General features: G+C 39.9%; 8 protein-coding genes across 15 annotated transcripts in view; 4 read left to right on the top strand and 4 right to left on the bottom strand.

Moving 5' to 3' along the window:
• Positions 1–9,593: 9,593 nt before the first annotated feature.
• On the top strand, positions 9,594–13,996 carry LOC308326452 (uncharacterized protein CXorf38-like). The gene is made up of 6 exons (XM_080779340.1): positions 9,594–9,868; positions 10,488–10,622; positions 10,869–10,991; positions 11,248–11,397; positions 11,673–11,855; positions 12,620–13,996. Exons 1-6 carry the CDS (start codon positions 9,659–9,661, stop codon positions 12,770–12,772), a joined length of 954 nt encoding a protein of 317 aa, XP_080635466.1. The 5' UTR covers positions 9,594–9,658; the 3' UTR covers positions 12,773–13,996.
• A 2,686-nt stretch (positions 13,997–16,682) lies between these two features.
• Positions 16,683–19,708, top strand: LOC308324947 (SH2 domain-containing protein 1A-like). The gene is made up of 4 exons (XM_080777297.1): positions 16,683–17,255; positions 18,641–18,701; positions 18,905–19,049; positions 19,565–19,708. Exons 1-4 carry the CDS (start codon positions 17,104–17,106, stop codon positions 19,585–19,587), a joined length of 381 nt encoding a protein of 126 aa, XP_080633423.1. The 5' UTR covers positions 16,683–17,103; the 3' UTR covers positions 19,588–19,708.
• Positions 19,709–21,173: 1,465 nt separating this feature from the next.
• On the top strand, positions 21,174–37,173 carry casp8 (caspase 8, apoptosis-related cysteine peptidase). The gene is made up of 17 exons (XM_080778958.1): positions 21,174–21,259; positions 25,480–25,829; positions 26,239–26,267; positions 26,473–26,578; positions 27,065–27,674; positions 27,839–27,990; positions 30,080–30,189; positions 30,678–30,868; positions 31,883–31,988; positions 33,899–34,022; positions 34,104–34,180; positions 34,372–34,432; positions 35,022–35,095; positions 35,654–35,765; positions 35,919–36,046; positions 36,136–36,527; positions 37,037–37,173. The coding sequence occupies exons 2-17, from the start codon at positions 25,487–25,489 to the stop codon at positions 37,164–37,166; spliced, it is 2,745 nt and encodes a 914-aa protein (XP_080635084.1). The 5' UTR covers positions 21,174–21,259; positions 25,480–25,486; the 3' UTR covers positions 37,167–37,173.
• A 25-nt stretch (positions 37,174–37,198) lies between these two features.
• Positions 37,199–42,101, bottom strand: catip (ciliogenesis associated TTC17 interacting protein). Its single transcript, XM_080778957.1, has 9 exons — positions 41,988–42,101; positions 41,668–41,853; positions 40,949–41,004; positions 40,567–40,653; positions 39,668–39,835; positions 39,223–39,347; positions 38,636–38,712; positions 37,915–38,003; positions 37,199–37,812 (listed from the first exon to the last, which is right to left on the bottom strand). Exons 1-9 carry the CDS (start codon positions 42,094–42,096, stop codon positions 37,651–37,653), a joined length of 1,059 nt encoding a protein of 352 aa, XP_080635083.1. The 5' UTR covers positions 42,097–42,101; the 3' UTR covers positions 37,199–37,650.
• Positions 42,102–46,348: 4,247 nt separating this feature from the next.
• Positions 46,349–72,367, top strand: LOC308325206 (protein lifeguard 3-like). 2 transcript variants are annotated; one of them, XM_080777647.1, is made up of 13 exons: positions 46,349–46,575; positions 50,020–50,335; positions 51,126–51,152; positions 53,489–53,556; positions 53,726–53,790; positions 57,493–57,546; positions 57,720–57,770; positions 57,881–57,920; positions 59,385–59,422; positions 59,516–59,603; positions 59,806–59,901; positions 59,986–60,039; positions 70,490–72,367. In XM_080777647.1, exons 2-13 carry the CDS (start codon positions 50,026–50,028, stop codon positions 70,637–70,639), a joined length of 1,041 nt encoding a protein of 346 aa, XP_080633773.1. In that variant the 5' UTR covers positions 46,349–46,575; positions 50,020–50,025; the 3' UTR covers positions 70,640–72,367. The 2 variants fall into 2 exon arrangements, with proteins under 2 accessions (XP_080633773.1, XP_080633774.1); XM_080777648.1 differs by lacking the exon at positions 51,126–51,152.
• A 1,704-nt stretch (positions 72,368–74,071) lies between these two features.
• Positions 74,072–104,567, bottom strand: LOC308326149 (calcyphosin-like protein; the record flags this gene model as incomplete). Its single annotated transcript, XM_080778956.1, has 4 exons — positions 104,393–104,567; positions 98,995–99,172; positions 97,867–98,073; positions 74,072–74,176 (listed from the first exon to the last, which is right to left on the bottom strand). The coding sequence occupies exons 1-4, from the start codon at positions 104,482–104,484 to the stop codon at positions 74,072–74,074; spliced, it is 582 nt and encodes a 193-aa protein (XP_080635082.1). The 5' UTR covers positions 104,485–104,567.
• Positions 104,568–111,249: 6,682 nt separating this feature from the next.
• On the bottom strand, positions 111,250–121,081 carry LOC308325287 (neurturin-like). 2 transcript variants are annotated; one of them, XM_080777769.1, is made up of 4 exons: positions 120,971–121,081; positions 120,305–120,769; positions 113,345–113,669; positions 111,250–112,342 (listed from the first exon to the last, which is right to left on the bottom strand). In XM_080777769.1, exons 3-4 carry the CDS (start codon positions 113,640–113,642, stop codon positions 111,909–111,911), a joined length of 732 nt encoding a protein of 243 aa, XP_080633895.1. In that variant the 5' UTR covers positions 113,643–113,669; positions 120,305–120,769; positions 120,971–121,081; the 3' UTR covers positions 111,250–111,908. The 2 variants fall into 2 exon arrangements, with proteins under 2 accessions (XP_080633895.1, XP_080633896.1); XM_080777770.1 differs by lacking the exons at positions 120,305–120,769; positions 120,971–121,081 and adding an exon at positions 117,744–117,818.
• An 8,502-nt stretch (positions 121,082–129,583) lies between these two features.
• Positions 129,584–144,179, bottom strand: part of ptprfb (protein tyrosine phosphatase receptor type Fb) — a 194,967-nt gene continuing 180,371 nt past the window's right edge. For all 6 annotated transcript variants that reach the window (XM_080777291.1, XM_080777295.1, XM_080777294.1 and 3 more), the window contains 5 exons: positions 136,839–136,965; positions 135,977–136,102; positions 134,267–134,421; positions 133,264–133,399; positions 129,584–131,912 (listed from right to left, as the gene is read on the bottom strand). In XM_080777291.1, the coding sequence (XP_080633417.1) occupies positions 131,844–131,912; positions 133,264–133,399; positions 134,267–134,421; positions 135,977–136,102; positions 136,839–136,965 (613 nt within the window). In that variant the 3' untranslated portion in view covers positions 129,584–131,843. The remainder of the gene's footprint in view (positions 131,913–133,263; positions 133,400–134,266; positions 134,422–135,976; positions 136,103–136,838; positions 136,966–144,179) is intronic.

The raw sequence follows: 144,179 nt of genomic DNA, 5'->3' as shown, positions 1-144,179 counted from the left end.
GAGTTGGATGGGTTTATGTTTTCTCCCCATTCCATTTGTCTATGTTAGAAAAAAATGATTCCTGAACGAATGGCCAGATTTCCGTTTGGTAGGAATGACCAGGCTGCCCTGAATAAACCCTATGATACTATAGTTGAAAGGAGCGCCCCAGGTCTCTATTCTAGGTCTGCTAGTATTTCCATTTACACCAAATCTCTTCAGAATTGGCAATTTGGCATAACGACTATAAGTTGGGAGACAACAGGGGAAACTAAAAAGCTTTGAAAAGGAGTTGAATTAACAGTGAGGATTTTAACATGTGCATACTAAAGGAATGATTATTTTCCAAATGATTCAATCAATTACATGTGTTCTCGCTTGAATCGATGGAACTAACAGTTAAGTCAGTATCAAGATGAAAACAGCATGTCATTTTGTAGACATTCTTTTTTATATACATTTTCATTAAAATCAGTAGTTTGGCAATCATTTGTGGGCCCACTTGCGTACCGGTGAACCGGCTCACGGGTTGAGAATCACTGATTTATGTAATGCCTCAGGAAAACTGCAGAAAGACACCAAAATACATTTAGAAGCATTACCTACACACGCTCGCTCGCACGCACGCACGCACGCACACACACACGCACACACTTGCCCGCGCATACAGTCCTACATACACCTCTCTTCACAATCAGAAATCAGTGCCTGGTTGCAGAGAGAAAAGAGAATTCATTAAACTCAGCCACCCACGCTGGGCCAAAGAATAGACGGGAGGGTTTAAAGGAGGAACGGAGAGAGAGAAAGAGAAGTGGGTGAGAGGGGAATAAAGAGAGAGAAAGAGAAGTGGGTGAGAGGGGAATAAAGAGAGAGAAAGAGAAGTGGGTGAGAGGGGAATAAAGAGAGAAAGAAAGAGACGGGGGAGGGTTAGAGGGAAAAGGGGAAAGTTCTCTCTCATTGCGGGGGGCCATCAAGTGAAGTGGAGAGTTCAGAGTAGAGCATTTGTACAGAAAATCTCTTCAGGAGCCCCAGAATCAATCAGACAGACAGACAGACAGACAGACAGACAGACAGAGGGAAACTGAAGGAATGAATGAACTCCTGAGGAGAAAAGGAAATGACAGGAGAGCTGCTGGACTGTGTGCCTTTCGTGCGTACGTGCGTGCTCGCGTATGTGTCTGTGTGTGTATGAGAATTAGACATGTTGTCCTACCCGGAAGTCACTGGGTCACTGACGTGCTTGACAATTTGAACTCACATCACACAAAGTGCTTTTCACAGTGTGGACAGACAGACAGACAGACAGATGCCTTTGACCCAGTTGCCACATCAGAAAGACATTCGATGGCACGTCTTCCCTTATTTTACCCTGCGGCCGTGAGCATGCTGTAGCATTTCCCTTATAGCCAACAAGGTTCTTATGTACGGTTAAATTGACCGGTCTTTTGGTAGCCAACAAGGTTCTTATGTACGGTTAAATTGACCGGTCTTTTGCATGGTAGCCAACAGCCGATGTATGTATTCATTGTGCCTAGGCTATACTGTGACCTGAGTGAGAGCCCCCCCTCCTGTCTTAATCCCAGGCAACCCAGCATCCAGTGCTAATCCATACAGTGGTAATCTGGTTAACTTGAGCTGCTTATAAAATAATAATAATAATCTTTAATCTAACCTAACAGCCACTTAGCACTGATTAACAGATTATTGACCTTGTATCCTATTATGGTAATTGTAGTTAAAGTGTTGGACGAGTGCCAAGTGAAATGGCAAAATAACTGTAACTATTACCGGCGGCTTCGGGCAGCTTGTTAGAGATTCTGTGTGCGACAACGGTGCTCTAAGATGTACAGTATGCAGCAGAGAAGAAAGCAGTGGCGACTCGGCGAGTGTCTTTCTCTCTCCCCTCTCTCTCTCATCTCTCTCTCTCTCTCTCTCTGTGCACATACAAACTAGTACACGCACGCACACGCACACACACACACACACACACACACACACACACACACACACACACACACACACACACACAATTCAACAGCCTCCACCTTAAGCCTTTCATTGTCCAGAAAATACCATATCCGGCTTGTCACTGAGAAATTGAGAGTGAGACCAAGAGACAGACAGAGAGAGAGAGAGAGAGAGAGAGAGAGGAGGGAGGGAGGGCGGGATGTCCTTGAAGAGGACAGAGGTGTTCTGTTTGATCTAATGTGATGGAGGGAGCAACTGGAGCACGCACGCACGGACAAGCATACACACAAACAAGCACACATACAAGCACACATACATACATGCAACACACACAGGCACGCACACACAAACACAAAGAGACATGCATGCACTGTTGCATCAATAGCATCCCATTGACGGAAATGAGAAGAAGGGGGGAGGAAAGAAAATTCACTGGGATCAAATTCGCATGAATCCACAATCTTTCGACCCAAATCCGTTTGGCTCAAATAGCCGTCCCCGCGACCCCCTGCAGGCCTGCCTTTCATAGAGGAAGTATAGCGATGGCAGTCATGGCACTGAGAAGGACGAGACAACGTGCCCATATAGCATGCAGCCATTCCTCCGGGAAGGGCCAGGCTTCAGTATCATCGGAAGCAGCAGTAGGCTACACTGCAAAAACCCTGAGCATTTAACTCGGGATTTAACTCTTTTAACTCTCTGACAGTAAAAAAGAAAAAAGTGTTACTCTAAGAGTGTACAACATGGAACCAAATGGACCCTCACGGGTCCATTTGGTTCCATTTTGTACACTCTCAGAGTCTAACGAACACTCGTGATTTATGAGCCCAGCGGCCACAGTGACAACAGCGGTGGCACAACAGCAGCAAGCAGATCAAAGGCGAGCCGCTCAATCTCCTGCCCCTCACCGAGGCAGTGAGCTGCTGCTGCCGCCCTATAACTGGCGTCTTGGCCTTGCCATAATCCTCCTATTGATCTACTTCACAGAGTTTAGTCTGAGGCTGAAGGCTTCTGGGTCGAATAGGGGGGTTGCCGGGTAGGGTAGGGGTCTGGAGGGGGGGGGGGGTTGAGGGAACACTGAGGAAGTCCTTATCTGTGTTTTCCACTTCTGGACAAACTGGGTTGAACGGTTTTCTATTTAGAGCTATACGCTGCGGCACAGTTGTTTTTCTTGTGGTTTTATTTCCGGATACAGTATTCTATAGCTTTGTTTGTGTTTTAAAGTTGTTTTGGGGAGATTTATTTCTCCTTGATTTGATACAGTGGTATAGAGATAGGAGGAAACACGGAGTGACATGCAGCAACAGGACTCAAACCAGGGACTCGCTGTCAGACATTGGATCCTATGTGGTATATATTTGACCCGTTGACCTCACTCTCCACAAGCTATATCGTGGAGAGTGAGGTTCCAAAATTGTGGTGGTATGTGCCCTAACCCAGTGGTTCTCAAAGTGGGGTTCTTCAAGGTTCTTTGAGAGGCTCCTAAAAATAGACCCTTACAAGTCTGTAACTCTGACAGACACAATTTCACGTGTGGGAAGCCGTGCGGGGAGGTCTGTTAAGATCTAGGTCGGATAGCGTGTTCCTCCACACGCGCTACGCCCTCCCGGTGAAACGCTTCACTGTCGGGTGAAAAGGAGCATGCAGCTGGCGACTTCATGTGTATCGGAGGAGACACGTGGTTGTCTGCATGCTGCTGCCACATGTAGGGGTCAGCAGCAGTGACAGCGGGGACTGTGTGTGTGTGTGTGTGTGTGTGTGTGTGTGTGTGTGTGTGTTTATTAGGTCATTTAAGCCTAAGTTGACATAATGGGAAGACAGTTTGGGATGCTGCTTGAGGTATTTACAGTAATGATGAGCGGTGAGCATAATGGGTTGTTTTAAAATGGATAAATAGCATCTTAGAATACAGCTCCTCAGCTGTTTTCAGCTGTATTTTGCTCGCGGGGGGATGCGAGGCATCCTCACATCTGCATGTAGATTCTACACAGATCATCATGTTGGGCTTTTGTAAAAGATAAAAGCAGGTTATGTATTTAGTAAGAGCAATTAAAGTCATCTCCTCTGCTCTGAGTGCTGTTGTGTCAGGAGGCGGGGCACGGGGTGGGATGGGAGGGGGGATTAATTCACCTTACTTTCAGGTTCCTTCCTATCCTTTGAAGTCCACATAGGAGGATGTTCAGACTGCAAGGCAGGGAGACACAAGCACGCATGAGGTGTCCTCATCTCCATCTACTGGTGACTTTAACAAACTGTAACCTATCTGTTTCATTCATATTTTTATTATTTTTTGATTGACAGCAAGGCTTAAGTGGTGAAACAAGGACCATGCCAGCATCGAAATGCCATTATCACACTTTTTAGGGCTTTATTTTCGTTTAGATTGTTATCCATGGTAATTAAAACATTGTGAAATTGAACCTGAATCAAATTAGCAGCTTTAAGCAACTTTAAAACTGCACATTTTGAAGCATTCTTTAAAGCTGCAGTCTGTAAACTTTCATGTTCTAGCTAGCCTTTCTAGATTTCCCCCGGTAGAGACTGCCAGACCGCTGGTCCGCTCTTCAAAGTCAGAAGCCGTGCTTGGCCAGGAGAGATATTGCACTTATAGCTTCAAATAGTAGTGCTTGTCAGGTTTCCCATACCCGACAGCAGGGTCTACATTAGGGACATCACTGGAGATGTACTATATAGTTACATTTTATTAACACACATAGATTGGTTAAATGAACATTTAATTCCTTAAAATACCGGTACGTTTTTATATATAGCTTTAAGTCAATATTTACTAAACATACTGTAATAGCATATTTATTTGCATATTTAAATCAATTTTGTATCACATTTTTATCCCCATGGCCTGTGTCAGGATGGAACACACACACACACACACACACACACACACACACACACACACACACACACACACACACACACACACACACACCTCACGTAGTAGCATCTTCATCACTCGCTTCTTTCAAGCGCAGCGATTTGCAGTGATAAGCAGGTGCACGCACTCACACACATGCACGGCCTCACACGCGCATAAGCACACTGCAGTGTGAAATTGGGTCAGCAGTGGAGAGTGGGCTTTAATGCTGAGCACATACGCTCTCTAAAACTGATCTGCATATTCATGTGGGTGGCTATCCAAATGACGCACGCACACACGCATGCACACACACACACACACACACACACACACACACACACACACACACACACACACACACAAAAGTACATGCATGTAGACATTTGTCCGAACTTATTCATCCCACACATGCCCACATGCATGTGCACACTAAGGCTGTCCCCAAACATTCAAGGTTTGAATGTTCGCTCGTTAGGGTTGGCACTCGAATCTTAATTAATGCATTTGAACTATTCGTTTTTTTCCCCCTTTTTTATTAACTCGAAAATATATCTCGGCGAGAATGTGATATATGTTAAAAAGTAAGTTTCTCGTGCATTCCTGTCAGAAGTTATGTCTATCTCCTTGTTGTGCTGTCCCAGGTGTCTCTCTCCAAAATCCCCTGTGCACATTAATTTGGTGATGGGCCTGCAGCCAATCAGCCAATCAGCAACAAACACACACACACACACACACACGCACACGCACACGCACACGCACACGCACACGCACACGCACACGCACACGCACACACACACACCAGCATGGCACAATTTGAGAAAAAGGTTAGTTCTCTCTCTCTCTCTCTCTCTCTCTCTCTCTCTCTCTCTCTCTCGCGCTGCGCTGTTGCGTCTGTGTGTGTGTGTGTGTGTGTGTGTGTGTGTGAGACACTGATTTATTGAATATTCTGACTTTCAATTCAAATGTACATACATTTAGTTTTGATTGTATTGTTGCTTTTTGCCTTGGCAATGTAAATGTAACCCAGCCAACATGGCAACCCGCAAATGGCAACCCATGTCAACTGTCAATCAAGGCAGTATAAAGGTGACATCAGTTCCTACACTCCCCACTCCCACTCCCACCTATGCAAGATGGCCGAAATGTTTGACAGCAGCATGGTCCTGTCCACTGTGACAACCTTTGGTTACTCTTCGGTGAGTCATATAGGCTTGGTGTCTTAACTTGGATCAACTGGTTAACTGTTTGTTTATTTTGAAAGCATTTGATTTATGATTTATGTTTGAACTTTTGGTTTAATAATTAATATTGATGTATTCTATTATAATATATAATTATATATATTATAAAATATGGGTTGTGGGGGCTGACAAGGCTATACAGCCACATGTGTTTCTAATGTGATGTAGGCCTACATAACACTAATGACACTTATCTTTTCTCTTCATGTAATTCCAGAATATGAAGAGTCACTGCACCAGTGGTGTAGGAGGCAGCACCAAGCCCTGGACCCTGAGACGAGCCATGTCCGTGGGCCCCACAGCCCCACCAATTTAGGCTTCCGAGGACCCCCACCCTACCCTGGAGCCCATGTGAAGTGTCCCAGACCGATGCCCCCCCTCCCTGCACAAGACATTGAGGTAGGAACTGTACGCTATAGCTGCTGCTGGGAAGAGCTCCTTGCTGCGCAGTGAGTACAAATCTTGTTTTATTGTCCTTTGCTGTCTCTGGTGTGGTTCTGCAGGGTAGCCTACTCATGGTGTTGCTCTCGTTTGCGTTTGCGTTCCGGCTTCCTGCGATTGCGTCGTGTCGGGCTGCCTGCTGTTCAATCACTGCCTCTCCATCTCTACTCCAAGTTACCACACCAATCACTGCCTCTCCATCTCTACTCCAAGTTACCACACCAATCACTGCCTCTCCATCTCTACTCCAAGTTACCACACCAATCACTGCCTCTCCATCTCTTCTCCAAGTTACCACGCCAATCACTGCCTCTCCATCTCTACTCCAAGTTACCACGCCAATCACTGCCTCTCCATCTCTACTCCAAGTTACCACACCAATCACTGCCTCTCCATCTCTACTCCAAGTTACCATGCCAATCACTGCCTCTCCATCTCTACTCCAAGTTACCACACCAATCACTGCCTCTCCATCTCTATAAGTTACCACACCAATCACTGCCTCTCCATCTCTACTCCGCCTCTTTCCACCTCTCTCCGTCTCTCCCGCCTCCTCTCCATCTCACAACACAGTTCCTCATGGGAACAGTGTTGTTGGTCATATTTCAGAGTGTTTGGTCCCTCTGCCTCCACTAGAGTGTTGCTCGCCTATACTACTTCTTGTATTCTTGTTTCTTGCCTGTTAGCGATCTAAAATTGTGGGAGATCCAGAATGTGCACATGTTCCACTAAGATCATTTACAACCACAAAAGAAAAATCACTATCGCCATCATTATGTTGCCGAGTTGGGGGGATGGAGAATGAGAGAGAGAGAGAGAGAGAGGGGGGGGGGGTCCTCCCCGAGGATACTTGTCAAAAAACCCTAGTTTGCGTTTCTGACTTTCTCTGCGATGAACAACAGATTTCTCTGACCAAGCATTTTTCTGCTTATTTGCAGACAGAGGGAGAGAGACTGAGGCTCAAGTTTGGAACGTGAGAAACTGAAAGAAGGTAACAAAGGACTCACAACCAGTAAGCAGATAGTTCTGAAGGCTGCTGGGGGCTGAAGGTGGTACGGGTGTGTGTGTGTGTGTGTGGGGGTGCCCTTTGAGGGGGGGGGGTGCCCTTTGAAGAGAGACATGGCGGGGAGGACGGAATGAAAGAAAGAAATCAAGACAGAAAGAGAGAGCGAGTGTGAGTGTGAGTGTGAGTGTGTGTGTGAGAGTGCATGCGTGCGTGCAAGAAAGAAGTGGGGGGGGTGGGAAAGAGATGTAGGCTCAGAGCGGTGTGTGTGTGTGAGTGTGTGTGTGTGCATGCGTGCGTGCGTGCGTGTGTGTTTGGGGACCCACACGGTGAGGTCTGGGCATGTGATTTATTTCAGAATACTAATGTGTCTTTGATCTTCTCTGCTTAAGAAAAACCCACCCTGCTGGGATTGCATGCAGGCACACGTGTACATACGCGCACGTGTGCACGTATGCACGCACGGCCGCATGCATGCGCACACACACACACACACACACACACACACACACACACACGTGTGTACACAGACCTATGCACACCCAAACATACACATGTACACCCAACCCTGCACAACATAAATATACACATAAATATTTGGGAGTCTCTCTCAGCCCAGTCTTGCACGCACGCAAGCACGCACGCACGCACACACACACACACACACACACACACACACTCCGGGGTGTCTAATCTACTTTAACTATCATCAAATCCGTAGAGATCCAATTAGAAAGATAGAGGGATATTTGTTTTTCTGTGTGCATCCTAAAAGACTAATTACACTTTCATGTAAAGATGAAATTATTTGATACAACACAAATGTCTTTTCATTTTCATAATTGCTGTTGTTTGCATTATGTATTTAAATCTGTGGGTGTCCTGTGACTGTTTCATCCATTCTAAAGCCATCAATTCTGTCTTGTTATGTTAAGGTGACGCAAAATATCCAGAGCACCTCACCTCTCTCTCTCATATAGTACAGGCATTCTTACATTTACATTGACTATGAAAACCTGCACTTCTGTGTGTCACATCACGCCTCCATATATGGTCACGCGTCATGACATAACACCTCCATATATGGTCACGCCCCGTGACATCACGCCTCCATATATGGTCACGCGTCATGACATAACACCTCCATATATGGTCACGCCCCCTGACATCACGCCTCCATATATGGTCATGCCCCGTGACATCATGCCTCGTGACACGTCACGCCACCATATGGCCATCTCCATATATGAAGATCACGACACTGACCTCATCTAACCCTGGATAACCATACATGGAGAAGACTGCAGGATCATCACTTGATCTGACCTCATCAAACCCTGTACACTCAAGACGACTTGTGGCTCAAGAGGTAGAGCAGGTTGTCCAATGATCCATGGGTCGGTGGTTCGAATCCCGGCTCCTCCTGGCTACATGTCGAAGTGTCCTTGGGCAAGACACTGAACCCCAAATTGCTCCCTATGTGCTGGTTGGTACCTTGCATGGCTTCCGCAGCAATCGGTGTATGAATGTGTGTGTGAATGGGTGAATGTATATGCACAATCTATGTAAAGCGCCTTGGATTCATCAGAACATTTAAAGACGCACAAATATACACTTCTATGAAATAAAAGGACATCAACATAGGCTATAAGTTTTTAAAAAAAGTAAAAACTGGAAAAACATGGGGTCGGGGGTTTAACTTTTTTTTTTTTTTTACAGTTTCGTATTTCAGCCGTCTGTAGCCAGGTGCTCTCAGCGGTTTTGAAGGAGTCTAGTGATTCACATTTCTTAATGGCTGTTGGTAGGGCGATATTATGTAAGAGTAAGAGAAGGGGGGACAAGGAGTCAAGGACACAGTTGGCTTCTTATTTGATTTCAGGTAGCTGCTCATTCAACCGAGATTTTGTTTACAATAATAACCAATGACTCAACAAACCTGCATTCTTCAACCATCAGCTTTAACGTCCTCCACGGCCCTTTCCCGTGGTGCTGGCGCCACCGTGTGGCCTGCACAGACCTAGCGTGTCATGATGTCTCTTTGTTGCACAGAATGGGTGGAGCCCGAACTACCTTGTAGTGTCGGAAGCTGTCTGACTGTAGCTTACGTACTGTGCTCTTTTGTCTTGAAGTTTGTTTAAAACCTAATTTAAAATGGTATTCGAAGAACTGGCAGTTCGTTTAAATGATAAGGGCTATAAGAACTGGCTTAAAGCCGGACACTGTCTGCGCATACTGAAGGAGGGTCTGCATGTTTTCACTAACACTGAGATGAGAGCTTTCCACGGAGATCTGCTCGGTCAACATGCCATTTTACGGAGACCCTGTCAAAGTTCATCATGTACCGGCTCCACCCGGAATAAGGTGAAGAATATACCAGAAATGGTTTCAAAATGTTTAAATGTTTCATTGATGTCGATGTTTAATACTGCCGAAAAGGGCTTTCTGTGGGAAAGAATGTGTACTTGCCCCCCCCCCCCCCCTGGTTCAAACAAAACCGAAAGAGAAATTATGGTACGTGTAACGCCAGAGAAACACGTCGCCCACGTAAAAAAACAACTCTGTGTGTGTGTGTGTGTGTGTGTGTGTGTGTGTGTGTGTGTGTTATAGTAGGTATTAAAGTAAACTGTACTTCTAAAGCAGTACCTTTCAAAATCAAAACAAAGTTAGTGCTTTACAATGAATGAACCACAATACAAACGAAAAAGTTAAAACAAGGCAAACACATAAGAGCAATAAAACATCAGGACATATAAACAAAAACATGAATCAGTACAAGTGAGTCAGGTAAAACTTCCCAAGACAAAGTGCTTGCAAAACTTGGGAGCAACCACTGCTGGTCCAACTAGAAGATCTTTGTCGGAAGACTTGAGAGGTACACTGTAATATGGGTGCAGTGTCACAGATCCAATATTGGCGTTGGGGGATATGGAAATAATGTGTGTGTGTGTGTGTGTGTGTGTGTGTGTGTGTGTGTCCACAGCCGTCTTCAGTGTGTGCAGTGTGTTCTGAGTGGCGGACCGTGATCCTACGACACCACAGACAGCCTAACATCACAGTGAACTGGGACAACTGTAGACCCTCTTCCTGGCTGCATGACCACTGGGAAGTGGCAAAGGTACTGGCCCCTCACTGCCATCTGTCCTCACAGAAGACCTGGGCCTAACCCACACTGACAGAGTGTAACACAGTAATGATTTACAAATCAATGTAGTCAGGTCGTGTTGTATGCACGCACGCACATACACATTGCATTTTAATGTAACAACTAACTTGGCCTGTAGGGTTTGTATGCATATCAGTAAATAGAGACAAATTAGCCCAACCTCTCTCTCTCTCGCTCCCTCCCTTGCTTTCTGTGCAGGCCTACATGCCACGGGGACAGTTTGGAGTGGCGGGGGCCGATCGGTGCGATGCCTCGGCTCTGCTCAACCTCATCAACCACTGTGATCGTTTCAGCTCCGTAGACCCTAAACTAGTTCGAGAGGTGACCCCCCCCCCCACTCACCCCCCTTCTAGTTCAGCCTGATTTCCAGCTGCCTACCTTTATGACATCATCTTAAGTGTATGGTAGCGTTCTGTTTCACAAGTTCAAAGTATTAACAGATATTCTTCGTGCGTGCGTGCGTGCGTGCGTGCGTGCGTGCGTGCGTGCGTGCGTGCGTGCGTGCGTGCGTGCGTGCGTGCGTGCGTGCGTGTGTGTGTGTGTGTGTGTGTGTGTGTGTGTGTGTGTGCGATGGCAGGTGATCCGGTGTAGGAATGAACTGATGCATTCATGTGAGTTGCGTGTGGAGGATGAATGGATGAGACACTACCAGTCCAGTCTAAAAAAGCTCCTGCAACGGTTCAACCATGTAGCAGAGGTGGCTTCAGCCGCAAAGCGAATACAGGAGGTTAGTGTTTGCATGTATCTGTGCATGTATGTGAGCCATGTGTCCATGTGTTTGTTGCACCTTCATGTGTGCATGTGTTTGTCGCACCTTCATGTGTGCATGTAAGCCGCACATGCAACTGTGTGTTTGCCGCATGTGGATGTGTACAACTCCATCTCAGGTCTATTTTAGATTAGGGCACAACTCTGGTACTATTTTGACATTAACAAATGACTACTTGTGTGTGTGTGTGTGTGTGTGTGTGTGTGTGTGTGTGTGTGTGCGCGCGCGCCCAGATGCTTGTAGCTGATTGGTCAGTGTGTGTTTCACGGCTGGACCGAGTGGATGCTGCTCATGTTGACGGACTACAGCCTCAGATCGGAGGCCAATGGGAGACCGGCGCTGATTCGATCAGCCAATGGGAAGTGGAGTTGCTTCAAGAGACACTGCAGGAGCTGCTTCATGACACAGAGGCACAGGTGTGAATGGCGTGACACACACACACACACACACACACACACACACACACACACACACACACACACACACACACACATCCACACACACACACACACACACACACACACACACACACACACACACACATCCACATGCATGCACAGTCGCACACTCTCATAGACACCACCTCAAACCATCCACATGCACGCACGCACACACACACACACACACACACACACACACACACACACATTCACATGCATGCACACTCATAGACACGACCTCCACATAGACACACATCCACATGCACGCACACTCTCATAGACACCACCTCAAACCCATCTCTTTCCAAATATCCTTCCCTGTTGCACTCTGATTCTCTCTCTCTCTCTCTCTCTCTCTCTCTCTCTCAATTCAATTCATGTCAAAGGCGTTATTGGCATGAGAAAATATATGTTTGCATTGCCAAAGTGAAACAATACAATCAAAACAAAATGTATGTACAATTGAAAGTCAGAATAAATCGATTTCTATGTACCGAGATCACTCGATGCAGGAATACACACAATAGTTAGTAGTAGTCTTTAGGGTGGTTGTGTTCCATTTCATATCCTTCTCCTATCACAGCAGCTCACAAATCTTGCTGCTGTTTGCATATTGTTGTATTTCGCCCAGCAGATATGGGAGTTCTTTGTCATTAGTCATGTTTTCAAACTCTTCTTGTGTGATTGTAATCATAATCTCTCTCTCTCTCTCTCTCTCTCTCTCTCTCTCTCTCTCTCAGCACACTGAGGGTTTGGTCAGACTGAAGGATTTCCTTCAGGCCAACAGAGACCTGGGAGAGCAGTTCTCTGCAGAAATCCAAGCCCTGCACTCACTGGGTGCAAGAGGACAAGGTCATCAAAGGACTGAGGAGGATGAAGACGAAACTATTTGACAGAAGCAAGTACAGTAACAGCCATTTTGATGTGCATAGAGGTCAGGATGGCATGCTGTACCAGACATTTTTGAAATGTTTTAAAATATGCTATAACACTACTGTAACGATGTCCGCAATGATATATCGTCATCAAAACACAACGGGACGCCATTAAACTGTATAAATTAGTTCTCAAAGGCCAATGGTTGATTAATACATTGCTCGCTGGTGCGTTGTAAGACCAGCCTAACTCAAAGATACACCTGGCGCCACTACAGCACAAGTGCTGAAGTGCTTGGCTGCCGAACTTGAGAACAAGAGGGTGCCTATGTGTCTTCATTGTTGAGCTGGCGGTCCCTTGGGAGGACACCATCCACTGACCATCGGTGAGGCATGCGAACGGAACAGGTTGAGGTATGCCAACTCATCAGCTTAAGCAGAGGAGTGGGGCTGGGAGGTGGGTTGCAGAGGCTTTGCAGTCAGTTCTAACACAAGGCTTCTGGAGGAGGTAGGGATCAGAGGGAGAACGTGCTAGTGCCGCTGAGAGACCACATGTAGCACCATGTGATACACACCCATGTCTGATTGGCCTGCGCTGGGTCATCCTCTTGTGATAAACCGCAGAACGAACTCAACTGAAGATCCTGAATGGCACCCCACCAAAGAGGACAACTCTAACCCAATTCAATTGTTGTATGAAATCTTTAGGGATCATTAACAGTCCTCTTAAGCAATTGGATTGCTTACTAGAACTATTAAGCAATCCAATCGCCATTAAGTCATGACATTATTTCGGACTTTGACGTCACTTGGCAGTGAGCCATGTGGCCCACCTATGCACAACTCTAGGTTGCCTTTGTTTAGCTTTTTAGAATTAGTTGATTAGTTGATTAAACAATACAATACATTGAAATCAGGTAAATGCTACGTTTTCTGATCTCACTGATCAGAAAACTGTTTGTCAATATAGGATTAGAAAAAAAGGCTTTATGAATGCACACATTTTCTTTAGTTACAAAAGACTGAAATTGATTTCAGTGAGCTGCTCAGTAATAGCCATGGCACGATTTCTACATAGGTTGGCTCCTCCACCCATATACTGCACTGTCAGATCAATATGGGTTTAACTTATCTTGCTTACCTAAACCTAAACTTGCAAGTTTTTCCATCCACTTTTTAATCTGACAATCTTCATTTCACAAGCATTAGCTAGCTAGCTAGCTAGCTCTCTCTCTCTCTCTCTCTCTCTCTCTCTCTCCCATCTAAGCTTGTAGATCTGCTATTTTCAAGAGATTTTTATGCATTTGAAATCTTGAAAGGGGACAGTGAATTCTGAGCTTTTACTTGTAACAGAGTATTCCTATATTGTTGTATTGATATCTTTACTTAAGTAAAATCACACCCATGTGAAGTGACCACGACCAGGGGGCCGGGCCGAATCCGGCGAGCCGCCCAGCGTCCGAAACGGTTGAGAAATGACAGTTACCGTGTGGGGGTCCCTCTGTACCCTCTACTGTACTGTACTGTACTGTACTGTACTGGCACACCCGAAATCATCATATATACAGTTAATTTGTGTGCACCCACCCACCCACACAGTCAGTGGTTGCTCCACTCAAAAAATATGAGCACTTTTTCCACCACTGTTAACAAGCTACTTGTTACCCAAAGTTTGTCATGCCTAATGAGACCGTGCCGTCTGTTCTGGACCTGGAGTTCTCATCACAGCAAAAGCCAATATTGTAACAATTGACGGCATTGTAGAAGGTACTGTATGTTGAAATTATTGTCTTAATTGTAGCTTTGTGTCCTGAGCTGTGACAGCCAGGCACTGGGGCTAACGGTATGCTCACCCATCCTTTCCAGATATAGAGCTATATTTATCGAAAACAAGCGGTGCAGCATGCAGGAGTTTGAGGATGATGTGCATCATTTGAACAACCACATCCTATTTTTGGTTTGCATTTTTGTCAGTTGGAAGAGTTATAAGATTTGTAACGTATAGCTAAGTTATCGTGTGTGTGTGTATTTTGAAAGCTTTGTCCCTTTTGGCGTTTCAACCAGTTTCAGGCTACATCCACCTAATTATTCTTTCTTTCATGCGCTTCTATATACAATTCCTGTTGGAGTTCAATTGGTGCCACAACTATACAGTACTATATAGTATATAGCAAATATATAACCTAATAAGTAATAAACACGTATGAGGCATTTGTATTTTCTCTAAATATATTTTTAGAAAATCATTTAAAGCGGCCGAAATGAGTTTTCGGGTGGCTGGCATCTCCCCTAGGATAGGGTGAGAAGTTCAGTCACGCGGGAGAGACTCGGAGTAGAGTTGCTGCTTCTTTGCCTGGAAAGGAGCCAGCTTAGGTGTTTTGGGCATCTGGTTAGGCTGCCTCTCGGGCCTCTCCCTAGGGAGTTCCCCGAGGCACGTCCCACTGGGATGAGACCCCGGGGCAGTTGGAGGAAATGCATCGACTCACTGGCCTTGGAACGTCTCGGGATCCCCCAGGAGGATGTTACTAATGTTGCTCTGGAGATGAAATTCTGGAGCGCACTGGTGGAGCTGTTACTCACGTGACCCGACTACATCCCCAGATGGTCGTCCTAGAACATGTCTCTGTCTGTCCCACACGTCCAGTTTCAGCACGTCGCCTACCCCTACGTCCACAAAGTGGGACTCTGCGTGCCAGGAAGGACTGTGGATGTCTTCGACAACCTCGGTCATCCCTCCAAAGTGAGCGCCGCACCAGACCTTGACATAAGGATCAGGGGCAGTGAAGAAGCCTCCGTGCAGATCACTGGCAAGTCAGGTTGGTGACTCTGACATCAGGACATGACACAGACGAACAGCACACCCAGGGGGAGAAATGAGAACGCTATCATAACCCAGTCACAATAGACACAGAGGTGAGAGAAAAGTTAAATGCTTAATTTATACTCTGTTTTATAAATTAGTATAGGGTATAAATCAGTCTTAAATCCCTGTATTCAAACTTAGCTACAATGCAATGGGTGAAGTGTTGTATTAATCCCCCATTTAAAACATAACTTTTTATATTAATGTGTCTTATTTGCTCATTGCTAACTTGGCTTAGCAAAGGCCCTGATTATTTTCACATAGTTACATTTTGTTTGTCTATATCGTTATATTCTAAAATTAACTGATTTTTCTTTATATTGCAGTGTATTACAGTGTTACTTGTAAAATGGAATGGCTTGTTTTAGTTCAAAAGACTTCCAAAAGGTTATTGTGACTATTATTTATATACCAGAGTGAGTCATGTTATCTCTTATCTAACTGAAGTTACATATTTACCAGGTTGTTTGGGGTGAAAAACATTAAATCTTATTTTATTTATATATGTTAAGCATTTACCTTCTCTTATCCATAGAGTTACACAGCAATACAACTGAAAATAATAAATAATATAATTGGTATTGTCTGTCTGTGAGTGTAAGGGTGTGTGGTCCCACATCTCTAACTGTAAAAGCTTACTTTATATACCACTTTCATTTGTCTCTTACATCCAACCTGACAACTTCACCACATCCTGTAAAACTAAAACTAACTAACTAAAACAAGAATTGCAATGGTCTGACTCAGTGACGCTTCCACCCATTGGGCATTTTTTTTAAATATAGGACTGTCACCCTAAATGGCATGCAGTGAAGTGTGTCTGGGTTTTATGAATATTTAACCAATCAAAAGTATTAACAAGAGCTTGTGACTAAATAATGTCCTTTTCCCCATTTTTCAGCTGTAACCTGTTATAGGTCATACTCATAGGTCAAATAAACACTAGAACAAACACTCTTTCGTGTTTGTTCGATAATGTTGAGTGGCTAGAGAGAAAAGGAAACCTCGGTCCAGGTTTGGTATGTGTCGGAAGGGTGTAGGCCTACCTGAGCAAGACACCCATAAGTTCTCCCTGAGCTCTGTACTAATAATTAGGATAGATAAATGCAGGACAAATTTCATGTATGTGCAAATGGACAGTGACTACAAATTACCCCAAATGAGTGGGGACCAAATTATTATTATATCATCATGACTCTCCCAAGGTAACTATTTTTTGGTATTTTTTGCTTACAACAACACAAACAATTCTAACCAATATAACCAATGTTCTCTCTCACATGCCGAAAGACAAAATGGCCATTGTTTGGTTGAGGGAAAGTGTGTGAACATCAACTTCATGCAGCTGCATATACCAAAAAGGTATATGCAGGTGTGAAACCCGCTGAGGTCATGTTTTCCTGCTTTGTACCCTTTCACATGCTCATATGCATGCGATAGGCTACACTCTCATTGGTACACATGCAGTGTCTGACTTCAAAGAAACATGGAGACGGAGGGCATTCTGGTTCAGTCTATTTATTATGGTAAAATTGGGAGAGAGGATACAGAGAGGCTGATGGAGAGATACGGGCAGGAAGGCAGCTTTCTGCTGAGAGACAGTGAGACTGTGCAAGGAGCGTACTGTCTGTGTGTGAGGTGAGTCTTCAACATGGGATTCAAGTTTTATTTCTTTTAGATTTGTTTCTTTGTTTTTGTTTGTTTTTACCTTCTGTTTTTTAACCCAAGTAGAAGTAACTCGGGGAAGACAAACATAAATGCTGCTAAAAAATCTTATTTTGTCTAGATTATTCTTGAATAGGTCTCAATCAGCAAGCAAGCAAGCAAAGCAAAACAAAACAAAGCAAAACAGGCTTGGCTTGCGCCTGTCCTGTTTTGCTTCTTCAAACAAACAAAAGAATAACAGTTCTTTCATCAAAAATAAAACATTTTCCACAATTGTTTCTTGGAATACAACAACTTAAAGGACCACTTCACCACTTTTCAACCTATCTTTATATAATAGGTCCTCACTAATAATCATGACATTTCTTTCTACTCGGTCTGTGTCTCATAGGAGGGCTGTGGGCAGTTCAGAAACCGTCCTCCAGTGACATCATCGATGGGGAATCCAAGTTAAGGATTTCTAGTCCTGAAAAGTTGCATTGCAAAAATGGAAGCCATCGTTCTCACGATAATGAAAATCTAAACATTTTTGTAAAAAAAATCTTGTTTAAAAAAAATCGGTTTCTAAACTGCCCACAGCCCTCCTATGAGACACAGACTGAGTAGAAAGAAATCGTGCCATTTTATCATGCTTAATTATTAGTGAGGACCTGTTATATGAAGTTAGGTTGAAAAGTGGTCCTTTAAGCAAAACAGTTTTTTTTGCTCACCTTATTCCAAGAAACAACTTATTTTGGTAACGAAAATAATAAGTACTTCTATGGAGTATGCTTATATTATCTTCTAGATTGATGATTGAGAAGTATTCAAGAATATCTTAGAGACAGATTATGATTATTTTGTATTTGAGTCACTCCACAACATTGAAGCAAAGGGGCAAAGATAGAAAAGTGGCAAACTACTTCTTTCAGTCAAACCCCAATTTGGGAACCCTCCGCCACTCAAATCTGTTCTTGAGAGATTAGTCAAACGCATGCATGCCGAAAACGTGATTTGACACCGCTATGCCAGCTATTTGTCATTAAAGCTTTACATTTGCTTTGCTATGCAGAAATGAGAAATATTAAAAAGAAAAGCTCACTCAAATAAGAGTATGAATCATAGTTCTTCATAGCTCGTTGGTTCACAATGTGCATTGTGAAACACCCTTTGTTCAATGCCTAATAGAGTAAATAGATGATGTCTTTAATGAAACCAACAGCCTGATGTGTCTTGTATTGGTTAAATAGATTATATCGGTACATTAATAATTAAAGTAAGTTAAATGAGTGAAATTAAATTAAATGACTTGCCATCTGTTGATGGAGTTGACCACAAAGGATGTGATCACACAATCTCTACTCTTTTTGTGTTTTCAGGAAGACTCCTTTTGTACACACCTACAGGCTTGTATACTCGTCAGATGGCTGTTGTGTTCAGGTTAGTTAGTGTCCATAGGCAATGAATGTACACACACACACACACACACACACACACACACACACACACACACTGATTGCAATGTCTGGAGTGTAAATCTGTCTCAGGATATGTGCTGCTGTGTGCCGGGAGGTGTTACAGTTTTGTGTGTGTGTGTGTTTGTGTTTGTGTGTGTGTGTGTGTGTGTGTGTGTGTGTGTGTAGTTGGTTTCAGGAGAGAGACTGGAGTGTTTTAGGTCTTTGGAGAAACTGATAGAGAGCTACAGAGGTGTAGCATTTGATGTCAATATAGTCCCGCTCTGTCACCCCCTCGACAAAACACAGCTAAGAGACAACAACCAAGGACATGGTATATCTCACACACACACACACACACACACACACACACACACACACACACACACACACACACACACACCATGTGCAACCCAGATTCGGCACAAACAAGGGACTAATCTTTTTTCTCGCTCCACCAATATGTGGAACGCCCTACCAACAATCATTAAGACATGCAAATCCCTTGACTCCTTCAAAACCTCTCTCAATGGGCACCTACGGATGGCCGCAATTCGAAACTGACCCCCGTAAAACCTGAATCCCCAACCCACCTTTTTTTCCTCTCACTGTATGTATATTTGTACGTCTCTAATTGTTATGATGAATTGAACATGGTGGGCCCTATTGTAAACAAGTGTAATGCTTTAGGTGTCGTCCACAGTTCTGTTAATAAATTCATCAATCAACACTAAAATATGTATTATAAATGTATTCCTATTTATTTGTGTGTGTACAGTGAAAGGGATATTGAGGTGTTAAATTCAAGTTGATTTGACATTCTAACTCAGTTTTGTTTGTCTTCAACAGAGCATATCTACATGGAGGTGTGAACGCAACATGTCATGGCTCTGTATGTCATGGCTCTGGATACTTCAGGATAGGACTGTAATGGTATTCCGGCATGATGATTCAACTCCACTCAGGGTTTTTACAAAAGTAAATTCTAATAATAGGCCTACTGATTCTGGTTCGGAATCTGGTGGAGCATATTGTCTTAAGCAGTGGCTCTCAAACATAGACTCCTAAATTGTTTTGTATTTGGTCGCGGACTCTATCTTAAAAAAATTGTATCACAGTATGGTTTTACAGAGCGAATATGTCATATGAAATATATTGTATATATAAATGATGTTCATTTGGCTGGTATTTCTGTCTTTTGACCACTAGGTGTCACAGTGTCTATTTGATCTCTGATCTGTGTGCTGCTGATAGCCTGATAAGCCTATAGGTTGACTGTTATCATACCAGGTTGACATCAACTCAGGGAATGCAAGAGAACTGTCCACTTAACTTAAGTGGGCCCTATGCAAATATGCATCTTTGTCTTTATCACATCCTTGAATCCTAGCATCCTTATTCTGGAGGAAAACATTTGGTGATATAGAAACATAGATTAGATAGATTTTTTTGGCAAAGAGATTTGGTGTAGACTGTTGAGTGTAGAAGGACAAAAGGAGGTTGATGTTGCTTGTTTCCATCATTCCATGTCTCTGTGTTTTCACTGTGAGGTGTACCACGTTGTTATTATTTTAAGTAAAGTCGTCGTAGAAGTTCCACCTTGGTTTCCTGAGTCTACTTTGAAGTTGAGTTCTTCATTTAGGTCCAAAACCATTCGAGGGTCCTGACAGATGCGCTCTGATCGTTCAAATTTATCAAGAACACCATTCTGACCTATTTTAAAAAGAGTTAATAAATGGTAAAGTACGTTCTTTGTAAATATTTAACGTGTTAAATGAATGAATAAATTCATGTTAAATGAATACATGGGAACATCATCCAAAGAACAGCCTGACTTTCTATTTTATTTATTTTTAGTGGATACCCTCAAGAACATTCCTCAACTTTACATTGTCGTCACAGGTTTACAATGGGTGTGTGAAATTACTTTTAGTGCATTTTTTAACCAATTGCCTTCAGCCTTGCGTAAATAGGGATAGGCTACAAAATATAAAAACAATATGTAAACACTCCCATATAATGCAAACTAGAATGACTGACTAGGCTATAGGCCTATAGCCTAATTCATTATTGAAAATAACTACAATCTTTTATTCTGTTGGGGAAATTATTAATGCAGCATTTTCCATAGGACCATGGAGCTGTCGGAGAGGTGAGGTCTTTATGACAGCCCCAACTTTCCATTCTGCAGGGGATCGGGGATGGAAAGGCAAACTTGTCCTCTGCCATAGAAATAGAATAGATAGAAGGAAAAAAACATTCTATAAAACTACGTAGAACATTATTCAGCTTTTCGTAGCCTACAAGATCCTCCAGGGCTGGTTTGAATATAATGACAATGGGATGTCCATGTGCCGATGTGATTGGTGGTGGAGGGTGACGAGTCTGACTGACGCCTTATATGGTCTGACGACACTCAAAAGCGGAACCCCTCACCCTCTTCCCTCCAAGTCCCAAAGTGAAACTAAACTACTCCTAATTTACTGTAGTCTACTCGCAGCAGTGACACGTCTTTTACGAGGGATATCGTGTAACAGACTAACAGTAAGTATTTTAATTAATATCATAATTTATCACCAGTTTCTAAATCTAAGGCAACGTCTGTTTTGATTGATTCGATGAATTGGCTAACTTTAACAGTTTGCCATATGCCTACAGACAGAGGTAAGGTTGATTGTTAAAAGGATCGGTTTCAATCGTGGTTCAGGCGGACAGCTCATGGGTTTATTACTTTATTTTCAGAATATCAAGGATGTAGCCTAAATGCGAGCATATTTTCGTCATGTTTCTAATCCAGGCTAAATTAACACGCACTCCGAAAATAGCGTGCATGCTGCAGTTCCTTTAGGCTGGTGAGGCGAGGTTACAGTTCCTTCCATTTCCTTAGCCCCTGGATCAGAGATGGCTCTGGCCTGGATCCAGCCCATGGCATAGACCCCACCCACTCTCAGAGTGATAATCAGGCTAGCAGTTCCTGCTTTTTGAAAAGCCTGTTGCAACTTGCAACTTAAACTTTATAAACAGTATACTACATAACATATAGGCTGTCCTGCCCGGAGTTTATAAAGGTTCATTTTGCAACCGGGCGGGGACAGTAGGCTTTTAATTTACAGGGGGATTGGAACTAAACTGGAAAAAATAGTAAAAGACAGGACAATGCCTACACGTGATTGATTGAAATATGTATTAACAGTTTGCAGAATTACAGTACATTTCAAGCACAAACTCAATACAAAGACTGTGAGTGGACGACCCAATTAAGCCTTACACTTGTTTACAACAGGGTCCACAATGTTCAATTCATCAAAACATTTAGAGACAAACAAATAGACACTTCTATGTAGTTAAAGAACAGAACAGGAATTCATCATAATAGGAAGCAAAAGGGGAAAAAATACATATACAGTGAGGGGAAAAGGGGGGTAAAAGAAAAAGAAAGACAGAGTGTAGGGCGCCTGCACACAACACCATGCGTTGATGCCATGTGTGCACATGTGCAGAGTCCATACAAAAACATAGTACAATACAGATTAAAATTAAGCTTTTACAGAGGCCAGTTTCGAATTGCAGCCATCCGTAGGTGCCCTTTGAGAGCAGTTTTGAAGGAGTCACATGTCTTAATGACTGTTGGTAGGGCGTTCCACATTTTGGTGGCATAGGAGCGAAAATAATTTAGTCCCTTGTTTGTGCCGAATCTGGGTTGTACATGGTTTGTTGCACTCCCTCTGGTGTTGTGGGTGTGGACTTCGTTTACATTAAGGAAGTATTTAGACAGGTACATGGGTATCTTGGTGGTGTATCGAATCTTGTGGACCAGACCCATTGCAAGATGCTGTACTCTGTCGTCGACCCTTTTTTTGGGAGGTCTGGAGCCTTGTTTTAAGGGCCTTTGAGGTGCTGTGGTACCAAGAGGTGGATGCATAGTCAAAGAAACCTTGTACGAGGGCTCCTGTTAAGATCTTCAAGGCGTTTTTGTTGACCAGTGAGGAGATCTTGTAGAGGAATCTTGTTCTTTGATTGACGTTTTTGATTACGTTGGTGGCCATCTTATCACCGGAAAGATTGGCCTCCAGGATGGAACCTAGGTAGGTAATTTTATCCTTCCGTGTGATAATATCGTCACCCACTCTAACCAAGAAGCCATCTGCCTTTTTGAGATTACTATTTGATCCGAAGAGAATGGATTCAGTTTTTCCCAGGTGTAAGGATAGTTTGTTATCAGCGAGCCAGGTGCTGAGGGTCTTTTCAACCTGCAGTTTGTTCCTGTCCGAGACCAGCAGTGCTGAGTCATCTGCGAACAGGAACAAGTTGCAGTCACAAGCTGAAGTCATGTCGTTTACATATATTAGGAACAGTAAAGGCCCTAGTATGCTTCCTTGTGGGACGCCACAGCTCACTGGGAGGGGGACGGGGGGACGGGACAGTGTTCCGTTCACCTCCACCATCTGTTCTCTCCCCTCCAGGTAGGATTGCATCCAGCTCACTGATGTGCTATCAAAACCAATAGCTTTAAGCTTGTTAACCAGTATGGAGTGGTTCACGGTGTCAAAAGCCTTTTGGAGTATTTTCCAGCATCCACCTCGTGTTTGATGTGGTCGCTCAAATAGAGAAGGCATGTGTCAGTGTGTCTAGCGGCTTGTGTCTAGCCGCTAGACACAACATACACCACCACTCTGGCCATGTCCCCCAACACAGGGTCCTGCTGCACAGGTGTTACGACTGTGGTCGTACTCTGTTAAGCGGTTGTATTCTGTGGGGTGGTCCTATGCTGTGACATGTCTTTCTGCCCTGGTTTGAAGTGGTGCGCGCGCCCTGAGATGGAGATGGAACTGTGAACTTGGGCGTGACGGAGAGGAGGCAGAGCGCGGTGGACAGCCGGGATTGGTGGAGAAGGCCTTGTCCACACAAGTGGCACACAGTGGCTAACGAGGGTGGCCTTTCCCCTACATAAGAGAGGAGCAGAGGAGAGTGCGGCACGCAGGGGACAGACCTGTCCTCCTCAGCTCCCAACCGGCCACCGCCCTTAATTATGTTTTGTTGATATGAGTTTTGTTTGCTGTCCAAACCCGAATAGGGGATATTGAGTTTCGTGCCCGTTAAATATTCTGTTTAAAGTTAAGGAGGTAAGCTCATGTATTTTGTTTTGGTAGGGAAGATTATTTTGTTTCTAGTTCCTTTCTTGTTATTTAAACTTAATTTCTTATTTAAACTATCCGTTGCTTTCAACTCCATTACCCCTTTTGTACATATCATTTTTGTTAATAAATATACATTTGTTTTTCAACCCTTGTTTGCGTGGCTGCTTGGGAGTTGGGGAAGGCGGGAGCGTCATATTTCCTGTTGTGTACCAGACCCCTAGACTGGTGCATAACAACAGGTTAAACAGGTTTCTAACTTTCTACACCACAGCCTGCCCAAGTCACAACAAAGAGCACAACACTCTGGCCTGATGTTCCCCAGAATGGTCCCCAAAGGATTTATTTCTTATTCACATTAAAAAGCAAATGTCTTGCACACCATGTACAACCCAGATTCGGCACAAACAAGGGACTAAATTATTTTTGCTACTATGCCACCAAAATGTGGAACACCCTACCAACAGTCATTAAGACATGCAAATCCCTTGACTCCTTCAAAACGGCTCTCAAAGGGCACCTACGGACAGCTGCAATTCGAAACTGGCCCCTGTAAAATCTAGAAATGTACTGTAATTCTGCAAACTGTTAATCAATATTTCAATCAATCAAAAACCTACAAAGGTCACATTTTGGTGTTAGGTTCACCAAAGGTTACAAAAGATGGTGAGTAAGATACACTGTAATATCAGTACACTCTTTAGTAGTCTGTTTGTGTATGTTTTACAGTCATTGTTGTTTTTTAATATGTTTATACAGTCAGTATACAATGTTCATATATAATTCAGGTTCAGGTTTAGTCATTTGTATAGATACAGAGTATACATACAATGAAAATTATTTTGCTCAGAGCACTCTCAGGGCTGTATTTTGCGTGTCTTAAGTACCAGGTCTTATTCCCTAACTTGAGTAAACTAAAGACCTGGAGGCGTGGTCAATGCTCTTTGGCCACTCAGAATAGGCAAATGGCATTGATCACGCCTCCAGGTCTTTAGTTTACTCAAGTTAGGGAATAAGACCTGGTACTTAAAACTGTTACTGAGACGGGTGGTACGAGATTTGATGCTCTGGTAGCGTTTTTTGGGAAGGGAGTAGTTTGAACAGGGTATTTGCGGGGTGGCTGGTGGCTTCCATGATGTTATGGGCTTTTTTCATACAGCGAGTGGTGTAGATGTTATGGAGACTGGGTAATTCTGTGAGTAGATTAATGAGTATATTACGGTAGTAATGCTTTTTATTATTAATAAACAGAACATGCTGTTATTGGTGAGGTGGAATTTTCTGCAATGGAAGAACTTTCAAGCCAGGACTCAGTCTGTTCTCGGCTATAGAATTTATTTTGAATAGATAGACACAGACCTTCCCAGAAAGGTAGAGTGTGTTTCTTAACACTCATACTGCCATTGGTCGAGATCTACGTCAATTAAAGCTCATTATCTATTAACAGGAATGAACAATCACAGCATGATACACACTAGTAACACAACTTAACCAGTAGTGTTACTAGTAGTATAGTGGGGGAATTTTGTCTGTTGGTAACCTCTGTCTGTAGTATGTCTGGCTTGTGTGCTTTTCCATGGTTGTTGCTATAACTTAACTGATGAATAACCCTGTTCCTCCTCTCTTTAGGTTCAACATGACAGCTAGAAAGGAAATCCTGCGTAATAAAACAAAACTACAGGACATTCTGTGTGCATCCCCCAACCTCATCCATGCCAAAATCGGGGCGCATGACCTGATAACCTATCGTGAGTACAGAAATCTCACCATCCACAAGGACAATGTGGAGGGAGGCATCATCAATCTTGTGGACAAGATTATGGGTAAAGGAGAAGAGACTTGCAAATACTTCCTGAAACTACTCCAAACTGATGCTGATATCAAGGAAACTTTTCCTGACCTGGAGAAGATACAGTGGGACAGCAATTATTTTGGAACCACCGCCTTAAATTATCCCACGCAAGCAACTACAAGTCATGGTAGGGTTTCATTACTGTAACATACCACTAAACAAACACTTCCTTCTAGTTCTAAAACACCAAGTGAGTTTGCAGTGGGGTTTCCTCTTTCCTGGCCAGATTCCCAATGTTTTGCTCCTAATAGATTTTTCAATTTATGTGGTTAACATAAAGCTTAAGCTTGTGAGTTTTATAACAAAACTGGCACCTGTTAATATCTCAACCCGTGAATTTCTAAATGATTACATGCATTTCTAAATTAATATGGTTTGTAAATAGTTTGAAAGGAGTATGGATTTGTTCAACAAGTTAATCTACCTCTTTGAACAAAATTCTATTATTCAAAAATGTAAAACAAAGTTTACTAGTAAACCTTTTATAACAATTTGTTTTGAAATGTAATTTTGGTTATTGCCTTTTTCACCTACAGTAGCACACCACAAAAGACAGGAGGTAAATGTAAGTAAAAGTATTGAATTGAAACCGTCACAAATTAAATGTCACTATAAATGCACTATAAAAGTAATATTACATTCAGCAGCAATAGCTTCTATTTTTACATAAATGCTCATAGTAATACATGCACTGTGGTCTGATTATTCCTGGAACAGGCATTTTAGTGTACCTTTGTGTATCTGTTTGTCAAAATCTGTCTCTGTTTTAGGATGACCATTACAAGTTGACAAGCAAACCTTCAGGCCTCTGTGTGATCATGAACAATGAGAACTTTGAGAGATTTAAACGTAGACCTGGAACAAACAAGGATGCTGGTATGAACTATGAATGTTGTCATATACCACTTGTCTTATACCGTCATACTCCCTTACATCTAAAATGTAAACATTAGAAATTAACTATGCTGCTATGGCAGTGTTGCTTGGGTGATTTAACTTTAATCAGCTTGAAACGCTGGCTCTGAAGTTTCTGAACCAATCGGAGCTATGGGAGAAGAAGTCTCACGTGTTATTTCTAACCTATACACAACCTATATACATATTTTAGCGTGATGATTAATTTTAAAACGAGTAATACACTGTCTGGATGTCATCTTGAATGAGATTAAAAACGGAGTAGTTCTTTAATCAAAACCAGCTGTGGACTTTTGATATAAAAACACACGCAAATGAGAATTTGCCCATTGTTAGGTATGCCCATATGATGACAACGGATATGGTCTAAAAGTGTGAAAAAGTATTTTTCATTTCACTACACTACTTTAATGAGTCAGGTTTTGTTGGTGTTTTTCTCCCCTACAGTTGATTTGGCAGGTACATTCAGCTGGCTGGGCTTCAGGGTGTTGATGTTTAAAGACAGAACCAAGAGCCAAATGGAGGAGACACTGAAACGCTTCTCTTCTTTGAAGGACCTCACTGAGCTGCTAAAGGAATCCAAAGTAAAGGAGTGGTCCAGAGAGGGCATCGAGTTCATTAATCCCAATGTTGAGCTTCTTCCACAGCACGGAGATGCCTTTGTTTGCTGCATTATGAGTCATGGAGACAAGGGTGGTGTTTTCGGGACCGATGGAGAGTTCCTCCACATTGATGACATAACTAAGACTTTCAATGGAACGAACTGCTGCACCCTTGTGGACAAGCCCAAAGTGTTCTTCATCCAAGCCTGTCAGGACAAGAAGATGGTCCAGCGTGGGGTCGATGTGGAAGCAGACAGCTTGACAGAACTTGAAGATGATGCAGTGGTGATGCAATGCAATAATACAATGCCTTCTGAGATGCCCTGCATTCCTGTGGAAGCAGATTTCCTGATTGCCATGTCCACCGTAGAGAACTATCTATCCTTTAGAGACCCAATAAATGGGACCTGGTTCATGCAGTCTCTATGGAAACAGCTAAAAGATGGCTGTCGCAGGTAACTATCATAATTAAAATGAAACTTATAACATTATTTTGTTTCTTGAACATGGAACAGAAAATACATATATATACAGTATTATTAAGGAATTCTCAGTAACATTTGACCACCCACCTCCATTGTTACATCATGTATTACATTCTTGAGTGTGTTTGTTACAGAGGTGATGACCTCATGACCATCCTATATCGGGTCAACAGCGATGTGAGCCAGAGGGAGGGAACGCCTGGGACACCTGGGCACCGAAAGCAGATGCCTGAAGTCAAGAAGTTCACCCTGAGGAAAAAGCTGGTGTTCACACCTATCTCCAATTGATTCCAAAATACTGAGTACATTCACACAGCACACAAAGCATTTTGGTTAATGTTGAATGTAAACTTAAAGTTAAATGATGTTGGTGACTAAACATAGGACTTTAAATATTACTATTGAACAAGTGAATGAGATGTATACATGCTTCAATACTAAAAATGTATATGTACACAGGCTTCTACAATGCTTTTTCGTTTTCGTTTTTTTTTAACCAAATTTTGATTCATTCATTTTAAACATTTAGGATATAGCTTAAAATAAAAAATAAATATACAATATATATGCACATTATAATGTTGTATAGACACACATCATTATAATAATTATAATAAACATTATATAGCACCTTTCATGACATGAATGCAGAGCAAAGTGCTTTACAGAGCAATAAAGAAAGAAAAACATATAGCCTACTAAGCGTTTATGGATGGACTATTGCAATTGACACTTTTAAGCCTAAACTATTACGGATATTTTCCTTTTGTTCACACGCAGTTCATGTGGAGGTTTCCACCTGGACACATATTTCTTCTTTTTTTTTTTACTATTATAAATGTGATTGAATTGAACTTTTATAGGTTTTTACATTATTGGGAATCCAATGACATAATTCTGATAATTTGAGGAATGAATTGTCATTTATTGGTGAATACATTTCCCAATTTGCTTCAGATTTGGCAAGATTATTTTTAATTGTTATTTTAAAGGCATGTAGGCTACTGTATCAGGTTTGCCAACATGTACATTTTGTAGTCATGTTAGTTTCATGTAAATTGAGAACATTTGCACCATTATTAACAAAAATACAGAATGCTCCTGTAAATATCAAATGCAACCACTAGATATATTTTCTGGCAGTTTTTGTTACATTGAGCTGGACATAATGCCAAGAAAACTTAAAAAAAATATGCCTGCTTCTAAAATCAGGGTACATGTCGGAAGTTACTATATCTTACTGTCTTTGAATTGACAGTTCAATGACAATGCTGTTAATGGGCAAGATGACAAGATCTTATTATAGATATTAGTTTTATTAATGTACAATTATTTGTAATCGTGTGGGTAAGTTGTCAATGTCATTTGAAGACATTTGATTTACAACATTTCTACACAGGAATTTACAGAATGTGTCTGAAAATGTCAAATGGACCAGTGTGTGTGCGTGTGTGAATTGCTATTATTGAAGGGGAGAGATAATTGACCGAATAAAGTTTCAGAGCCATTTTGTTTATCTGTCTGTCTGTGTGGAAAGGGCCTGACCCTGAAATCTCATCACAGTGTGTGTGTGTTTGATCACTCTGGATTTGCTTGACAATACCTTTTAATAGTTAAATAAACCAAACAAAGAAATATAAATAGGCCTTCTCCTACATTGAGTACATACTTCCACATTCATACTTCCAGGGTGCAAATTGCAAACCATATAGGCTATATGGGTGATGGCCCTGGGTGTAAAGTCAAACAATGTCACACCAGTGTAAATACAGCTGTGACTCTAGCTGCCGAGCCTGAGTTCGTGTAGTGACGCGAAGGTAGAGTGCGTCATGTGTATTTGGGCGGGGCATCTCTGTCAGACCAATGATAATTCTGTTCAAACTGAAACTAAAACGTCTAGCTAGTTTTTCCTCCGGGGCGGTGGAAAGCCTGGTGAAGCGAGGTTATCTAACTAGTACTAGTAGCTACGGTGGCAAGGTCAAGGAGCGTTGAACGACACATTGTTTACTTAGAAATTTTTTGAACGTGTGGTTCGTATACAAGCTTGCTCAAGCACTGTTATATCGGACAGAAACTGGCGTTTCAACTAAAGGGTGAGTTTTAAAATGTTGACTGAACTCTGGGTAAAGTTTGTTAAAGGAAACATAAACGTTTGTTTGTTTTGAATGAACGTTTATCACTCGACATGGTGCGCCCGGGGAATTTCCTATGGGTAAAACTGAGAATTCGTAACTCCTATGTATAATGTAATGTGGCCCCAGTCCCAGACGAATGAGACGACAATTGTCCCCCTTTAATAAACCCCCCCATTATTTCACTGATAGGACAAGAGGCTGTTGAGGAACAAACTTGTTACATCAGTCTGAGTGTGTGAGTGATGAATTTGCTGACACTTTCTCACATCGATGAGGAGTTGGACTCCTCTGAGGTCGCTGCCTTGTGCTTCCTATGTCGTGACGTTCTGAAGAAGAAACGCAGGGAGAAGGTGTGTTTAATATCTGTTTTTCACTAGTTTTTCCACTGTAGCCCTATAATGGCGTACATAGGCTACAGTGTAACCTATGTAGTGTAGCCGCTACACTACATAGGTATACATTTCAAGAAATGTATGTAAAATCACAGACATTCTATGGTTATTATTACTGTAGCTCACATAAGAACCAACCATTGCTGAAATATAAGGAAGATGCTATGGCTCATACAGCAATCTAAACATGCCTCAAATATAGTTCAATATAATTTCATAAACAGCAGAGGAAGTAGGCTATTTGATATACCATAATTCCAAGCGTCTTCCCTGTTAACCAGGAGTCCAGGACCTTTGTAAATGTTTCTCTCAAATGAGAAAACCCAAAAGCATGAGGCCTAAATGAAATGGATTGGATTGTTGTGCCATTGTTGTGTTTTGGACAAAGTTATGTAAAGTTAGTATGTTAGCAACTCCCCCCCCCCCCCCCCCCTCTTTTCTTCCAGGTGAAAGATGCAAAGGAGTTGTTCCAGAGACTAGAAGAGAAAGGCCTCTTAGAGAACCACCACTTCCTGCAAAAACTACTTGAGACTATTGGTCGAATTGACCTGCTGAACTTCTTGGAGACGGACAGTAGCCGAACAAACGCCAGTTCTGACCCACAAACAGATGCAAGTCCCATTCTGTCACACTACAGGTACTACAGCCTGTCCGTAGAAACCTTGTATGTTCAGGGCCGGATCTACCATATGGGCACTTTGACCAGAAAATGTCCCTGCTAATCAGAATGAAATATATGGTGTCTAAAAAGATTAGTGTTTTATTGTTGGTGAGAAGGGGAGCTGAAAAGTGCAATTGTGTGTAAAGCAGCAACAATGCGCTAGATTGGCTGTCACTCAACCCAAAAGCTCAAAGGTTAAGGATTAACCTGTGATCTTATGCCGTACTTTTTATTTGTGTTTTCTCTATTCACTTGGTCATTAAAGTCCACAGAATGAGAGGCCTGCTCTCACAAAATTGATGAGGTCAGCACATTTGGGCACATTTTGGCAATTGGCTATGGCTGAATTTAGGCCAAGGAGTGTTTTTCGTGCAAAACTAATGCTTGGAATGGATTCAGAATCATGACATGTCACAATTGTCACATGCTACTTAAAAGCATGATAACATTTGGGAAATGTTGCCTTTTATATTGGTTGTCTATGGTGTGGTATATAAAAATGGCCATAACCTCTTTTCGCGGTGTATCCGGCAGAGCAGGCCTCTCATTCTGTGGACCTTAATGACCAAATTAGTAGAAGAAACACAAATAAAAAGTACGGCATGACGTCACAGGTCCTGCCCAATTTTGGGCCTGTTGCTCCCCGGCTAATAAATATATATATATTTTTTTTATTTCTGTGTTCGTAGGAGACTGTTGCTCAAAAGTAGCCAAAAAAAAAAAAAAAACGTTCCTCTGTGATGACATGCCCAAAATAGGCATTGAAGTCATATAACTAATGAAAAGCATTAACTAAGTTGTGACTGACTAACCAATAACCATTGGTTATGTTTTACATTTCCTGAAAAGTTAAGTTTTTGGACATACAAGGTTTTCACCCGACAGCAATGATATGAAGTATGAAATTATATTCCAAAACTAAGAAAGAGAAATGAATATATAAATGTTTTTTGTTTTGTTTTTTCCTATTCCAACATCTGTTCTTTTCAGGGTGATGTTGTATCAGATGCATGAGGACATGACCCAAGAGAATTTGGATAAGATGAAATATCTACTGAGCAAGGAGCTGAGCCGGGGACAGCTGGAGTCTTGTACTGTGAGTCTTTATAGTAGATGCCACTGAATGCATTAGAGCCCGACCGATGCCAGATGTTTGGGTCTGATGTCATTCCAGATTATTTCTGAAAACGTAGAAATTGGCGGAGATCCGGGCACACAAAATAGTTAAAAAGGAGAGGAATCTTTATTTAACCTATATGTTTCGACCTATACCGGTCTTCGTCAGCCCTGACGAAGACCGGTATAGGTCGAAACATGTTTTAGGGATGTTTTAGGGATGCACCGAAAGGGAAATTCTTGGCCGAAACCGAATACCGACTATAGGAAACAGTCGGCCGAATATCCGAATATCTGAATATGATTAATATTATATATCTTTTTTCCTACCATTGCTGTCTTGGCCGTACCTTTAAAGCTACCTGATTTATGGCAAAATAAATGGTTATGGCAAAACTAACTTACCGTAAATAATAATCACTATTATGGGACTATCGGTCCATAACACATTTATTCAGCTCTTTTGAATGCATTAATTGCATACACTATTCTGTGATATATTTTCTGCCGAAAATGCATTTAAAAAGAAAAAACATATGTTTATTATGATTTTTGGTTATCAAGAATGTTTAACCAGTAAGTTACAGATTGGAAAAAAATAGCAGAAACATACAAACAAACAAAACAAGAGACTTACAATAAAAAAAGACAAAACATAACTAAAGAAAAAAACAATAAAATAATAACTGACATGTCTGATGATGACTATACCGCACTCCGAGGACACAAACAACATCACAATCAATTCTAAAAAACATTTCTGATATGGAAAACATAACATATATGTATACATGTGTACCCACATAGACACCCATACAAACATACATACAGTATACACATACATATCAAAGATTCTATACATTAATTAGATGACATTACGGGGCAGAACAATATGGAATTCAATCACTTCAGTCCAACATAACAAGCATCTCAATAATGGGTGACCAGATTTTTTGAAATAAGGGTTCCCTTTTTGACAGGGTAAATCAAAATTTCTCCAAATGCAGCACTCCTCCCAGCTCCTTTAGCCACATGTCAAGCGTCGGAGGTTTTTCCGACTTCCAGGCCTGTAGGATTAACTTCCTAGCTAGCAGTGTAGCGAGCGAAATGGCCCGTGCCTCATATTTGTTTTGAACCTGATCTGGTTCCACCACTCCGAAGAGTGCAACTAGAGGTGCCATACTTTCAGAGAATTTTGAAATATGGTACTTTTCTTGATCTTAATAGGGCTATTAAGTAATGCAGAAGACCAAGAACAGGATGAATGCTCGATACTAAGCCATGAAGGCATATTCTCCAGATTACATCCAGGATATGAAAATGCATTTTTAGCCATTTTCTGCGACCGAATATTCGGTGCATCACTAGCTAGCCTATTTTGTGTGCCCGGATCTCCGCCTTTTTTCAATAGATGTCTTATGCCGATTGATCCAGGAGCCTTTTTACTATTTCTATATTTTTGTATCTATCTGCACGTCTCCGTCGAGCACCTGGTTGTTTTCTTGCCTCTACTTAGAAATAGTTTGATTTGATTCAAGTTTATATTTGAGAACATTTAAAACTCTTTCAGCGCCACCTGGTGGTCACCAGTTTAGGCTCTGAGTGCCCATTATAAAGAAAGAAAGAATTTGTAATTCTATTATGCATGTAATGTGCATGTCATCACCTGTACACCAGATTAGAGGAATTTTCTAAATATGGATGAAAAAATATATATATATATTAAGAATTAAAAAATAAAACAAGACGTCTTGTCGTCCGTGGCATCCATTACAAAGACGGCAATAAGACGTCTTGTCGTCTGTGGCGAGCGCACGTTGTAAAATAAATAAAATAAAATATGTCGTGGACCATGTTGTTCCACATAAAATCAATCCGTCTCTCTTTCAGACCGCGCTGGACGTGATGGCTGAAATGGAGGAGAAAGGTTTGCTATCTAAGGAGAACATGGACATGCTCAAAACAATACTAGAGCAGTGTGATAGCCAACTGGTTAAAATAATTCACAGAGAAGGTAAAACAAACATACAAATTCTCACTCAAACTCAAACACTCATTGTTGAATTGCAGAAAAATGCATGATCTTTATTTGCAGGCACCACCACTATACCACAGCGACCCTCAGTTCAGCCAATCAGCAGCCAGTATCCCCATTATAGCATGGACAATCAGGTAATGAATGTCAATGTCTTCTGCAAAACCTAGTGTGTATATTCAACTGATATTATCTAAAAACTGATTAAGAGGTTTTCCCTGTAATAAACACTCTTCCCTGTTATTTATTTGTTTTATTATTATTCTTATTATTTTTAACCCTCTTCCCTGTCATTGACCAATGGGATTGTGCTTGTGTTTTTCTTCAGAGAGCTGGCAGTGTTCAACCATCATTACAAGGTCTATCTATATCAGAATCTCAGCCCAGCAGTAAGTTTCTCCCTCTATCTATCTTACTCAGTGACTCTCTGATTTATATATTTATTTAGTGGTGTGTGAGCTTGTTGATCTGCTGTTTTTGGTACAGCTTTATTCGTGCACACATACAGTACTTTAAGCAATTTCTTCTGACACAGTTTGAGATAAGTGCTTTTATTGACAGTTCTGACTAGTAAAAGACACATGGGACATGCACAGTAATTGATCTCCAATCCAGTAATCCAACTCCTAGGAGCCATCTCTTAGAAAACCACAGAAAGCTTTTGTCTTCCTCTGACCACATGGTGTCACTTTTGAATGTACAATAATGTTATAGAAAACTAGTATGCAATGCATAATTTGAAATACTGTCTTGGCAAACTTCATGTCACGAAACACAGAATATTTAAACACCGCATATTTAACATATCTGTTACTATTTACACGAGGGAACTCAAAAGCAACATGACTGACTTCCACTATTAGTTGTGGAACACTTGATGCCTACAGGTACTCTGCCAGAAATGCATTTCCTCATGTATGATCACATGTGCATTGAACAACATGCCAATTGAACTGTTGTATGTATTCTTGTCTGTAGGTCAGTGTTCAATATCCCTCCAAGGAGGACAAAGTCTATGTCCTGACTCGGAGCCTGCCTCACTTCGTGCTCAGGTACATATTATTTTTATTTGATAAACCAGTTTGTTTATCAAATAATAAAATACAGTACTAATATGTTCAGTAAATGTTAGGAGCAATTACCAACTTCTTTCCATTTTGATCTTTTCATGTTTAGAGCAGTGCACAAACCGAACACTTTCACAAGTACAGTACCAGGGTTAGAGCCTTCCTTTCCAGCATTTAGGTGCAACTGAAACCTTATAAACAGCTTATAGATAGCCCTGATTAGTACCCCTTACCTTCAGTACATGATCCACCAATACATGCCTTAATTGGAACATAAAACACTGGACAGCGGTTCCTCCCTTCCCTACACACCCTGGTCAATATTACTAGATTCTCCCTTCTAGCTTCCAAGCTGTGGAATGTGGGGGGAAAAAAGATCAGTTGGACTAACTTTGTCTAGAGAAATATTTTTGGTAACTTTTTGCTTTTTTTTTAGTGCTATGTATCGGCACTAATTGTTGTATTGGAAAATAAGGATTACAATTTTACTCTAACCCTCAAGTTATTTTCCTTAACATTTGTGGGTATGCATGGATCCTGCAGTCTGACTACTACACAATGACTCATAACCCACGTGGGCAATGTGTGATCATCAACAACGAGATATTCTCTGGGAGCGACCTGACAGACCGGCCTGGAACGATGGAAGATGAGAGTATGTATACCTATTTTGGTGCTCTGATGTAATTGGTGTGTTGGCCGGGGTAAGGGATAATGGGCACTGAAGGTCAACATGATTTGTGCTTTGATGATGTATACGTTTTTAATAACATGTCTATCAATTTGTCTATCATCTTGTATTACACAGAGGCTCTGACTAGGGTGTTCTCCAGGCTGGGCTTTGAGGTGAAGGTACACAGCAACATGTCAAAAAAGGACATGCATGATGTGCTGTATGAGCTAGGAAGACAAGACTTCATGATGGAGGATGCTTTGGTATGTGGTGTTCAACATCTCCAAAGAAGTGTCAGCCTTTCACTGTGCATGTTCTGAGCAGTAATGAGCCATTCTGCCTCTGACCTTAGGTGGTGTGTGTGCTGTCTCATGGGGAGATAGGATCTGTGTTCGGTTCCGATGGCGAGAAGGTGCGTCTCCGTGATTTGACACGCCCCTTCACAAGCGGGCGTTCCCCCACTTTGGCGGGGAAACCCAAATTGTTCTTCATTCAGGCGTGCCAGGGGAGCGAATTCCAGAAGGGAGCGACGCCGCGTCCCCCAACACAAATGGATAGAGAGGGGGACAGACGGAGCAGCATAGAGGAAGACGCAGGACCAGTCTTGGCTGAGTCAGTTCCATTTGACGCGGACTTCCTGATGGGCATGGCGACCGTAGAAGAATGCAAATCCTTCCGTAACATTAAAACGGGTTCCATCTACATCCAGGAGCTGTGCAAACAACTTGAAAAAGCAGCAGCCAGGTAAGAGGGAATTATCTCAATCCAGTGATGTTAATTCAAGGTGTACGTAGTGTTTCAAAAGTGCACATAGGTTTAGCAAAGATTGCATACTTCACAATACATGACATCTGAATAGAATCTTGCTGAATAATTCACAAACACAAACGGAATTGTCTTAAAGGGACATTTTGTTTTATTTTTCGTAATTCATGTTCTGATGTGAGGACATGTGAAATCCAGACAGTTCCCACTGCGTTCTGTGTGAGATTTTTGACTTCCAGTAGGTAGATTAGATTGTGTTGTTAACCAATTGTGTGTCACAAGTTTCACATGGTAATCAACAGGTTGTCTTATTCAGAAGTTCAGGCAGTTAAATATGCACTGAAGCTGTCTTAATGCTGGTGGTAAGAACTGAAGAAAGGCTGGATTCTTATTGTAATTACAATGTGAAAACCATGAGGTTGTGAGTGTGACCTACACAATGTAGATATTGTCCCACTGTAATGTTCTATTCTACTTTTAACTGACAGTGGGGAGGACATTCTTAGTGTCCTGACACACGTGAACCGGGAGGTCAGCAAAGGACAGTTTAAGAACTACAAACAAATGCCAGAACCCAAATACACCCTCACCAAGAAAATCATCCTCAACTTCATCTGAGACAACAGGCAAATCTTTGGATTTACATTTTCCATGTGAATAAATGTGTCGATAGACATGACTTAAATTTTTCATATTTGTTTTGTTTTTTAAATGGGTCCAACTATCTTGTACAAACACAATCCAAATTTAGATGTGATCGCTAAACATAACTTGGGAGATTACTCCACCCCTGCTTACAGTATTCGCCTACTGCAGGCTATACAGGCTACAGACAATATTATACTTTGAGCACCCACACAATGAGTGTTGGAAACGACTTTATTCAACCCAAAACATTTATGAATGCTACTCAGCTTCTAGGAAGTCTTATTCTAGCTCTCATTTCCATCTAAATATTACTCATTAGTAAATACAAGAAGGAAAACACAAGTGTATGTCCAGTGCTTTTAGGTAATCAAAATCCTAAAACAGAAAAGCCTTTGACAACTTCCAAAATGCACAGTCGGACATATTCTCAGATCAAGGGAGTTTTGAGGTTTTGTCACAGGGTACGGCGGGAAGCAAAGGGGAGGAAGTACTCTCTTGCAAAGAGGAAGGTGTCGTCTGGCTTCTTCAGCAACAGGAGCTGCAGGAAGTCAGCCATGAGGGCACGGATCTCAGGATGCTCTCTCAGGTATGAAGCATGGTCTGCCTTCAGTTCTTCCTGTAACGCAGAATTACACAGAAGTGAACCTCGGAATATATTAAATTCGTGCTAACTTCTGCTCTCATCAAACATTACTGCCTAACTAAACCTTTTACACACCTTTCTGTCCAGAAACTTGGACCGCATCTGCATGTCCTCCTCCCACACCAATGGCCTCTTTTCAAAAAACGGTTTCTCTTCCATCAAGTCTAGCACATATAAATGCAGGCAGTCACAAAACATTGCATGTACCGGAATGTGAATGACAGATTTAATTTACACATTGTCAGTAGGCCAGCTGTTATACAGACAGTACATTGGAAGTACTTATCATGGAAAAAGAAGAATAAACCTGCACACTCATCTGCTCCAATGTAATTTATTGACGACGTTTTGAGCCAAGGCTCTTCATCTGGTCAAACTCGAGATGTGAGTCTCTCACCCACTTAAATAGACGTTCAAATAGTGTTAAAAAATGGACATATCCACAATAGTGGTTTGATTATTCTTTTTTCTGATGTCACTTTCTAACCGCAAATGAACTACCGTAAGTGATGTGCGTATGTTATTAGTTTAAGTCCTTATCATGGCAAATTAAATTGCCACAAATATACTGAAAAGCCCTCAGCCCTGATGTAGACCGTTACAGATCGTTTAATGAAGCATCTTCTCCCTTTTTAACTTTGAGTGCCTGGATCTCTTCCCTTTTTTGAGGGGCGCTAGCCCCTCCCATTTCCAGCTTTCATTGTGTAAACAAATGTTTCTTTCCCCTTAAAATCTGCAAAATTCTCAGAACGGGAAGATCAGCAAAAATCCTCTCCATTGAAAAACAATAGTCTACCTGTTCTAAGCTGTGAGGGTGGTAACACAAGCTTCATGGTGACTGGAGATCCTATTTGGACTCTACTGGCCAGATGCCTGATCAGAAAAACATTAGATTGAGGAGGAATAGCATTAGTGCATTACAATGGAATGAACAGCAAAACATCACAATATCTAATTTTACGTCAAATTAATTAATTACCATTACTGAATGTCTAGTCTCCAGGTTATGATTCCACTGGTACTAGTGGTTCTCAAACGTTGGACCACAATAACTCAGAGACATTTGTACACTCCATCTCCATGTATTATTATTATTGTCCGCTCATTTTGTATGTCCATGGCAAAAATTACATTTTGACAAATATTCCACCAAAAGCCAACATGGCCCCTGCCCAATATATGTCATCATACGACAAATAACGAAAACACGCTCACAATGCATTACTAGTACTACTGTAAGCATTGTGAGGTTGTAGATCAGCTACTTTTGCTATTTTAAATAATATATAAAATATGAAGGCCAGAGTCTCCAAATAGAAATACCTGGGAGGTTAAAAGAACACCTTAGACTTTGTTCTAAGACAAACCCTGCACTGATCATACCCATCAGGAAGGAAGAAGCAGTGCCATGTGATGGCCATGTCCTCCACAGAGTCAATCTTCCTCTCCAACCCGAACACCTCCACAGTTTCACACCCAGTTTCCAGCTGCTTTAGACCCAACTCACTCTTAACGACAGACAGACAGACAGACAGACAATGAGACTAAACTGGCATTGGATTGACGAGACAAAACCAGTGGACATCAATGCTGGCCTCTGGGATCCCCTAGTGCTGCACGTTTTCTACCCTAATAGGTGTACTGTATAGGTGCACTGTCGACATGTACAATTACTACTAGCCTAAATTAGAGTAACATTTCTAGCATGCTGGTTGAATTAACTGCAACAGTAGTAGAGATAGCTGGTGGTGGTGGCTGTAAAATATCCAAAATGAACTCATAGGGCACTCATTCACATTTCACACATAAGGCAAATACATATACTAACATAATTTGTGTGGGTGAGGCGTGATTCCTGGTCGAGGGAGAGGAAGGTCATGTTGTCTGGAACCGTCTTCCTCAAAGCAAGAAGCCGCATCAGCAGTAGATTGGCACCTTCTGTTACCAGTCCTCTTAGAATGGACAATGGATAAGAAATACTCTCCTTTGTCACATCCTATACACCGGAAAGCACCCACCAGGTTACCAGACGTGAGTCTGTGACTTTGTGGCTAGTTTTGTTTTCAGTTAGTGTTTATGAGCTGTGTGCACAGATTTTGTAAGCACAATAGCATTACAACTGCAAGATGCAGTACGGTAACAAAACTATAGATATGTAGTTCAGATCATAACAAGAGTTCCATAATGGATTGAGGAACAAGGGGACTGGAAGTAAGAGTAACTGTTACTGGCCAAAACTATTTAAAGCTTAGCAGAAATAACATGCATTTTTAAAACAGTTAACATTTAATATCATATTGTCTATGTCCCTCAAAGAGGAGGAATTATACAAAGTAGGGTGATACTGATGACATCATGCATATGACCAAATCAGTTGAGCTGTTCCTGAGAGCAATTTCCATAAAAGCCCCAACAGTATATGATGTGAAAGCCTGATTTTTGCTTTATATAGATGGTAGTCTGGAGACTGAAGACAGGGCAAGATCTCCAGACAGAACTGAATTGGGACACTGATGATTATTTGATCCATGCACTTGGGTGCCCTGCATTTCACCATTTAAGCCGTAATTTTTATTTTATTAGGCTACTTTGGCTATTGAACATGTGTTCATATAATAATGCCTAGAATAGGAATGCCAGGTTGAAAGCGGTTAACAAACCCTAAGCCAATTTCTGAATCTCAAATGTTCGAGCAGTTTGAACTTCTCATGCCATTTTTCCTCTCACCTCTCCTACAGAGGTGACTTTGTCGATCCTCATTTGTCCATTGTGTTGTGACATGTGACATCTCCTGTCCAACCTGTGGTCCTCAAGCTGCAACATCGTATTGATTGAGGCGTGTTGAGGAAAAATCTTTAGAGTTGTACACAGTAAAATCTATTTAACTGTATTTAGTATTTAAATAGGTTGCAGAATTACAGTACATTTCAAGCCCAACTCAATACAAAAACTGTTAACTGAGTGGACGACACCATAAAGCATTACACTTGTTTACAAGAGGGTCCACCGTTTTCAATTCATCATAACATTTAGAGACGTACAAATACACTTCTATATATGCTGTGTGTGTGTGTGTAGCTAGTATATCCAAATAAATTGAATGACTCACCTTGACATACTCATGGTGATCTTGTTCCAAAGTCTCCAGGTCAGTTGATAGGTAGGCTTGCACATTTGGAAAAAGGAAGAAATATATTTGTAGTGATGCACTAAACAGTGCTACTCTTTAAAAAAAAACGTTTTAAACATGCAAATAGAAGGCATCACCCTCTGCCAGGGCTGCCGACTCTGGCTGTCTACACTTAAGATACCATGCGCGGACAGAAGAAGCTGTCCATCAACCAGCTGTCTAAAAACCCGGAAATGACGCAAAAGACAGCTTTTCTGTCCGAAGCATTGAATCTTAGGTGTGCCCAGACCCACAGGGGGAACATTAGATCCGCTGATATTGGTCCTGGGTCAAAATAAAGAATCTGCTGGAATTAGTGTCAGTGAGTCACATAAAAGCTTATTCATTTTTATCTTCCTAGTTTTCCTTGGCATAGTGGACATAGATTAGCCTACCATTATTTGGACGTTTTTCTTGTGAAGTCAAGAAAAGGTTTCTAAAGTAGAAAACATGAATTCCTGTATGCATACTTTGCTCAATAATATGCTCAAGATGATTATTTATGCTCAATAACATGGAGAGCGGCCATTCAGCAGCTATAGGCCTACCTGTTTTGTATATTTATTTCAAACATTGACTGTGGTGGAGAAGGAAAGAAAACAATGGTGTGTAATGTATTAAAGCGCGCGCGCGCGCGCACGCGCCCCAACACCGATCACCTGTAATTGATGTTCCACAGGGGGTGCTGTCAATGGCTCCGTGGCTCTGGGCACGCAACAGTAAACATGGTTCCTGGAACCTATTAGCGAACTCCACTGTCACAATGAACTCTCCCAGCTCTCTGCCACCCTCAGACACCGTCACCAGAGAATCTGAAAACATACACTTGTGCAGCTCAGTGACCTCTGCGGTGAAGAGAAAGGGAGGGACACGGGAGGAAAGAGATGAGTTATATAGCTTACCTCTGCGGACTGCGGTATACAAATCAGATCCATTTTTAAACATTTGCAGGACTACGTCTACGTGTGGAGCAATTTACCAATACTGCCCAGAAAGTTGATGGCTTCATCAGAAGCTTTCAACACCTTGACTTCGGATCGCTCTTCCACGGTAGCACAAGCAAGCTCTTCTTCAAGTGGAACTTCCATCTGTCCCGGAAGTTATTCGGTCGATTAGTTGATGCAAACTGATGAATAAGTACCTACTTTTGCTTTATCGTTTTAAGAAAGGCATTAAGGCGTCTGTTCTTCGCATTTGGACCCGAAAATAAAACGAAATTGTTGCCTTGGAATTGGAAACGACGTCTACTTGTGCGCGTCCATATGCGCAGTAGACTAGTGGGTTGCTAGGGAACGAGGGAACAGCAGCAGGTCCAATATTCCATAATTTCCATGTAAAGATCTACTGAAAAACACGAATGGCAGGCCTACATTACAATCAAACAGCATACACACACTGTTTCGTTTTTCTTCTCTTTTTGTTTTTCCCAGAAATGTCAAAGATTAGCCTGAGCTACCCCAAAACTCAAAACGCATACCGGTAGTTTTAAACTAGTGATGATGATTAATGTAGGCCTTTCCTGTATTAACCTGACTCCGCCACATGAGGGCGGTATTGATTCACATTAAGTTCACAACTTCACAATACAGCGTGAAACAAAATGTGATTGGTTGATTGGTTGGTTGGTTGGTTGAAAATTGTATTAACAGTTTGTAGAATGGGTACAGTTCAACGAAAGTACAGGTCAATACAAAATCTGCTAAGAAGATAAAACGAGAAAAAGCACTAAGACCTGTTTTTGTTTACATGATGTTGTAAACTACATCAGGGTCCTCCATTTTCAATTCACCAGAACATTTAAAGACATGTAGCCTAGTCACTTTTATGCAAAAAAGGAAATCATCAAATACACCCCCTCCCCTCTTGTTTAATGTTTGTTTTTAGTTCAATGTTTGTTTTAAAAACGCCATTGACAATAAAGAGAATGTAATGTTTGTTTTGTCTTAATGTTTGTTTTACATCATGTAAGATGATAAGAGCGCCCCTCACTTCACACAGGGGTGATTTTTTTCTATAGGCTACTGTATGATGATTTTTGCATGTAAGTGTATGCTACATGCCTGCCTGTCACTTGTGGAGCAATAGAAAACAATAGAAAACTGGTATTGTGTATTGTATATTTTAATGTATTGTACCTTTTTTAAGTTTTTGATTCATGGGTTTTTTATTATTGTTTGGACCGAATGTTTTATACATTTGTGTCAATAAAGTAACTAACTAACTATCTGTATCTGTATGTATTTATTTTAAATGTTTTGATGATTTGAAAGTGGAGGACCCTTATGTAAACAAGTCTTAGAGCTTTTTTTGATTTTATCCTCTTAGCAGATTTTGTATTGACCTGTACTTTCCTCAACTCTACCCATTCTACAAACTGTTAATACAATTTTCAATCAATCAATCAATCAATCAATCAATCAGACGCTCTCAGAAACTAATGTGACAATGTGTGTCACAATACGTACTATAAAGATAGTAGTCAAACCCCTTTCTTTCAACTGGAGATTCCACTTCTGTTTAGTCACTGCATGGACCTTGGCCTGGGGGAAGAGTTCTTTCACTTGACACACTCAAGGAAGGAACACTAGGCTTACAGAGCCAACGACCCAAATATTGATACATCCCATTTGACCCCATTGGCCAAATTAATTGGCTTTGTTTAAAATGTTCTCTGCTAATATCCTTGTCTTTCCCATAAGATAATATTTTTGTTATATTATATTTGTAGTACAGATTCAGAACTGTCTGTCTGTATACTGTAGGTGGGAAGAGTGGAGAGAGTTAAACCGGATCTAAATACATCCACTCAGTGGATTATTTATATTCTACCATTTGTAACCTTATGCACCTTATGTCTAACTGTAGTACCCTGTAAAAGGGGAGATCTCAGTAAGAAAGCTGGACACAGTGTTTCCTCTCTGTCAGCAGTATGAGAATCATTTATTGTCACTTTAGCTCAGAAATATTAACATAGTCAACTTTTCTCTGTGCAGGTTAATACCTTTTTTAGCATTAATAACATGTCACTTTTCTCAGAATAACATAAACACAAAATAGTTTTCTCTTAATTATTTTCATATGCAAATTGAAAAACCACTCGTTTTTTCCTAATTCTCTTGCCTACATGAATGCATGCAAGTTACCCCCACACACACACACACACACACACATTAGCAACATCATGGCCACGTTGTGCTGCATTGTGCACTGAATTCACATACTATGTAGTATGATCCAAACTCTCAAAATAATACTTTCAAAACACTTTATATTTGGTCACAAAGTGACTCAAGATATACACAACACATTATGACAACACTGCAATCAGTCATGAACAGAAATACTCATTTTATACCTGTAAAAGGGGAGATCTCAGTAAGAAAGCTGGACACAGTGTTTCCTCTCTGTCAGCAGTATGAGAATGAAACAACACTATCACATAACCTCATACTCACATACATACTGTACCAGCTTGAAATTTGCCTATCCTCAATGTGTTTCTATGTTTTCTTTCTTTTCTACTTGCTGATGTTCAACATTGTGTAGGTGATCCAGTTCCTGTTGCTGTGTTTCCGTCCTATGACACACTCAAGCTAGCAGTATTAGATTCATGTCTGCAAACAGTATAATACAGTATAGGGACACTGTACTGTACTGTACTGTACTGTACTGTACTGTCACACCCAAATTCATCATACACTATACAGTTAATATGTGCGTGTGTGTTACGTTGCTTGTTAGGTGGTGAAAAACAACCATGCTATTTTTGTGCTCAGACCCACCCAGGCACCCAGCCAGCCAGCCAGCCACACACATATGGCATGTACATTTATTGTGATTTTAGGTCACATTTACTATTCGTTCGTTGCGTCACCCATGACTCCATATATATGGTCACTCACACCTCATGACATCATGTGACATCATGAGACCCTTAGATCTCCATATATGGTTGTTAGCGTCTTACTGTGGAGCTGACTATCATCACCAATCTCCATATAGGAAGATCACGACACTGACCTCATCAAACCCTGGATAGCCATACATGGTTTGACATACTAGATTTGAATATATGGGGCCGACCAGCAACTCTACATCTGACTTTACTGACACCAGAGTCCAGATTAAGAGTTTAACTCCTGCTTCTCAACTGTGCCGTGTTTAGAAGCTCTGTTGTTTCTGCCCAAGGTCGCTTCTCGCCCTCAGGGCGTCTTACTGGTTTAACAGAGATGATTTGTTCTAAGTACCGTATTGCGCCGAATATAAGACAACTCTGATTATAAGACGACCCCCATTTTCAAGACTCATTTGTGGAAAAAGCCACCCTGTTTTTTACGATATTTCCATATGGTGAAAGGGACTTTAACTATGTACTGTGTCGGGGGAGTCAAACCCTGTGTTCGACACAGCTACAACAGTTGTTTGCTGGCTTTTGTTGACAGTTTTAACAAAGTTGTTACAATTGTGGTGTGAAAGTAGAGTGCTGATTTGGCCAGTTATCGGTGTGTTTCCCAGTGGGTTGATGGTCTGGTTCTGTACTAGTCCTAGTAAATTCCAGCGAATCATTTCTTTGGCCCTGTTAGTTTTTTTATCCTTCAGGATGGGTAAATAAATAGCCTACTTGTCAGGCGGAGTCTAATGGTGATGGAATATAGGCCCTACTTTTATTAGATATATATATATCGGTGTGTGCCCCTAGGTGCCTGGACCGCTATGCCAGCGGCCGGGCCAAAATGTTACGCTGTTATTGTTGTTAATTAAGGTGCATACACAATGTACTAAAAGTAAATACTACAGTATAATTCGTGTCATACTGGTAGTTTGGAAATAAGACAAATCTGCCACAGGAAAATAAATCCTAGTCTGGCCATGTCATGCTAACATGTAATACTGGGGAAACCTGACTTTTAAAGCTGGTTGACGTCTCACAGACACAGTTCACTATGGGTGGGGTTTCAGCCGGGATAGGGTGGACCAGGGGATGAGGCCTGGCCACTCCCAGTGGACTGAGCATGAATCCACATTCAATTAAATTCAATCCAATTAGCTGGGGATTTATTGGCATGGGAAACAAATTTTAATGTACATTGCCTAAGCAAGTGTGGGGGAAAAAAGAAGGAAAATAATAATAATAATAATATAATATAATATAATATAATATAATATAATATAATATAATATAATATAATATAATGTATTGTATGTATGTAATGTAATATAATATAATATATATATATACACACACACACACACGCACACACACGCGCGCGCGCACACACACACACACACACACACACACACACACACACACACACACAGCTCCTCCCTCCTCCGCCCGAAGTTCCAGGAAATGAGGCTTCCATGTTGGACATCTGGATAGGACCTGCTGCGCTAGCTTTCTTTTTTTTAAGGGGGATTCATGTTTTAGATGTATCTGTTTCTACACTGTGCTTGTGTCTCTTATTGGAACGCTTGATTGGATTTGTAAAGCATACGTGTTCCATAAATCCATCGCGAACGCTGAGCTGTGGTTAACATTTCTTCTCTTTCTTAGGAAACTTTTCTTGGTGAGTCGAACATTTTTTAGACTTCGTCACAAATTCTGTATGAGGCTACAAATGTAATTAAAGCAGGTTTAGAAGTGTTACATCCATAGGTTACATCTGTGATAATTATAATAACGTGAAATGTTTAGCCATGTAATATAACATCATGTTATTGTTAATTTGTTATTCCAGGCTGGTTCCTTAAAATGAATAGGCTTTTTGTAATGTAAGCATATAATTTATACTTGATCGTACGATGGTATCGCGCACCCAAAAATAGCCGATCTACAAGCGCCTAGCAGGATCTTGACCACGGCCATTTTTAGCTATTGTATGGGGCAGGGCCTCCAATGGTTACTAGTGGAACTTTGTCACATTGGGCTGAGTTTGGGATTGTACACCTAGAACAATTAAGAGTCCAAGCCAAGAAGTAAAAGTAAAGTCAATTATTTTCTTAAGTAAGCACTATATCCAGGGTTTCCAAGACACACCTATCTTTTACTTGTAAGCCACTGTCCAGTGTGTCCTGTCCACTCTAGATTAGACATGAAGACTATATTGACCCTGGCCTACCCAGTCAGCGTTTCAGGCTGGTGTAATGGCTTCTTTTTAGGATCCATCCTCAGTTGGATTGCTGTAGGCTACCGTACTACAGTTGTTGGTTAATCACTTTATTTGTCTATTCACTGTGGTATGTGGTGTGGTGACAACTGTAGGCCACTGTATGTGTTCTGTTATTTATCTGGTGTCTCTACTACATGTTGACATTTCCCCAAAGCAACACTAGATAGATCAACCAACCAATAAAACAAAGTTATGGTTTCTTTTAGAAGGCCATTGATTCATGATTACTGTATGTCATACTATGTGTGTCATAGCTCATTTGCTTTAGGCTAATATAGAAGTAAACAAACCCACAGAACACCATGATGGAAACGGTCATCAACAATGATTCAGAATCATGATGTTGTTGATGACGTTGTTTACACTTCTGTGAATGGTGATGGTGATGATGCTGTTAACCAAGTCATTGTGCGACTGTTCCATTGGAAGCAGGGTAGCGCTGTGGCTGAAGTATGTTTTCCTTTTCCTATTTTGTGTTTTCTGCTGTTGCTTAGCGCTTGTGACATGATGTCATTACGTAATGGAAGGTGGAGACATTTTGAATTCCTTTTCTGGTTATTTCCCCAAATAAAAGTCACTGCAAATTATATGGAACTCATTTTTGATATTTGGCATTTCATGGTGATTCAAAAAATATCAGTTAGGTTCAGTTAGTTTAATGGGTATTGTTTTTGTTTGTGGGCTTTGCACCAAAGTAAACCTTATGGTTACCAACACATTCTTTACTTTGGCTCTAGGTGACCGTGTACTCGTGTGTATTTTAGAGCATACAGTCTTAATGGTTATTAGAAATTTCCCCAGGGGACATGTTCGTACTATTGTAATGTTTGGCGGTATGAGAGGCATATTACGCAGTGGGTCTACGGTGGTTTGTGTGAACCACAGCTCTGAGAAAAACCACATGTTCACATCAACTTGATATGACCAAAGAGGCATAACTCACTTAATGCTAAATGTCTCCTTGGTCCAGGACAAGTATTATTATTACCCGCTCCAAATCCTTAAAGTAATCACCTTAAGGGGTAGGCTAACTCACACCACACAATGTATTCACACAATCACACTAACAAAGTCCTTTGTTTAGGTTCTGTTTCTTGAGTTTGACTGTACATAATTATGCATGTTTGTGGGTAGCGGAGGCACAGCTATTTTAATCACATTAGCCCTGGTGTTCCTATTTTGGGAATAGTAGGTTAAAGGACCACTTCACCACTTTTCAACTCTTCATATAATAGGTCCTCACTAATAATCATGATAAAATGGCATGATTTTGTGGGCTGTGGGCAGTTTAGAAACCATCCTCCAGTGACTATCATTAGGCAGATTTTTTTTAAGCAAGATGTTTTTACAAACATTTTCGCATTGCAACTTTTCAGGACTAGAAAGCCTGCAGTTTCTATTAGCTTACGTATTCCCCATTGATGATGTCACTGGAGGACGGTTTCTGAACTGCCCACAGCACAGGCCCAATCCCAAATGCCTCCCTCAAGCCCTGAGCCCTGAACCCTCATTGACTTTAGTGGCGTCACTCACGTCAGCTGTTAGTGCTTGAGGTGAAAGGCTGCAAGGGCTCCAAATTGTTGTGAAAGAAATGGGACAGCACTTTGAAGATGAGTCCGCCATTCATGACACTTTGCATCACTTTATAAAACTATTTTAGTATGTAAGCTGATCGTTTTATTATTAGTTTCATAAATACACTTTCCTGTGTGATAGTAATGGTAATTGTAATATTCATATATAATAATATTCATTATAAATTGCATTTCCAATTTTCCATATTCTTTTACTTTGCTGCTTTCTTTCGTTTTAGCGATTTTACCTATTTTTGACAGGGGGTTGGGGCATTTGAACATGGTGCTAAATATGTATTTTTTTTACAAAATGTTATAGCGATTTATTTTTTTATTATTTACCCCATAAAATTACATCTGGAATGTCAAAGGGGAGGTGTCAAACTGACATATTGAGCCTACAACACACAGTATGGCATCCCCCTAGTACCCCCCTTCACATTCAGTAGATTATGTGAACTTGTGTGGCCAGATGTAATTTCCTGTAGGAAGTCTAGTAGGATTATACTAAATAATAATAAAGAAATCGGCGTACAATTTTGTAAAAAAGGAAAAATATATATCAGAGAGATTTGCTGTCCCAGGGACCCAAACTAGTGAAAATAGCAGATCTACAAGCTCACAATGCGTTGCACCGTATGTTGTGAGCTTGTAAATCGGCTTTTTTTCACTACATTTGTTTTCTAATTTATGGGATTTCTTAGATTTTTCTTTAATTTCCTCGTGAACTTACTGAAGTTCATTGAAATTGTTTTTAATTCATGAAAAAAAATCATTTTTTGGGGAATGTTCTTTGAACTTCTTTTGATAATAACTCATTATTAAAAACAAAAAGGACCCGTAAAAATACTGTATCTCTCAAGATAGATCTGTTGTCTCCCACCATCTTTTTAATGCTTCCGCCGAACAGTGCACTGAAAAATTTCAAAAATAAAGTGAACCTGATTTACCAGGCTACCTCCTCCAGACCTCCACCCCGCATTAGTTTCACCAGCGCAGTACTGGAAACCAAATTTGTCGAAGCTAGCTACAGTAGCAGCTGGCTAGCTGCTAGGAAATTCCAATATATATTGCATTAACACCGTGTCATGATCAGTTGAATAACCCTCCAGTCCAGACATTGAGAACCGTGTCCTGTTTTCAACCTTTACAGGGCGAATTTACAGACTTTCAGTAGCATTCAAAGATTTTTAATGTGTTTTTATGATAGGGCTTCTCTGTTTTGTCTAATTCCTTCTGTTTTGTTTATCCTCCAACGCTGTCCTAGATCGACATGTCCAAGTCAGACTTTCCCCCGGGATACGACGAATCTCACGCCCCGCTGTATGGCCCTCCGGGAATGAACTACCCCCCTCCCCCTCAGTATGGCTTCCCTGCCTATGGTGGTGCACCCCCAGGACAGCCTTCTGCCCCTTACCCACCTGGCCAGAATGTACCTCCTTACCCAGGACAACCAGGGGGCTACTCCGCTGCTCCATACCAGGGTTTTCCTCTGCCTGCTGGGGCTCCAGGAGCTGCCTACCCCAGCCATGCTCCCATGCCCCCTCCAATCATCCCACCTACCATACCATCAGATGTCATCGGTAAGCCAGAGTCATGGTTGTTTAGCCCTGACGCAGATTTTTATTTATACTCTGTGTGTGTCCTTTTAAATAAACAGTTTTAGTGGTGCTGTCCTGTGTTGCTTTGAAACTTCCGGCATCTGACAAATGTGACAACACGACTGCTACCATTACAGTCAAATAGAAGTCGTTGCTTGCTTATTATCACATACTGTAGTAACTATTTTCACATATGTAGTATATTCACATTTGTAATGTTTATAGCGTTTTCAAAGTCTGAGACAGTGGGCCCCGCCCTTCAGAAATGGTTCAGACCACCCTATGACAATCTCTATTTACTCGTGTGTAATGAGTGAATAAATCTGTTAAATATGTATTTAAAAGGGCTACATGCCCAAGTGGGCAGTAGGAAAGTGTTAATGAATCCAAACACAAAATAATAAGTGCTACTTGTTTCATTGTTAGATTATATTTCATTCAAACATGTTTCATAATCATTGTTTGTAACTACAGTAAGTATCTTAAACAAAGATAACCAAACTTCACAGTCACTGCTGCATGAATCTGCGGCCACAACTACAGTAACTTCCTGTTGCAGTGTTGGGAAAGTTATTTTTTTTTTAGGAACTAGTTCAGTTCACAGTTCAAAATTTTAAAAATGAACTAGTTCCGTTCATAGTTCATCATTCAAAATTCTTTCCAAAAAATTAACAATTATAGTTATTTTTCGTTCTTTTTTAAAATTGTATTTTTAAAATTGTATTATTATTATTATTAAAACTGTTGTGTTTTTTTTCACGGAACTCCACAGACCCTGACACTGACATTCTTATTGAAGGTAGTATATTCAGGTAGTATCAGAATTTAAATATCTTGGAATTACACTAGACTCAAACTTGACATTTAAAAAGCATGTTAAAAATGTAGCCAATAAAATCAAATTCAATTTATCCAATTTCAGACACATAAGACCATATCTAACAGATGCAACCAAATTCTTCATGCATGCTATGCTTTTTTTCCACACATAACCTACTGTTTCACAACCTGGTCACAGACAAATCAGACAACTTTAAAACCCATAGAATCACTTTACAAACAGACATTAAAAACACTGGATCAAAAGCCCAACCGTTACCACCATTGCCATATAGTTCAAAAGTACAACTTATTTAATTTTGATGGCTTTAAACACTTTGCAGATGCCTTTTAAGATCTTAAATGGACTTGCACCTCCACCACTGAAACAGTTCATAGATCGAACGGACAGTGGTGACAGAACAACAAGGACAACTACCAGAGGGGACTGTAAAGTGCCAATCAGACGTAGTGTGTTTGGTAAAACAGTCTTCTCTGTTAGAGCCTCCCATCACTGGAACAGTCTCCCTACAGAATTAAGAGAGACCTCCAACTATCTGACCTTCAAATTCAACCTGAAAAGGTGGCTAAAAACAACTCAAATCTGTAATCATGAGTAATTAACTATCAGCACTATTTAGTATTTATCACCGGTGTCATTTCTCACTTCACTTGCCGTTGTTCTGTCCCCTGTACCATGTCGATCTGTTCCTGTATTGTATTGTGTTTTTGTATGGACATAGTGTTGGGTGCTTGCACATATGCACACATGGCATCAACACATGGTGTTGTGTGCAGGCACACTACACTTTGTCTTTCTTTTATCTGTATTGTATTGTGTTTTTGTATGGACTTAGTGTTGGGTGCTTGCACATATGCACACATGGCATCAACGCATGGTGTTGTGTGCAGGCACACTACACTTTGTCCTTTTTATCATTCATTTTTTAAGAGCCTGCCCAGGGACTACAGATGAAATTTAGCTTCGGCTAACTCTGGCCCATTTACATTGATGTGAAAACTGACATGTTGATTAATGAGCTTTGTCCCTGTCAAATAAATAAATAAAAATTGCCACAGCCCATAGCCATATAAAACCGCAGACTTTATTCCAAATAAAGTCCTTTGGGATTAATAAAGTGACAACGTTTACAATATCTCCATTAACATTATCCAAATTAATTCCTTATAATTTTTATATATTTTTTACATTTTGCAAAAATTGCTCTTTTGCAATGTGAAATGCCACCGAATTCTTAATTATTTTCCTTCTCTATATGGGCACACTTGTGAAAGCAAAAGTTTCTGAATGTTCTCAGAGCTTGCATCTCTGCATGCTGAAAATAGCTGATCTACACGCTCACAACATGTCCGGACGCGACGCGTTGTGAGCTTTTATATCAGCTATTTTCAGCACGGAACACATGATTGTACGACGAAGAATAAATCAGGCATCACTGCGCTTCATTCACTGTGGAAGAGATATGTCTTTTGTTGGCCGTTCGTGTCGATATTATGGACACGTACCTCCTCGATGCGATAATAACCAACTAAGCTATTGGAAGCAATTTTTCGTGTTTAATCAAACAACAAGTTTCCTCAGAGTTTGTGTTAGGAGTTGGGACAGTGTCTGCTGTCTGTCAGCGTGCATGATCATCATGCAGTAGCTAGATGCGCGCTGCAGTGACGGCTGAGAAAGATTAGTTAATTTGTGTCAGAAAGGGACTTATTGGTGGGTTTAGGGTGTGTTTTAGTGCCGGGGATTTCGCCTGGAAGGCTCTATTGAAACAATCACTCTTGAACGAAGTTGAACGTGAAAAAGTGATGTTCACACATGCCAGAAATGAACGCGTTCACAATGACGTTCATCAAACAGAAATACAGTACGTTCAGTTCACGTTCACCCTAAATATGAACGAGTTCGTGAACGATCGTTCTTTGAACGCGTTCGGGTACAACACTGCTGTTGATGATTCTGATGAAATCTCTTTCCCCATCACGTCTCTCTTGGCCTCCACTACACTTGCTTTTAGACAATTTCATTGTTTGAATTTGAGAAAATAATGAGTAATTAACATCAACAAATAATATTTTATTTCTTCCCTTGATTATTATAATTTTGAAATGAAACTTTTTCATATGTGTAGGATTGTATGAGTGTCATCTAGAAGGAACACAAATTAAGATATACTGTACCATTATTTCCAGTGACCAATATAGATACCGTATATAGATTTTGAATCTATATACATATATAATGGGTCCCTCAATAATTTTATTAGTGTGGTGAAATGTTTATCTTTTTTTATATCACAGGTGATGGGTTTGCTGCAAGCGGCGGTGATTGGGATAGTCTGAGTGTACGGCATTCCTTCATCAGGAAGGTAAAACTATACAGTGTGTGTACACACACACACACGCACACACTCAACAGACATGCATATTCGGTAGTACTATGTAAGCGAAGTATTTTGAACAGATGCACACAATGTTGGATTATGATTTAAACTAGCTGCATATCATCCTCACATGTCTCTTCTTTGTCTTTCTCAGGTATATCTGATTCTGGCATCCCAGCTCCTTGTCACTACAGCAATCGTGGCTGTATTCACATTTGTGTGAGTATGCTCTGTGTGTGTGTGTGTTAAGGCTCTCCCTGAACCTTTGGGGGTTCGAACAATCGCTTGTGTGTGTGTGTGTGTGTGTGTGTGTGTGTGTGTGTGTGTGTGTATGCGCGTGCGTGCGTGCGCGGGCGTGCGGCCAAATTATTCTGCAATAGATATCAATTATCTGAATACCGGTAATCAAATCATGTCTAAGACCTTTGAGTTATTACAACTTGGCGGTGGGTTTCAAAGCTCTAATAGTTAGTGTATCAGTTACAGGCATAGATGTCAAGCATGGGCACTTGCCGGTTTCTCTGTAATGTCCTCTGTGGCAGTGTTTCCTGGCAATTGCTGCCTTTTCCTCCATGTAGTTATGTCCTTGCTCCTTGGAAAATGTTAAGAGGTTTTGCACACAGCACTAACCTAAAAGACATATTGTGACAATGAAAAGGGGGTTATGCCCTGGGCTGGCTACGTTCATGGCAGCGAGTAGATCTCAAACAGTTGTGTGGTCACGTTTCCCCACTAAGCTATGTCCTTGTCTGCTTATCTCGAGAGCTTGTTTCCCATCTCCTCGCATCATCCTCCCAAGACGGTACAATGAAACCAAAGAAAAGTCAATAGTTAGCAAGACGCCCAACTTCACTTGACATTCTGTATCTAGGTCTGTGGTTTTCAGAGTGCTCTCTGGTAGTGATGTTATAGATTGCACTTCAATTGATTGAGTTGAGTTTACGAATGGACAGTAAAAAAAAGGTTGTTGAGCCTCCTTGCCTGCCATCTGTTTCGTCCATCGCTGCCTTCCGCACGAGGTAATGGTCAGATAACAACAGTTTAATTGCAGTCTCGTCTAGCAACTTCTTGTGGTTGAACATTGTAGACTTCAACCTCAGATTGGCTCAACTTTTTAATAGGCCAAGGTCAAAAAGTGAAATGGGGACAATAGCACACAATTTTCCAATCAAATTGAAAGCCTTGGATAACATTATTATAGTTGTCATCGGCCAGCGCAGCACCAATGCTTGCACCTTCCCTCTTTTACGAGGTCCAGTCTTTCAGCACACCAGTTGTCTGGTCGGAGATGACAGCAGGGTGAGCATAGCCAGAGTTCCATTCCTTCTTGCTAGCATGCGGGCCCTTTGTCTAAGAAAAATTTCTTTCTCGGGAGACAAATAATAAAGAACCTTGAACCTTAGTGTGTTAAGACTTCAACCTAAGCATGGACCGGCAAACTAAACCGGCCAACATCACCCAATATGAGATATAATTCAGTTGTCACAGGCTGCGTTCGAATTGCTAGGGTTGTTCCCTACTCCCTACTCTACTCCCCATACAGGGAGGGATCCAGACTCAGTGGACTCTAAAGTGATGATTTCGGACAATACTCCCTGTATGGGGAGCACCGACTCTGAAAATGTGTTTGCAGGCATTTAGGCCTATATGTCTAGTCTATGATAAAAAGGTTATTCTTTTAAAATAACATAGGCCTATGATTATTATCAGAATGTATTTGCTCAGAATTTTATTGAAAGGATAGCCCCTTGAGTTGCAGGATCTCATTTTAGAGGGGACCCTGTACACAGGGAAAAACATTACATACAGTACAGTGCAGTTACACAAATAGACAGTGCACAATAGACAATGCAGACATGTACAGATACAGTTAGCTTGCTCATCATCAAAATAGACGATTTATAAGTAACACCGTGTTGTGAACTTGTAGATCGGGTACTTTTGGTAAAGAATTACCAAAAGTAGCCGATCTACAAGCTCTGCTCACAATACGGACGTTTGGTGTTAACAGAAACAGCAGTCCAATAAATTACTATCTGGCCTACATAATGAAATTTTTATGTATTTATCGCAATTCAATGAAATAATGTTAGATAACATATTTTTTCATGGCAGTTATTAATTAATATTAATAAAACATATGTTCGTACATAATTAATGTGTCTCACGTTTGTGATAAAGATTTTTTGTGATAGAAAATATATTCTACAGCAAGCAACTGATTCCTCTCCTAACGTCATGCGCTGGGCCTGGGTGATACAATGAATCAGATTAGTACTATTGCAAATGAATTGTTTTATTATAAATAAAATAAAACAATTGCAAATAAATGCACAGATCATTTGTCTCGAGATCTGTAGCTTCGAAATCCGCTAAGGAAGAAAAGAGAGGGGAAAACAAACGTTTAAAAAGTACATTTGTGTTGATTTCTTTCGCTGGATCAACTTCTGCCTCTTCTGAGTTGGAGCGCAACGAGCGCATGCATGCAGAAGCAGCGCATGTGCGCAAACGCGTGCATGTGTGCTCAAGAGCGAGCTTGCGCAATGCATTATGGGGCAGATTTGCTTCGCTGTGTTTTTGTAGTGACCATCGGATGGTCCCTACAATTCCCGGTGCATTGTGGGATACTTCAGTCCACTACATTAGGGTGCAAAAATGCTCACTACATATTCGGACACTATAACAAAATGGCGGAACCCCAAAGTAGTGCACTATATGAGGCATAGGGAATGAATTCGAACGCAGCCTCAGTAATCTTTATCTTGATGCAAATGAAACAGGTTCCTCTTGATTTTCAGCCACACCCAACCACAAACTTCCTGTCTGCCTTAGACAGCTGCATCTCAAAAAACAACAGCTTGTCTGAATTATACCAGTTTTGAATGCAACAGTGGTACAATTTAATTTAGTTAGTTTAAAATGTAAGATTTAGGAAAATTCAATGTATTGCATAAGTAATATGAATACACGTGTCACATTCTCCTTTACACAGACACATTCTAAACATATCTGTTCGCTTCTTCTCTCCTCCACACAGACACTTACATTCACACAGACACATGCAGACTCACTTCCTGTAGTTTACGCTACAGGTTGATTGTAACCAGTTTTCACATGCACACTCATGCACCCACATAAACTGTCATACACAGTACACAAACTCAGTATCAATGTGTTATTATTAATAATTATTAAGATGTCAGTACAGATGGAGTAAATATGGAGTGCTGTGACTCCCAGGTACTATGATTACTGTATACTAGGAAGAGTGTACAGAAAGTGTTAAAATTATGTTTTTATGTGGCCACACCCACCAGTTCATTAAGTATACCTGTGCTTAGCTTTGATTGTTAAATTCTCAGGTAAGGGAGTCTCCCACATCTTAGTCTCCAGGTCAAATCCTCGGGCTCCGCAAACTCCACATTTATGGGTTATAGGCGGTGACTGTCTTGGGTGTGGTGGGTACGTTTCCCAGGTGGCTGAGTCCTGTATGGCTGTATTTCTTCATAAAAACCTTTCAGTGCTGTACTACAGCATTTGAACTCCAGGGCTAGGCCTTGGTGTGCCACTCCAAATCGGCTTCAGTCTATATGAACTTAGCATCAGTATGTAGGAGAGCATATACACATCCCCACACCGGTCCCTGAGGTCCAACTTTTGGTCCACGGTGGTCTCCTATTTCTTTGTTCTTGTCTGCCCAACTCATAACATTGAGCCTCTGCATGCATCTGATGAACCTACCATTACTGTTCCAGCCTTGTTAGGCGGTCACAGTGATGAACAGGAGCCTACAGTATTTGGGCAGGCAGTCAGACTCGTCCCTAACAACTTGGTCAAGCTGAACATAATGACGATAACATAATGATAATCTGTAACGGTGCCTCTGTGTCTCTCTCTCTCTCTCTCTCTCTCATCTCATAGTGACCCCGTCAGAAGTTTTGTGCAGCAAAACCCAGCCATCTACTGGGCATCATTGTAAGTGCTTCTCTATACTATTAGCATAATATCACAATTAGTAAATGATTTTATTTGACACTAATTTGTAAATAATTTGATTCATCACTAATTTGTACATTAATCTATTTAAAAGCTGAATGTGTTACTAATATAAGTAAATTAGTAAAATTACACACCTTTTTTGTTTGTAGTGCTGTGTATTTGGTTACCCACCTTGTGCTGGTCTGCTGTAAGGGACCCAGGTGAGTGGGATTATCTATTGATTAATTGGTTACAGATGCCACATTTGGAAGTGTTATATTTATTACTCATGATTTGAAATGCAGTACTAACCATTCTATATGTACTACAGGAGGAAGCATCCATGGAACATCATTCTGTTGATGATCTTTGTAAGTGAAAATAAATTAAACTCCAAAAACATTTTTTTTTAAATTTATTTATATATGGAGCTGACCCGTTCTGGGAAGCACCCTATGATCCGACGGACCATTGCTCCGAAGGAGCATTGGTCCGAGGTGCGCTGCGGGTCGGGAGAGGGTGGGTGGTTAGGTTTAGGTGTCTGCCCCGGGGGAGGTTAGGGTTAGGGTGAGGGTTTGAGGTAGGTTGTCGATCGGACCAATGGACCGTCGGCATATTGACGCGGACCCACCTGTTCTGACATTCCATATTATGTTGATCTGACCACATCACACCCTGTACACTCAATATACGCTATATGGCCAGTGCACTCGCCCCCAGGCGTCTTACTGGTTTTAAAGGTGGTGTGACGTTTCTATCAATGAAGAAACTTGGATTCTTAAGTTGCAATAACTTTATTCATTCTGGTAGAGTTTGTAGCATACAGGTCATACATTCTTATTTAGGTTCTAGTAGTCATCATATCACAGATAGTCATCAACAGATAGTCATCATTGCCACCTAGTGGTTATAAATCATATTACATATATATATAGGGGGTGTAAGAGATATTATTTTGTTAAAGTGTGTTTTGTTAAAATGGCTCTTTATTTTGATAGTCAATCATTGTTCAATGAAATGTTTGTTCATTAACAGGGGTATCATTTTCTCCAGGTTTTTATTGAACAGAAAATACATTTTCAGGTTGGGATACGAATTTCATCCAATCAGGGAGGAGACCTCACATAAATGATAAACAAGTGAAATTGGAAGAGTTGAATGATGAATATATGAGCAGACAGAACTGGATCACTATTAAATTGAAGCTGATGAATTAGTTCTCTTTCATGAGTCATGACTGGATGAAATTTGTAATCCACCTGAAAATGTAATTTATTTTTACTAAAAAGCTGGAGAAATGGGAATATATATATGTGACAGCGAGAGATTATATCTATATTTTTAAAATCTACTTTAAAAAAAAAATACTTTTTGTTTTGAACAATAATATCACTTACACTACGTTTTAAAGTGAATACATACCGTTACTTTCTGACAATGTTGTTGTTCCTTTCCAAAATACCTCTTGTGTTTTTGTTTTGAACTTAATTCTGGAAATTTCAGCTCTAACAGACCAAATACAGACATTATAATGTCAACAGAGATACCAGTGGTGTTGCCAAAAAGACTACTAAAATGTATATTACACATTATGACTTGCAATGGTAGATATGCCACTTTTCTAGACCCAGACTTTTATCCGTTCCTGACCTAGACTTAGACAGTTGTTTGAAATAAAGATTTCCTCCGGCCGGAATGTAAGTACTGCGCGTGAGCCATGCCTGTGTAATGTCACTTTGCGTAGCTATACTATATAGTACATTTCTATGGGTCATGAAATGGTAATGAAGTGAACCAAAGGTGTTTTTTCTGAACTATGCTTTTCTTTTACACAGACCCTTGCCATGTCCTACATGACCGGGGCCATATCCAGGTGAGAAATACTTAGTCATACATGGATAAATCCCTAAATATCAAAACCACTTCTGCTATTGCTATTTGTGGGTGAATTTGTCTCTGTTTTCAGTCACTATGAGACAAAAGCAGTGTTCCTTGCCCTGGGTATTACTGCAGTTGTGTGCATCGCTGTCACCGTCTTCTGTTTCCAAACAAAGGTAGGGTGTGTGTGTGTGTGTGTGTGTGTGTGTGTGTGAGTTTGTTTGTGTGTGTGAGTCACCCGTGCGTGCGAGCCTATGCTGTTTATTCGCTGTCACCGTCTTCTGTTTCCAAACAAAAAATGTGTGTGTTTGTGTGTGTGTGCATGCCTATGCATTTGTGTTTATTCACATGTTTGACTTTTCTGTCTTTTCTCATCAGGTTGACTTCACCAAGTGCCAAGGCCTGTTCTGTGTTCTGGGGATCGTAATGCTTGTAGTGAGCATTATTTCAGTCATCGTTCTCTCCTTCAAATATGTGAGTTACTCTCTTTACGTTTAATCTCCACTCTCACTTACAGTTTAGTTTTTCTATATTTAAGTCATGTTTTATCATTTGCAGATTCCATGGCTTCATATGCTTTATGCCGCCATAGGAGCCATAATCTACACACTGGTAAGTTCATGTGAATTTTCTGCTGTGAGTCTATCTGACAATTAGCCTTCTGTAAACAGACATTTTAGCCCACGGTCCAAAATGATGAGAAACGAGGCTTTTTTTCAAAATTTCAAAAAACATGGGCTATAACCCATCGTTTTAGTCATTTCGTCATTTTTTTCAAATCCTCAAAAATGATGAAAAACGGCGCGCTATAGTATGCCGTACGATATGGGCTATAGCCCATGGTCCAAAATGATGAGAAACGAGGATAACTTTTTTTTTCAAAATTTCAAAAAACATGGGCTATAACCCATCGTTTTTTCATGTTTTCATTTTTTTCAAATCCTCAAAAATGATGAAAAACGGCGTGCTATAGTATGCCGTACGATATGGGCTATAGCCCATGGTCCAAAATGATGAGAAACGAGGCTAACTTTTTTTTTCAAAATTTCAAAAAACATGGGCTATAACCCATCGTTTTTTTATTTTTTCATTTTTTTCAAATCCTCAAAAATGATGAAAAACGGCGCGCTATAGTATGCCGTACGATATGGGCTATAGCCCATGGTCCAAAATGATGAGAAACGAGGATAACTTTTTTTTTCAAAATTTCAAAAAACATGGGCTATAACCCATCGTTTTTGTCATTTCGTCATTTTTTTTAAATCTTCAAAAATGATGAAAAACTGCGCGCTATAGTATGCCGTACGATATGGGCTATAGCCCACGGTCCAAAATTATGAGAAACGAGGCTAACTTTTTTTTTCAAAATTTCAAAAAACATGGGCTATAACCCATCGTTTTTGTCATTTCGTCATTTTTTTCAAATGCTCAAAAATGATGAAAAACGGCACGCTATAGTATGCCGTACGATATGGGCTATAGCCCATGGTCCAAAATGATGAGAAACGAGGATAACTTTTTTTTTCAAAATTTCAAAAAACATGGGCTATAACCCATCGTTTTTGTCATTTCGTCATTTTTTTTAAATCTTCAAAAATGATGAAAAACTGCGCGCTATAGTATGCCGTACGATATGGGCTATAGCCCACGGTCCAAAATTATGAGAAACGAGGCTAACTTTTTTTTTCAAAATTTCAAAAAACATGGGCTATAACCCATCGTTTTTGTCATTTCGTCATTTTTTTCAAATCCTCCAAAATGATGAAAAACGGCACGCTATAGTATGCCGTACGATATGGGCTATAGCCCATGGTCCAAAATGATGAGAAACGAGGCTAACTTTTTTTTTCAAAATTTCAAAAAACATGGGCTATAACCCATCGTTTTTTCATGTTTTCATTTTTTTCAAATCCTCCAAAATGATGAAAAACGGCGTGCTATAGTATGCCGTACGATATGGGCTATAGCCCATGGTCCAAAATGATGAGAAACGAGGCTAACTTTTTTTTTCAAAATTTCAAAAAACATGGGCTATAACCCATCGTTTTTTTATTTTTTCATTTTTTTCAAATCCTCCAAAATGATGAAAAACAGCGTGCTATAGTATGCCGTACGATATGGGCTATAGCCCATGGTCCAAAATGATGAGAAACGAGGCTAACTTTTTTTTTCAAAATTTCAAAAAACATGGGCTATAACCCATCGTTTTTTTATTTTTTCATTTTTTTCAAATCCTCCAAAATGATGAAAAACGGCGTGCTATAGTATGCCGTACGATATGGGCTATAGCCCATGGTCCAAAATGATGAGAAACGAGGATAACTTTTTTTTTCAAAATTTCAAAAAACATGGGCTATAACCCATCGTTTTTGTCATTTCGTCATTTTTTTTAAATCTTCAAAAATGATGAAAAACTGCGCGCTATAGTATGCCGTACGATATGGGCTATAGCCCACGGTCCAAAATTATGAGAAACGAGGCTAACTTTTTTTTTCAAAATTTCAAAAAACATGGGCTATAACCCATCGTTTTTGTCATTTCGTCATTTTTTTCAAATCCTCAAAAATGATGAAAAACGGCACGCTATAGTATGCCGTACGATATGGGCTATAGCCCATGGTCCAAAATGATGAGAAACGAGGATAACTTTTTTTTTCAAAATTTCAAAAAACATGGGCTATAACCCATCATTTTTGTCATTTCGTCATTTTTTTTAAATCTTCAAAAATGATGAAAAACAGCGTGCTATAGTATGCCGTACGATATGGGCTATAGCCCATGGTCCAAAATGATGAGAAACGAGGATAACTTTTTTTTTCAAAATTTCAAAAAACATGGGCTATAACCCATCGTTTTTGTCATTTCGTCATTTTTTTTAAATCTTCAAAAATGATGAAAAACTGCGCGCTATAGTATGCCGTACGATATGGGCTATAGCCCACGGTCCAAAATTATGAGAAACGAGGCTAACTTTTTTTTTCAAAATTTCAAAAAACATGGGCTATAACCCATCGTTTTTGTCATTTCGTCATTTTTTTCAAATCCTCAAAAATGATGAAAAACGGCACGCTATAGTATGCCGTACGATATGGGCTATAGCCCATGGTCCAAAATGATGAGAAACGAGGATAACTTTTTTTTTCAAAATTTCAAAAAACATGGGCTATAACCCATCGTTTTTGTCATTTCGTCATTTTTTTTAAATCTTCAAAAATGATGAAAAACTGCGCGCTATAGTATGCCGTACGATATGGGCTATAGCCCACGGTCCAAAATTATGAGAAACGAGGCTAACTTTTTTTTTCAAAATTTCAAAAAACATGGGCTATAACCCATCGTTTTTGTCATTTCGTCATTTTTTTCAAATCCTCCAAAATGATGAAAAACGGCACGCTATAGTATGCCGTACGATATGGGCTATAGCCCATGGTCCAAAATGATGAGAAACGAGGCTAACTTTTTTTTTCAAAATTTCAAAAAACATGGGCTATAACCCATCGTTTTTTCATGTTTTCATTTTTTTCAAATCCTCCAAAATGATGAAAAACGGCGTGCTATAGTATGCCGTACGATATGGGCTATAGCCCATGGTCCAAAATGATGAGAAACGAGGCTAACTTTTTTTTTCAAAATTTCAAAAAACATGGGCTATAACCCATCGTTTTTTTATTTTTTCATTTTTTTCAAATCCTCCAAAATGATGAAAAACAGCGTGCTATAGTATGCCGTACGATATGGGCTATAGCCCATGGTCCAAAATGATGAGAAACGAGGATAACTTTTTTTTTCAAAATTTCAAAAAACATGGGCTATAACCCATCGTTTTTGTCATTTCGTCATTTTTTTTAAATCTTCAAAAATGATGAAAAACTGCGCGCTATAGTATGCCGTACGATATGGGCTATAGCCCACGGTCCAAAATTATGAGAAACGAGGCTAACTTTTTTTTTCAAAATTTCAAAAAACATGGGCTATAACCCATCGTTTTTGTCATTTCGTCATTTTTTTCAAATCCTCAAAAATGATGAAAAACGGCACGCTATAGTATGCCGTACGATATGGGCTATAGCCCATGGTCCAAAATGATGAGAAACGAGGATAACTTTTTTTTTCAAAATTTCAAAAAACATGGGCTATAACCCATCGTTTTTGTCATTTCGTCATTTTTTTTAAATCTTCAAAAATGATGAAAAACTGCGCGCTATAGTATGCCGTACGATATGGGCTATAGCCCACGGTCCAAAATTATGAGAAACGAGGCTAACTTTTTTTTTCAAAATTTCAAAAAACATGGGCTATAACCCATCGTTTTTGTCATTTCGTCATTTTTTTCAAATCCTCCAAAATGATGAAAAACGGCACGCTATAGTATGCCGTACGATATGGGCTATAGCCCATGGTCCAAAATGATGAGAAACGAGGCTAACTTTTTTTTTCAAAATTTCAAAAAACATGGGCTATAACCCATCGTTTTTTCATGTTTTCATTTTTTTCAAATCCTCCAAAATGATGAAAAACGGCGTGCTATAGTATGCCGTACGATATGGGCTATAGCCCATGGTCCAAAATGATGAGAAACGAGGCTAACTTTTTTTTTCAAAATTTCAAAAAACATGGGCTATAACCCATCGTTTTTTTATTTTTTCATTTTTTTCAAATCCTCCAAAATGATGAAAAACAGCGTGCTATAGTATGCCGTACGATATGGGCTATAGCCCATGGTCCAAAATGATGAGAAACGAGGATAACTTTTTTTTCCAAAATTTCAAAAAACATGGGCTATAACCCATCGTTTTTGTCATTTCGTCATTTTTTTCAAATCCTCAAAAATGATGAAAAACTGCGCGCTATAGTATGCCGTACGATATGGGCTATAGCCCATGGTCCAAAATGATGAGAAACGAGGCTAACTTTTTTTTTCAAAATTTCAAAAAACATGGGCTATAACCCATTGTTTTTTCATGTTTTCATTTTTTTCAAATCCTCCAAAATGATGAAAAACGGCGTGCTATAGTATGCCGTACGATATGGGCTATAGCCCATGGTCAAAAATGATGAGAAACGAGGCTAACTTTTTTTTTCAAAATTTCAAAAAACATGGGCTATAACCCATCGTTTTTTTATTTTTTCATTTTTTTTAAAATCCTCCAAAATGATGAAAAACGGCGTGCTATAGTATGCCGTACGATATGGGCTATAGCCCATGGTCCAAAATGATGAGAAACGAGGATAACTTTTTTTTTCAAAATTTCAAAAAACATGGGCTATAACCCATCGTTTTTGTCATTTCGTCATTTTTTTTTAATCTTCAAAAATTATGAAAAACTGCGCGCTATAGTATGCCGTACGATATGGGCTATAGCCCACGGTCCAAAATTATGAGAAACGAGGCTAACTTTTTTTTTCAAAATTTCAAAAAACATGGGCTATAACCCATCGTTTTTTCATGTTTTCATTTTTTTCAAATCCTCCAAAATGATGAAAAACGGCGTGCTATAGTATGCCGTACGATATGGGCTATAGCCCATGGTCCAAAATGATGAGAAACGAGGCTAACTTTTTTTTCCAAAATTTCAAAAAACATGGGCTATAACCCATCGTTTTTTTATTTTTTCATTTTTTTCAAATCCTCCAAAATGATGAAAAACAGCGTGCTATAGTATGCCGTACGATATGGGCTATAGCCCATGGTCAAAAATGATGAGAAACGAGGCTAACTTTTTTTTTCAAAATTTCAAAAAACATGGGCTATAACCCATCGTTTTTTTATTTTTTCATTTTTTTTAAAATCCTCCAAAATGATGAAAAACGGCGTGCTATAGTATGCCGTACGATATGGGCTATAGCCCATGGTCCAAAATGATGAGAAACGAGGATAACTTTTTTTTTCAAAATTTCAAAAAACATGGGCTATAACCCATCGTTTTTGTCATTTTGTCATTTTTTTTAAATCTTCAAAAATGATGAAAAACTGCGCGCTATAGTATGCCGTACGATATGGGCTATAGCCCACGGTCCAAAATTATGAGAAACGAGGCTAACTTTTTTTTTCAAAATTTCAAAAAACATGGGCTATAACCCATCGTTTTTGTCATTTCGTCATTTTTTTCAAATCCTCAAAAATGATGAAAAACGGCACGCTATAGTATGCCGTACGATATGGGCTATAGCCCATGGTCCAAAATGATGAGAAACAAGGCTAACTTTTTTTTTCAAAATTTCAAAAAACATGGGCTATAACCCATCGTTTTTTCATGTTTTCATTTTTTTCAAATCCTCCAAAATGATGAAAAACGGCGTGCTATAGTATGCCGTACGATATGGGCTATAGCCCATGGTCCAAAATGATGAGAAACGAGGCTAACTTTTTTTTCCAAAATTTCAAAAAACATGGGCTATAACCCATCGTTTTTTTATTTTTTCATTTTTTTCAAATCCTCCAAAATGATGAAAAACAGCGTGCTATAGTATGCCGTACGATATGGGCTATAGCCCATGGTCCAAAATGATGAGAAACGAGGATAACTTTTTTTTCCAAAATTTCAAAAAACATGGGCTATAACCCATCGTTTTTGTCATTTCGTCATTTTTTTCAAATCTTCAAAAATGATGAAAAACGGCGTGCTATAGTATGCCGTACGATATGGGCTATAGCCCACGGTCCAAAATTATGAGAAACGAGGCTAACTTTTTTTTTCAAAATTTCAAAAAACATGGGCTATAACCCATCGTTTTTGTCATTTCGTCATTTTTTTCAAATCCTCAAAAATGATGAAAAACTGCGCGCTATAGTATGCCGTACGATATGGGCTATAGCCCATGGTCCAAAATGATGAGAAACGAGGCTAACTTTTTTTTTCAAAATTTCAAAAAACATGGGCTATAACCCATTGTTTTTTCATGTTTTCATTTTTTTCAAATCCTCCAAAATGATGAAAAACGGCGTGCTATAGTATGCCGTACGATATGGGCTATAGCCCATGGTCAAAAATGATGAGAAACGAGGCTAACTTTTTTTTTCAAAATTTCAAAAAACATGGGCTATAACCCATCGTTTTTTTATTTTTTCATTTTTTTCAAATCCTCCAAAATGATGAAAAACGGCGTGCTATAGTATGCCGTACGATATGGGCTATAGCCCATGGTCCAAAATGATGAGAAACGAGGCTAACTTTTTTTTTCAAAATTTCAAAAAACATGGGCTATAACCCATCGTTTTTGTCATTTCGTCATTTTTTTTAAATCTTCAAAAATGATGAAAAACTGCGCGCTATAGTATGCCGTACGATATGGGCTATAGCCCACGGTCCAAAATTATGAGAAACGAGGCTAACTTTTTTTTTTCAAAATTTCAAAAAACATGGGCTATAACCCATCGTTTTTGTCATTTCGTCATTTTTTTCAAATCCTCAAAAATGATGAAAAACGGCACGCTATAGTATGCCGTACGATATGGGCTATAGCCCATGGTCCAAAATGATGAGAAACGAGGCTAACTTATTTTTTCAAAATTTCAAAAAACATGGGCTATAACCCATCGTTTTTTTATTTTTTCAAATCCTCAAAAATGATGAAAAACGGCGCGCTATAGTATGCCGTACGATATGGGCTATAGCCCATGGTCCAAAATGATGAGAAACGAGGCTAACTTTTTCTTTCAAAATTTCAAAAAACATGGGCTATAACCCATCGTTTTTTTTATTTTTTCATTTTTTTCAAATCCTCCAAAATGATGAAAAACAGCGTGCTATAGTATGTCGTACGATATGGGCTATAGCCCATGGTCCAAAATGATGAGAAACGAGGCTAACTTTTTTTTTCAAAATTTCAAAAAACATGGGCTATAACCCATCGTTTTTTTATTTTTTCATTTTTTTCAAATCCTCCAAAATGATGAAAAACGGCGTGCTATAGTATGCCGTACGATATGGGCTATAGCCCATGGTCCAAAATGATGAGAAACGAGGCTAACTTATTTTTTCAAAATTTCAAAAAACATGGGCTATAACCCATCGTTTTTTTATTTTTTCAAATCCTCAAAAATGATGAAAAACGGCGCGCTATAGTATGCCGTACGATATGGGCTATAGCCCATGGTCCAAAATGATGAGAAACGAGGCTAACTTTTTTTTTCAAAATTTCAAAAAACATGGGCTATAACCCATCGTTTTTTTTATTTTTTCATTTTTTTCAAATCCTCCAAAATGATGAAAAACAGCGTGCTATAGTATGTCGTACGATATGGGCTATAGCCCATGGTCCAAAATGATGAGAAACGAGGCTAACTTTTTTTTTCAAAATTTCAAAAAACATGGGCTATAACCCATCGTTTTTTTATTTTTTCATTTTTTTCAAATCCTCCAAAATGATGAAAAACGGCGTGCTATAGTATGCCGTACGATATGGGCTATAGCCCATGGTCCAAAATGATGAGAAACGAGGCTAACTTTTTTTTTCAAAATTTCAAAAAACATGGGCTATAACCCATCGTTTTTGTCATTTCGTCATTTTTTTCAAATCTTCAAAAATGATGAAAAACTGCGCGCTATAGTATGCCGTACGATATGGGCTATAGCCCATGGTCCAAAATGATGAGAAACGAGGATAACTTTTTTTTTCAAAATTTCAAAAAACATGGGCTATAACCCATCGTTTTTGTCATTTCGTCATTTTTTTTAAATCTTCAAAAATGATGAAAAACTGCGCGCTATAGTATGCCGTACGATATGGGCTATAGCCCACGGTCCAAAATTATGAGAAACGAGGCTAACTTTTTTTTTCAAAATTTCAAAAAACATGGGCTATAACCCATCGTTTTTGTCATTTCGTCATTTTTTTCAAATCCTCAAAAATGATGAAAAACGGCACGCTATAGTATGCCGTACGATATGGGCTATAGCCCATGGTCCAAAATGATGAGAAACATGGCTAACTTTTTTTTTCAAAATTTCAAAAAACATGGGCTATAACCCATCGTTTTTTCATGTTTTCATTTTTTTCAAATCCTCCAAAATGATGAAAAACGGCGTGCTATAGTATGCCGTACGATATGGGCTATAGCCCATGGTCCAAAATGATGAGAAACGAGGCTAACTTTTTTTTTCAAAATTTCAAAAAACATGGGCTATAACCCATCGTTTTTTTATTTTTTCATTTTTTTCAAATCCTCCAAAATGATGAAAAACAGCGTGCTATAGTATGCCGTACGATATGGGCTATAGCCCATGGTCCAAAATGATGAGAAACGAGGATAACTTTTTTTTTCAAAATTTAAAAAAACATGGGCTATAACCCATCGTTTTTGTCATTTCGTCATTTTTTTCAAATCTTCAAAAATGATGAAAAACGGCGTGCTATAGTATGCCGTACGATATGGGCTATAGCCCACGGTCCAAAATTATGAGAAACGAGGCTAACTTTTTTTTTCAAAATTTCAAAAAACATGGGCTATAACCCATCGTTTTTGTCATTTCGTCATTTTTTTCAAATCCTCAAAAATGATGAAAAACTGCGCGCTATAGTATGCCGTACGATATGGGCTATAGCCCATGGTCCAAAATGATGAGAAACGAGGCTAACTTTTTTTTTCAAAATTTCAAAAAACATGGGCTATAACCCATCGTTTTTTCATGTTTTCATTTTTTTCAAATCCTCCAAAATGATGAAAAACGGCGTGCTATAGTATGCCGTACGATATGGGCTATAGCCCATGGTCCAAAATGATGAGAAACGAGGCAAATTTTTTTTTTCAAAATTTCAAAAAACATGGGCTATAACCCATCGTTTTTTTATTTTTTCATTTTTTTCAAATCCTCCAAAATGATGAAAAACGGCGTGCTATAGTATGCCGTACGATATGGGCTATAGCCCATGGTCCAAAATGATGAGAAACGAGGCTAACTTTTTTTTTCAAAATTTCAAAAAACATGGGCTATAACCCATCGTTTTTTCATGTTTTCATTTTTTTCAAATCCTCCAAAATGATGAAAAACGGCGTGCTATAGTATGCCGTACGATATGGGCTATAGCCCATGGTCCAAAATGATGAGAAACGAGGCTAACTTTTTTTTTCAAAATTTCAAAAAACATGGGCTATAACCCATCGTTTTTTTATTTTTTCATTTTTTTTAAATCCTCCAAAATGATGAAAAACGGCGTGCTATAGTATGCCGTACGATATGGGCTATAGCCCATGGTCCAAAATGATGAGAAACGAGGCTAACTTTTTTTTTCAAAATTTCAAAAAACATGGGCTATAACCCATCGTTTTTGTCATTTCGTCATTTTTTTCAAATCTTCAAAAATGATGAAAAACTGCGCGCTATAGTATGCCGTACGATATGGGCTGTCACATTTATCACCAGACGTCAAACGTAGACTACTAGAACTGACTTGCACTTTCATACTGTATAAGCCTAATTTACAGTATGCGTTGTCGCACACAATGGTGTTGTTGAAATGGGTTTTTGATATGCAATGGAACAGTAATTTAGGTTTAAGTCTTGCTGGTATCGGAGACAAATTTCTTCCAATCAAGTTGCCATGTACAGGGTTACAGGAGGTTCCGGTAGGCTGGAAATCATGTAGCTTTGTACTTGTTTGGGGCTATCACGATTAGTTTGTTGACTTGTCATAAAATATTTGCAATTAATGGTTTGTGTGTTTGGCATTGAACATTGGAACATTACTTTGATTTAAAAAATATATTTCTGTTTGCCTTGCTTTTAAATAATAATGTGCACGGGGTAGATATGTCAAATAACTAAAAATAACCAATCTACAATCTCACGTGTGAGCTTTAAAATTGGCTTTTTTATAAAAAATGAGTTTTTCAACAGATTAATTCATACAAATGAATGGAAACGATTATGCAAAAATAATTGTGATTAGCTCAAATAATTGCGATCATACGATTATGTAATGATTGTGAAAAGCCTACTTGTACTTCCTGCACTTCTGGTTAGACACTCCCAGGCCTTTTCTCCTAGTGATATGAAGGTACAACTAGGAATGAGTTTATGTTAATTGTTAACGGTCATTCTTCTCTCCATTTTACCCATAGTTCCTGGCTTACCACACACAGCTGCTGATCGGCAACCGCAAGTACGCCATCAGTCCAGAGGAGTACGTGTTCGCGGCAATCTCCATCTACGTCGACGTCATCCAGATCTTCCTCTTCCTGTTGCAGATCATTGGTGCCTCCAGCAGATAGGTCCCCGGGGAAACAAACCCCCACAACTTGTCTGAAAGGATGCAGACAGGGAGCCCATTCCACCTTATGCCTGAACACATTGCTTAGTTTTCTGCTTCATTTCTATAGTTACTGTAGTTAAAAGACGTGGGTGATTTTTGTTCTTATTTTTTGTTTGTTTTTTTGAGAAAGCAGAGATGTTATGAGGATAACAAAGTGCGTAATGATTCATCCTAGTCCTAGTGTAAGAGTTTATTTGTTGCAGATTATTATTGTTGCAGATTATTCTAGAGTTAAAACATGCCAGTCAAATGAGAATAATTCATATAATCATATTCATCAAGTGCGTCCGGGTAAAGGGCTCGGGCTCAGTTTCGTATATCCCATATTTACGTGTATGCACATAAAGCACTTTCTTTTTTTTAAATCAGACTTACACTTCTACAATATCAACTTGTGTTTTCTATTCATACAATTTCACTATACAGTATCTATAAACACTGAAATAACCGGCTGCAACATGTATCTTAGCTGCTGGAATAAACAAAACCTTTTTGTATGTTCTCTGCACAAACTTGAATGTATATCAAAAGCTGAGGCTTATCTGTATCAAATGCTAGGGAAAGTGTGTTTAAACTTGGCAAACCTCTGCATATTTGTAAGTGGGAGACACGGTTATCTTGGAAGGTGACCCAGGCCTTTAGTGGCTGCACTACTCTTATAGTTGCCTTCGGGTGGAAACTCTGTATCTCCAATTTTTGTGCTCTTCAGAGAAAAATAACCGTGGATGCTTTTCCCCCCCCTCCATTTCCTAAGTACAGGTTATGTGTTCCTATGAATCCAATATACTTTTCATTGGTTAAACATTTATACAATCCAGATAGACCTAACCAGTTTCAAACATAAGGAAAAGCATTAAATAAAGAGAGATACAAGGTTTCTGCCTGACAGCAGTGCTATGATCAAGAAAACGTCTGAATGAGTAGTTTAACACTTAATGTCATCATAGGTTAATGCTAGCATAGTCATTAAGATACTGATAAACACACTGATACATAATGTGCCACATTATTGTTAACTGCGTTAGCTGATTAGATAGCTTGTCTTTGATAAAACAGGCCTTTTCTATGCTTCATTCATTCATTTTGGCTTTTTTAGCACTGACCCATTGGGGTCTCATCTCTGCAAATAAGTTTATATATGTATGGTTTATTTTAAGCCTACTTTAGTTATGTGGCAGATGTGTGGTTCAATATTCTTTGTTCTAACTTGTGTACAGGTACATAAGTTACTTTTACCTTTCCACAATAGGGGGATAGCCGCGCGTAGCGATACTAATATCACTGTGTGGATATTAGTCTCGTCCCTCTCAGTGTTAGATTTATTCTGCAATGTCCTGACCCATAATTGCATACTGGGCCCTGGTTGGTCATAGCCTGGTTCCAGACTATTAATTGAGAGGGGCCAGACTTAATCTGCCTGGGGCAATATGCATTGCAATGGCAGATGAAGGCTGGCTACAAGAGGTTAACGTGGGTATTTTCACAATCAGTATTTGAAGATTGCCATACTTTTAGTCAAACCCATGGTCCTGAAGGCATTCCAAAACTATACAACCATAGGATACATTTTGTATGAGTCAGCTAGTTCATGAAGGAGATTGGCTTGTAGATAAAATATAATACAGTACATATAACTGCTATTTCCATATGTCTGAAGTATCAAATAAAAATCTTTATTTGTGAGTGACGAAGTATTCGATTGTTTGTGTAATGGTTTACATTAGTGATTTTCTACTAATAGATGAAAAACCTTGAGAGGAATTAAGCTGCTGGCAGTATAGAAAACTAGCCATTAAATTGGCCGGCATACATCAATTAACATATTTTTAAATAAACCCTAACCCTAACTTCACCTCTTCAAATTATATACAGAACAAACATTTCAATATATTCAATTCTTTCAAAGATATCAACTGACTTGGAACAGAGGGCACTTTGAACCCTCTTGTCATTAGACTTGGGCAATAGCATAGTTTCCGCACATTCCACAATTTCCAATTTCCGCAATTTTCAATTTCCGCAATTTCCGCAATTTCCGCAATTTGCAATTTCCAATTTCCGCAATTTTCAATTTCCGCAATTTCCGCAATTTTCAATTTCCGCAATTTCCGCGATTTCCACAATTTGCAATTTCCGCAATTTTCAATTTCCGCAATTTCCGCAATTTGCAATTTCCGCAATTTCCGCAATTTCCAATTTTCGCAATTTCCACAATTTCCGCAATTTCGCAATTTTTCCGCAATTTTTCCGCAACACTCCGTAATTCCTCCGCAATACTCCGCAATACTCCGCAATAAAAAAATAAAAATAAAAAAACATGTTCTATAACCGATCGTTTTTTCCGCAATTCCTCCGCAATTTTCATCGATTTTCACCTTTTTTAAATCCTCAAAAATGATGAAGACCTCTGAGACCATGGACCAATGAACCATGTAAATACAACAAATTGAGAAGGGCACTGCAGGGAGTTGCACCCCGTTCCGGTAAACCAGAAGTACGACACCAGTGCCTTACTTTTTGTGTTGTCATTTACAGGTCCTTTGGTTAAAATGTAAATTTTACATTTCAACAGTAAAGTAATATATAAAGAAGAGAAACACAAAAGTAGAAAAATAACATTTTCGAATTACCTGTATTTGCTTTGATTTTTTAAACTTTCTCTAACCATTATTTGACACTTTTGGTTGTTGAAAAACAGCTTCTAACCATTATTTGACACTTTTGGCTGTTGAAAAATAGCTTCTAACCATTATTTATTATTAAAAACGGTGTGCTATAGTATGCCGTATGTGCTATAGTATGCCGTACGATATGAGCTATAGCCCATGGTCCAAAATGATGAGAAACGAGGATAACTTTTTTGAAATGTTTCATAGTTTTAGAAATATAGTGCTTTCAAATTTGAGAGATTTACAATGGGGCTCAATGGCAGATATTGGCAAGTATGGTCTATAGGTATGGGCTTTGAACATGGAATCTGAATCTCATTGTTGAAAGTCTAATGATTAGACCACTCTAGTCATTTGCAAAATGGCAAAACAGTTTTGCCTATGGTTATGTTTGAATGAAGAATCAGGAATTTAGCTATATGTTTTTTTTAAAAGACAAAAATAAATAAATATCAACATTTTAAATAATTCATCCACATAGACTGCTGTCATGCTGTGTGGAGAGTTTTTAACAGTTCACTCACTATTGAGAAATGTTTGTAATCATTCAAAACTAACCCCAAGGCCAGATGAAGCGATCAAAGACATAAATCACACATTTGTACTAATAATAATCAATTTATTATAATAATATGTTGTGTTTAGGCAACTTCAAAATATGTTTATTAGGCCTGTATACTGTACATAACAAATATACTGTATTTCACACAAAAAAGAAAGTATTAATTTAGTTTCCAGGCATTTTTCATCATCTGTACAAAGTAGGCATCATTGTCAATGGAGGCACTCACTCCACTGTAGTAGTTCACAAACTCTTCTTCAGTGACCTGCAAGTATAGGACATTCATTAGAGACACACTGACACTGACACACACACACACACACACACACACACACACACACTTCTGAAATTGCGGAAATTGCGGAAATCGAAATTGCGGAAATTACGGAAATGGTAATTGCGGAAATTGCGGAAATGGAAATTTCGGAAATTGCGGATTTTCTTTTTCATTTTTTCATTTTTTTCAAATCCTCAAAAATGATGAAAAACGGCGCGCTATAGTATGCCGTACGATATGGGCTATAGCCCATGGTCCAAAATGATGAGAAACGAGGATAACTTTTTTTTTCAAAATTTCAAAAAACATGGGCTATAACCCATCGTTTTTGTCATTTCGTCATTTTTTTCAAATCTTCAAAAATGATGAAAAACTGCGCGCTATAGTATGCCGTACGATATGGGCTATAGCCCACGGTCCAAAATTATGAGAAACGAGGCTAACTTTTTTTTTCAAAATTTCAAAAAACATGGGCTATAACCCATCGTTTTTGTCATTTCGTCATTTTTTTCAAATCTTCAAAAATGATGAAAAACTGCGCGCTATAGTATGCCGTACGATATGGGCTATAGCCCATGGTCCAAAATGATGAGAAACGAGGCTAACTTTTTTTTTCAAAATTTCAAAAAACATGGGATATAACCCATCGTTTTTTTTTTTTTTTCATTTTTTTCAAATCCTCAAAAATGTAGAAAAACGGCGTGCTATAGTATGCCGTACGATATGGGCTATAGCCCATGGTCCAAAATGATGAGAAACGAGGCTAACTTTTTTTTTCAAAATTTCAAAAAACATGGGCTATAACCCATCGTTTTTTTATTTTTTCATTTTTTTCAAATCCTCAAAAATGATGAAAAACGGCGCGCTATAGTATGCCGTACGATATGGGCTATAGCCCATGGTCCAAAATGATGAGAAACGAGGCTAACTTTTTTTTTCAAATTTTCAAAAAACATGGGCTATAACCCATCGTTTTTTGTTTTTTTTCATTTTTTTCAAATCCTCAAAAATGATGAAAAACGGCGCGCTATAGTATGCCGTACGATATGGGCTATAGCCCATGGTCCAAAATGATGAGAAACGAGGCTAACTTTTTTTTTCAAAATTTCAAAAAACATGGGCTATAACCCATCGTTTTTTCATGTTTTCATTTTTTTCAAATCCTCCAAAATGATGAAAAACGGCGTGCTATAGTATGCCGTACGATATGGGCTATAGCCCATGGTCCAAAATGATGAGAAACGAGGCTAACTTTTTTTTTTTTAATTTAAAAAAACATGGGCTATAACCCATCGTTTTTTCATGTTTTCATTTTTTTCAAATCCTCCAAAATGATGAAAAACGGCGTGCTATAGTATGCCGTACGATATGGGCTATAGCCCATGGTCCAAAATGATGAGAAACGAGGCTAACTTTTTTTTTCAAAATTTCAAAAAACATGGGCTATAACCCATCGTTTTTTTATTTTTTCATTTTTTTCAAATCCTCAAAAATGATGAAAAACGGCGCGCTATAGTATGCCGTACGATATGGGCTATAGCCCATGGTCCAAAATGATGAGAAACGAGGATAACTTTTTTTTTCAAAATTTCAAAAAACATGGGCTATAACCCATCGTTTTTGTCATTTCGTCATTTTTTTTAAATCTTCAAAAATGATGAAAAACTGCGCGCTATAGTATGCCGTACGATATGGGCTATAGCCCACGGTCCAAAATTATGAGAAACGAGGCTAACTTTTTTTTTCAAAATTTCAAAAAACATGGGCTATAACCCATCGTTTATTTATTTTTTCATTTTTTTCAAATCCTCAAAAATGATGAAAAACGGCACGCTATAGTATGCCGTACCATATGGGCTATAGCCCATGGTCCAAAATGATGAGAAACGAGGCTAACTTTTTTTTTCAAAATTTCAAAAAACATGGGCTATAACCCATCGTTTTTTGTTTTTTTTCATTTTTTTCAAATCCTCAAAAATGATGAAAAACGGCGCGCTATAGTATGCCGTACGATATGGGCTATAGCCCATGGTCCAAAATGATGAGAAACGAGGCTAACTTTTTTTTTCAAAATTTCAAAAAACATGGGCTATAACCCATCGTTTTTTTATTTTTTCATTTTTTTCAAATCCTCAAAAATGATGAAAAACGGCGCGCTATAGTATGCCGTACGATATGGGCTATAGCCCATGGTCCAAAATGATGAGAAACGAGGCTAACTTTTTTTTTCAAATTTTCAAAAAACATGGGCTATAACCCATCGTTTTTTGTTTTTTTTCATTTTTTTCAAATCCTCAAAAATGATGAAAAACGGCGCGCTATAGTATGCCGTACGATATGGGCTATAGCCCATGGTCCAAAATGATGAGAAACGAGGCTAACTTTTTTTTTCAAAATTTCAAAAAACATGGGCTATAACCCATCGTTTTTTCATGTTTTCATTTTTTTCAAATCCTCCAAAATGATGAAAAACGGCGTGCTATAGTATGCCGTACGATATGGGCTATAGCCCATGGTCCAAAATGATGAGAAACGAGGCTAACTTTTTTTTTTTTAATTTAAAAAAACATGGGCTATAACCCATCGTTTTTTCATGTTTTCATTTTTTTCAAATCCTCCAAAATGATGAAAAACGGCGTGCTATAGTATGCCGTACGATATGGGCTATAGCCAATGGTCCAAAATGATGAGAAACGAGGCTAACTTTTTTTTTCAAAATTTCAAAAAACATGGGCTATAACCCATCGTTTTTTTATTTTTTCATTTTTTTCAAATCCTCAAAAATGATGAAAAACGGCGCGCTATAGTATGCCGTACGATATGGGCTATAGCCCATGGTCCAAAATGATGAGAAACGAGGATAACTTTTTTTTTCAAAATTTCAAAAAACATGGGCTATAACCCATCGTTTTTGTCATTTCGTCATTTTTTTTAAATCTTCAAAAATGATGAAAAACTGCGCGCTATAGTATGCCGTACGATATGGGCTATAGCCCACGGTCCAAAATTATGAGAAACGAGGCTAACTTTTTTTTTCAAAATTTCAAAAAACATGGGCTATAACCCATCGTTTATTTATTTTTTCATTTTTTTCAAATCCTCAAAAATGATGAAAAACGGCACGCTATAGTATGCCGTACCATATGGGCTATAGCCCATGGTCCAAAATGATGAGAAACGAGGCTAACTTTTTTTTTCAAAATTTCAAAAAACATGGGCTATAACCCATCGTTTTTTGTTTTTTTTCATTTTTTTCAAATCCTCAAAAATGATGAAAAACGGCGCGCTATAGTATGCCGTACGATATGGGCTATAGCCCATGGTCCAAAATGATGAGAAACGAGGCTAACTTTTTTTTTCAAAATTTCAAAAAACATGGGCTATAACCCATCGTTTTTTCATGTTTTCATTTTTTTCAAATCCTCCAAAATGATGAAAAACGGCGTGCTATAGTATGCCGTACGATATGGGCTATAGCCCATGGTCCAAAATGATGAGAAACGAGGCTAACTTTTTTTTTTTTAATTTAAAAAAACATGGGCTATAACCCATCGTTTTTTCATGTTTTCATTTTTTTCAAATCCTCCAAAATGATGAAAAACGGCGTGCTATAGTATGCCGTACGATATGGGCTATAGCCCATGGTCCAAAATGATGAGAAACGAGGCTAACTTTTTTTTTCAAAATTTCAAAAAACATGGGCTATAACCCATCGTTTTTTTTATTTTTTCATTTTTTTCAAATCCTCAAAAATGATGAAAAACGGCGCGCTATAGTATGCCGTACGATATGGGCTATAGCCCATGGTCCAAAATGATGAGAAACGAGGATAACTTTTTTTTTCAAAATTTAAAAAAACATGGGCTATAACCCATCGTTTTTGTCATTTCGTCATTTTTTTTAAATCTTCAAAAATGATGAAAAACTGCGCGCTATAGTATGCCGTACGATATGGGCTATAGCCCACGGTCCAAAATTATGAGAAACGAGGCTAACTTTTTTTTTCAAAATTTCAAAAAACATGGGCTATAACCCATCGTTTATTTATTTTTTCATTTTTTTCAAATCCTCAAAAATGATGAAAAACGGCACGCTATAGTATGCCGTACCATATGGGCTATAGCCCATGGTCCAAAATGATGAGAAACGAGGCTAACTTTTTTTTTCAAAATTTCAAAAAACATGGGCTATAACCCATCGTTTTTTGTTTTTTTTCATTTTTTTCAAATCCTCAAAAATGATGAAAAACGGCGCGCTATAGTATGCCGTACGATATGGGCTATAGCCCATGGTCCAAAATGATGAGAAACGAGGCTAACTTTTTTTTTCAAAATTTCAAAAAACATGGGCTATAACCCATCGTTTTTTCATGTTTTCATTTTTTTCAAATCCTCCAAAATGATGAAAAAAGGCGTGCTATAGTATGCCGTACGATATGGGCTATAGCCCATGGTCCAAAATGATGAGAAACGAGGCTAACTTTTTTTTTCAAAATTTCAAAAAACATGGGCTATAACCCATCGTTTTTGTCATTTCGTCATTTTTTTTCAAATCCTCAAAAATGATGAAAAACGGCACGCTATAGTATGCCGTACGATATGGGCTATAGCCCATGGTCCAAAATGATGAGAAACGAGACTAACTTTTTTTTTCAAAATTTCAAAAAACATGGGCTATAACCCATCGTTTTTTCATGTTTTCATTTTTTTCAAATCCTCCAAAATGATGAAAAACGGCGTGCTATAGTATGCCGTACGATATGGGCTATAGCCCATGGTCCAAAATGATGAGAAACGAGGCTAACTTTTTTTTTTTTAATTTAAAAAAACATGGGCTATAACCCATCGTTTTTTCATGTTTTCATTTTTTTCAAATCCTCAAAAATGATGAAAAACGGCACGCTATAGTATGCCGTACGATATGGGCTATAGCCCATGGTCCAAAATGATGAGAAACGAGACTAACTTTTTTTTTCAAAATTTCAAAAAACATGGGCTATAACCCATCGTTTTTTCATGTTTTCATTTTTTTCAAATCCTCCAAAATGATGAAAAACGGCGTGCTATAGTATGCCGTACGATATGGGCTATAGCCCACGGTCCAAAATGATGAGAAACGAGGCTAACTTTTTTTTTCAAAATTTCAAAAAACATGGGCTATAACCCATCGTTTTTGTCATTTCGTCATTTTTTTTAAATCTTCAAAAATGATGAAAAACTGTGCGCTATAGTATGCCGTACGATATGGGCTATAGCCCACGGTCCAAAATTATGAGAAACGAGGCTAACTTTTTTTTTCAAAATTTCAAAAAACATGGGCTATAACCCATCGTTTTTTCATGTTTTCATTTTTTTCAAATCCTCCAAAATGATGAAAAACGGCGTGCTATAGTATGCCGTACGATATGGGCTATAGCCCATGGTCCAAAATGATGAGAAACGAGGCTAACTTTTTTTTTCAAAATTTCAAAAAACATGGGCTATAACCCATCGTTTTTTTATTTTTTCATTTTTTTCAAATCCTCAAAAATGATGAAAAACGGCACGCTATAGTATGCCGTACGATATGGGCTATAGCCCATGGTCCAAAATGATGAGAAACGAGGCTAACTTTTTTTTTCAAAATTTGAAAAAAAATGAAAAAATAAAAAAACGATGGGTTATAGCCCATGTTTTTTGAAATTTTGAAAAAAAAAGTTAGCCTCGTTTCTCATCATTTTGGACCATGGGCTATAGCCCATATCGTACGGCATACTATAGCGTGCCGTTTTTCATCATTTTTGAGGATTTGAAAAAAATGACGAAATGACAAAAACGATGGGTTATAGCCCATGTTTTTTGAAATTTTGAAAAAAAAAGTTAGCCTCGTTTCTCATAATTTTGGACCGTGGGCTATAGCCCATATCGTACGGCATACTATAGCGCGCAGTTTTTCATCATTTTTGAAGATTTAAAAAAAAAGACGAAATGACAAAAACGATGGGTTATAGCCCATGTTTTTTGAAATTTTGAAAAAAAAAAGTTAGCCTCGTTTCTCATCATTTTGGACCATGGGCTATAGCCCATATCGTACGGCATACTATAGCACGCCGTTTTTCATCATTTTGGAGGATTTGAAAAAAATGAAAACATGAAAAAACGATGGGTTATAGCCCATGTTTTTTGAAATTTTGAAAAAAAAAGTTAGCCTCGTTTCTCATCATTTTGGACCATGGGCTATAGCCCATATCGTACGGCATACTATAGCGTGCCGTTTTTCATCATTTTTGAGGTTTTGAAAAAAATGACGAAATGACAAAAACGATGGGTTATAGCCCATGTTTTTTGAAATTTTGAAAAAAAAAGTTAGCCTCGTTTCTCATCATTTTGGACCATGGGCTATAGCCCATATCGTACGGCATACTATAGCACGCCGTTTTTCATCATTTTGGAGGATTTGAAAAAAATGAAAACATGAAAAAACGATGGGTTATAGCCCATGTTTTTTGAAATTTTGAAAAAAAAAGTTAGCCTCGTTTCTCATCATTTTGGACCATGGGCTATAGCCCATATCGTACGGCATACTATAGCGTGCCGTTTTTCATCATTTTTGAGGATTTGAAAAAAATGAAAAAATAAAAAAACGATGGGTTATAGCCCATGTTTTTTGAAATTTTGAAAAAAAAAAGTTAGCCTCGTTTCTCATAATTTTGGACCGTGGGCTATAGCCCATATCGTACGGCATACTATAGCGCGCAGTTTTTCATCATTTTTGAAGATTTAAAAAAAATGACGAAATGACAAAAACGATGGGTTATAGCCCATGTTTTTTGAAATTTTGAAAAAAAAAGTTATCCTCGTTTCTCATCATTTTGGACCATGGGCTATAGCCCATATCGTACGGCATACTATAGCACGCCGTTTTTCATCATTTTGGAGGATTTGAAAAAAATGAAAACATGAAAAAACGATGGGTTATAGCCCATGTTTTTTTAAATTAAAAAAAAAAAAGTTAGCCTCGTTTCTTATCATTTTGGACCATGGGCTATAGCCCATATCGTACGGCATACTATAGCGCGCCGTTTTTCATCATTTTTGAGGATTTGAAAAAAATGAAAAAATAAAAAAACGATGGGTTATAGCCCATGTTTTTTGAAATTTTGAAAAAAAAAGTTAGCCTCGTTTCTCATCATTTTGGACCATGGGCTATAGCCCATATCGTACGGCATACTATAGCACGCCGTTTTTCATCATTTTGGAGGATTTGAAAAAAATGAAAACATGAAAAAACGATGGGTTATAGCCCATGTTTTTTTAAATTAAAAAAAAAAAAGTTAGCCTCGTTTCTCATCATTTTGGACCATGGGCTATAGCCCATATCGTACGGCATACTATAGCACGCTGTTTTTCATCATTTTGGAGGATTTGAAAAAAATGAAAACATGAAAAAACGATGGGTTATAGCCCATGTTTTTTGAAATTTTGAAAAAAAAAGTTAGCCTCGTTTCTCATCATTTTGGACCATGGGCTATATAGCCCATATCGTACGGCATACTATAGCGTGCCGTTTTTCATCATTTTTGAGGATTTGAAAAAAATGACGAAATGACAAAAACGATGGGTTATAGCCCATGTTTTTTGAAATTTTGAAAAAAAAAAGTTAGCCTTGTTTCTCATAATTTTGGACCGTGGGCTATAGCCCATATCGTACGGCATACTATAGCGCGCAGTTTTTCATCATTTTTGAAGATTTGAAAAAAAATGACGAAATGACAAAAACGATGGGTTATAGCCCATGTTTTTTGAAATTTTGAAAAAAAAAGTTAGCCTCGTTTCTCATCATTTTGGACCATGGGCTATAGCCCATATCGTACGGCATACTATAGCACGCCGTTTTTCATCATTTTGGAGGATTTGAAAAAAATGAAAACATGAAAAAACGATGGGTTATAGCCCATGTTTTTTGAAATTTTGAAAAAAAAAGTTAGCCTCGTTTCTCATCATTTTGGACCATGGGCTATAGCCCATATGGTACGGCATACTATAGCGTGCCGTTTTTCATCATTTTTGAGGATTTGAAAAAAATGAAAAAATAAATAAACGATGGGTTATAGCCCATGTTTTTTGAAATTTTGAAAAAAAAAGTTAGCCTCGTTTCTCATAATTTTGGACCGTGGGCTATAGCCCATATCGTACGGCATACTATAGCGCGCAGTTTTTCATCATTTTTGAAGATTTAAAAAAAATGACGAAATGACAAAAACGATGGGTTATAGCCCATGTTTTTTGAAATTTTGAAAAAAAAAGTTATCCTCGTTTCTCATCATTTTGGACCATGGGCTATAGCCCATATCGTACGGCATACTATAGCACGCCGTTTTTCATCATTTTGGAGGATTTGAAAAAAATGAAAACATGAAAAAACGATGGGTTATAGCCCATGTTTTTTAAAAAAAAAAAAAAAAAAAAGTTAGCCTCGTTTCTCATCATTTTGGACCATGGGCTATAGCCCATATCGTACGGCATACTATAGCACGCCGTTTTTCATCATTTTGGAGGATTTGAAAAAAATGAAAACATGAAAAATCGATGGGTTATAGCCCATGTTTTTTGAAATTAAAAAAAAAAAAGTTAGCCTCGTTTCTCATCATTTTGGACCATGGGCTATAGCCCATATCATACGGCATACTATAGCGTGCCGTTTTTCATCATTTTTGAGGATTTGAAAAAAATGACGAAATGACAAAAACGATGGGTTATAGCCCATGTTTTTTGAAATTTTGAAAAAAAAAGTTAGTCTCGTTTCTCATCATTTTGGACCATGGGCTATAGCCCATATCGTACGGCATACTATAGCACGCCGTTTTTCATCATTTTGGAGGATTTGAAAAAAATGAAAACATGAAAAAACGATGGGTTATAGCCCATGTTTTTTGAAATTTTGAAAAAAAAAGTTAGCCTCGTTTCTCATCATTTTGGACCATGGGCTATAGCCCATATGGTACGGCATACTATAGCGTGCCGTTTTTCATCATTTTTGAGGATTTGAAAAAAATGAAAAAATAAATAAACGATGGGTTAGAGCCCATGTTTTTTGAAATTTTGAAAAAAAAAAGTTAGCCTCGTTTCTCATAATTTTGGACCGTGGGCTATAGCCCATATCGTACGGCATACTATAGCGCGCAGTTTTTCATCATTTTTGAAGATTTAAAAAAAATGACAAAATGACAAAAACGATGGGTTATAGCCCATGTTTTTTGAAATTTTGAAAAAAAAAGTTATCCTTGTTTCTCATCATTTTGGACCATGGGCTATAGCCCATATCGTACGGCATACTATAGCACGCCGTTTTTCATCATTTTGGAGGATTTGAAAAAAATGAAAACATGAAAAAACGATGGGTTATAGCCCATGTTTTTTTAAATTAAAAAAAAAAAAGTTAGCCTCGTTTCTCATCATTTTGGACCATGGGCTATAGCCCATATCGTACGGCATACTATAGCACGCCGTTTTTCATCATTTTGGAGGATTTGAAAAAAATGAAAACATGAAAAAACGATGGGTTATAGCCCATGTTTTTTGAAATTTTGAAAAAAAAAGTTAGCCTCGTTTCTCATCATTTTGGACCATGGGCTATAGCCCATATCGTACGGCATACTATAGCACGCCGTTTTTCATCATTTTGGAGGATTTGAAAAAAATGAAAACATGAAAAAACGATGGGTTATAGCCCATGTTTTTTGAAATTTTGAAAAAAAAAGTTAGCCTCGTTTCTCATCATTTTGGACCATGGGCTATAGCCCATATCGTACGGCATACTATAGCGTGCCGTTTTTCATCATTTTTGAGGATTTGAAAAAAATGAAAAAATAAAAAAACGATGGGTTATATCCCATGTTTTTTGAAATTTTGGAAAAAAAAGTTAGCCTCGTTTCTCATAATTGTGGACCGTGGGCTATAGCCCATATCGTACGGCATACTATAGCGCGCAGTTTTTCATCATTTTTGAAGATTTAAAAAAAATGACGAAATGACAAAAACGATGGGTTATAGCCCATGTTTTTTGAAATTTTGAAAAAAAAAGTTATCCTCGTTTCTCATCATTTTGGACCATGGGCTATAGCCCATATCGTACGGCATACTATAGCACGCCGTTTTTCATCATTTTGGAGGATTTGAAAAAAATGAAAACATGAAAAAACGATGGGTTATAGCCCATGTTTTTTTAAATTAAAAAAAAAAAAGTTAGCCTCGTTTCTCATCATTTTGGACCATGGGCTATAGCCCATATCGTACGGCATACTATAGCGCGCCGTTTTTCATCATTTTTGAGGATTTGAAAAAAATGAAAACATGAAAAAACGATGGGTTATAGCCCATGTTTTTTGAAATTTTGAAAAAAAAAGTTAGCCTCGTTTCTCATCATTTTGGACCATGGGCTATAGCCCATATCGTACGGCATACTATAGCGTGCCGTTTTTCATCATTTTTGAGGATTTAAAAAAAATGACGAAATGACAAAAACGATGGGTTATAGCCCATGTTTTTTGAAATTTTGAAAAAAAAAGTTAGCCTCGTTTCTCATCATTTTGGACCATGGGCTATAGCCCATATCGTACGGCATACTATAGCACGCCGTTTTTCATCATTTTGGAGGATTTGAAAAAAATGAAAAAATAAAAAAACGATGGGTTATATCCCATGTTTTTTGAAATTTTGAAAAAAAAAGTTAGCCTCGTTTCTCATAATTGTGGACCGTGGGCTATAGCCCATATCGTACGGCATACTATAGCGCGCAGTTTTTCATCATTTTTGAAGATTTAAAAAAAATGACGAAATGACAAAAACGATGGGTTATAGCCCATGTTTTTTGAAATTTTGAAAAAAAAAGTTATCCTCGTTTCTCATCATTTTGGACCATGGGCTATAGCCCATATCGTACGGCATACTATAGCACGCCGTTTTTCATCATTTTGGAGGATTTGAAAAAAATGAAAACATGAAAAAACGATGGGTTATAGCCCATGTTTTTTTAAATTAAAAAAAAAAAAGTTAGCCTCGTTTCTCATCATTTTGGACCATGGGCTATAGCCCATATCGTACGGCATACTATAGCGCGCCGTTTTTCATCATTTTTGAGGATTTGAAAAAAATGAAAACATGAAAAAACGATGGGTTATAGCCCATGTTTTTTGAAATTTTGAAAAAAAAAGTTAGCCTCGTTTCTCATCATTTTGGACCATGGGCTATAGCCCATATCGTACGGCATACTATAGCGTGCCGTTTTTCATCATTTTTGAGGATTTAAAAAAAATGACGAAATGACAAAAACGATGGGTTATAGCCCATGTTTTTTGAAATTTTGAAAAAAAAAGTTAGCCTCGTTTCTCATCATTTTGGACCATGGGCTATAGCCCATATCGTACGGCATACTATAGCACGCCGTTTTTCATCATTTTGGAGGATTTGAAAAAAATGAAAACATGAAAAAACGATGGGTTATAGCCCATGTTTTTTGAAATTTTGAAAAAAAAAGTTAGCCTCGTTTCTCATCATTTTGGACCATGGGCTATAGCCCATATCGTACGGCATACTATAGCGTGCCGTTTTTCATCATTTTTGAGGATTTGAAAAAAATGAAAAAATAAAAAAACGATGGGTTATAGCCCATGTTTTTTGAAATTTTGAAAAAAAAAGTTAGCCTCGTTTCTCATAATTTTGGACCGTGGGCTATAGCCCATATCGTACGGCATACTATAGCGCGCAGTTTTTCATCATTTTTGAAGATTTAAAAAAAATGACGAAATGACAAAAACGATGGGTTATAGCCCATGTTTTTTGAAATTTTGAAAAAAAAAGTTATCCTCGTTTCTCATCATTTTGGACCATGGGCTATAGCCCATATCGTACGGCATACTATAGCGTGCCGTTTTTCATCATTTTTGAGGATTTGAAAAAAATGAAAAAATAAAAAAACGATGGGTTATAGCCCATGTTTTTTGAAATTTTGAAAAAAAAAAGTTAGCCTCGTTTCTCATAATTTTGGACCGTGGGCTATAGCCCATATCGTACGGCATACTATAGCGCGCAGTTTTTCATCATTTTTGAAGATTTAAAAAAAATGACGAAATGACAAAAACGATGGGTTATAGCCCATGTTTTTTGAAATTTTGAAAAAAAAAGTTATCCTCGTTTCTCATCATTTTGGACCATGGGCTATAGCCCATATCGTACGGCATACTATAGCACGCCGTTTTTCATCATTTTGGAGGATTTGAAAAAAATGAAAACATGAAAAAACGATGGGTTATAGCCCATGTTTTTTTAAATTAAAAAAAAAAAAGTTAGCCTCGTTTCTCATCATTTTGGACCATGGGCTATAGCCCATATCGTACGGCATACTATAGCGCGCCGTTTTTCATCATTTTTGAGGATTTGAAAAAAATGAAAACATGAAAAAACGATGGGTTATAGCCCATGTTTTTTGAAATTTTGAAAAAAAAAGTTAGCCTCGTTTCTCATCATTTTGGACCATGGGCTATAGCCCATATCGTACGGCATACTATAGCGTGCCGTTTTTCATCATTTTTGAGGATTTGAAAAAAATGACGAAATGACAAAAACGATGGGTTATAGCCCATGTTTTTTGAAATTTTGAAAAAAAAAGTTAGCCTCGTTTCTCATCATTTTGGACCATGGGCTATAGCCCATATCGTACGGCATACTATAGCACGCCGTTTTTCATCATTTTGGAGGATTTGAAAAAAATGAAAACATGAAAAAACGATGGGTTATAGCCCATGTTTTTTGAAATTTTGAAAAAAAAAGTTAGCCTCGTTTCTCATCATTTTGGACCATGGGCTATAGCCCATATCGTACGGCATACTATAGCGTGCCGTTTTTCATCATTTTTGAGGATTTGAAAAAAATGAAAAAATAAAAAAACGATGGGTTATAGCCCATGTTTTTTGAAATTTTGAAAAAAAAAGTTAGCCTCGTTTCTCATAATTTTGGACCGTGGGCTATAGCCCATATCGTACGGCATACTATAGCGCGCAGTTTTTCATCATTTTTGAAGATTTAAAAAAAATGACGAAATGACAAAAACGATGGGTTATAGCCCATGTTTTTTGAAATTTTGAAAAAAAAGGTTATCCTCGTTTCTCATCATTTTGGACCATGGGCTATAGCCCATATCGTACGGCATACTATAGCACGCCGTTTTTCATCATTTTGGAGGATTTGAAAAAAATGAAAACATGAAAAAACGATGGGTTATAGCCCATGTTTTTTTTAATTAAAAAAAAAAAAGTTAGCCTCGTTTCTCATCATTTTGGACCATGGGCTATAGCCCATATCGTACGGCATACTATAGCGCGCCGTTTTTCATCATTTTTGAGGATTTGAAAAAAATGAAAAAATAAAAGAACGATGGGTTATAGCCCATGTTTTTTGAAATTTTGAAAAAAAAAGTTAGCCTCGTTTCTCATCATTTTGGGCCATGGGCTATAGCCCATATCGTACGGCATACTATAGCACGCCGTTTTTCATCATTTTGGAGGATTTGAAAAAAATGAAAACTTGAAAAAACGATGGGTTATAGCCCATGTTTTTTTAAATTAAAAAAAAAAAAGTTAGCCTCGTTTCTCATCATTTTGGACCATGGGCTATAGCCCATATCGTACGGCATACTATAGCACGCTGTTTTTCATCATTTTGGAGGATTTGAAAAAAATGAAAACATGAAAAAACGATGGGTTATAGCCCATGTCTTTTGAAATTTTGAAAAAAAAAGTTAGCCTCGTTTCTCATCATTTTGGACCATGGGCTATAGCCCATATCGTACGGCATACTATAGCGTGCCGTTTTTCATCATTTTTGAGGATTTGAAAAAAATGACGAAATGACAAAAACGATGGGTTATAGCCCATGTTTTTTGAAATTTTGAAAAAAAAAAGTTAGCCTCGTTTCTCATCATTTTGGACCATGGGCTATAGCCCATATCGTACGGCATACTATAGCGCGCCGTTTTTCATCATTTTGGAGGATTTGAAAAAAATGAAAACATGAAAAAACGATGGGTTATAGCCCATGTTTTTTGAAATTTTGAAAAAAAAAGTTAGCCTCGTTTCTCATCATTTTGGACCATGGGCTATAGCCCATATCGTACGGCATACTATAGCGTGCCGTTTTTCATCATTTTTGAGGATTTGAAAAAAATGAAAAAATAAAAAAACGATGGGTTATAGCCCATGTTTTTTGAAATTTTGAAAAAAAAAGTTAGCCTCGTTTCTCATAATTTTGGACCGTGGGCTATAGCCCATATCGTACGGCATACTATAGCGCGCAGTTTTTCATCATTTTTGAAGATTTAAAAAAAATGACGAAATGACAAAAACGATGGGTTATAGCCCATGTTTTTTGAAATTTTGAAAAAAAAGGTTATCCTCGTTTCTCATCATTTTGGACCATGGGCTATAGCCCATATCGTACGGCATACTATAGCACGCCGTTTTTCATCATTTTGGAGGATTTGAAAAAAATGAAAACATGAAAAAACGATGGGTTATAGCCCATGTTTTTTTAAATTAAAAAAAAAAAAGTTAGCCTCGTTTCTCATCATTTTGGACCATGGGCTATAGCCCATATCGTACGGCATACTATAGCACGCTGTTTTTCATCATTTTGGAGGATTTGAAAAAAATGAAAACATGAAAAAACGATGGGTTATAGCCCATGTTTTTTGAAATTTTGAAAAAAAAAGTTAGCCTCGTTTCTCATCATTTTGGACCATGGGCTATAGCCCATATCGTACGGCATACTATAGCGTGCCGTTTTTCATCATTTTTGAGGATTTGAAAAAAATGACGAAATGACAAAAACGATGGGTTATAGCCCATGTTTTTTGAAATTTTGAAAAAAAAAGTTTGCCTCGTTTCTCATCATTTTGGACCATGGGCTATAGCCCATATCGTACGGCATACTATAGCACGCCGTTTTTCATCATTTTGGAGGATTTGAAAAAAATGAAAACATGAAAAAACGATGGGTTATAGCCCATGTTTTTTGAAATTTTGAAAAAAAAAGTTAGCCTCGTTTCTCATCATTTTGGACCATGGGCTATAGCCCATATCGTACGGCATACTATAGCGTGCCGTTTTTCATCATTTTTGAGGATTTGAAAAAAATGAAAAAATAAAAAAACGATGGGTTATAGCCCATGTTTTTTGAAATTTTGAAAAAAAAAGTTAGCCTCGTTTCTCATAATTTTGGACCGTGGGCTATAGCCCATATCGTACGGCATACTATAGCGCGCAGTTTTTCATCATTTTTGAAGATTTAAAAAAAATGACGAAATGACAAAAACGATGGGTTATAGCCCATGTTTTTTGAAATTTTGAAAAAAAAGGTTATCCTCGTTTCTCATCATTTTGGACCATGGGCTATAGCCCATATCGTACGGCATACTATAGCACGCCGTTTTTCATCATTTTGGAGGATTTGAAAAAAATGAAAACATGAAAAAACGATGGGTTATAGCCCATGTTTTTTTTAATTAAAAAAAAAAAAGTTAGCCTCGTTTCTCATCATTTTGGACCATGGGCTATAGCCCATATCGTACGGCATACTATAGCGCGCCGTTTTTCATCATTTTTGAGGATTTGAAAAAAATGAAAAAATAAAAGAACGATGGGTTATAGCCCATGTTTTTTGAAATTTTGAAAAAAAAAGTTAGCCTCGTTTCTCATCATTTTGGGCCATGGGCTATAGCCCATATCGTACGGCATACTATAGCACGCCGTTTTTCATCATTTTGGAGGATTTGAAAAAAATGAAAACTTGAAAAAACGATGGGTTATAGCCCATGTTTTTTTAAATTAAAAAAAAAAAAGTTAGCCTCGTTTCTCATCATTTTGGACCATGGGCTATAGCCCATATCGTACGGCATACTATAGCACGCTGTTTTTCATCATTTTGGAGGATTTGAAAAAAATGAAAACATGAAAAAACGATGGGTTATAGCCCATGTCTTTTGAAATTTTGAAAAAAAAAGTTAGCCTCGTTTCTCATCATTTTGGACCATGGGCTATAGCCCATATCGTACGGCATACTATAGCGTGCCGTTTTTCATCATTTTTGAGGATTTGAAAAAAATGACGAAATGACAAAAAAGATGGGTTATAGCCCATGTTTTTTGAAATTTTGAAAAAAAAAAGTTAGCCTCGTTTCTCATCATTTTGGACCATGGGCTATAGCCCATATCGTACGGCATACTATAGCGCGCCGTTTTTCATCATTTTGGAGGATTTGAAAAAAATGAAAACATGAAAAAACGATGGGTTATAGCCCATGTTTTTTGAAATTTTGAAAAAAAAAGTTAGCCTCGTTTCTCATCATTTTGGACCATGGGCTATAGCCCATATCGTACGGCATACTATAGCGTGCCGTTTTTCATCATTTTTGAGGATTTGAAAAAAATGAAAAAATAAAAAAACGATGGGTTATAGCCCATGTTTTTTGAAATTTTGAAAAAAAAAGTTAGCCTCGTTTCTCATAATTTTGGACCGTGGGCTATAGCCCATATCGTACGGCATACTATAGCGCGCAGTTTTTCATCATTTTTGAAGATTTAAAAAAAATGACGAAATGACAAAAACGATGGGTTATAGCCCATGTTTTTTGAAATTTTGAAAAAAAAGGTTATCCTCGTTTCTCATCATTTTGGACCATGGGCTATAGCCCATATCGTACGGCATACTATAGCACGCCGTTTTTCATCATTTTGGAGGATTTGAAAAAAATGAAAACATGAAAAAACGATGGGTTATAGCCCATGTTTTTTTAAATTAAAAAAAAAAAAGTTAGCCTCGTTTCTCATCATTTTGGACCATGGGCTATAGCCCATATCGTACGGCATACTATAGCACGCTGTTTTTCATCATTTTGGAGGATTTGAAAAAAATGAAAACATGAAAAAACGATGGGTTATAGCCCATGTTTTTTGAAATTTTGAAAAAAAAAGTTAGCCTCGTATCTCATCATTTTGGACCATGGGCTATAGCCCATATCGTACGGCATACTATAGCGTGCCGTTTTTCATCATTTTTGAGGATTTGAAAAAAATGACGAAATGACAAAAACGATGGGTTATAGCCCATGTTTTTTGAAATTTTGAAAAAAAAAGTTTGCCTCGTTTCTCATCATTTTGGACCATGGGCTATAGCCCATATCGTACGGCATACTATAGCACGCCGTTTTTCATCATTTTGGAGGATTTGAAAAAAATGAAAACATGAAAAAACGATGGGTTATAGCCCATGTTTTTTGAAATTTTGAAAAAAAAAGTTAGCCTCGTTTCTCATCATTTTGGACCATGGGCTATAGCCCATATCGTACGGCATACTATAGCGTGCCGTTTTTCATCATTTTTGAGGATTTGAAAAAAATGAAAAAATAAAAAAACGATGGGTTATAGCCCATGTTTTTTGAAATTTTGAAAAAAAAAGTTAGCCTCGTTTCTCATAATTTTGGACCGTGGGCTATAGCCCATATCGTACGGCATACTATAGCGCGCAGTTTTTCATCATTTTTGAAGATTTAAAAAAAATGACGAAATGACAAAAACGATGGGTTATAGCCCATGTTTTTTGAAATTTTGGAAAAAAAAGTTATCCTCGTTTCTCATCATTTTGGACCATGGGCTATAGCCCATATCGTACGGCATACTATAGCACGCCGTTTTTCATCATTTTGGAGGATTTGAAAAAAATGAAAACATGAAAAAACGATGGGTTATAGCCCATGTTTTTTTAAATTAAAAAAAAAAAAGTTAGCCTCGTTTCTCATCATTTTGGACCATGGGCTATAGCCCATATCGTACGGCATACTATAGCGCGCCGTTTTTCATCATTTTTGAGGATTTGAAAAAAATGAAAAAATAAAAAAACGATGGGTTATAGCCCATGTTTTTTGAAATTTTGAAAAAAAAAGTTAGCCTCGTTTCTCATCATTTTGGGCCATGGGCTATAGCCCATATCGTACGGCATACTATAGCACGCCGTTTTTCATCATTTTGGAGGATTTGAAAAAAATGAAAACATGAAAAAACGATGGGTTATAGCCCATGTTTTTTTAAATTAAAAAGAAAAAAGTTAGCCTCGTTTCTCATCATTTTGGACCATGGGCTATAGCCCATATCGTACGGCATACTATAGCACGCTGTTTTTCATCATTTTGGAGGATTTGAAAAAAATGAAAACATGAAAAAACGATGGGTTATAGCCCATGTTTTTTGAAATTTTGAAAAAAAAAGTTAGCCTCGTTTCTCATAATTTTGGACCGTGGGCTATAGCCCATATCGTACGGCATACTATAGCGCGCAGTTTTTCATCATTTTTGAAGATTTAAAAAAAATGACGAAATGACAAAAACGATGGGTTATAGCCCATGTTTTTTGAAATTTTGAAAAAAAAGGTTATCCTCGTTTCTCATCATTTTGGACCATGGGCTATAGCCCATATCGTACGGCATACTATAGCACGCCGTTTTTCATCATTTTGGAGGATTTGAAAAAAATGAAAACATGAAAAAACGATGGGTTATAGCCCATGTTTTTTTAAATTAAAAAAAAAAAAGTTAGCCTCGTTTCTCATCATTTTGGGCCATGGGCTATAGCCCATATCGTACGGCATACTATAGCACGCCGTTTTTCATCATTTTGGAGGATTTGAAAAAAATGAAAACATGAAAAAACGATGGGTTATAGCCCATGTTTTTTTAAATTAAAAAAAAAAAAGTTAGCCTCGTTTCTCATCATTTTGGACCATGGGCTATAGCCCATATCGTACGGCATACTATAGCACGCTGTTTTTCATCATTTTGGAGGATTTGAAAAAAATGAAAACATGAAAAAACGATGGGTTATAGCCCATGTTTTTTGAAATTTTGAAAAAAAAAGTTAGCCTCGTTTCTCATCATTTTGGACCATGGGCTATAGCCCATATCGTACGGCATACTATAGCGTGCCGTTTTTCATCATTTTTGAGGATTTGAAAAAAATGACGAAATGACAAAAACGATGGGTTATAGCCCATGTTTTTTGAAATTTTGAAAAAAAAAAGTTAGCCTCGTTTCTCATCATTTTGGACCATGGGCTATAGCCCATATCGTACGGCATACTATAGCGCGCCGTTTTTCATCATTTTGGAGGATTTGAAAAAAATGAAAACATGAAAAAACGATGGGTTATAGCCCATGTTTTTTGAAATTTTGAAAAAAAAAAGTTAGCCTCGTTTCTCATCATTTTGGACCATGGGCTATAGCCCATATCGTACGGCATACTATAGCGTGCCGTTTTTCATCATTTTTGAGGATTTGAAAAAAATGAAAAAATAAAAAAACGATGGGTTATAGCCCATGTTTTTTGAAATTTTGAAAAAAAAAGTTAGCCTCGTTTCTCATAATTTTGGACCGTGGGCTATAGCCCATATCGTACGGCATACTATAGCGCGCAGTTTTTCATCATTTTTGAAGATTTAAAAAAAATGACGAAATGACAAAAACGATGGGTTATAGCCCATGTTTTTTGAAATTTTGAAAAAAAAGGTTATCCTCGTTTCTCATCATTTTGGACCATGGGCTATAGCCCATATCGTACGGCATACTATAGCACGCCGTTTTTCATCATTTTGGAGGATTTGAAAAAAATGAAAACATGAAAAAACGATGGGTTATAGCCCATGTTTTTTTAAATTAAAAAAAAAAAAGTTAGCCTCGTTTCTCATCATTTTGGACCATGGGCTATAGCCCATATCGTACGGCATACTATAGCACGCTGTTTTTCATCATTTTGGAGGATTTGAAAAAAATGAAAACATGAAAAAACGATGGGTTATAGCCCATGTTTTTTGAAATTTTGAAAAAAAAAGTTAGCCTCGTTTCTCATCATTTTGGACCATGGGCTATAGCCCATATCGTACGGCATACTATAGCGTGCCGTTTTTCATCATTTTTGAGGATTTGAAAAAAATGACGAAATGACAAAAACGATGGGTTATAGCCCATGTTTTTTGAAATTTTGAAAAAAAAAAGTTAGCCTCGTTTCTCATCATTTTGGACCATGGGCTATAGCCCATATCGTACGGCATACTATAGCGCGCCGTTTTTCATCATTTTTGAGGATTTGAAAAAAATGAAAAAAAAAAAAAAAACGATGGGTTATAGCCCATGTTTTTTGAAATTTTGAAAAAAAAAGTTAGCCTCGTTTCTCATCATTTTGGACCATGGGCTATAGCCCATATCGTACGGCATACTATAGCACGCCGTTTTTCATCATTTTGGAGGATTTGAAAAAAATGAAAACATGAAAAAACGATGGGTTATAGCTAGGGGTGTGCATCTCTCCTTTACAAGACGATTCGATACGTATCGATATGCATGGGCTACGATGCGATTCAGAGACGATACATTTATACACAGAACGATTCGAATTCGATTCGATTCGGTGGAATTCGATGTGATTTCGATTTTGTGGAATTTGAGGCGATTCGATGCGATTCGATGCGATTCGATACGATACGGTGCGATCTGACACATTTAACCTTTTTTAGATTTTTTATTTGAAGCTAGATCTATAAAGAATAGGGTTGGGAAAAACATCTAATTAATTGGAGGAGTTGTGATTAATTAATCTCAATTAATCATATTTTAATCGCATATCAATAGGCCTATTTGACCTGATCAGTGAGCTTTTTTTTTCAAATGGATTTGGATACGAGTGAATCAATGAATGAATAGGCAATTAAAAAAGTAGTAATAATAATAGTGATAATATTATTATTTATATAATGCTTCTCTGAGTACTTAAACGCTTTTCAAGGGGAACATTAGAAAACTAATAAAAACAACTTTATAAGAGAAAAACTAAGACTATGGAATAAAATAAATGAATGTGGAATGAGATAGCTGGGGAAAGACATTCTGGGTTTGAATTTATAGGTGGTGGCATATCTCTGAGCTTTGGGAAGTGCATTGTTTTGACAGGTCTGCCTGGTGTGGACAGTGAAACCAGACGCAACGATACAGTCATACTGTCGATGCAAACAGACGTGTACAGTAGCTGCTCGGCCTGCTCCAAATGATATTCCCATTCGTCTTTGTGTCTGCCCGTGTAAACGCAGCATCGAGTGTGAGAGTTATTAAGGAGGACTCCTTCTAACGATATGGACCAGAGTTAAACTAATGTTAGCTCCCATGCTAACTAGTTGCTACCCTCGTCAGAAACAACACGACCATCCAGATCGGGTGGAAGCTGTTGATATCACGTTGCTTGTGCCCGTGGATGGGAAATGAAATGTAAAAGGCTATAGAAGCGTGGATGAAAGGCAAAGCACAGATGTGCAATAATGCTGTGTCGTGACTCGTATCTGCGTGTGTATTCCGTCTGACAACGAGTGGTTTATGCTGCTATAGTGCTCGTCTCGTCTGTTGTTGCTGGCTGCTGATGCATATAGAGCGTCATCATAAGCATGCGCCCGTCCTGCGCTGGAAGTAGCAGATCTACAAGCTATCTAGTATCTACCCGTCGCAATGCACAGCGCTTTGGGCTTGTACATCTGTGTTTTTCCCGCAGTTAGTTGAATTATATCGATTCGCAGCTTTAGGATCGAACCAACGTCCGATGCAGACGCTATTCCAGACACACGTGCATCGATGTAGTCGCATCGTTAATGTTAAAATCGATTATCGATTCATATCGATATTTTTTGACACCACTAGCTATAACCCATCGTTTTTTTATTTTTTCATTTTTTTCAAATCCTCAAAAATGATGAAAAACGGCGCGCTATAGTATGCCGTACGATATGGGCTATAGCCCATGGTCCAAAATGATGAGAAACGAGGATAACTTTTTTTTTCAAAATTTCAAAAAACATGGGCTATAACCCATCGTTTTTGTCATTTCGTCATTTTTTTTAAATCTTCAAAAATGATGAAAAACTGCGCGCTATAGTATGCCGTACGATATGGGCTATAGCCCACGGTCTAAAATTATGAGAAACGAGGCTAACTTTTTTTTTCAAAATTTCAAAAAACATGGGCTATAACCCATCGTTTTTGTCATTTCGTCATTTTTTTCAAATCCTCAAAAATGATGAAAACGGCACGCTATAGTATGCCGTACGATATGGGCTATAGCCCATGGTCCAAAATGATGAGAAACGAGGCTAACTTTTTTTTTTCAAAATTTCAAAAAACATGGGCTATAACCCATCGTTTTTTTATTTTTTCATTTTTTTCAAATCCTCCAAAATGATGAAAAACGGCGTGCTATAGTATGCCGTACGATATGGGCTATAGCCCATGGTCCAAAATGATGAGAAACGAGGCTAACTTTTTTTTTCAAAATTTCAAAAAACATGGGCTATAACCCATCGTTTTTGTCAAATTGCGGAATTGCGGAAATGTGTGTGTGTGTGTGTGTGTGTGTGTGTGTGTGTGTGTGTGTGTGGGCGTGTGTGTGTGTGTTGCGTCGCCCTCCAGCTGCAATTGCGAGTGTGCAGGGCACACTACTGAGTTTAACAACACAGCTGAAACATGAAGTGGAGTCTGTCAACTCCCGCAATTTCCTTCTTCCCATATTGCGCTGCAACGACACTGGGATGAGCCCCCGAAGGGGGGCGAAATTCTAGTTGTTATAATATGAGATGAGAACCCACACTCTGTACTCTATATGCAACCAAGGATCAACACATTAACACAGGGAGGGAGGCAGTGGCTCAGGACTAGAGTGGCCGCCGAGGAATGGGAAGGTCCCTTAGAGTATACTCTAAGGAAGGTCCCCTGTTCCATCCCTGAATGGCTGGCTGGCTCCTCCAGGCTTCATGTCGAGGTGTCCCTGAGCAAGACACTGAACCCTAAATTGCTCCCTGCGCGCTCATTTGCAGCCTCTCACTGCTCTTAATAGGATGGGTCAAATGCAGAGAAGTAATTTCCCCCCAGGGATTACTAGAAAAGGTTTTACAGGGAAATAAAATACTGCACCCTAGGACAGACAAGCCATGGGGTCACCAGTATTTACTAGGGTTCATTCTCCAGGGAAGAATGTGCTCAGCAAGTGTCATGGCATACTGCCCAGTAGATGTTGAGAAAATGTGCAAATGGCAATTCTGGCCTGAGGGTGGTGCTAGAGGAAAGTGCAGGGATTCAAGTAGCTAGGATTTGTTATTGGTAAAAGTTCATGGCAATCCAGTCAGAAGTTTTTGGCATATTGGGACCAATGTGTCGGAAGGAAGGACGGAAGGAGAGAGAGAGAGAGAGAGAGAGAGAGAGAGAGAGAGAGAGAGAGAGAGAGAGAGAGAGAGAGAGAGAGAGAGAGAGAGAGAGAGAGAGAGAGAGAGAGAGAGACACACAGACAGACAGACAGACAGACAGACAGACAGACAGACAGACAGACAGACAGACAGACAGACAGACAGACAGACAGACAGACAGACAGACAGACAGACAGACAGACAGACAGTGTGTGTGTGTGTGTGTGTGTGTGTGTGTGTGTGTGTGTGTGTGTGTGTGTGTGTGTGTGTGTGTGTGTGTGTGTGTGTGTGTGTGTGAAACAACATGTGTATCTAAATAACATCTTTACTAAAAAGAAAAGAATCAAGTATCATTAGCACAAGACAGTATATATACAGTATAGTATACCTTCCCATCTTTGTCATTGGGAGATTCAAAGTTCTCCAGGAAGCAGAGGAACACCTGGTCTTCTGTCCACTCTGCACTCTTGTACTTAGGGTGCTGTGTTGCGTTGTACACCCCTCTTAGGTCTGCCACTGTCACCACCCCGTCTCCCGTCTTATCCAGCTTCTTAAAGGCTTCTAGAACCACCTTTGTCCTGGTGTCAGACATTGACTAATGGGGACAATGAAATGGAGTAAACTAATTTTTCTAATCAGACCTTAAAAGTTAAGTTTGAAACAATTCCTAGGGTTTGTTTTAATGCCCTTGGCGTAGAAGATGGGTCATGTCAGATGTGGCATGGCACATACAAGACAAGTTGGAACTCTTTCATTTAAACTTCATTTAGACTCTGGAGTCTGAAGTAGATTAATGCACATTTTTATTCCATTATAGGCACTAGTATGTTGTCATTTTATTTTAATTCTTTACCTATGATCGTTGAAAACCATGAAAAACAACATAGGCCTAACATTTATTTCGATAGTGACAGTGAGAGAGAGACAGGAACATTACAGCTAACTAACTTGGTTTTGGCTGTCACCAAAAATAACACATTTATCACAGGAGGTCTTTGACAAATGTTCGATTCTGATTTGTCAGTCAATTCAGCTGTCTATTCATTCTTGATAGCAGACCACGATTCTCAGTATCGCTGCTCTGCCTCTGTTTAAGTTGTTATGGATTGTAAGCTAATAAATACAATTCTAATCAATATTTTGTGTATAATAAGTTTGATAATATTCAGTGAGACATTATCTGAAAATAAACCTGCATCCTGCATCACCCTGTCGGGATTATTTTTTTAATAATGACCAGCTCACTGCTCATTATCTTGCTTATTACCCACCTACTTACTAAAGAAATCAATAATTCAACACAAAATATAACACAAAAAGGCAAACTAGCCATGGTCTGATATTCAACGCAGCAATCTGCTATCAAGAAAAGCAGACCCATTTTGCAGAATGCAGTGATATGCAGGGCATATGCCATGTAATAATTTAAGTGAATTTAATGAAGTTCTACCTCATACACACGGTACACACCAGTATAATGAACATTTAACTTCTTTCGTGTATCAATTTAACCTACCCTCAGATTCTTCAGAAACTCATTGAAGTCAATAGTTCCACTGCCGTCCTTATCAAAAGCCTCAAATAGCTGTTGGGCTTCTTCCATTTCCACTGTTAAACCATAGTCGTTTAGGCCTTTGATGAACTCGTGGAGGTCCAAGGACTTACTGCCGTTATCATCCATGATACGAAAGGTCCTGCAAGACAAACAATCACAGAGATAATTTTATTTGTATAGAGTAGGCTACTTGTTTTTACTAAATGAAAAATAATATCAAGCAAACAAGTAAGCAAACATACATAGGTTACCACATTTACACCAGTAAGACACCTGAGGGCGCACGCATCCGCCTGGTTGACAGCAGACTGCTGGACGAGCGCTGGCGCTTTGGCATGGGGGGGTCAGATCAACATATGGAATATATTCTGTACTGGGCATATATGGAGCGTGTCTTGAATGTACAGGGTTTGATGAGGTCAGATCAACATATGGAATGTCATAACAGGTCAGCTCCATATATGGAGATCTAAGGGTTTGAGGTCATATAGAGTTGCTGGCCAATATTGATGACATGAGGGATCTCCATATATGGGCTAAATATTGATGACATCAGGGTCATGTGATGTCACGAGGTGACTAACCATGCAACCAAACAACACACTAACGGGAAATGCACATATAGTAAATGCGACCTGCAGTCGCAAATAAAACAATTAAGTAATACAAGTAAAATACTGTAGAAAGAAATATAAAGTAAAAGGAACATGACTAAGAGTCTAAAAGCACCACTAGTATAGTCCCTAGAGGTTGTGCCGCTCTTAACTCCCCAGACAGTAGTCGTTTAGGGATGGATACATTTCATCGCAATCCACCAATTAGATTTTGAGAAATTTTGTATGCTAATATTATACGAAAATATAATCATTATCTGTAGTATTGTAGTTATATTGTTTGAGACCAAAAGGTTGGCTGCAGCACTGCTGAACGGACAGACTGGCTGAAAGATATTAGATCCTTTAGCCTAAAAACAAGTAAAAGCAATCTGAAACACTGACATAAAAAGACTAACTGCACTCAACTCCTGAACTCCATCTTCAAAATGGTGCCTGGGCTTCTTCTGTTTACACAGAATTGGATTTTTGTCTCCGACAGAGACTATGTATTCGCCCCTATCTGTCCATGCGTCCTTGTGTGTGTGTGTGTGTGTGTGTGTGTGTGTGTGTGTGTGTGTGTGTGTGTTCGTCCATCCATGGAAAGCTAATCTCCGGCACTGTTGGACTGATAGGTGTGAAACTGTGCATGCACACTCCCTGGAGACCAGAGCAGAGCAGAAGTGGTTTATAGCTCCACCAGGAGGCTGCTTTTTGCAAAACAAATTGCAAATGTTAGATACTAGAATTTCGTGGCCGCTACGCGGCCACTCAATCCCAGAGTTACTTCGCCACGCACTATGGGAAGAAGGAAATGGCGGGAGTTGACTCCACATCGGATGGGTTATTAGTTATTATTATAGCACAATGACAATGATAACGTTGTGTTGTAGATTGTGAGAAAGGGATTTGAAAGTAGCTCTCAAGTCCATAAAACAAACTAACATAGGCTACTTCTCTATAAGCAGAATCATGAATAGGCCTATTTAATTTATACAAAAGGAGAAGAGAGAGAGAGAGAGAGCAATGTGTTTGGGTCTCAAACTTTGTCTAATATTGTTTTAGAGCAGTGGTTCTCAAACATTGTCATGGCAAGAGCAAAGGACCCCCAATATTTTTTCAATGTACAAAAATAATCCCAAAATTGCGCATCTATAAATTCTAAGCATGTGAGCCGGGACTGTGTGTGTGTGTGTGTGTGTATATACATTCCGTCTGTAATTCCCTGTAGGCTTCACGTGAATAATGTTGTGTGCGCGCGTGCGGAGAAATAGTTATTTAATGAATCGCATGTTGGTGTGTGTGTGTGTGGGGGGGGGGCCTTACAGGCGTGCATGTGCGTGTGTGTGCGTGCAGGCGTATGTATACATTAGGGCTGTCACGATTCGCCTAGTCCACGATTCAATTCAATTTTGGATTTGCAGCTCACGATTCGATTCGATGTTCGATTCGCTATCACGATTCGCCTAGTCCACGATTCAATTCAATGTTCGATTTGAAGCTCACGATTTGCTTCGATGTTTGATTAAATTTTTTCAATCTATTTTTTTAAAACCTTCTTTTTCAGCATTGAGGGCTATATTCATTATAATTTAGGCCAATATCTTGGTTTGTAAAGAAAAACACTTGTTTCCCAATAAGTCACATTTATTTGCTATAAATAACAAATCAGAATGAGAATAAGAAAAGGTTTAACACCTTTGGGTTTTATGCCCTAACATTTTTTAAATGTTTCTTTAAGATGAGATGACTTGTAACATTCTTGTTAAGCTCTAAGTAAGTAAATGAAAGAAAAAAGAAGAAAAGACAAATAGTATATAGACCCATCTGTTGTTAGTTCAAGTATTAAATACTAATTTAAGTGTGTAATTTCACTTATACACTACCTGGTTATAAATAGCTGCAGTAGGCTACACCATTTTATGCAGTATTTTATACTATTTCTATTTAGTGTACATTTAGTGGATGTGGCTTACATCCGGTCTAAAGCCCACCCACTGTATGCGCTGATTTCCATACACAATCCGTATCCTCCCCTCACCGGATGTTGAATTAACAGTACTAACGGCCATATATTTGACGATCTTTTACACCAAACGATTTTAACGGCCAACGTTTCACATGTATTATTAGTTGTATACATTTTAGGAGTGAAAACATGTGTGACCTGCATGGCATTTTGTAACGTGGTTCTGCTGTTCTGCAACTCTCATTAAATATTGAAAGCCAGCGTTTGCCACCACTGATAGTGGTCGCATGTCTGCAGCTATGCAGACCGCAACTCCGTGCGTTAATTGTTTTGCACGGGGCGAATTAGCTGAGAGCTTTTCTCTATAAGAATATAGTTGGCTGTGTTGTTGTCTTTGTACCATCGTCGTTGGACAGATCGATTTCTTTGTGATGTCTGCTAAGATGCTGGCCAACTCCTCTCTGTGTGTGTGTGTGTGTGTGTGACTGAGTGTGTGTGTGTGTGTGGCACTGCTCCGATACAGTTGGATTTTCGTCTCTTTTTTTTCTCCATGCATTCGCATGGGCGGAATGGCCCGGCCGCTCGCGGAAGTAAATTGGCTGTGTGGCGAAAATAGGCAAAGTGATCGGTGTAAGGGTGATATTTTGGCCCAATCCGATTATTGACAAAGAACAATGTTGATGTAACTAAGGGAATCGTCGAGTCATTTTTTGTGTAAATAAAGAGATTTAGATGGAATAAGCGAAATAGCGATCGTATAATCTCTCCTGTTCCTTCTGTCTCTCATCAATGTCCTGCGCGAGATCAGATTCTGTGCTGCGCGAGATGACATTGTCAAGCTAGTGTGGGGGCGGGGCTGGTAAGAGAGGGCAGTGTTGCCAGGTTTGCGAATTGTAAGCGAGTTGCAGTGTATGCAAGTAGCGTGGTTAAATTCCTTGTGTTGTGGCAACAGCGTAGGGCGCAGCAAATACGACATTGAGGGGTAGAAACCATCCCGGGCGCGTGGTTCATGTAACATGTGTGTCACTGTGAAAGACTGGCCCCATTAAGTGAACGTAGTTGGCGTAGTAGACGCCAACATGACGATTTTGGTAGACGCCAACATGACGATTGTGACGTAGGCTGTTGACGTTGAGCAATAACAGCGTGTTTCATAAAAGTATTATTTGCAGAGTAAATAAGACACTTGAAGGGCTAAAAAATAGGCTATGTCAGTTCGGGGAGCGTGGCGAATTTATTTTGCATATAGAGATGTGTGGTGAAAGTGTGGTTCGGTCGGAGATAGAGCATGAAGAATGAGTATGGGTACACCTTTTCACTTGTATATATAGATTCCTCTAACAGATTTTGTCCAAACAGATCTCTATAGTCGTGTGATCAAAACACTTTTTTACATTACCCATACAGATTTTGTCCAAACATCACATTAGCTACATAGTCATGTGATCAAGACAGATCTGATATGTCATATTTCATCATAGGCTAAGACTGACTTCTACTACCTGCCTGGCTGAGACCTGTGTTCCACTTCCCAGGAACATATTCTTCTAGTTAACTCTGTGATACAGCTCAACAACTGTAGTTTTAATCTGTTTAATCAGATGAAGCTGTTCTGATTCGAATTTGATGACTAACTTGTTGTTTTTGTATCTTCACTCATGCATTTTATGTATTACTTCAGTGACTTGACAAAAGGACGAATTATTGTCTCCACCAGGCCGAAGGCATGGGGAGAGAGTATGTTTTGCACTCCGTCCGTGTGTGTGTGTGTGTGTGTGTGTGTGTGTGTGTGTGCGTGCGTGCGTGTGTCCGTCCGTCCGTCCGTCCTTCCTTCCTTCCGTCCGTTACTAGCTAATCTCCAGCACCGTTGGCCCGATACATGCCAAACTTTGCACACACACTCCCTGGATGCCAACGATGAACCTCTGCCCTAAGTATTCCTCAACGACCTGTTATAGCGCCACCATCAGGCTGATTTAGGCTAAACACATTTCTGTAGATTACTCGTACACATTTTATCCATACATCACACAATTCGGTATACACTATCTCCATAGTCATGTGATCAACACGGATCTGCACCATTTCCCATCCTCCATCCTGATTGGCTAAGATTGGCTTCCAAAGCTCACATGATTGGTCCATTTTGAACAAAATGCCACAAATCACAAACGCAGTGTGCAATTTCCGGGAAATTATGCACGCACATTTCCACTAGGCCGAGGATGACATGCCACTCATTGTTTTCCAAATCAGCCTCACGGTGGTGCTATAACAGGGCAATTCCTGTTATTACCTATAACTGCATCGATCTGTATACAACTTATGTATGCACTCCCTAGAGGCCATGGAAAAACATTTTCCCTGCATCCCTATTCCCTCCACATCGGTTATAGCGCCACCATGAGGCCGATTTCTGGAAAACACATTGTTTATGTTAGTCGCACAGATTTCATCCAAATCTCACGCAAATCTGTACACATGATCTCTGTAGTCATGTGATCAAGACGAGACTGTTGGATTTCTCAGATTCTACACTGATTGGCTAAGATTGCCTTCCAAAGTTTTCAGGAGTGGCCCATTTTGTACAAAATTCTGTCCTGCTCATCCAGAATTCTATCCTCAGAGATGCTATGAGTGATCTGTATCTGCATTTCCTCAACAAAATGAAGAAAATTGTTGCAAATAAAAAAGAAAAAACATGTTTATATTACTCCTAAACATTTTGCCAAACATCCTCCTGGTGGAGACCTGTGCCCAGAAGGGCACTTTTTCTAGTTTGTTGTGTTTTACTTGCCTTGCCAACCCTTTGATCCCAGCAGCTCCCCTGGCCAGACATCGCTGTCTCAGTCTCTCCAAAGGGCTTTCAGACGTGGCGTTCAAAGCCATTTTTCTCAAGTGTCTCTGGTATGACAGGGGGGATAAAAACTAAAAAGAGATCTGGTTAAGTTTAGAGCAGCAGGGAGGAGAGCTCGATGCACCTGAGTCCTGACTCCTGTTCTGTGCACTTGGTAACGAGGAGGACGTTTTTTATTCTCCCTCTGCAACTGAAGTTGTCAAGGCAACTTACAACAAACCACACCTCTTTCCCTCCCTTTGTTTGTAGAGAATGGAGCCATATTGACATGAAATAGTATGCCATGGTAAACACAGATACAGCACTAATAAGGTTCAATTCCATTAGTGTAGCAGAGCCTTTCCAATAGCAGCACCCTGACTCCGTTTGACCTCAATGGAACACAACATCTTAGTATCATTAACACACAATTACCAGTCGATGGTTTACACTACCATTTCATGATAAAATATCTACTTCTCACTGGGGGTGTGGTCTATAAATGTTTGGTGGTTATTGTTGTCTGTCCTGATGAAGGTCTAAGCGACCGAAACATCGCCCTAATAACATTAATAACCTAATATGTCAAGTGTCTGACAGTGTGCAGGACCTTTTCTGTTTTTCCAGATACCCTTTTAAAATATCTGCTGTGAAATAGGACTATTTTGTTGCTTAGAGAAACATAGGGACCACACATACTCTACTTTTTTCCCTTTTTTAAGAGGGGAAGGTTCAGGCTATGACGTCTAGAATGCAGATATCATATTGAACAATTTATTTTCTTATGCACCAATTAAGAAATGGCACATTGGCCTTGAGCATGTAAGTACAGTACTATCCTTCAGTGCAGACTATCTCACCGCTTTGTCTTGAAAATTATCTCAAAATATATAAATTATTACTTGGCCTGGCCGGTGCTCTGCACAGATACATTGAACGTTTCTGAACCAAAAATACATTGCATAATGAACATTTCGTACTTGGTAGATGTTACGTCCCTGTCTAGGGGGAAAAAGGTATGCAACATAAATTATTGTGAGTGAAACTATTTTGTATTAATAACTTGATGATTAATGTAACATATTTACATAAACCTTATATAGACCTAACAAAGTGACACACGGAGCAACTGAGATAAATAAACATAAACATCCTAAACCTATCTGAGTTGTAACCACTTACCAATAGAATGTTACAACCCTACATATTCTCTAATCTAATCTCAACAAAAGATGACTCAATACAAAAAGATGGCTTCCGTGGCCCAGTGCTCTGACACACAATCACACAATACACACACTCATAGATATTGGTAGGTAATCAATAGGTGTGGGGCATTGTCCTCAAGGACAGTCAGTGGGTAGCAGTCCTTTTAAGTGTTTAAGTGTTGAAGTAAAAGCTGTATACAGTAGTTCTGATGATCGCTGTAAATATATAACATAATTCAGTGGTCAGATAACGCCTGCACAAGCCCTTGTATCTGTCATTACCCTGTCATTACTCAATGTTACCACTTCCTTTCAGCACTGTCATCTAGAGCTACATAAAACACTAATTCTGTTCAAACCTTTTCAACTTTACAAGTTACATTATACCAAAATATTATTTATTTAAAATATATCTATGCCTTTAAATCAATGGCTATATTTGTCAATATTTTCAGCAAGACTACTCAGTCTCTACTAGGCTGAACTGCTTTATCTAGTTGTTATTATTTATTAAGTGGTGGTAAAAGTTTGAAAAGGAACAGCTCCTAAAATACAGTAGTCCTTGACATATTTCATATTTCTTCATTATTATTATATCAAAATCGGGAGTCCATTCGTGCAAAAAAAAGAAAAGAAAAAAAAAGAAATTAGGAATGTTTCTCCCAGAGCAGAGAACAAATCACCAAAGCCCACTCTATGTCCATTTATCTCTTTCATTTCTCACCTCTCATTATATAGTTCACCAGACGTTAAGGGAGTGTGGAATTCTGGAATTACAGCCATAGACATTAGACACCACATTTTTAAGACTTGTTATCACCTGTAAGTTGAAGCATGTTTATATAAGCCACATCTGTAAATGAGTCATGGGTTTCAGTTGACTTACAGTGTTTTGGCATTACTCTGAGTGAGGACAATCATGTCAGAAAGGATTAGGTCGTGTGGGAGAAGTTAATAAAAGACTGTGATGAAAATGCTAAATTGAGTTCCTGGAATGCTCAGAGTCTAAAGGGAGTGAGGGAGTGGGTAAGGAAGTGTTTTTTGTTTCAGGCAGACATAAATATATACAGTCATAAGTGTTGCCGTATATTATTTATTGCTGCCCTTAAATAGAATAGATCAAAAACTTGAAACATAGGCTAAACGAAAATGGAATTACACTCCCAGTGGTTATGTACTGGTATAATAGTGTGGTATCAGTCCTGCCATGAGAGGGCAAAGCTAATTCTACTCTGTGTGTGTGTGTGTGTGTGTGTGTGTGTGTGTGTGTGTGTGTGTGTGTGTGTGTGTGTGTGTGTGTGTGATTAATTTATTGAATGGTTGGTTGATTGATTGACATTAACAGTGTTAATAAATATTCTCTGCTGGTTAGTTTGTTGGATGTGAGGATGTGTGTATTAATGATTACTGTCATCAACCCATATGGAACATTGTGTTATGTACTGTTGGGAGATGCTTATGCTTCTATTAATAAAACATGAGTGACTGCCTATTTGGCTTGATGCACATGTAAGTAATGTTAATGTAAAACATAATGATTATATGCCACAGCCGTCTGGATGAATATATAATATTCCATGTCAGCATTTATGAGCGAGTGTGAGTTTACAATTATTTTTACTATACCGCATAAGACCCACAAATGATGTAGCTGTATAGGATGCACCAGCAGTTGAGCAGATAGTGTGTTGGCCACGTCATTATTGCAATGTTTCTGGTTTGATTCCGGCGGGAGATGGGTTGCATGCCTTTTTCCCCTCTATCCCGTCGATCAACATCCTGTCCATCTGCACGGTCTTGCCTAACAGAAGTGTGAAGAACAACAAAAAATACCCAAAATATAAAGATTATAAACATGATTGATAATTATGGCGATATAAATATAAAACATCATGTCCTCACTACTGGGTGATAGCTTGGCTACGAACACACTTGTACCTCAAGCTGGTCTAAGATCTATTTCTGCCAGTGCCCCTCCACTCTCTCTCTGCTTTATGAAGTCTTTCTCAATATAACTGAACTGCCCACTCTCTTTTCTTCTTTTCTTTTAAGAATAAGACCATGTAAGCAGGCCAACAATAGGGGGCACCACAGTCTTACAAAGAAGAGGAGTAATGGAACATGGTTAATATTCAAGCTTTCAGAATTAATTTTTAAATGTAGGCCTATGTAATTGTGTTCTGTCAAAGCAAGATAAAATAAGAGCTCACTGACTGTGAACAGAATACATGGATGCAGTTGAATGCATCAATATTTGATATTTCGGTTTATTTATGGATAGTTATATATTTTTTTGTGAATCTATAAAAGAAATACCAGACCCATCAAACTCATTGGCATTCATTTGGCAATACATTCCTACACCAGTGAAATGTATGTAGGCTATAAAACGTAAAACACTCAACTGAGTTTAAAGGTTGTAGGAATATTTCCTTCTTGGACCGACTTTAGAGTATTCAGGGTGTTCTTGGCGGTTGTTGTCCACCCCTCCACGGACTGTACTCTCAAATCCACTCTTCAATCCTCCGACCCGTCATCCTTCTTTAAAGACATCTGAATTCACCATCCCATCGCAGCTGGTCAGGGGAGCTTGTTGTAAAACCTTGACATGTTTATTGTAGAACAAGTCGGTGCTGTTAGCAACAGCAGATGTGTTGCTGAGCAGTATACATATAGTATTTCAATGTGCTAGGGAAGAATAGATAGACAATTGAAAAGATTAGGTACTATAGCCACACATCTTTGTTGATTCATAGAATTTAATTTATACATTGACTACAGTGCAGCTGTTGGGGCTGAAGATGGATTTCACCAAGAGCGGAGAGCCCAAATCATAAATTGGAATACTTGCGACATTTCCTAATTATGTTGAGTCATAAGATAAAGTAGTAATGGTTTGTTCTGCGGTCAGGTATACCTGCCCTCCAGCCTCCAGCAGGATGTCGTGTGAGACATATCTCGCTCCAGAGAGTCTACAGGCAGGCTGTTTTAGGCCATTCCTCTTCTCAGGTTTACATGACATGGAACGGAAATGTCTGTTTACATCAGAGAAAAGTATCCCCATTTTCACTGTCCTGTAATAACATGTTGAGGACAATTTTCCAGGTTATGGGTATGAAAAATAAATCCAAAAGGAACCCCTTGAAAGAAATGTAATTCATGGAAAAGTGAAACAGATATCTTGACAAAATGCTGTATTTGGGGAGTTTATGCACTTAAACAGTGTGATTTCTGGTGGTGGTTTCAATTATAAATGTCTTAAATTACAGATCGTTTCACTACTGCTGATGTCAAATTATTTTTCTAGACACAGTTAAAACAAGCTTATGCTTCACATATACATGGCGGGTCTTGGACCACATCCCAGAAATGTCAAAACAGCCGAAAATATGTTTGTGGAGATGTTTGTGTGGTGGGTTGGATAAACAGTAGGCCTATAGTGGGTGGGCATGTTGCGAGGTGGTTGGCATACAGAAGGCAGGGTGTGCAGTGCTTTCCCACCAAGCCTTGGTGCTATGCAGTCGTGAGGTCCTTGACGTCTGCATAGCGGCCCAATAAGTGCAGAGTTGTGTGATGAAGCCGTTCCGTTGTGGAGTGGATTAAAAGTTTAACCAAAGAATTCAAGATTATTAGAAGTGCCCTGATCGATCGGTGATCGGTCGATTTTCACTCAAAATGACTCGATCGGTGATTGTCAATTTACCCAAATGAAAAAACCATCCTTTATACCATTTAAGTCGTATAAAAGTCAATCAGACAGATATATAGTATAATATCCTTTTTCATCTTTGTGACAGGCCTACACAGTCTCCCCTTCCTTTCCCCTTACGCACCGGTATCGCTCAAACAGTCTCCCCTTCCTTTCCCCTTACGCACCGGTATCGCTCAATCTAAACAGTCTCCCCTTCCTTTCCCTTACGCACCGGTATCGCTCAATCGTGAGAAAAACAATCTGTGATCAGGATCGGTCACAAAAAACCTGATCGGAGCACATCGAAGATTTGAGGGACATGTGACTATTTCCATAATGTTTTTAAAAGAGAGAGCGAGAGCGAGAGCGAGACCCACAGACACAGACAGACAGACAGAAACAGAGAGGCATAGAGAGTGCAATCTGATGCACTAATGCACCAATTCCATCCCATCAACCAGCCTTGAACATGCAAGATGTGTGCAACACTTTTAGCTGAGATCTCTCTATGGAGACAATCCCTAAATTCCAGGGAATCAAACCATGGCACATAGGCTGCAGGAAGTTGTGTAAAATATGTGCACAACCTCTACCTTTTGGGAATCCATGTCACTTTGATTCATCACAACACATGACCTTTGGTTGACATGTTTTGTGTTTACTGACATATGTCAATATGATTACAATTCAGAGATAAGCTCAGGCAAACTCTCAAGTATTTGTTTTGAATTACCAATATTATTCCTAATAGGGTGTCGCATATCTCAAATCGTCACTTTGTACCTTCCAGCACTTGAAGTAGTGACGTGAAATAGGCCTATACATAATACTGAGATATAATGAGATATCGTTGCAGGGCCCTGCTAGCAAAGGAACCTCACACTGCATTATAGCTGCCATCTCTGGGATAAAAGTCTTACTTGAAATTACATGCATTATCAGAGTATATTTGATACAATCTATGTTAGTTTGATACCACAAAGTGGAGTGCTGGTGGAGAAATAATAAGCTTTCATACTTCTGAGATTGTCTCCGTTTATTCAGCAGTCAGTATAGAATGTTAGATAAAACATTTTTGGCACAGTTGCTCAATAATAAGCCGTTTCTGTGTGGTCATCTAAATAAATATGCAATCCATAATTTACAGCCCCAATAAATACACATATTCCACAATAAAGATGCACCGCATCCACACCCAGAACTGCATCTGCTCAGAACAAAACAAACATAATATAATTTACTATACTTCAGGCAAACAGTTGCAATGGGCTCAGACCAAGTAACGAGTCGTGATGGTGTTAATTATTTTGGGGGGAAATATGCATCATAATTCACTTCAGCAGCTTGTTTTTCTCTTAAAATTCTACTAGGCAATACAAGAAGCAGGCATTTGTCAGGCCAATACAAAGGCCAAACAGTGAGGTTTGGATCGTAGTAATGTATGCTTTTTTTTAATGGATGGGCTCGAACACAATTCCCAACTTCATAGTTAGGAAAACATGTCACTACTTAATGTTATGATTATTTTTCTTTTTCACACATTGATTACCCAAACCACCATTGGTGTTAAAAGCTGAGCGTAAACTTCACAAATTACAACCAGAGATGATACATTTTAAGACTTGTTATCACCTGTAATTGGAGACATGTTTACGAATCTCAAACTGTGAATTAATCATGAGTTTCGAGACGACTGAATGTGCTTTGGCAATACTTTGAGGAAAATAATTCCAAAGGATTATGGGAAATACTTACACGGGGTGATTTGGGAATCGTTACGAGAAGATTGAAGAAATTTCCTGGAGTATGATGAGTTACCTTCAGGACGGGTGGATGAGGGAGAAATGGTTTCATACCATGCTTATTCTATGGTGAGAGAAAGCAATGCTACTTGATGGATTTTCATTTGATGCAGGGTCTCATTATTTCTCAACTAAACAACATTATGTTACAATAAACACTAATTAATGGTGGTTTTCAAATCTGAAGCTATAAAAAAAAAGTTTTTCTTGTTCAATGACACCTGTGTAATAACACTGGCGTAACAGCAAGTATCTATTCCACGTGTTTGAAAGCAGGTACTCATCTAGTGTATATTGCGTGTACTATGGGGTAACCATACAGAAACATTGTTGCACTACAATTCACAGTGTTACTACACAGATAGAAAAGACAACAAATAGCTTTCATTTGGGTATGAAGAGTCATTCTCTATGTCCTGTTGCATGTGAACAACAAAACAGCTCATGTCGTTCCTGTGATTTGTTCCCAGCTTGAGGCAGTGTATGCTAATAATGATCTAATGTCTGCCCATGAAAAAGGCATAGATCACCAGTGAGCAGCCACGACCATTCCATAGGTTCCTCCTTGGCTTTATATATATATATATATCATAGGTTTGCCTTTGGATTTATATATATTCCATAAGTTCCGCCTTGGTTTTATATATCCCATAGTTGCGTCCTTACGTACCTCCACTTGTCTTTTATTAGCATCCATGTAACACTTAACGGAGAGCAGCATGTGTGTAAGTGGAGATTGTTTATTGTCAGGGTCCCACCACAGTAGTGCGGTTGCATCATACGCAGCCGCACTCCTGTGCAGACACCTCCTTTATTGTGTGGTACCGGCTCTTGTTGTCCAGGAAGGAGGTGTTCTGTTCGTACGCGATAGGCCGGCAACAGGGACCACTACTCACCTTGTCCTTGCGCCCTTTTTTGCGGAAGCCTGAGCGCCTCATGTGGTCCATGGTCAGGTCGTAGTTGCGCCGGTGGCCAGCACACTTTCCGCTGCAGTAACGGAAGAGTAGGGTCTCGTCGCTCTCGTAGCCGAGGCCAAGTTCGCTAACCGTCAGCTCCACCTCACGCAGGGAGCAGGGCTTGGGCCGCCGGGCTCGTTTAGTCCTCCGGGTGTGGCTGTACAGTCGGTGGGACAGCCGTCTCTTCTTGTCCAGGAAAGCTCCCACAACCTGCTGTAGCTCGCCCTCAGTGAAGCTCTGGAACAGCTTGGAAACTGTGGTGAGAGATGAATCAGATATCTTACTATACACAGTACACTCACAGTATACAGGAAGGCAGTGATACTTGAGTGACTCATGCAAGTGCACGTTTGTTATAATCACAATATAGTGTCCTGTCTGTGTAGAGCTAGCTCTTTACCTACGTATCATCAATGCATGCTAAAACTCTAGATTTACAATTTCACCAATTTATGCTAAAACTCTAGATTTATGATTTAGCTCTTATCCAGAGTGACTTACAATAAGCAAGGTAATCACATAGATTGCAGAGAGACAGTGTAGCGACTCAAGAAATTAGGATCCCAGGGTAAACTAAACTATACTAAATAATATATCTAAAAAGGCCTACAGTACATTGAAACTACAGGATACAGGTAAGCAATGCACCTAGCATCTGGTTAAATAACAAGATATCTAAATTGCATTCTTAAAATTGTGGTCAAGAAAACAAACCTAAGGTTTGTTGCAATGTGCATGAAACGGTGTGATTAAGTGTACTGCCAACCTAGTTTTAATGAATTTCCACAGTGTCACATTGTTACAGCTCTAAATTATTCCTATAGAGTTATGGGGAAGAACCTCGGGTTCTTATCACTGGCAGCACAAAATTAAATTAAATCTCAACATGATGAAACGAAAAGACAACATAACATAGCTTTAACACGGCGTGATAATTAAGCTGACAAATACAAGTCGAGGAGGTTCCGCTCGGGTCATGTAAAAACGGCACTCCTTTGAAAAGAAAATGGCTAAATCATCCCTCTATTCAAGCCACGTGAAGGTTTTATGGTTTCTGCCCACCTAACCCCTCGGCCCCTCAGCCATATGGGCAGCCAGTGAACCATGGTGTTCAGTGACTACATGGGTTATTGTAAGGCATAAGGCTGTGCCAGATAAACAACACATACTGGGGCTCTCTGCTTGCAGGACTCCCCTTCACATGCCATCTCATGTTACAGGTTGCTTACAGGAAAGATCAAAACAGTTTATCTTACACTCTGAGAAGATAGAGTTCATGCCGTCTGTCGATCTCGCTTTCCGCTGGAGACCACCCATTCGTCGGTACGACGACGAAGACAACGATGAGTGGGAGGAGGATGGTTTTGTGGTCACCGATGGTAATATCGATGATGGTAGTGGTGGTGATGGTCTTAATGAGACGGACGATGCCTGTGGATATTTTACCCTGGTAGGTTTGAACTGTCCGATAGTGGCCATGTTTCTAGTGAGGAGGAGGGAGATCGCAGCACCGCAGAGCATGAAGGCAAAAGTAGCACCTTTCCATAACTTCATCTTAGAACGTGGAGGAGCATTGAAACTCTGCTAAGAAAGAGAGAGGGGGGAGAGAGACAGAGTGAGCATAAAGGGAGAGAGGCACAAATGTTAGACATGTTACAACAGTCCTACACCTGCAATAATATAAACCATCTTTCTCCACCAGATTATAAGGGCCGTAGTTAGTTCCAATTATCCGTAGTCCATCTGTTTGAATTATAAGATGATCAGTCACACATATAGACCAAGGTCCTAATTGGTTTCCTGTGTTTCTTTTCATTTCCATGACCTTGCGCAAAATGTTTCTCTCAACTGAGATTCTTTATAAGAGGGATTTCAAATTACCACCAGTTTACTTAGTTTCATGTCAAATTAAGACTGCCGTCATAAGGCTTAGCCAATTACTTGTTGACATGTAAGAATGCAGTTGGCGCTATACATCAAATTATTTTAAGGGAGCCGAACCCCTCGCCCTAAAAGGAATCCCTTGGCCATACGTATTGGCTATGTCAGGCTGGTGGGGCCTCATGTTGAGAAAACCTCTGTGTTTGTACACCCTTCATCACACTCGACATCTCTTTCACGAGAGAACGTCCAGACAAGACAGTCAGAAGAATCACGATCTCTGTTCTCCTGCCACAGACACCGGAGAGCTTTCACAAGCCCACTGTTTTGTATTTTTTATATCACAACACAAGCATGCATTGCAAAACATTTTCCCAGACCCGGAAATGGTATACTGGCAACGTCTAACAACAAATCCAGACCAGTCTTCTAAAGTGTTTTGCCAGGTTAGATTCTGTATTGTACATGGTTGGTCTGTGGAGTTTGGGGCTTGTTAAAAAAATGAGAAAGGGAAAAAGGGAGAAAGGGACAGAAATAACACTGTATATTTGTCTATGTCAACAAAAACATAACTTGGTAGGCCTAAGCCGCTCTACAAGCTCACAACTCATTTGAGAGATTGTAGACTGGCTATTTTCGGCATGCAACACCGGCGCACAACCAAGTATAAATCAGGCTTAAATACAACCTTGTCTATCATTGTTCACAGGTAAGGCATGGTATGCAGGCCTTACATAACCAAGATGACTTGCTTATAGAGGTATGGCGATAATTTAAAAGACAAGCACTTAAACTAGCAGCCTAGTTTGATACACAGTCCATGTAAATCAAATATTAGCTGCGGCCGATGGAGAATGTTATTTGAGGCTGAGCCACATGTCTAATGTTGGTTCTTCACTGTTAAATTTAATTGCAGGATGTGATACATAGCCCCCTTGGTGGAAACTCCTCTCTTGTATACATTGGTACAGCACCAACTTCTGTCACCTAAAGTTGTAGTTCTCCAGCCCTTGAATATGATAAAAGTATTTTCACTTGAAAAGAGCCGGTGATATGTGGTGGTTGATGAGATCATTGTTTTCTTATGCTAGGAATATGGCAATTACTCAGCATCACAGTTGGTCGCCTCACTGGACCCCAATGCATCACTCTCCATGGCCTGTAGGTTCTCAGCCTAATCTTGATAAAACAATTAGCTGGGCAAAACCCTTGACTCCTCCAATGTTTTAGACATTAACACCAGACACCAGCCAGTCAAATGCTGATCTCATGTCCCCAGAAAACAGTTTGATTGTCTTAATTGCTCCACTTAGAAAGACATTACGTACATCTGCAGTCGATTGGTACCAATAAAAGTGCCAAGTACCATTCTTCACCGTTTTCTGATCTTTACTGGTGATTAATCAGCACGGGCATGGAACATAGTGGCGGCAGTGGCTCAGGGGTAGAGTGGCCAGATGGAAACCGCAAGGTTGCCAGTTTAAACCCGGGTTCCCCCAGAGTTAGTGTCGAAGTGTCTTTGAGCAAGACACGGAACCCCTAATTGCTCCAGTCCCTATGTGCTGGTTGGCCTTGCATGGTTTCCACCACCATCAGTGTATGAATGTGTGTGTGAATGTAATGCACAATCTATGTAAAGCGCCTTGGATAAAGGCGCTATATAAATTTACCGTTTAACATTGATCACCGATCCCTGTTGCCACAGACAGTGAGAGGAGCAGGGACACTGACATTTTCTTAAGATCATGGACATACTGTACATCAGTGGTTCCCAAATATTTTAGTCCGTGACACAAAAGAGAAATTTGATGTCTCCCCAGGACCCAAACTAGTGAAAATAGCAGATCTACAAGCTCACAACGAGTCACTTTGCACCACATTATGAGCTTGTAGATCGGCTATTTTCACTACTTCATAAACATTTGTTTTCTAATTTATGGAATTTCTTAGATTCTTCTTTGATTTCTTTGAATTACTGGGAAAAAACATTGAATTTGTTTTAAATTCATGAAAAAGGTTAAATTATTTGGGAATGTTTTAATTAAAAACCAAATTTAGGAAACCAAATTACAGTGTGAAGTGAGGTGCGCTCTTATCATCATTATACATTATCTCATTCTGGCCAATCACAATTTGCATCCTCACTTTTGTCTTCAATGTTTGTGTTCACACAACCCTCAAAGCTGGACACAGGAGGGGCTACCACCCCTCAAAAAAATGAGGGGATCCATAACAATGTGTCCGAGTCCGCAACCCACAATTGGGTCCTGACCCAGTGTTTGGGAACCAGTGCTGTACATGATTGAGCGGTGAACATCCTAAAAGGGCAGGTGCTGCTATTTGCAGGTAAGACCAATGCACCAACCAAGAGGATATACATACTGCAGGGGGGAACCCAAGATGTGTCTCCACCAGAAGGAAAAGTCATCTTCAAACAGAGATCATAAAAATGCAAGCGGGGAAAACAAACGAAGGGTTTTTCCTACAGATCCACAGTGTGTCTGGCCTTTTACAAAGCACCACAGCGCATACTCCGGATGTGCCCGTGCACGCTCCTGTATACAGGGGAACACGCCTGAAAAAAAGCGCAAAATAAACCGCAGGCCAAGATAATGCAGTGCTTCTGAAAGGGGTAAAAGGAGGGCTCAATGGCACAATGAAGTCCTCATTAGGATGTACATAGAATGCATGGGGATGAATATCAGGTATAGGGGTTGAGAGTACAGAACATTATAGAGCAAATAAATAATGTCTGAACACCCGAATGCTGTTAGCAACCATTCAGGTGGATGACTACCAGCACCAGTGTGTAGTCATGATTGATTATGTGTACATGTCTGAGAAACAATTGGCTCACAATTCAGAGGGCTGCCTGCCACATTAGTCCCCGGAAGCTTCACGCTTCCAAATGCACACGCACACACACACGCACACACACACGCACACATGGCCGGCAACAAGTGTAAACCTCCGCTGCCTTTCAGAAATCGCATTGTTCAAAGACACTGTGAAATTGAGGTTTTCTAGAAATAATTGGGTCACTGGCCGCGTTGCTTGCTAAGCTTGTGGTAATGTAATTAACAACAGCATGGTGCTCATGTATTTTCCTCCAATATGGAGGGCGAGCGAAGGGGCACTCTACAGAATGTCACTGTGTGACAGTAGCAAATGAATTGGTGATCTGTCATGATGAGGATACGAACATCTGCGGTCGACAATGTTTTGAATGGAGCTGGAGAGACGGGTGTGTGTGTGTGTGTGTGGGGGGGGGGGGGGGGGGCTTTATGTCAGCTTGCCTGGATCCTGACCAGAGTGACATGATCACTGTATGGAGATCACAGCGAGTAATGGATGAAGAGCTTCTTTGTAGACTGCACAGTTTTTGGCCCTATTATTCTGCGGGAGACGTTCCTTTACTGTACATTGCCTAGATAATACAGGCTGTTTTCTCTCTTGCTCTGACGCACCTACACACACACGCGCACACGTACGCATCCAGACACCCACTTCACTTGGATGGAACACACAGTAGCACCATCACATAACACTAGATAATGCACTTTACATAAATCTGCAGCTCCTTTCATATCTAGAAACGTCCACAGCAGGCCATAATGAGACCCACATGTGTCCAGACGTTGACCCATGTTCCACCATACCATGTATTTCAGCATAGCTCCGCCCATGTGACCATTTGTCCCAGTGCCCCCCCATAAACAACCCACTCTGGAAGATAACCGAGGACGAGAGCAAAGTAGTAGGAAAGCCACCTACTGTCTTCAACTTCCTGGGTTGCAATGAAACAGGGTGCTTGAGGGGAGTCCTAGAGAGGCCTGGTCTCGTCTTTAACCCTCCTAAAGTGAGCACCAGGAGAGAGAGAGGGAGAGAGAGGGAGAGAGAGAGAGAGCTCTGCGAGGTAATAGGGACATATTCCAAAGATCAGGGCGGGATTAGTACTAATGCCTGCCGGCTTTATCTGCCATCACGTGGGGTAACACCTGGCTGCAAGTGCTAGCGGTGAAGATTGGGCCGTGTGTGTGTGTATGTATGTGTCTGCACTAATCCCTCAGACACCTCCAACTCAGGGGTTAGACCAATAGGCTAGCACCAGTAGGCTCTATCTAAAACCTACAGTACACAAGACCTTCGATCAGAGTAATGGAGACGGAGGAGAGAGATGACCTTGATTTGTTGAAGGAGATATGTGTTAGTATATGCTATTTAGTGCCATTTGGGTTGGGCTCAAAGCACACAAAATGTAAACTGGATGTTCTGAGCCAAGATTGGCTGTCCTAAATCCAGCCCAAGTTCTAATTCAACTGAAAAAGGCTTAGGATAGGCTGCACTGCAAATTGGCTGGGGCAATCCACATTGGCTGACTGTGTACTCTATGACTCAGTAACTACAGGGTAATTAAACAAGCCTGCCGTTTGTTATTATCAAAGTTGGAGTTAAGTGGAATGAGGAAATATATTTTACTGGTAAAACAATAAAGCACAATGATAACACAGTCACTGTGTTTCACTCTTACTGCTGCTTCTGACACCTGCATGTCCGGGATCAATAAAGGTTTATCTTATCCACTGCATAGCTGCAATCATTGATTATTTTCTTTTTGATTATTCTATCGATTGCATTTTATTTTAATTGTATGAAGCATGTATTTTATGATACACTTTTAATATAAAGGAATCGGCACAAATATTTTAAATTGATTAATTTCAATAATAAATTGAAATCCTAACTAGAAAAAGTCAAATCATTTCACTCTGCGTTCATGATTTGAGGCTTTTTGTTCAAAACGGGCCAATCCTGCAAATTTTGAAAGCCAATGTTAGCCAATCAGGATGGAATATAATGAAATATCGTCTGGACCCTTATTGGCTGTTGACGGTGACGTAACTAAGGTATGCTTCAAGGTAGGTATATATATTTTATAGAGGGGCTGATCGTAAATTTGTAGAGGTCGGCAGTACTTGCACATTCTGCTTGCGTACAAGTAGGCCATGTATGGCCTACTTGTGTGCAAGGCGCAAGTTGGCACCTCGACAGAGTGCACAGAAAGTAGCAGGTCTGCCATTTTCACCGTGTGACTCCATCGCACGATGAACAGTGAAGATGCGTCTGAAAGTGAAGGCATGCTATCAGATGCTGCTTTGACTCCGCAGCAGGTACAATCCTAGGGGCGGGATCAACGTGAGACAGGTGACGTATTGTAGCTGTGCCGCCCACAGCACAAATGTAAATACAAGCTAAAACTCTAAATTATTATGGAGATATCAGATTTTTGTCCCGCTGCTTCCGGTTCATCGTTTCTGCTTGAAAGAGACCAGATCAAGGTAGGAGGGAACTTTAATGTGAACTCAATACTGCCACAATCTGGTGGAGTCAGGTTATCATCATTCATCTTCAGGCTGACAATAAGATTGAATTTGTCCACTTACTATAAATGGCTTGATATCGTGACTGCTAATCTGTCTATGCCAGATTCACTTTTTAATACACCAATATTACCACTAATCCTATGTTATACATGTTGCCATCAGTGATACAAAAGGATGTTGGCCATTTGACACATGCTAAGCACTTTCAAATAAAGCCCACAGGAGCAAGCTCGAGCATGCACAAACAACTCTACTCCAAAAGACACTTTAGTTCAATATTATGTTCTATGTACTATATATTCAGTCTAAAAGATGTCTTGGCAAGTCAGTATTAATGAGACTAGAGATAATGAAGTGATGTTCGTGGTAGAATTTGATGGGTTCACTGACGTTTTGGCCTCATGGCAAGCCTTTCAACTATGAGCAGCTTGGACAGCAGGTTATGTTGAAGTTGAAAGGCTCAAGTGAGTATACAGGCTTAACTTCTGTGCACAACTCCAGTGGATACAGCATAATCTCCACATATGATATAGGCTTAGTGGGTGGGGGATCATGACAGGCAGTCAAACACCTGCAATGAGAATAGCCACTCTAAGAGTACCACCAATCTATTTTTAAGCAGTTATAGCCATGTGACACATCCCTCTACCCTCTCATTCAGCATGGCTAAATAAGCAATACAGGAAGAAAGACAACAACAACAACAACAACACCATCTTAGTTCAGTTCATCTGAGAAACTAAATCGAAATCCTGCAAGGGATCCAACATCCAACTCCGACTTGTGACAATGACATGTGGATGCAGCAAGACGTTGCTTGTTGACAGATAATCCAACGTGTGTTTTCTGCCACTCAGGGACTCCGGGAAGCATCCCCCGTCAGCAGGACCCAACGCCTTCCCCCCATAATCTGCCGGCTTATTCTAACAAAAGAAGATGCAGTGTCCTTACCGTTCGGCCGGCTAATCCAGACTTAGCTGCGTGGCGTCGTCTTCAGCTGACCTCCACGAGTGAGTGCTGGCTTGGTAAGTCCATCATCACAGCCGAGGAGCCGAGTGAAGGAATCCAGCTTGCTGGTCCCCCCCCAAAACAATACATCAACGCTCCATACGTATCTGAGGAGAAGATAGGTTTAGACTGACCTGATCCAGTACCCAGTTCTACTATTCCTTTATCATAGCGACATTTCCACAAGTTTCCCTTATGTCACAGTGATCAAAATCCACATCCCTGTCAAGGCATCCATGAGCGTCATGCCAGTGAAGAGGTCCATCCATTGAAGAAAAATGAGTTAGAGATGGGGATGTTTAGAGCTCCTGTAGAGGTGTGTGGCTCTCTGCAGCAAAACTCCACAGCAGTAATGAAGCCTCCTTTTTCCACGAGCACTCAACAAGGGACCATACAGGTAGGTATAGTCTGTAATAGAGAAACAAGAGCTTAAGTACAGCATTTTAAGGACAAATAACACTTCTGACTCCACTGTTACACATCTCCTGTAAAAATTTATTCTTATAGATATCAAATCACTTCTTAACTCAGAAAATATACCACTAACTTACAAAATAATACAGAACTGTTACTGCTACCAACTCTTTGAGAGCAGGTGGTTGGTCTTACCCCTCAGCAGCAGGTCTTCTCTTCTCTTAGTGGGGTGGTGGGGGGCTTGCTTCAATGAAGGGGTGAGGGTTGCACTGCAGAGATGCGTTTGGGGTTAGAAGGCAGAGTGTATAGAACACAGAGCGTCTCTGATGCCTCTGCCTCGTCTTGCCCCCCCACACTCCCAACTGTTGCTCCACCTCCTCCATAGTTGCGCTGGTGGGCCGAGTCGGATTACTTCTAACATGATAATCTCCCTGGCTGTAGCTCCCAAAGCACTCTAAAGGATGCTTTGGCCTGAGAAAAGGCTTACATTTACCTTCTGCTCCAAGGGAGGCTGCCATCTTAGGCATACGCTGGTAGAAAAATCAATTGGGTGGATCAGAGGGTATACAGTAAAAAAAGAAGAAAGAAAAGATACAAATAAAAGAAGGTTGTGCCAAAACAGGTGCTTCCCTTTCTTACTGGTTGAGTGAATTCACTGTAGCTCATAAAATGGGTGCTAAAACAACACAAACTCTAGTTAAATTGATTTATCGCAGTGGAAGTATGCCATGATGATTCAATAGAGAGTTGGCTGGGGATAAAACTGGGGCTGATGTTTGAGAGTCTGCACGTTCACATCTCCTCCAGCACAAACTACTATTTTAGCCTCTGAGCCAAGAGCAGAAAATGAGGAGCAGATGGTCATGATTTTGGGAGGTATCAGGGGCTTCAGACTGCAAACCAAATAAATACCCCATCCATGGATGAAACATGTCAGGTGTTTGGGGTTAGGTAAAAACAACTTTAGAGAGGAGTTGCCAGGCAAGACATAGTGTAAGGGCATTTATAGGCAGCGTTTGGAAATCAATTTACAGATAAACTGTGGAACCACAAATGGATTACTCTGAATGCGATTCAAGGCTGCAACTTCTCAGCATCGGTCTCAGTATTAAAGTGATATAAAGCGAATGTTGCAGCTGGAGGCTGGATTATGTTGAGAACTTTCTCATTTTCATGCCATGAGTCATTCGTACTGTAGATCCTTGTGTCAGAATTATGCAGGATGTTTTGATTCTGCATCAACAAAACACACAGTGAACTGTGGTTGGAACCGTTTGGTGTTTTATTCATCTAAGACAGCAACTTAAACATTCCTCACAGATATTGATTTATGAAAAAAATCTAAATCTGCAATACTTTTCAGCATAGCCAAATCAGGTAATACTTCTCTATATATAAATGTTTGTAGGTGGCCTGGGCCGTGGCTCAGCGGTCCAGGCACCTTGGCTGGTAATCCAGTCTGGCAGTGTGCCGCGGGTTCAACTCCCGATCCCGACAGCCTTTTCTGCATGTCACTCCCCCATCTCTCTCCCCATTTCCTGTTAGCCTAAAAAATTATAAAGGCAGAAGCCGAAAATAATAATGTTAGAAGGCTCTAACCTGGGAGATGTCACCTATCAAGAGAAACTACCTGTTCTTTTCAAGCTGAGCATACTGAGAATGTTCTGGTGGCGTGGCAGCCAACAAGTGGAACTTTACATAGGACCTGGAACACACAAGCTTGAGTTCTGACAACTGGCTTGTTTAACATAAAGTGATTACGGGATAGGTGATACTATGTATATAAATAATGACTTCAGTTAGAAATAGAATATATTTTCCTTTCTAGGCCTGAAAGGTAAATATCAGCACAAAAACATTCCTGACACTGAATCATGAATGCCTGTATTTTACACATTGTTTGCAGATGTGTGAGTCTGTTTTCACAGATTGGCCTCCATTACAACAAAACCAAAACATCTGTTAATTGCAAATTCCTGCAATAGCAGCCGAAACCTTCAAGGTTTCACGTAATAATTGAGATTACATCAGAGATAGAGCCATTCTGACATAGCCTACAGTGTTTCATGTAGCCGCTTATAGCAAACTGGAATCCGGAGAAAAAAAAAAGTTTCCAGATTGAAACATACAGAATCACGTCCATGCAGCGTTAAATCTGTTCCACTAGGGCGTGATGAGTGAGGGAACACATTTTGTTTAGGTTTGGGCTGGATTTTTAAGGAAGCCCTCAATCAGTAACACTATAAACACAACATTCCACTTGAGGTGTCATTAGAAAAGCTGGAAATAAGGTCCAAATGTGGCCACTATGCACATGTTGCACAAGATGTGGTTTGTTGATTGGACATGTAACCTTAAGCCAAATGTCATCTCGCTGACTGGAAAAACAAGGGCCAAACTCTAAACAGGCTTTTGAAAAGATGCAGAGGGATATTTGACACCTTTTACAGCTTAAAATAAAATAAAAAGCTGCTTTCTGGGAACGACAGAAACAAGAGGAATCCATCTCAAACCAAGTACAAATATACATTGCAATTTGCATCTGTGACCAAGCCTGATTGGAGTCAGTCCTATGGTATTTTCACGAAGGGGAGAAAAACTAAAACCCAAACAATTAATTTGCTATAAGAAATGTGTTAAATAGTATTTCAGCATCACATTAACACTTAATTTGATATAACAATGTTAGCAAACCTACAAAGAAGAGAACATTGTATTTACTTTCCATATGCCAGGCCTTGAAGCCAGATCAGAAACATCAGAAACACACAGCCAAATACTGCCCCCCTCTGTTAACCATGAACTCCTACATCTACTGTATCACTAAATCACTCAAATATTGGGTAGTAGTGGTATCTCATCTGTCTACATACCTGTGTGGTTGTGACCCAAAAGGGTATATTTAGTTGAATCCTGGGGTGGAAATGCAACTACCGTATTCCTGCTGCTGATGTTGGCTTAATCCCCCATACGCACGCCTCTTCCTTCAGCATAATCTTGAATGTTCACATGGATGGCAGTGGTGGTGCCCAAGGGCTTCCGGCACTCTCCTCACTCTAGTCCCTCATGCACCGGTTCAGGAAGCTCCGAGAGGTGCGACTGCGTAGCCTCCCAAAATAGCTAAGCTCATAATGCAATTTTTGCCAATGTTATCAATTATTAATTATATGTCCAGAAGAGGGACTCGTATGGTTCATAAAATCGCATCTTGATCAAGAAGAGGGATGCGTATGGTTCATAAAATTGCATCTTGATTTGATTGTTTTCCAGAGATTCAGTGAAGTGTCTCAGAGAGCCAGTGAGGTTCTTGAACCAATGAAGCACATCTCGTATGACGTGGCGGTTGCCCTCCCTGATCTGCTGGACTCAACCAGTGGGTGTGGGTTGTGTTTCCAGGATTTCTTTTTGGCGCCAGACACTGTGTGTGGACACCTGTCGGACTGGGCTGGAGTCGCCATGATGACCGAATCCTCAGACTATTTACTGGAACCCAACTGCCCGAACACGTTTGGACGGCCCAATCATGAGGGACTAGGGCTAGGCGATATGACTTCAAATCATTATTTAAAACTTTTGCTTTGGTTATGATTAATGAACGATTAAGAAAAAATAATAATAATATATATATATATATATACACTGTAGCCTATATATATTTTTATGCTTCTCACTGATTTGAGTAATCCAATTAGGACAGAGGCCGATAAAAACGGCTTCTAAATCCTGAAGTTTTCTGAGAATCAAATATTTACTCCATAATTATGAAACATATGTTGCTAATATATACTGTACATAGCAACAACTACCCCAAAAGGGGTTCCTGTCTTAGTGTCTTGAAAGGTAAAAACCTCAAAAGGGAATCCTGACAGTCCTAAATGGGTAACCTACATGAGCAAGATTAATTTCCCAGCGCTAGGAGAAGGGTCTCATCATATTCCTCTAGTGGTTCTACCTAGTGTAATGTCAGCCCAGAGGTCAGACACACACCGTTTCTCTTAGATTTGTGCCATGCTGGATTCAGGGTGCATGGGCCCTACGAAGAGCTGCTCCAAACAGGCGAACTCTACAATGGTATATACATAGCCGATGGCCCATTACTGTGGTGTTCGACATGATGCCGAATTACTGATTGCCAAAGGTCATTGGACAGTGGACACGTGCACCGCTCTTTCTCCAAGATTTGTAGTGTTCCAGCCCTCGGACTGCCATTCATCTCCTGTCTGAACCTTAAACAGGTTCCATGTGAGGACCTTGGTGGTGAGGGCACACAGAAAATCATGGTTAAAAACTGACCTTTATAGGAATGGATTTTAATCTTTTTAACCCGTTTCATATAAGCAAAATGTATCAAAAATACTGTTGCAACCTCCTGCTTTTAAAACCGTCTACGCTCCTTGTTTGGCAATTATTGGATTAATCATATTACTGTAGCACCTGTTTTGAATTTGCAAATAATGCAGGAGGCAGCAGGACGTTGCTTTACAGAAAGCGAGTGCTTCCAAACAGCGACAGTGGGCGATAGAAATCTACTAGTGGGCGACTGGGCGTTCCTGCTGTCATTACCCAGTCCTCATAGAGCTGGAAATTCGGAATGAAAGGTAAACAAAGCAAGACATGAATTACATTGGCTATGGCCCACTATCGCCAGACGATGTCGTCCAAAAGATACAATATTTTCATCTTTTCGGGCGCTTCCGCCCACTTTTCGACTATCGCCTGTTCGCCTGCTATAGCCTGTAGTTTCCGGGTCCCATTGACAAATAATGCACTTCTGGCAGATTCATCTGGCTGTCGCCCGCTGTTAAAACACATCCATGTTGCTATTGTTAGAAAAATAATCACCTGCAAGGAATTTATTGACATATTTTTTAGGGGCGCTAGCCCCTCCTATGCCCAGCTTTCCGGGTTTGTGTAAACAAACATTGAAGACAAAAGTGAAGTGAGGACGCAAATTGTGATTGGCCAGAATGAGGTGATGTGTGATGCTGTATAATTATGATAAGAGCTCCCCTCACTTCACACAAACAAGAGGATAATTCATCCAGCTGCAATTTTGGCGAGTTTGATGTCAGATAGGACTTTTCTGTTTGGATGTAGCCTATGGGCTGTCAATGGCAAATTGCAGCTACAGTATAGCTGCCACCTTGCCATTAACTTATGGCAAGATGGCTGCGGCCTGCAAGGCCTACTATATGACAACTTTCCCCACGGGAATCAAGAGACCTTTTTGGCAGCATATTGTCAAGAAATAAATAATATTAGTTGATTATTTTTAAATACATGGGTGTTGTTAACACCTACAGTAACTCTCTGTTTTGTCAAACAGGGTTGACTCACTGGCAAGGTTCTGCAGGCACTACTAATGGAACCTTAATTAGGGTAATTCGCAACACATGTGTTTACTCTGCTATGCTAGCATGCGGCAAAGATAGGCTAAAGGGCAGGGCTAATACATCTAATAAATCCATCTCCCAACAGCTCTGAAATCATGGTTAACCTATTAAAAAACCTTGTCAACAGGAATTGCAATGCTTTTGGTTTGGCAGTTGGACAGTGTTCCAAAATGTGACGCAAACAAATAAACAAAATGTAAGAAATGTCATTGCTGCTCTTTCATTTGGTCAGGTGTTGAAACGTACCTAGGAGGAGTCATTTAGCATAACACGCTCAACGCTAATACAGAATGGTCAATTCTACATGTGTTAATTTAAAAATCTCCTTACCCATTCTGGCTACTGTCTCCCTTAGATGCTGATGCAGGAAACTTGGGTGGCAAGCCTGTCTGCCTTTAGGCTGATTGGGACCTGCTGTGGGAAATCTGACAGCAAGGAAGAACAATCTGGGTGGGAGAGAAGCCAGACCAGGTGGATTTTCTCAATGTGAGAGAAAATGCACTGGACAGCCACTGGGGCTTATTATAATAAATATTCTTCCTGTTTTTTAAATGAATCACCAAGGATGTTTGAAAGATGCCGAAAAATAAAATAACATTGTATAATACATTGTATGGATTTTGTTTTGCAACAAAAAACATCCTCAAACAATTAATTAACTAACCTCCATGGATACGCTGATGATTTGGACTGCTGGCTGTACAGAATAGATATGTGGCACACCGCACATCACAATATTATAAACAATAGCCTACTACTACATGATGACATACATGACAGCCCACCCTCACTATGAACTACACCAGGGATACTCAAATAGATTTACCTGTGGGCCACATTACAAAAATGGCAAGGGGCCAGGGGCCAGTAGATAAAATTACGACATTAATGATACTTGATAACTTCTCTCTTTCAATTGCTTTATTTTCGCAAAATGTATCAAAGTACAATGTGCATGCACACAATATGTAAATAAATAAATGTGTTACATTTTCTTGCATAAACACAAAGAGCTGTTTCCATAACTGCACAAATTATTGCACATAACATGAGTAGCTGTTATAATAACATAACATGAGTAGCTCTTTGCCTGCCTGCCTGCCTGCCTGCCTGTCTGTCTGTCTGTCCATGAGTAGTTATTTGTCTGTCTGTCAATGAGTAGCTGTCTTACTGTCTGCCTGTCTATGAGTAGCTGTCTGCCTGCCTGTCTATGAGTAGCTGTCTGCCTGCCTGCCTGTCCAATTGTCCATGAGTAGCTGTCTGCCTGCCTGCCTAATTGTCCATGAGTAGCTGTCTGTCTGCCTGTCTATGAGTAGCTGTCTGCCTGCCTGCCTAATTGTCCATGAGTAGCTGTCTGTCTGTCTGCCTGGCTATGAGTAGCTGTCTGCCTTCCTGCCTGTCCAATTGTCCATGAGTAGCTGTCTGTCTGTCTATGAGTAGCTGTCTGCCTGCCTGCCCAATTGTCTTTGAGTAGCTGTCTGTCTGTCTATGAGTAGCTGTCTGCCTTCCTGCCTGTCCAATTGTCCATGAGTAGCTGTCTGTCTGTCTGAGTTACTGAGTAGCTGTCTGCCTTCCTGCCTGTCCAATTGTCCATGAGTAGCTGTCTGCCTGCCTGTCCAATTCTCCATGAGTAGCTGTCTGTCTGCCTGTTTATGAGTAGCTGTCTGACTGCCTGCCTGTCCAATTCTCCATGAGTAGCTGTCTGTCTGTCTGCCTGTCTATGAGTAGCTGTCTGCCTGCCTGCCAGCCAGCAAGTTGGTTAACAGAAAATAAATTGTTATGGCTGAGTAAAATAAAATACAATAAACACTTTGCCTGAAAATAGATTACCCAGCTATGACCTTTTTCATGAAAAAAAATGAGTAGTGATATGGCTGACTGAGTAAAATAAAACAATCTACCTGAAAATAGATAGGAGCAATTTCCGCAATTACCATTTCTGAAATTTCCGCAATTTCCATTTCCGCAATTTCCTCAATTTCCATTTCCGCAATTTCCGCAATTTCCATTTCCACCATTTCCGCAATTTCCGCAATTACCATTTCCGCAATTTCCATTTCCGCATTTCCGCAATTTCCATTTCCACCATTTCCGCAATTTCCGCAATTACAATTTCCGCAATTTCCGCAATTTCCATTTCCATTTCCAACTATTAATGGCAGCTGGGTTTCATCATTCAAATAAAATAGAATTCTGTCCGTTTAACTATAAAATTATGTCAGGGAATAGGGATACACAGTATCTCCCCCCCCCCCCCCCCAAGCTTTTATTTTCGTTCGAGTAATAGTACAACTCTAATAGTATTACTTATAATAATGTAATTAAAGATAACTTCATTCAGATTTATTTATTTTTATTTCATTTTCCAGATTTTTTTTCCTTCTTTTTTTTAGATTTTCATTGGTGGGCCAGTCATAATGGTCCCGCGGGCCTGAGGTTGAGTATCACTGAACTACACAATCAAACTGAAGCCGGTCGATTTGACATTATGGCTCGAGTGTGTGCGGCAAAAACTGGAAGGAGTAGCGCAGAAAAGTATGGCTCATTTACAATAACAATAGTCTGGGCAACCACACTAATGAAACGGTATTATGTGTTTACCTCCACATATCACCATCACCCATAATGCACATAACTGTCTGAACACATCTGTTGACAGCCTTCGTCGAGTACAACAGTTTCTTGCCATCTTCTCTTGGCAGCAAGCCGTTCTAATATAACTTGTGAAGTTTGGTGAAGTAGGTGTTGTGAGACAGTGTGACAGCAGCTGGCTGTGGTTTAGCGGTCTGGTGGTAGTTTTGTGCATGAGTGTGTGTGTGCACGCACGCGTGTGTGTGGGCAGGCTGTGAGAGGTCACTGGGGTGTATCTCTGCTCTGCTGGGACTGCACGGTTCCAGGAGAAAAACAACAAGGAACTTTACCGTGTGCACTGAGCTCGCACACTTACAACACACATACAGTATAATACTGGCAAACAAACAATGTTGGACTGGAAGACAGTACTTTCAAATACATTCTCATACATGCACACGTGGATGTGTAACACCATCTGCACACGTGCGCACACGCATACGCTCGCACACGCACACGCTCGCACACACACACACACACACACACGGTCTGGAACCACTTGGCCTGGGTTATTAGGACCAAAATAAATAATCAGGCTAACAGCCATTGATATTCAAGGAGAGGATACTGAACAATGATTACAGGATGAACCTTCATGCAGGACAATTTGTTTTGGTGTAACGCTTCCAGCAACCGGAAACAATTTGCTTAATCCAGCCAAAAAACAGAATACGAACAAAAAGTAGAACATTACGTAATCCATTATTTATCTACAATCCATAAGACACAAAGATGTGTATATTATACACAACTTGTAAAGAAGAAGCAAATGTGACAAACGAGGATTCGTACAAAAACCCAATTATTCAACTTTATTAACATCGATGAGTTTTTTTTTTCCTTTTCAGCAACATCTTTTAAATTCCAGTTCGTTATCAACAAATAGAAAACAGACTGTGTATACAACAGGTTGAACCCCTACAGCACTAAGCATTCACAAGGTAAAAATGAACGATTTCTGTCTCTTTTCGCCAGCGCATTTCAACAAGTCCCCTCCCCGCCCTCGCAGGCCTAGGATCAGACGCTCCTCCCAACTACGCTGCATGGATGAAGCCTGTACTTTTATACTTAAGTGCGCGATGGTGCTGCACACCGAAAACGGCAAGCTTGTAGGTCTGATATTTTCGGCGTGGGACACACAACGTGGAGCCAAGTACAACTCAGGCTTAAAAGCTGTGCTTGAGGGGGATGTGACAGCCAGAGTTGAGGAGTCACGTCGTCCTTTTTTGTTGGGGGTGGGGGTCGGGGTGGGTGGCGTGTGGGGGTTGGGTGAAGGGGTAGGAATTGTGCTGTTTTCCTCAGACGGACAAACGGGCTGTCAAAAGGTTACTATGATAGTACAGTAGATACAACAGTGGATTTGTTTTTTTTAATTTTTATTCCATTAATACTCACGCAAGGACAGCAGGCTCTCTGCGGTTTCTCTATGGACTGGTACTGTCAGCAGAGCAAATCCTTTATATTTTCTTCTTCTTGTTTTTGAACAATATACTTTTCCGAAGCTGTGTATATATCTATGTATAATTGTACATATATATAATCAATCATAATTATATATATATATTTATATATATATATTTATTTATATTTCTATTTCTGTATAAAATAATAGCAGGTTTGAGTCCAAAGGGCTGAGTCTCTCTCCCTCTGCTTAGGAATGGTTGATTCTGTACAGGTGGGTGCCAGTGTTATTTGGCTGCTCCCCCCTCGGCCCATGCGAGACACCCCTGCTCCTTCGGTCTGAATGGTTCCACGGCGGGCAAGCTGACCAGGATTTTGGGCAGCGAGGAGGTAAGCGGGGCTTGAAGGGCAACTGTCTTAGATTAGAGAGGATGTTCATTTTCAATTCCCCTTCGGGGGGTACAAAAGTCTGTTTTGTTGTTGTTGTTGTTGTTTTTCTCAGGTAAGTTCTCCGGTATGGAGTATGAAGGCCTCAATGCCATAGGCTTCTGTTGGGCGAAAACAATAAAACAAAAACACCCGAAATACAAATAAAGATCATGTGCTTTCCAGTTCTGTACACACCGCTGATTTAGTGTGGTGTTAGCTTGATTCACTTTCAACTATCTACTGTGTTTACATACAGTACAACATCTAGCAGATGTATGCTCTGAAATGATTTTGTACTCTTTTTTTTTCCAATAGATTTTAGATTTTTTTTTAGAAACAATGAGTGAAAAGGCGTATCAAAGTGACCCCCCCTCCAGCTCCATCTCGACTGAATAAGACCATATAACAATAAAAACAATGTGAGGAACAGCACAGAACGATAAACAATAGTGAATACATAAGGAAAACTGAGAACAGCAGCTGAGAGAACAGTGGTTCTCCTGAATTAGTATCTAGGAACGTGATAAAAATACATGTCCCTTGTGCTAAAGTAACCTAGAAAAATGACAAAAGAAAAGAAAAATATAAAGACGTACCAATTATGAAACAATGCCAGGCTCAACAGCGGGCCTGTTTTAAGACAAAATAAAATGTCCGATGTTAAAATGATTATTAAAAATAATAACAACCAAAAGAATAAAATAAAATAAAAAATTAAATGACGCGCTAGATAATAATAAACATTTGTCATAATGATATTTAATAATAGTGACGATACAAAAAAGGAAAAGAGAATCATCTCTTAGTGCTACCAGTAGCCTCTGACAATCAGGGGGTGGATTGTGGGAGTTTTGGGGCGGGTCGTGTCGACAGAACAGGAAAGCAAACCGCCAAAGTCTTAGCTGTCGCTTCCGTACAAGGGTTGTCTTTTCTCTTTCGATTATAGTTTTGTTTTGATTCGTTCTTCTCTGTTAAAAGCAAAAAGCAAAAATCGTCATGTGTTGGTTTACATCCGCGTGGATCTCTGCGATTGGTTTTCGGACCCGTTTCCCGGGTCCGTGAGTGCGTTCCCTCTCCTCCCCTTCCTCCTGATAGCGGTGAGGGGGGGCGGGGGCGGTCAAGGTAGGTGGGGTGGATGGCGGCTGAGATGGGACACTTGGCACACACTCCTGAGAGGTTTTCGGCGGGTGGGGGAGGCTGCTCGGTGGGAGTGGTTACGTTGCATAGTGGTCGAAGCTGCCCAGGTACTCCAGTGCTGCCCTGTAGCACAACTGGTACTGGTCCTGAGGAGACACACAGAGGGACGTGAGGCGTGTGATCAATCACCAATCATAACATGACACAATCGTCTGATCACAATTATTTTGAGATAATCACACTTATAATCGCAAAATAATCGTCATGATCGTTTCTTTGTTGAAAATGTAAATGTTGAAAATTGTCTATTTCCACTATTTAAAAAAAACATTTTGAAGGTATAAAGTCATTAAATATGTCAATCATTTATTTGTATATGTAAGTTATTTATTATATCTGCCCTCACTGTGCAACTTTTGCTTATGAAGCCGAAAAGCCAAACAGGAATGTAATCATTATTTATATTAATCCAATACCAAAAACACAATTACTGTAAATCGTTAATTGCAATTATGAACAATGAATCGTCAAGTACAATTTCATGACTGTGACAGCCCTGATCATCAATCATTTCGACTTCCCACTTGCTGAATGCCCTGTGCGCCGACCCCACCTGTAGCTCTCACCACGTCAGATACACATCCTAGTATTGCCAAGAATTGTTCTCGATAATACTAGCTTGATCCGGGTAGGTAACCATAGAGACAGGGCTAAGGAAGAGATGATTTCCACGCCAGCAGGGCTGTGTAGTGTAATGTTTCCCAAACAGTGGAAACATGGACCTATTGTTGTGGGTCGCGAGTCACTAACTAAATATCCCTATATTTTGGTTTCCTACATTTTTGTCTCTGAAGGCATGGGGAGAGAGTATGTTTTGCACTCCGCCCGTGAGTGTGTGCGTCCGTCTGTCTGTTACCAGCTAATCTCCGGCACCGTTAAGCCAGTCGATGCCAAATTTTGCACACACACTCCCTGGATGCCAAAGATGAACCTCTGCCCCAGATTTTCCAGAACGGCCTATTATAGCGCCACCAGGAGGCCACAACTTGACCTGCCTCCAGCGCCCACAGCATCTCCAGCGGGAATCGAACCCAGGACCTTCTAGCTGTGAGGCGACAGCACTACCGACTGTGCCACCTTGCCCCTACATTTTGATTTTAATCATTATTTAAAAATAAAAAATATCTCATTAAACGGAGAGCCCGCTGGCCAAGTGGTCCAGGCGCATGCCACATATAGGCTTAGGTCTGACAGCGTGTCGCGTGTTCGAGTTCCGTTCATGACAACCTTTGCTGCATGTCTCTCCCCTTCTCTCTCTCCCTTTTTCCTGTCCATCTTCACTTCATACTATCAATAAAGGCAGAAAAGCCTAAAACAAAACCTGGTGTAGTGTGTGTGTGTGTGTGTGTGTGTGTGTGTGTGTGCGTGCGTGTGTGCGTTCACTGGGTTGGAGCTGGGACTCAGAGGAGGAGGAACAGTAAGTTAAGAGTCTCTAACCTCTGTCTGCACCATGGCAGGCCGCTGGGTGCGGAGGGTCTTCACTGTCTGGAAGAGGTCCACCACGCCCTCGTATCTCATCCTCTCCAGCACGATGCTGAGAGTGATGAACACACCTGTCCTGCCTACCCCGGCACTGTGAGAGAGAGAGAGAGAGAGAGAGACACACACACACACACACACACACACACACACACACACACACACACACACACACACACACACAAAGGAGCGGCTGTTAATTTTTGTTATAGTCATGTATTATGGATAGCGAATTAATAATACTTAGAATTCCTCCAAATAAGTCACTGACTTGTGTGTTTTTATCTTTGACATTACTGGGAGAACCATGTACCTGTTTTTCTTTTAACGATAACGTTATTAGAAATTAAATTAAATTCAATTTGTTGGGGTTCTTTACAATGTTGAGAACATACAATATAAATGAAACAAAAAGTGGGAGTTTCATTTCCAAATAATGCATTGGGGATTAGAGTTTGGAAAATAAACTGACGTCTGCTTTCACAGACGGATCGATGGTATGATTGGATAGCACCTGTTATGCGTCTACTCAAGCTGTCAGCTTGTGAAATAGTCATGACCAGAGGAGCTGAATTGTTTGTTTGAAATATTGACAGATGCATTTGAGGTAGAAACTATGGAGTATAAATTAGGAGTTATGCGTCGTGCTGAGGTTAATCCCACCAACCTGGCTGAGGACGAGCTGCGCCTTGAGCTACTGTCTACCGAGTACCGTCCTATCATCTGAATATCAAGTACTGCCCTATGATCTGTCTATTATTGAGTACTTTCCTATCATCTGTATATCACTACTACTACTAATAATAATTAAATAATAGTAATAATAAAATACCTAGAATGCATCCACACATAACCGAGAGCATGTATTAAGACTTTCATGTTAAGCACTATCTAGCTCAACCAATTAGGAGCTGCATTTAACCTTAGATGTGTTGCCTCCTAAAGCATTAACTTAACTTACCTGCAGTGTACAGTGATTGGTCCATCCTGTCCAAACTGTTCCTTGGTTTTGTGCACTTGGCCAATGAAATCAATGAAGCCTTCACCAGTTTTTGGCACTCCTTGTTCTGGCCAGTCAGTGAACTGGAATTGGCGGATCGTTCTGGACTGGCCATCCTGATGACAAGGGAAACAGAGCATGTTTAATACAGTATACAGTCTATGGAAAAAAGACCCTCTGACACATGGAGGGTCCTTCTAGTGGAGGCCACTGGTTCTCAATGTGAGGTCAGTGACCCCCAGGGTCCTTCTAGTGGAGGCCACTGGTTCTCAATGTGAGGTCAGTGACCCCCAGGGTCCTTCTAGTGTAGGCCACTGGTTCTCAATGTGAGGTCAGTGACCCCCAGGGTCCTTCTAGTGGAGGCCACTGGTTCTCAATGTGAGGTCAGTGACCCCCAGGGTCCTTCTAGTGGAGGCCACTGGTTCTCAATGTGAGGTCAGTGACCCTTGAGGGAAGTCCAGGGGTTCCGCAAATTATTGATATTTTAGCACCAAATGGACCCTTATGGGTCTGTAACTGAACATTGAGTGTTTAATGGACCAATATGTCATTCATTTGGCGTGGTTTTAACCCGTATTGTACTTTTATCAAAAATCATCAATAACGTATTCAATCAATCAAAGGTTCCTTTCTTTTCATTTCCGGAAAAGTAACAGTTTTGGACATACAAGTTTTCAACCTGACAGCGACGACATACTGTAGCCTCGCTACCAGGCTTTAATTTTCGTCTGCGCAAAAGCGACGATATAACGGGTGTCGAGCGGGGGTGCTGTGAGCCGGGAGACCAAATACAACCACCTCAGTTGTATACACTATATTGTGCCCAGGACGTCCCCACACGTCTTCATAATTTCACCCGTAGGAGGCCCAGGATGTCTGGACACGTATTTAGGTCCTTTTTAATGGTATAAAATGCGACCACTAAAATCCATTATTTGACAGCGGCCGTTGCTAGGCAACACCTTGCTCAGAGCTCCTGGACATGTTTTCGTGCGTGCAGCCATTCACTTCCTTGTTTGCAGGCCGACAAAACTTGCTATTCTCTCTAAATCTACGGCGCTCAACATGGTTTTGATCAGAATGCCGATGTTCTGTCCTAATTTCGGATTTATCCAAGCATCTCGTTTGGAATATTAACGCTTCTAAAGAGAGATGAGAAATATTAGCACGAGGTAGAAATGGAACATTATACCTCCCGGTTTTGGGGGGAAATGGAAGGCGGGGTAAAAATCTGCCTCATCTGCTGGGCACTCTAAGGCCTTCATTTAGAAAAAATGTTAACATTCTCTACCATACAGACTGGACAAAATAAACAATTTATTCACGAATAAAGAGTACGGCTTTAACGTGCTACTCAGGATGTTGCAGTGTACTGTGGACTGGTGATGACATGCAGGCCTATATATAACCCAGTGAAAACCCTGCATCACAGGGAGCTCCAGTACTGGCCCTAAGGGAGTTAAGGCTACACACACATCATGGCTGGCTGTCGGGTGGAAATCTTGTATGTCCAAAACCATTCCTTCTTTCTTGTATGATGAAATAGGGCGTTAATTTACTAAAAAGCAACAAAAGTTGAAATATGGAGATATGAGGTATACTGCCAGACCATAATATATACAGTCACACAGTCACACACACACAGTCAGAGTCAGTCTCAAAGCATCATACCCTGGCGTCTGTGACTTTGAACTCTCTCAGGATGTATTGAGGCATGTTGTACTCAGCCATGGGGTCCACCACGAAATACTGGTACCTGGCTGAGCGCTCTGCTGGCCAGTACTGATGACACTTCTCCTGGAAAAACGAGCAAAGAGAAGCTTGACACACCATTATATCCTTCACAATAGCGACGACATCCAACACTCTTCCATGGCCCGATTTATACCCTGTAGCAAGTGTATATAGTATATATACACTATAGAGTATATACCAGGCTTGAGGTACGTACCATACCAACATCACTTTCCGTTTGAAATGTGTCGTTTAAAGTGGCACAGAATAGAATAGAAACATTTCCCCCCATTATTATTGTTTTTTTTTTTTAAATAAATAATAAACACATTTAATTTAATTTGGGAGTTTGGATGGGATGGGAGGGGTGGGGAAATGTGCATGATGTACTTATGTAAACATTTTAAATGTAATAAAGAAATCAAAATAATAGGCAAAATGGAGTATGTGTGGAGATTTTGCTAAATGACCTCTGTGGTTCACGGTGAAAGTTTGCCTGGCAACAGTGCTCCTAATTTACAGAACAAATTAATCAAATGGGCTAAAGCTGTATCAAGCCTGTTAGAACAGAAGGGTTATTACCAGCTTAAATCACTGACAGATTGTACGTGCAATTGTTAGCTGCATGGTAAGCACTTCATGTTGGTGTTGTGCGTATGCGTTGTTTGTGTGAGAGCAGGTGTTCATGGACATGGTTGTATGTATGTGTGTGTGTGTGTGTGTGTGTGTGTGTGTGTGTGTGTGTGTGTGTGTGTGTGTGTGTGTGTGTGTGTGTGTGTGTGTGTGTGTTCCTACTTACGCGTCCCATCTCTCTTAGCTTGGTGAGCATGACAACAATGGTGGAGTTGTGCTCCCATAGCATTCTCCAGAAGTCTTCTGTGGTCTCTGCCAGGGGACCCTGGGTGGCTAAGTAGGCTTTCTGCTGCCTGTAGACAACAACACCACACATAGTATCAGACACAACACAACATTACACTTAGTATCAGACACAACACAACATTACACTTAGTATCAGACACAACACAACATTACACTTAGTATCAGACACAACACAACATTACACTTAGTATCAGACACATCATCAGATAACAGAAATTAACCTCTCTAATGGTAGTTAATAATGAAGGCTTCCACTTCACATTATATTTGCCTAAACATAGTGTTGAATATTATGCAGAATTTAAATACATAATTTGCTATCTTGAATTTTAAGCGATCCCAAAAACCAATAAAGTGCCATTTGATGCATACTTTCATGTTTTTTTTATGCACAGCTTTGTGTGTCTGTATAAGCAGAGCACGGAATGTGCTCAGCTGATTGGCTGAGCACGGAATGTGATGTATGATGATTCGTACAAGTGTGATTTTTTTTATAGTGTGATCTTTGTCAAACACAGACATTAAATGCCATTGACAATGAATTGAGAATTTACGTCATATGAGCCTGAGCAAATCGGCTATTTTGTGCTTCAACAAACATTAAATGCCATTGACAATGAAAAGAGAATTTACGTCATAATATGTGGATGAGCAAATCGCCTATTTTGTCCTAACACAAACATTAAATGCCATTGACAAGTTAAACAAATGGAGAATTTACGTCATACAGTATGTGTCTGCGAATGATGATATACTTTGATAAGAGCACCCCTCACTTCACACGGGATTTCTTTTTTTATCACACAGCTATACAGCACCAGAGTACAGTAAATGCATAGGCGGGTAGGCGCCATGCGCGCGTTTACATGTGGCTACAGAGCACAGAGTGAATGCACGTCTCCGTAGCTCAGGAGGATGAGCTCATTGTGCTAGTGTCCTACGTGACTTTGACTCGGCTGGATGGGTGCAGTTCTTTGGCCTGCCAGGTGGTGGCAGCAGTGCGTCGAGAAGCAAGGAAAGGCAGAAGTAAGAAGAGTAACCCCACCAAGCCTTATAGTGTATACTGTATATAGTAGGGCATTAACGACTTGAGATTTTTCCCAGTCGTCTTGCCAGACAGTAAAGTTGAAGTCGTATCGATTTATCGTTTATGGGGGGGAGGGGGGGGCGGGGCCGCGGGACGGCCGCGGAGAAAAACGACACTTGACACACTGCTGTTCAACTTGAGCAACTTGTATAAGATCTGTGTCTTTGCAACATATCACAGTATGCACTTTTCTTGAAATGTCAACCCAAAACAATAAGGACAATTAGAGGCAGAGCGCATATTATATTCAGTCAGTCAGACAGACCACATTGCTGTCATTGCTGCATGCACAAAAGACGTCAGTTTATTAGGCCTACAATAAAATAAAAAATATATGCGCTGACTGCACTGCACTCTCAACTTGAGACAACTTCAACAAATATTAAATTAAATTAAAACTCACCCAGATTATGCTTTTGAAATAAAAACGAAAATTAAATAATCCCATAAAACGGAAAATAATTAGGCCTACATTCATGGTTGAGGACGTCCACAGGTCCGTTGTCAGCGACACACTCCTGCCTTTCATCTCCTCTTTAATGCTGGCTCGCACGGAGTCACTCTCTCGGTTGATATTAGCCCACAGAGTTTTGTGGCACGGGGCTGTGTATTCCGATTCGAAAAATTTCAGCATCGCTTTGAAGCCTCTCCCTTGCGCTATACACAAAGGTCTGGTGTCTTGGACGATTACATCTATAATTAAACCTGTGATATCCCGTTTTCTTTGGTCTGATAGAGGCTTTTTGGCGTAACTGCTCATTGACGTCTGCACTGGGCGACTAGTATCCCCCTTACCGGCATGCTTGTTTTTGAGATGGCCGAGCATAACGCTTGTGTTCTTGTGGTACACGTAGGTCGCCTTACAGAGTGTACAGGACACCGTTTGTTTTTCTTCATCTAATGTGAAGTATTTCCACACGTGTGAACATCTATTTGTCGGGGTCTGCGAGCTGGTTTCACCTGCATTCTCTCTCTCCGCCATTGTTGTTTTCGTCTTGACACCTTTCTCCTTATTTTTCCCTCCACCGTGCTAAGTTCCGCCCTCTGTCTCTGTGTTTAAGTTTTCCCTCCACTGTGCTAAGTTCCGCCCTCTGTGTTTACGCATGAGGTGATTATTGGTAAAGCCAGGTTTTGCATTCCGTGTCCCACACACACAATCGCATGAAAAAAGGGGAGGAAAAAAAAAAAAAAAAAGCTCAACTTTCGACTCGCGCTGCTGCGAGTCGACTCGTGATAATTTATCGATAAATCGATAAATCGATTTTTTGATGAATGCCCTAGTATATAGGCCTATATATATACACACACACACACACACACACACACACACACACACACACACACACACACACACACACACACACACACACACACACACACACACACACAGTATATACATATACTGTGTGTGTACTACTGTTTCGCAGTAGCCACAAATTCCCATGTACAAAATAAACAGACGAGGGCACGTGCACGTAGATACACACAGACACAATAATTAATATACGGGCGTGCGCACGCACACACACCTCTCCATCTCTCTCTAATTTTAATACACACAAGCACACACCGACCCACACACCCACACCTACGCACGCGTACACAGACACACTGTGCCATTGGTGAGCAACTAATGAAGGTGCTGCAGGCTAGGCACTAATGTGGAACCGGGAGATTAGAGTGTGCTCAGGGCCTCACTCGCACAAATAAAGAAGCGATAGAGCACTGGAGAGGAGAGGACTGGGGAGAGGGGGAGTGACTGAGCGAGAGTGAGGAACCAAATTAAAGAAGAGAAATGGCAGTACAGGAATGCAGTAGAATGGAAAAGGAATGAGGGTTGCGCGGGTATAAAGTGCACGGAAAATGAAAAAAGACGAGAACTGAGGGGAGATGAGAAGAGTGAACAGCTTCTCCTCTTGCCAGCCACCAGAGCACACAGTAGAACACTTTGTACTTAGTTCTTTCTGTTGAGAGCCGAGGTATAAGGAGTAATAGAAACTCAGCAGGAGAAGTGACAGTGCTGGCTCAAGCCTCCACGCGCACACTTTCGTCCAACGGACCACCTCCCCGCCATAACAACGCTGCTACAGTATATGACACCTCCTACACGGATCCAGTTCCATCCAATTTCCAAAGAAACATTTGGAAATTACATCACGTCGTCACTCCGATTGGGTGGGCATGGGCTTCGGTAAGATATTGAAACATTGGGTGTTTAGCGCAGCCAATATATCACATTCATCCAACCAATTTCAAGTCAACGTCCAAGAGTCAAATAAATATGAGCTGCAGACACTGTGCTCTACCAAAAGGTTCGGGTCAGGTTGTGTAGGCTGGTTTTTACAACATGGAATCAAAATAAACAAAATCAGTAAAAGTGACACTGAGTAATAACTATCAATTGGATTCAACAGAGAAAGTAATCCTGCTGTATTTCTATGTATAGGCCAAGTTACACTTGGCCAGTGCAGCTAGCTAGACCAGTGGCTTTCAAATTGTGTGCCATCAAACACTTGGAATGGATCTTATTTATGACCTTTATATAATTTATGACCTTTACATAATGTGACTTGTTTTCAAATGGTACAGTATGCCCTGTAGAAAGAACATATTTTGAGAACATGAAGAAAATATATCTCCAGGGCTATTCATAAAACAACACCCAGGCCTAACAATGCCTATGGGCATGGGTGGTATCAAGGTATTATGGTATGGCCAGGATCGCTGGCCTAACAGTCCGGGCATGACGACTCAATGTAGCCTGAGAGCGCATTGCGGGTTCGAGTCCCCAGCCCAACGGCCTTTGCTGCGCCATGCGTGTCATTTCTCGTGTCTCTCTCCCCATTTCCTGTCTCTCTTCACTAATACAATCCAATAAAAGGCGGAAAAAGCTAAAAAATATATATCTTAAAGAAAAAAGGTATTATTTTTATAATAATAATAATAATAATATAATATTACTCAAAGCGCTCATTCATACATTGGGAGGTGAAGCGGCGAACAGTCGACGCCAGCGTCCTCACTTCCTCACACACCAATGGTGGCGAGCTCACACCGACCGACTCATTGGAGGCAGTGTAGGGTTCAGTGTCTTGCCCAAGGACACTTCAACATGTGGACAGGAAGAGCCGGGATTCGAACCGCCGACCTGCTCTACCTCCTGAGCCACAGCCGCCTCCTTACATAGATATTCCACCGTTCTTCTTAAGCTTACGTATGATTCATGATGACTATTTTTATATATTTGATGTATTACCATGTTTTTTGTTCTTGCTTACTGTTAAAGGAGAATTCCATGCTAGAATGCTTTCTTATCTTTCTTACCTGTCTTTGTAGTTGTTACGTAGGTGTTTTTTTGTGCAAAAACTCCTTATTGGCTATTTTCCCTACCATAAGCCCTCAATGAATTGCATTGCATTGAATGGGAATTGAATGGGGCTATGGGGTGCTTATTTCCATTGAAAGAAGTAGTAAAGTGTGCCGCTTGGGATATTATTTACATTATGAAGAGAGGATATATACAAAGAAATTATAATTTTGAGCGATGGAAATAAGCGAATTAGCACAACACCCCATAGCCCCATTCAATTCCCATTCAATTCAATGCAATTCATTTAGGGCTTATGGTACAACTACAACTACAAAGAAAGGTAAGAAAGCCTTTTAGTATGGAATTCTCCTTTAATCACTCTGGATTAAGAGCATCTGCCAAATGCCTAAATTGTAAATATCCCGAAGGTATGATTTTCAATACTGTCCAAAATACAGACTTGAAATCATGAAAATAATGCCTTGAGATAAGTAACTTTTCCTTGAGATGACTTCTTCCAACTACAAGAGCAGTGAATTAGTCACATGATGCTATTCAGCTGCCAATCTGCCAACACCACCCGCACAACAGCTCCTTTCGGCCCACGGATGTGTCACCGGGTCCTCCAGCAAGGTGTGCTCAATCTATGGAAGAAGGGCACTTATCTCCTCTCTGTTCATTATCCTATGGGCCATTAGGTTAATTGCACATTAGACACACAGCATTGTGGGCTAGACAATGTCATACCGTGTACATGCTGCAGTGACTTCTGTTACAGGCGGCCCAGCTTTTGTTTTGTTTTGAACACAAAATAGCATCATAACACCCTGATGAAATGTCAGGGAGGTGTGAAGGTATTGCTATGAATACAGAATACCGCCCAAGCCTCCTATTCTATAACCTATATAACTGGAAAAAATCACACCTGTGTGAAGTGAGGGGCGCTCTTATCATCTTACAACATAATGTTTGTTTAAGCAACGGGTGCTAATGTTTGTTTGTTTCTAATGTTTAGTCCTCAAAACAAACAAAACAATTTCTCGTTATTGTCTAAGGCGTTTTCTTAACTCTATCTCTACCGCTAGCTGTTAGCATGAACCCCAGCATACGCATTCACTTTAAAGAGTCTGAGTCTGCCCCGCCCTCCACACACTCTCGCTACACACACTCTAGTATCATTCGTCAGAAGCGTTTACATGGCGGCAGCGTAGCGGTACAAAGGCACACATTAAATCTGAAATGTGGATGGCAGAAAATCCACCACGATCCAAGAATCCGACCTATGGCGTTTTGAAAATCCTCCTTTCAACTGCTTTGCACTGTGAATATATTTGCAATCCCATGGTTGGAACGGTGGGGCGTTACTACTATAGGAACCGGACCAATGTTAAAGGCTTCCGTAGGCATCAACCCTTATATAGATGGAGTATACGTTGGGGTACGTATATACCGGTATACAGACTTGGGATATGACGCCACCTAGTGTCGACATACGTATATATAAAAATACGTATATATAAAAAAAAAGAGTTGAACAAGCATCGTTGAAAGACAAACATTAAAGCTGTATATAGGAGGGGCTAGTGCCCCTCAAAAAGAAAAAAACACTCATGTGAAGTGAGGTGCGCTCTTATCATCATACTTCATCACACGTCAAAGTCCGTGCTCAGCCAATCAAATCATCATTATGGGGTACACACAAGCACACAAAGCTGGGCATAGGAGGGGCTAGCGGCCTAGCGCCCCTCAATAATAATACTAACTAGAACAGTGCCTACTTGCTTGTTGCACACAAGTAGGCCATTTAGCCTACTAGTGCGCAAGGAGAGCAAGTACTGTCGACCGCTACAAACTGTCAAATCTCAGCTTCTCTGTGAAAGAACGTTTGAAATATTGAATTATTAGGTTTAGCTATTTGCTACGTACCTAGTTTTTGGAGGTAAAAAAGTAGTATTGTGAAGTATACAGTATGTATATGTAATTTGTAAGTTGATTAGCGGTATACTGTGGTTACTTTGCATATGCCCCGTTTGATGCGTATGTATCGTAGCAGCATATGACGCCAGGGTATAACTGGTACAACTAGCTCTCAATGATGACGTAATAAAGATGTGGAATAAAGGACCCAATGCCAGGGTGTAATTGGTTTTCGATGGTGACTTAATGACGATATGTTTTAGTAGGATTAAAGGTAATGCCCCTATGTATACATGTATGTAATCTGAAACCACTGCCATATCAAGCACAAGTAGTCATTACGTCATACGCTGGCACGGCACATACACATCAAACGGCGACATCCGCATCGAAGCACTGGACGAAAACTATTACTTGCGCGCTCTGCTTGCGCAATTAATACAATCACACCCGTGTGAAGTGAGGGGCACTCTTGTCGTCATGTCATGTCATCCAATAAAAAATGTATATATTTCTTCATGAATTAACTTGTCAACTTATGTTATTATCTTTTAATCATGATACAATGTTTAAAAAAACCCTCATCTTTTCACCATGATCATGTAAGATGACAACTAAATGTATGTGTTTATGTCAATGGCAAATGTGACACGAGTTAAGGACAAAAAGCTGTAAATAGGAGGGGCTAGCGCGTAGCGCCCCTCAAAAAAATACATTCTGTATGGCATGCCAAGTATCGCGAACAGCACATCACAATGCTGACTGCTGATGTGCACAACAATCCGGATGAGCTCATGTAGCCCCCAAAAAATTTAAAAGGAAGCACAAAGCAACCGTCTTCAGCATCGTCCCCAGATGACAGTGCTGTGCTTCGGGGCATGGTGTTTCATTTCAACCTCATCACAATGCCAAAAACTGAGCAGAATCCCCCCCCCCTCCTCCCCCAA

Source organism: Protomyctophum bolini, assembly GCF_963924005.1.
Source record: "Protomyctophum bolini genome assembly, chromosome: 12".
NCBI lineage: Eukaryota > Metazoa > Chordata > Actinopteri > Myctophiformes > Myctophidae > Protomyctophum > Protomyctophum bolini.
This window is presented reverse-complemented; position numbering and strand designations above follow the sequence as displayed.

What these genes read in the sequence shown, in the direction of transcription:
- LOC308324947 (XM_080777297.1), top strand. Translation starts at nt 17,104, where the DNA reads ATGGAGACGGAGGGCATTCTGGTTCAGTCTATTTATTATGGTAAAATT. An exon ending in GCGTACTGTCTGTGTGTGAG is followed by an intron (nt 17,256 to 18,640) that starts GTGAGTCTTCAA and finishes TTGTGTTTTCAG; the next exon opens with GAAGACTCCTTTTGTACACA. An exon ending in CAGATGGCTGTTGTGTTCAG is followed by an intron (nt 18,702 to 18,904) that starts GTTAGTTAGTGT and finishes GTGTGTGTGTAG; the next exon opens with TTGGTTTCAGGAGAGAGACT.
- LOC308325206 (XM_080777647.1), top strand. Translation starts at nt 50,026, where the DNA reads ATGTCCAAGTCAGACTTTCCCCCGGGATACGACGAATCTCACGCCCCG. An exon ending in CATACCATCAGATGTCATCG is followed by an intron (nt 50,336 to 51,125) that starts GTAAGCCAGAGT and finishes GGAACTCCACAG; the next exon opens with ACCCTGACACTGACATTCTT. An exon ending in TCGTTCTCTCCTTCAAATAT is followed by an intron (nt 59,902 to 59,985) that starts GTGAGTTACTCT and finishes TATCATTTGCAG; the next exon opens with ATTCCATGGCTTCATATGCT.
- LOC308325287 (XM_080777769.1), bottom strand. Translation starts at nt 113,642, where the DNA reads ATGAAGTTATGGAAAGGTGCTACTTTTGCCTTCATGCTCTGCGGTGCT. An exon ending in GAACTCTATCTTCTCAGAGT is followed by an intron (nt 112,343 to 113,344) that starts GTAAGATAAACT and finishes CTCTCACCACAG; the next exon opens with TTTCCAAGCTGTTCCAGAGC.
- LOC308326452 (XM_080779340.1), top strand. Translation starts at nt 9,659, where the DNA reads ATGGTATTCGAAGAACTGGCAGTTCGTTTAAATGATAAGGGCTATAAG. An exon ending in CCGGCTCCACCCGGAATAAG is followed by an intron (nt 9,869 to 10,487) that starts GTGAAGAATATA and finishes GTGTGTCCACAG; the next exon opens with CCGTCTTCAGTGTGTGCAGT. An exon ending in ACCCTAAACTAGTTCGAGAG is followed by an intron (nt 10,992 to 11,247) that starts GTGACCCCCCCC and finishes GTGCGATGGCAG; the next exon opens with GTGATCCGGTGTAGGAATGA.
- catip (XM_080778957.1), bottom strand. Translation starts at nt 42,096, where the DNA reads ATGGAAGTTCCACTTGAAGAAGAGCTTGCTTGTGCTACCGTGGAAGAG. An exon ending in ATCACCATGAGTATGTCAAG is followed by an intron (nt 40,654 to 40,948) that starts GTGAGTCATTCA and finishes ACGATGTTGCAG; the next exon opens with CTTGAGGACCACAGGTTGGA. An exon ending in CCAAGTTTCTGGACAGAAAG is followed by an intron (nt 37,813 to 37,914) that starts GTGTGTAAAAGG and finishes TCTGCGTTACAG; the next exon opens with GAAGAACTGAAGGCAGACCA.
- casp8 (XM_080778958.1), top strand. Translation starts at nt 25,487, where the DNA reads ATGACAGCTAGAAAGGAAATCCTGCGTAATAAAACAAAACTACAGGAC. An exon ending in TGGAACAAACAAGGATGCTG is followed by an intron (nt 26,579 to 27,064) that starts GTATGAACTATG and finishes TCTCCCCTACAG; the next exon opens with TTGATTTGGCAGGTACATTC. An exon ending in TAAAATAATTCACAGAGAAG is followed by an intron (nt 34,023 to 34,103) that starts GTAAAACAAACA and finishes CTTTATTTGCAG; the next exon opens with GCACCACCACTATACCACAG.